At 47.6% G+C, this 114,262-nt stretch overlaps 4 protein-coding genes and 3 long non-coding RNA genes across 10 annotated transcripts; 4 read left to right on the forward strand and 3 right to left on the reverse strand.

Annotated features, from left to right (window-relative positions):
* Positions 1-8,863: 8,863 nt before the first annotated feature.
* blvra (biliverdin reductase A) lies at positions 8,864-22,151 on the reverse strand. 2 transcript variants are annotated; one of them, XM_049000824.1, is made up of 8 exons: positions 22,009-22,151; positions 21,450-21,531; positions 16,345-16,469; positions 15,965-16,084; positions 12,181-12,278; positions 11,875-11,982; positions 10,224-10,392; positions 8,864-9,539 (listed from the first exon to the last, which is right to left on the reverse strand). In XM_049000824.1, the coding sequence occupies exons 3-8, from the start codon at positions 16,461-16,463 to the stop codon at positions 9,278-9,280; spliced, it is 876 nt and encodes a 291-aa protein (XP_048856781.1). In that variant the 5' UTR covers positions 16,464-16,469; positions 21,450-21,531; positions 22,009-22,151; the 3' UTR covers positions 8,864-9,277. The 2 variants fall into 2 exon arrangements, with proteins under 2 accessions (XP_048856781.1, XP_048856782.1); XM_049000825.1 differs by lacking the exon at positions 21,450-21,531 and having other exon boundaries at positions 22,009-22,140.
* Positions 13,988-15,758, reverse strand: LOC125723996 (uncharacterized). Its single transcript, XR_007387105.1, has 3 exons — positions 15,654-15,758; positions 15,500-15,553; positions 13,988-14,799 (listed from the first exon to the last, which is right to left on the reverse strand). It is a non-coding gene; the product is annotated as an uncharacterized LOC125723996 (long non-coding RNA).
* Positions 22,152-22,167: 16 nt separating the features above from the next.
* On the forward strand, positions 22,168-25,623 carry LOC125723997 (cytochrome c oxidase assembly factor 1 homolog). The gene is made up of 5 exons (XM_049000826.1): positions 22,168-22,279; positions 22,916-23,057; positions 24,474-24,625; positions 24,750-24,826; positions 25,051-25,623. Exons 2-5 carry the CDS (start codon positions 22,964-22,966, stop codon positions 25,160-25,162), a joined length of 435 nt encoding a protein of 144 aa, XP_048856783.1. The 5' UTR covers positions 22,168-22,279; positions 22,916-22,963; the 3' UTR covers positions 25,163-25,623.
* A 2,982-nt stretch (positions 25,624-28,605) lies between these two features.
* On the forward strand, positions 28,606-94,720 carry LOC125723988 (uncharacterized). The gene is made up of 25 exons (XM_049000814.1): positions 28,606-28,792; positions 30,995-31,342; positions 32,414-32,515; positions 34,928-35,023; positions 41,858-41,950; positions 45,463-45,534; positions 51,655-51,768; positions 52,615-52,713; positions 53,533-53,640; positions 55,489-55,581; positions 58,870-58,950; positions 61,627-61,728; positions 72,456-72,548; positions 74,592-74,681; positions 74,946-75,038; positions 75,200-75,295; positions 78,455-78,470; positions 82,450-82,534; positions 83,648-83,684; positions 83,836-83,874; positions 84,270-85,980; positions 88,673-88,846; positions 91,760-91,933; positions 92,048-92,094; positions 93,894-94,720. Exons 1-25 carry the CDS (start codon positions 28,732-28,734, stop codon positions 94,406-94,408), a joined length of 4,539 nt encoding a protein of 1,512 aa, XP_048856771.1. The 5' UTR covers positions 28,606-28,731; the 3' UTR covers positions 94,409-94,720.
* Positions 80,126-82,186, forward strand: LOC125723990 (uncharacterized). 3 transcript variants are annotated; one of them, XR_007387102.1, is made up of 4 exons: positions 80,126-80,522; positions 80,639-81,450; positions 81,567-81,682; positions 81,741-82,186. It is a non-coding gene; the product is annotated as an uncharacterized LOC125723990 (long non-coding RNA). The 3 variants fall into 3 exon arrangements; XR_007387101.1 differs by having other exon boundaries at positions 81,567-82,186; XR_007387103.1 differs by having other exon boundaries at positions 80,639-81,102; positions 81,567-82,186.
* On the forward strand, positions 88,926-89,947 carry LOC125723991 (uncharacterized). The gene is made up of 2 exons (XR_007387104.1): positions 88,926-89,620; positions 89,725-89,947. It is a non-coding gene; the product is annotated as an uncharacterized LOC125723991 (long non-coding RNA).
* On the reverse strand, positions 89,696-91,484 carry LOC125723989 (putative nuclease HARBI1). Its single transcript, XM_049000815.1, has 3 exons — positions 90,497-91,484; positions 90,230-90,420; positions 89,696-89,810 (listed from the first exon to the last, which is right to left on the reverse strand). The coding sequence occupies exons 1-3, from the start codon at positions 91,164-91,166 to the stop codon at positions 89,763-89,765; spliced, it is 909 nt and encodes a 302-aa protein (XP_048856772.1). The 5' UTR covers positions 91,167-91,484; the 3' UTR covers positions 89,696-89,762.
* Positions 94,721-114,262: the final 19,542 nt, after the last annotated feature.

Genomic DNA, 114,262 nt, shown 5'->3' on the forward strand with positions numbered 1-114,262 from the left:
CCGACAAGACAGATGATAGAGTGATTTTTTTTAAATCATACAGTTATACATGCGATCATGTTCACAGATGGAAATGCTCATGGCGTAGCAGCAGCGTGACAGTGCGCGTGTTACTGCAGCAGCGTGACAGTGCGCGTGTTACTGCAGCAGCGTGACAGTGCGTGTGTTACTGCAGCAGCGTGACAGTGCGTGTGTTACTACAGCAGCGTGACAGTGTGCGCGTGCCACTGCAGCAGCGTGACAGTGTGCACATGTTACTGCAGCAGCGTGACAGTGCGTGTGTTACTGCAGCAGCGTGACAGTGCGCGTGCCACTGCAGCAGCGTGACAGTGTGCACATGCCACTGCAGCAGCGTGACAGTGCACGTGTCACCTGCAGCCAGAAAAAAAGGGTCTAGCCCAGGTACAGTTTTGTTCCCAACAAATACCATTAACGTACCCCCAATGATGCAAAAACGTTCCTCAGCGTCCATTAATTTACACTTGTCTTAAAAGATACAATTACCTACAGCTAGTGTAAAAGTGGTAGACCCTTGAGGGTCCCACAGCCCCAGTGACAAGTAACTGTGCTCTCAAAGATACACATTGGTACTTTTTTCTGACAGTGTGGCTGACCATTAAAGTGTGTGTAACATGATGAAATGCTGTACAGCTGGCTAGTAATGCAAGGCCCATGTGGCCATAGTCATTCTGAAAGCTTTCATTAACACAGCCTGTAACTGTCCCCTGCTTCTAACCGCGGACGATGTCTGGTCCTGGGTAAGGACCGCCTGCAGTAACACAGCCTGTAACTGTCCCCCGCTTCTAACCTCGGACTACGTCTGTTCCTGGGGAAGGACCGCCTGCAGTAACACAGCCTGTAACTGTCCCCCTCTTCTAACCGCGGACGACGTCTGTTCCTGGGGAAGGACCACCTGCAGTAACACAGCCTGTAACTGTCCCCCGCTTCTAACCGCGGACGACGTCTGTTCCTGGGGAAGGACCGCCTGCAGTAACACAGCCTGTAACTGTCCCCCGCTTCTAACCGCGGACGACGTCTGTTCCTGGGGAAGGACCGCCTGCAGTAACACAGCCTGTAACTGTCCCCCGCTTCTAACCGCGGACGACGTCTGTTCCTGGGGAAGGACCGCCTGCAGTAACACAGCCTGTAACTGTCCCCCGCTTCTAACCGCGGACGACGTCTGTTCCTGGGGAAGGACTGCCTGCAGTAACACAGCCTGTCTATCCTCACCAATGTGCTCCTCTCTCTTGCTAAGCTACTTCAGCAGATATCATAGCGTTATATAAGGCTAGCGAATGTGAGTGGAATTATTTTTGCTTTGCTGAGGCCATTTTTGATCCAATCAGCACGGATTCCTCTGCTGCTCTGGACCCAGTTAGTCACATTTCCAATGCTGTTCTCCAGTGAGGTTGATCCTTTCAGCTGGGTGGCAAGAAAGTCAGGTGAAATAACATTCTTAGATGTTCTGCCTTGTTCTGGTCACTTATGATCCAATCCATAAAACAGCACATAGAGTTTTGAAATTAGGACCTGAAATAACCTTAAAATACTGGGGAAAATCCATGCGCTGCTTGTGAAGATACAATAAAAAGCACAATCTGTATAATGAGAGATGCATGCTGTAACCCTGTACTGAATAAGTGGTTCTGGAAGATGTACAGATGGATTCATACAATCACTCGATTTTCACCAGCAGAGCAGTATAAGTCATATTTCCTTGCTACGTACATGAGTGCATCACGGCAAAAAGCTGATATTTTCACTACCGAAAATGCCGCAGCAGGCATCACAGATGTAGCAAGTGGCGAAATCGATATGAGGCACTGGGCAGCTGGAGGGGGCCTCCATTAGCTCCGCGCCGGGACTGACCGTGGGAGACCTAGCAGATAGCAGCCAGCAGATTAGCTGCACTCTTACTCCTCGCTGCTGGTACCGCAGAGCGAGCAGGGAAGAGATCGATATTTCAGAGTGCAGGAATGTCAACTCTATTAGCCAAGAAAAAAAACTCAAAAGGAAGCTTTTTCGGAATGGATGAGTGTCCTGGACAAAGAGTCACTGCCCTCTGAAGAACGGACTTACACCCCTCCCGCCAGGGAGATAAAATGCCGGGCTTACACCCCCCCGCCAGGGAGATAAAATTCAGCCAATCAAAGCAGCGACATGTCACTTCTGGCCCATGAAACTACTTTCACGCCTCGGTCAGTATCTGATGTTTGCAGTGTCCATTTAACATGGTGTCTGTAAAGTAATTAAGGAGTAGCAAGACAGGAAAGAGCAGTATCTATATGTATATATGCACACATACACACACACACATAAGTGAAGCTAAGGTGAAGCATTAGCATATTAGCATATTAGCATTAGCATAACTTTGAAAAAAACATTAGTAGCCCAATTAGCTTCTGCTTACCCGTTGTGAGCCAGGCCTGTATGGCCAACATCAGTGCCTGACCTCACAAATGTCCTCCTGGATGAATGGGCAAAAACTCCCACAGACACACTCAAAGGGGGGACATGCTGTAAAAGTTCCTGTGGGTGTAATGGACAGGTGGGAGCAAACACCCATCTCTTGTTTTTCCTTGCTGTGTCTGTATTGAAGTGTCTGCCCCTGTTCCTCCCATCAGTCAGTCACTGTTCAGTTGTCTTGCCTTCAGTCACTGTGTTCAGTCGTCTTGCCTTCAGTTACTGTTCAGTTGCCTTGCCTTCAGTTACTGTTCAGTTGCCTTGCCTTCAGTCACTGTGTTCAGTTGCCTTGCCTTCAGTCACTGTGTTCAGTTGCCTTGCCTTCAGTCACTGTGTTCAGTTGCCTTGCCTTCAGTCACTGTGTTCAGTTGCCTTGCCTTCAGTCACTGTGTTCAGTTGCCTTGTCTTAAGTCACTGTGTTCAGTCGTCTTGCATTCAGTTACTGTTCAGTTGCTTTGCCTTCAGTCGCTGTGTTCAGTTGCCTTACCATCAGTCACTGTGTTCAGTTGCCTTGTCTTAAGTCACTGTGTTCAGTCGTCTTGCATTCAGTTACTGTTCAGTTGCTCCCAAACCATTTACATGCCAGCTTGTGTAAATAAAAATTTTGAATTACCTTCACCCCCTCCCCAAGAAGAGATTCTCATCTAAATCTTGCAGTTTCACACTTTACTCTATCTATGTTAGGCTCAATTATAATAGGTGCACGCGAGAATTATCATCTGGGACCTAGACTGGCAATCTTCAAGTGACATGTATAGTTTTCATGTCAACAGTATACAAATTGTATATAGACATAGAGGAGAGGTTGATTTAACGAAACTAACATGTTCAATATAAATTCACTCAGCGAGACAACAGTTGATTCCGGGTCCCACGTTTAGTGAGACGTTAATATACTTCGGTTTGTACTGGTGCAGGCCTAAGTTTCCCGGATCTTTACTGTTTTATCCCTCCTTCCACAGTGACCTGTCTCCGCTTGCAGAGTTTCTGTACGTTTCTGTAAAGCAGGCGCCTGCACTGGTTAGTGTGCGGTAACTAATGTGTCTCTGCCTCCCGATTTAGCCAGACGTGCTCATAGAAGTGAAACTAATTACTGGGGAAATTCCCTAAGTGCCTATCTATCTATTTTTCTATCTATCTCTCTGCTTGTCTGTCTGCCTGTCTATCATAATCTCACTAACTCACTCACACAAAGTAATTCCTCCTCTCAGCTCATGACCACATTTTCCTCCCATTTGAATTCACAGACTTATACCCAATACCGCCTGCTGCTTGGCCCTCCGATAAGAAGCATTCGTAACCAAGCAAAATAAAGAGTGTTTGCATTTTTAGTTTTTTCATAGCACTGATTTTTATAAAATAGAGTTTTCCCTTATGGGGACCAGGAAACCGGTCCCCATAAGGGGAATAAAATGGATATTTATCATGTTATGGGGACGTTGTGTCCCCATAAGGATATGTATACCCGCTCGCATGCGCGCGCTCACACACACACACACACACACACACACACACACACACACACACACACACACACACACACACACACACACACACACACACACACACAAAAGAGTTTTTGCATTTTTAGTTTTTTCATAGCACTGTACTTCATTCAAAACACTTACCCGGCTGAAAGTAACTTCCGGCATTTGTTAGTATATTTTATTTCCATAGTGTCTTTACCAACCTAATATTTCTACATGTTGATCCACTGAAAATATCTGATGACAGGTAACTACACTAGTCTACAGGCCTACAGTAGTGTATGTTATTACCTAGCGAAGAGAGCAAATATCAATTATCTGATGATTCCCACTCAGTAAATTACTTAATCAAAACACTAAAGTTATTCTGATCTTTCCTCTTCCTATTACATTGTTTATTATCTGATCGGAACATAAATGTATTTAATGTAATCAAAAAACAAACCTATTCCATACGCGATAATTTGTAACACAATACATTGAGTTTATATGAATGCTGACAGCTTATGTTTAATTATCCTTTCAGTGATGTTCTGTTTCAGGTTACCACAGCACCAGGCTGTGCCTCACAAAAGCAATAAGTATCAATGTATCTTAATAATGATTTATGTTGTAACCCCCCCACCCCATCCATGCCAAGATCCTATTTGTCTAACAACCCCAATGTGTTTTCTGTGATTGAGGCTTTGGAGACACTAGAAGATGTCATTTCATGCTTGAGCCTCCCCACCCCTCCTCTCAGTGAGGTCAGAGATCAGGTGGGATTAATGTGGCTCATCTGATAGGTCAGAGATCAGGTGGGTTTATCGTGGCTCATCTGATAGGTCAGAGATCAGGTGGGTTTATCGTGGTTCATCTGATAGGTCAGAAATCAGGTGGGTTTAACGTGGTTCATCTGATAGGTCAGAGATCAGGTGGGTTTATCGTGGTTCATCTGATAGGTCAGAGATCAGGTGGGTTTAATGTGGTTCATCTGATAGGTCAGAGATCAGGTGGGTTTATCGTGGTTCATCTGATAGGTCAGAGATCAGGTGGGTTTAACGTGGTTCATCTGATAGGTCAGAGATCAGGTGGGTGTATCGTGGCTCACCTGGTAGGTCAGAAATCAGGTGGGTTTAACGTGGTTCATCTGATAGGTCATAAATCAGGTGGGTTTAACGTGGTTCATCTGATAGGTCAGAGATCAGGTGGGTGTATCGTGGCTCACCTGGTAGGTCAGAAATCAGGTGGGTTTAACGTGGTTCATCTGATAGGTCAGAGATCAGGATGGTTTAACGTGGTTCATCTGATAGGTCATAGATCAGGTGGGTTTAACGTGGTTCATCTGATAGGTCAGAGATCAGGTGGGTTTAACGTGGTTCATCTGATAGGTCATAAATCAGGTGGGTTTAACGTGGTTCATCTGATAGGTCAGAGATCAGGTGGGTGTATCGTGGCTCACCTGGTAGGTCAGAAATCAGGTGGGTTTAACGTGGTTCATCTGATAGGTCAGAGATCAGGATGGTTTAACGTGGTTCATCTGATAGGTCAGAGATCAGATGGGTTTAATGTGGCTCATCTGATAGGTCAGAGATCAGGTGGGTTTAACGTGGCTCATCTGATAGGTCAGAGATTAGATGGGTTTAACAGCCGGGTTTTGCCATATTACTCATGATGACACACGCTGCTCACCCAAGTCCTCTTAAGGCTTTAATCTCAGTCCCGACCGTCTTTTCATTTCAGAAATAAGCAAAATTATATTCCCTTTATTTTAATTTGGGTTAGTAAGGATACTCATTATGTGCTGGGCACTGCCAGAAGCCACTTTAATAAAGAAAGCGTGTGGAGCCCATTCCAGCATATTGCATTTATCCAGACAATCAATACTGTCCGACTCACCTGCTTAGGCAGACAAGCTGTTCCTGTTATTCAGCAATATCTGTAATAGCTTCATAATTACTCTCTGCTCCAGATGGAAGCAAAGTAACATTTTGAATCACAGGACAAATGGAATATTGTGCATCGCATTTTTACATAAATGTATAAGTTCTCCAACAGAATATAAACCAAAGAAGCTTCATTTGCATAAAGCATTTCTCTCAACAAAACAGAGACATTTTTAAAAGCTAAAATTTGCCACAATGAATAGAGTGATTTTTTATTTTTCTAAAAACAAAATGAAGGTTTAGGAGAGTTGGGGGCCATTAAATTAAGTGATGTACTGAGAATATGAGAATAGAGCAGATACAGACTCATCAGCTCGTCTATAACTTCTAAGCCCAACCCACCCCTCTGTGCTGTCAGTCACCTTTGGACTGGACACCCCTGAAGACACGGGAAAATGCTCCAGGACGGAATCACTCACCCCACTGGCTAGCTGAAGATAATCAGCAGTTACTTCTTCCTAACACCACCACATCAAATATTCTCACAGGGTTACAGCCTATGTCTAATATGCAAATAATATGCATCACTTACTACTTTGGCAAATGAGAAACGCACTTCAGTTACAACACAGGAGTCCTGCCAAAATGAGCAGATGGGCATGTAAAGCCCAGCACGTTCCACACTAGAGATCTGATCTAATTTGTTTGTACTTTTCAAAATTGGATGTTTGAAAACCTGACGTGAATCTTGTATGATGCTAACTGAAAGTTGCATTTTAAGGCAAGGCACACACTGTCATATAGCACTAACTGCTGTTTCTTACGAAAGACCATGCAAGGCCCTCAACACACCGCATACATTTACTGTGTGTGTGGGGAATAAACGCAGAAGAGGAATGAAGCTGAACAAAATCGCCACTGTAGTCAGTAACATGGCAAGTGAATTTACTTCAAGCATTAGATGAATGTACTTCAAGCATTAGATGCATTTTGGGTTGAGTGAAAGTCAACAAATTGTTTGTTTGCTGACTAATTATAATTTAAATATTGTTATAAACAACCCAGTTTATTTAGATACATTCACAGGGGACGGTATACAGCTCTGAAAATAAACTAATAAATGTTCTGCTCACTCATGCACCAGCCGTTACAAATGATACCCAAAAATTCTTAAATAACCCAGTCAGTGACAAGTCGGGCCACTTTAATTCATGTAGAGGATGCAATCTCAACAAGACACTAAAAGAGAGCGGGAGTAATGAGATAATCCCTGCAATAACTTCAAAGATTAGAAACGGCATTTTCAGTGAACGTCTCCGTCAAAAGCATGTCGTGTCTGTGCAGGCCAGCTCAGTCTTTGTGCAGTAAGTGTTACAAAGCCTAACTTAGACCTGTCTGCTTACTTGTTCATATATGGCATTTCACACAAACTGAAACACTCATCAATCCAATCCATATCTACCAGAAACAGAGTGAAGCTGGATTTCACTACAGCTGCTGAGCTCTGCATTGTCGAGAGCTATAAAGCTTTGAATGCTGCCCTCTGAATCCATTTCCCTTGAATCAACTGAGAGCTAGACACAAATAGGTCAATAGAAAAGCATATTCGCCCCCCCCCAGACCCAAACTGGATACACAGCATTAGTAAAGCTTTCCCCACGAAGAGCTGAATGAGCGCTTCAGATGATAAATGTACCACATTAACTGCAGACCAGAATCGCACGTCACCCTCTAACAGGCAGGCGAACGACTACAGCAACATCCAGGCTCGCAGAGACAGCCGCCTTGCAGCTCCTGGGAGAGGAGCTGTTAAGTCTGAATCGGGGTTATTTTTCGGTGTGAAAACATGGATTTTGTAGAGAAAAGGAAGGAGATAACATGAGAATGAGAAAAGATAAAATCAAACCGTTATTCTCCGACTCCCTCGAAGAACAGCGAGCAGCACAAGAATGAACATTTAACAAAAGCTGACATTAATTTTACACCTGTGTGCATTAGAATTATTCACACACATTTACGGCTGTGTTAATGCATCAATAGCACTCTAAGGAATTCGCCTAATTAATTTATTATAATGCTCTTATGGTGAAGTGCAAATTAGGAAGGTTCAGGCAGGCATGCAATGTGTAAAATCATACATGTAATTAAAATGTAAGTCTGTTAATGTTTTCAGCAGGTGACTCCATCCTGACACTGTGGTCCCAGATTAGAGGCCAGCAGCAGTTTCATGGACACTCAGTGGGGCGGTTCTCCTTCACCAAATACTAGGAGGGGGCCAATGAGATGCCAGCGTGACCTACAGCGTCCCGCTGCAGAAGCCAGCCTGCCAATTAGGAAGTGAACAGGAAGCCCGCCCAGATATTTATGGGTTCCACTGAAATAAAGGTAGCTGATTATGAGAAAGACCTCGGTCTGTATGTTGATGCTTCCATGTCCCATTCTCGCCAGTGTGGGGAAGCAATAAAAAAGGCCAATAGGATGTTGGGTTACATCTCTAGGTGTGTGGAGTTTAAGTCAAGGGAGGTGATGCAAAGATTATATAATTCCTTGGTAAGACCCCACCTAGAATATTGTGTGCAGGTTTGGTCACCATAACTTAAGAAGGACATTGCTGCCTTGGGAAAGGTGCAACATAGGGCTACGAGAATGATTCCTGGTCTTAGAGGAATGTCTTATGAGGAGAGGTTAGCTGAGCTGAATATGTTTAGCCTCGAGCAAAGGAGACTAAGGGGGGACATGATCCAGGTATATAAGATTCTAACAGGTCTGGAAGATGTTCAGCCAGATGGCTATTTCAATATTAGTTTAAATACTAGAACTTGTGGCCATAAGTGGAAATTAGCGGGAGAACATTTTAAAACAAATTTGAGAAAACACTTCTTTACACAGCGTGTAGTTGGAGTATGGAATAGTCTTCCTGTTAGTGTAGCACAAGCTAAAACCCTGGGTTCCTTTAAATCACAGCTAGATAAGATTTTAACAACTCTGAGCTATTACTCATTTGTAAATTTCTTATGTTCTTATGAGAGTGGATAAAAGTAAGTATAATTTTATAAAGAAATTATAATCTTTTTAATTGATGACATAATTGTGAGAAGACACGTTAACTTCTTAAAGGCATTATCAACAAGTGCATTAGACCAGCGTACAACATCCCAGAAATTTAACTCCTTCCCACACTTTAAGAAAGTCGTGGCCACCACTTAATTATCTAGTGGTTACGCAATATATATTTTTTTCTACTATGTCACCAGAGGGGCTCCGTACATTTGCGTTAAGAAAGTGGGATGATGGAGTCACATAATAACTAAAACATTAAAAATACACCTACTTTTATTATGTTAGTATAGAGAGAAACACCACAAGGTCTCCAAGAAAAGCATGTGTGTGTGGGCAGGGGGGTCACAGAAAGTGCAGTGTGGATCTGACATGCAATATCCCTCCCGCCTGTAGAGGGCGCCATCACGCCTGTCCCTTAGCCAGCTGCTGGATGCGCTCGGCCAGCTGCAGGCAGTGCAGGATGCGTCGGCGCTCCGCAGACAGGGCCTCGTCGGGCACCTGGCCAAGCAGCTTCTGGCCGAAGATGCAGAGGTCCTGCGCGAAGAGCCCCACAGCATCCCGCGGCGCCTCCGGCAGCCGGTCCACTGTGCCGCACGCGAAGCGGAAGCTGATGGCCTTGGAGCGGCGGAGGCCCGGGCCCCGCTCCTCGATCCACGTCAGGGGCCTGCGGAGGGCGCTAGAGTCAGGGCGGGGAACTCAGAGCGACATTAGCAAAGACACCTTCATAAAACCCACAGCGGAAGCTGGAGAGAGCTGCATGTTTGAAGGGGGTAAAACCGAAAGCAGCTTCCTAGTGAAGCTGACAGGAAGGGCACCTTGATGCAGAGCAGAGAGCTTTGGTTCTGCTGGCAGCCGAGCCCTTCCAGTACTCTGGGGGCTTCAGGACTGTCTGTGTCTCACGTGGAGGATCTTCCTGCTTCTTTAAGTGCTCGGCGCATGAATGGGGCCGCAGCTACATGACTGCCGGTTTTAAGAGCAGCTCTGGCAGCTGCCTGCATGATTGGCCAGCAAACTTAGAAACGCGATGTTTTTCATTAACGGGCACGACCGGGCTTTAAATCCGCAGAAACAGGCCGGAACAGAGCCAAGCTGGGTGTGACACTCCCCTGGATGAGCAGCTAAGAAAAATGTACCACTCCAAAAGCAGTGTGAGCAGATTTTAACAACACACAAAGATTATTCAAACAGAACAAGCACAGATTCCAGTAACCCCCCTGACAGCAAATGGTGACAAAAGCAGCACGACTGCCAGGTTATCAGTTCTCCCCTGAAACGGCGAGTTGTGCGCGGTTCCCTCAGGACTGGCAGTCCGGTTCAGGCCGGCGACAGCGGCGTGGACCCGCCGTACCTCTGCTCCTCTGTCAGCAGCCGGGCCGTGAGCTTCACGTGCTGTGCCTCCGCGGCCTCCTCCATGCTGGCCCCTGTCACGCTCAGCTCACCAAACAGGTCCACCAGCCAGGTCAGACGGGAGACGCCGCTAAAGGCCAGGGAGGCGAAGCCAGCCGGGAGGGGGCCGCCTGCGGGGGTACGAGGCAAGTGGGGGCCATCAGTCACAGGACAGCCAAGTACGTCACCCTCCCCAGACTGAGGTTAACAATGAATCCATAGGCTGATATCAAACCAGAGCAGAAATGCAGCATCTACTGACCCCAAGAGCACTGCACAATACACTGCACATCGCACTGCACGTCAGTGACTTACGAGTGTGAGGTCTAGCCATAATTTAGACCACCTTTCAGCTACAAGTACATTGAACTGAAAAAGTGCTGCTATGCATAAGGTACAAAGTCATCTTCTTTGGCTGTCAGCACATAAATCTAAGAGCAGGATTCACTCTTTTGCAGCCCTTCTGCAGATCTTTTACTGGTGGAACCTGAATTTCTATCCAGATCCTTTAACTTGACAGCGAACAGGACAGACACAGGCTGCATACATCACACTCTCTTCATTATGAAGACACGTCCTCAGCATAGATGTCGTCTGGGAAACAGCTGGGACAGATGCGGGGGGCAGGGCTGACAAAGTCACCACATCCACCCAGCGGCTGACGTAGATTACGCTCCATCCGGACGCCCAACCAGCGGCTGACGTAGATTACGCTCCATCCGGTCGCCCAACCAGCGGCTGACATAGATTATGCTCCATCTGGGCACCCAACCAGCGGCGTGACTGAGGATCATTCAGTACCTAGGTGGCGGCCCAGAAGTGCACCCTGCTATGTTTGCGATGACCGGGGGATCCTCGTTAAGGAGGAGGGGCCATTGAGCTGGGCCTGCCATTTGCAGAGATTTATGCAGGGGCAACGAAAGGTGGAGAGTAGGCCAGGACAGCTTCATGTGTTTGAGAGATTAAACTCCAAAGATCCCTGTAACATCAGTGGGATCTATGCGACAGACACCTTTCCTGGGAATTTGGAAATTAGGAAGTCGAGTCACAGTCACTCCTAGCAAAAGTGCGGGAGAAGGGGACACTGCCAGGCCAGCGAGGACATACGGTTTGCGGAGGAAACTCGGGAATTAGGAAGTCGAGTCACAGTCACTCCTAGCAAAAGTGTGGAAGAAGGGGACACTGCCAGGCCAGCGAGGACATACGGTTTGCGGAGGAAACTCGGGAATTAGGAAGTCGAGTCACAGTCACTCCTAGCAAAATTGTGGAAGAAGGGGACACTGCCAGGCCAGCGAGGACATACGGTTTGCGGAGGAAACTCGGGAATTAGGAAGTCGAGTCACAGTCACTCCTAGCAAAAGCGCAGGAGAAGCGGACAATGCCAGGCCAGCGAGGAAATACGGTTTGCGGAGAACAGCAAAGGCCTGAGCTGGACCCTGCAGGAGCTCTGGAAGAAGCAGAACATGGAATTCGGACAAAGCCTGGAGTTCAGTGCCAAAGAAATCATTATGGCCAAACACGAGAAAGAGCACTGCTCATTTCCTGCGATAAAAACTGCATATCCTTAAATATTATAGCTGGATGTGGCCCAGGATGCCCCCTGTAGGCCTCACCTGTGAAGTGCAGACTCCCTTCCAGAAGCTTCTTGCCAGATAGCTCCTTTTTCAGCTGCTTGTACTCAGCTGTGAGCAGCTCAATGTGCTCCACATGCAGCACCTTCCCTGTGGGGTAGACGTGGGGTCAAAACCCAAAGCCAAACACCAAAAGCAAGAGTCAAAACCAAATTCTGATTTACACTTTAACACTTCAAATCCATGGTGGAGGACAAGACCGTATGGAGGTTTAAGTGTAAAGCAGGGCGGCTGATGTTGGGAGACACTCTTTAGCTGGCAAGGTTCTCCTGGATCTCCTCTGCTCACCCTTTTGAGCAGCCAGGTCCCAAAGCTGGACGGCGGCAGCGTGGGACAGCGCCATGGGGTACTCCACACAGACATGCTTCCCGGCCTCCAGGAAGCTCCTGCTCAACAGGAACAAGAGGCAGAGCGACAGCCACGAGGTGAATGATCAAGCGACACTCGGCTTAGGAAGTGGATTAAGGGAACAGTACTTCAGTGGGGAGCATGATGGTGAGGACTGCCCTCATTTCAATGAAAACCGTTATCTGAGGAACTGAGGAAAATGCAGTGTGTAGAGGCTGGCATGACGACTAATGGGAGTGTCCTCATAGCTGCTCGAACCACAGTCCTGCAGGGTCTCTTTGCATTCCAGTTATATGGATTGGGGTCTTCAAGCTTCCCATGGTGTGTGTAGTTGTTTGTGAGTGTGTGGGCCCTGCCAGGGGCTACCATCCACCCAGGATGTTCATCTCCTCTGTCTGTGCCTCCTTAGGCTCCAGAGGGTCAGGGGCTACCATCCACCCAGGATGTTCATCTCCTCTGTCTGTGTCTCCTTAGGCTCCAGAGGGCCAGGGGCTACCATCCACCCAGGATGTTCATCTCCTCTGTCTGTGCCTCCTTAGGCTCCAGAGGGCCAGGGGCTACCATCCACCCAGGATGTTCATCTCCTCTGCCTGTGCCTCCTTAGGCTCCAGGGTCAATGTGACCCCATGCTGAATAAGCGGTCTGAGGATGGATATGTTATACTGTATACAGTATATGCTATACTGATCTTCCTGTATCTGTTCTACCAACCAGATTGCAATTACAGCTTGTGTCACTTCATTTGTCCACACACCCATTATTTTTAATTTTATTATTTTTTATGTCTATGGTGTAATAGGTCAGCCAGAAAAAGCCCAGTACTAACAAGCTGAAAGGAGCCGTATCAGTACCTATTGCAGGTGAGTTAGACATCCTTCAGGCAATAAATCGATCCCCCTCCCATGCATGTATTCTGGGACAAGGACAGTACTCTGATTAAATGATGTAGTTCAGCTATATCCATAGCTAGACTTAGCTGTGCATGTAAACATACTGACTGTCTAGACGTAGGAGACCCCAGAGATAAGGCCTTGTTTGTTTAACTGCAACCTGCCTTGAAGGTAGACGGCTCCATAAAACATCCATTAAAGTTCAGTTCTGAGTATTACCAAAATAATGTCCAAGCAAACATTTAAAAAGTTCAACTTTCCCTCCTCCAAAACTCAGCTACAACTTTGCAAAAACAAATTACTGCTGAACACCAGGAGAACATCACTGCCTTGCAGCCTCAGACGCTGCAGGTCAGGGCAGACCTTTTCGTGGCAGTGCTGGGGTCACCCAGTAATTAGTCTAGCGGAGGCCTGTAGTCCGTAAACACTGAAGAAAAAACAAGGCTGTGCCCAATATTCCCGCTAGAAGCTGGCATCTGAAGGACAATACCTGGTCTTCATTGGAGATAATTAGCCCAAAGCAGCAGACAGTGAATCATGAAAATGTTCATAAAACCTCATTAAAACAGGCCTGAAATAACTCGCCATTCGTTACACGTCCCCCCCCCCCCCCACCAGGCTGGAGAGCCGCTATCCCAGAACGCTTGATTAATTGTGCTTTCCGATAGCTGGATCACGGCGGCCATTACAATGCGCCTGTCAACAGATACAGCCCTGCCTTCAGAATGAGGCATAAGAAATGATTATAAGAAATGCCAAAGTCAGGCTGCGGAGAGCAGGGCGTGAATCCGTGAATGCTGGGGGGGGGCCACGGAGAATTAGCATCGAGCCAGCAACTGCTAATGAAGGCACCTGCTGTCCGCCAGCTGTAGAGGCAGCCTCTGAACCCGCCACCTGCAGGACGGGCCCCCCCAGCGACATTCCCCATGCAGCTGGCACCGTTCACTTCTGACTGGCACCGTTCACCTCTGCCTGGCACCGTTCACCTCTGCCTGGCCACCACTGCACAGTGCCGCGCTCCAATGCCACTGCTGTATCATATGCTCTGCTATATCCTCAATGCAGTTTGCTTAGCGATGTGACTGCAGGTTAAGGTCTACACAGTCACAGCTTAGGGGTTTGAACTTGAACTAGGTGTGAGAAACGAGGAGATCAAAGTTAGCGGTGCCACCTGATGGCCCCTGCGGTGAATAGGTGAGGTGACGGATCACCATGGAGATGCGATGTCATCATCACACACATGGCCGACTCAAAGGGCCTTAAAGTAGCTCAATGAATTGAAAACATCTCCATTAGCTATGAAATGTGCTGAAATCATGCTGAACCTTAACTGGACAATAGTCCCATCCCCCAAAATGACACTGCCACAAGTTATACAGAACATCAAGCCCCACAGAGCAAGTACTGTAGGCCTGGTTTCAAAATTGGTAGGGACCAAACCAGCCGACACCTCCCTCCCTGGACACACATGGTCCTCCCACAGTCTTGGTGGGGACATGTCTCTACCATGCATACCCAAATCTACACCTCTGGCACAGACCTATACAGGCATAACCAGTTTAGCCTCGTTTTAATTTCAGACATGTGACACTACTGACATCTAGTGGGAAGAGTAACATCCAGTCCCAATACAATTCCAGGATCTGAAGCAGAATTATTGGAGCTGTACCTAGAACTCCCATACGGCTGTATGATGGTCATGAAGATGCATTGGGTGAGACACCTGCACAGAACCTGACGTGCTCTTCGTGGGATTATTGGAGCTGTACCTAGAACTCCCATAAGGCTGTATGATGGTCATGAAGATGGATTGGGTGAGACACCTGCACAGAACCTGACGTGCTCTTCGTGGGATTATTGGAGCTGTACCTAGAACTCCCATAAGGCTGTATGATGGTCATGAAGATGGTGTGGGTGAGACACCTGCACAGAACCTGACGTGCTCTTCGTGGGATTATTGGAGCTGTACCTAGAACTCCCATAAGGCTGTATGATGGTCATGAAGATGGTTTGGGTGAGACACCTGCACAGAACCTGACGTGCTCTTCGTGGGATTATTGGAGCTGTACCTAGAACTCCCATAAGGCTGTATGATGGTCATGAAGATGGATTGGATGAGATACCAGCACAGAACCTGACCTGCTCTTCGTGGGATTATTGAAGCTGTACCTAGAACTCCCATAAGGCTGTATGATGTTCATGAAGATGGTTTGGGTGAGACACCTGCACAGAACCTGACGTGCTCTTCGTGGGATTATTGGAGCTGTACCTAGAACTCCCATACGGCTGTATGATGGTCATGAAGATGGATTGGGTGAGACACCTGCACAGAACCTGACGTGCTCTTCGTGGGATTATTGGAGCTGTACCTAGAACTCCCATAAGGCTGTATGATGGTCATGAAGATGGATTGGGTGAGACACCTGCACAGAACCTGACATGCTCTTCGTGGGATTATTGGAGCTGTACCTAGAACTCCCATAAGGCTGTATGATGGTCATGAAGATGGTGTGGGTGAGACACCTGCACAGAACCTGACGTGCTCTTCGTGGGATTATTGGAGCTGTACCTAGAACTCCCATAAGGCTGTATGATGGTCATGAAGATGGTTTGGGTGAGACACCTGCACAGAACCTGACGTGCTCTTCGTGGGATTATTGGAGCTGTACCTAGAACTCCCATAAGGCTGTATGATGGTCATGAAGATGGTGTGGGTGAGACACCTGCACAGAACCTGACGTGCTCTTCGTGGGATTATTGGAGCTGTACCTAGAACTTCCATAAGGCTGTATGATGGTCATGAAGATGGTGTGGGTGAGACACCTGCACAGTACCTGACGTGCTCTTCGTGGGAGGAGTTCTCCGTGCTCACTATGGCTGCATGGATGTCCTCGCGACTCACAGCCTCCTCCAGAGGGATCTGCTTCACACCCTGCTGATCTTCCAGAGCTCTCCTGTGGATCACAGGGCCATGCCACAGGGAAAGGTCCATCAAAACAGGCTTCATCATTTAAAAAGACAATAACTGAGTCATTCTCCAACCAGACCTGTCAAGACCTTTCCAAGTCCATCATCATATGGAGTTTTGCAAGGAAAATTAAAGTTCTCTCATGTACTTGTCACTGTGATTCAGTTGGCATCGTGCACATTTGGCTCCGAGACTCCTGCTCGTCCTCACATCTAATGAGGTTTACCTTGATTGTGGCTGGCTCACCTGGAAACAAACCCTTTGATGCTGAACTTCTCGGCCGGGCTGGACGGCAGAGGCGACACCAGGTCCCTGATCCTAACCTGGCCTGCCATGCCGACCCCCAAAACCACCACGCCGAACATTCTCCCCTGGGGAGGAAGTGAGACAGTGAGACAGCGTGCTCGATTGTGGGTGTGTGTGTGAAACGTGCACTGCAATGAGGAAGTGAGACAGTGTGCTCGATTGTGGGTGTGTGTGTGAAATGTGCACTGCAATGGGGAAGTGAGACAGTAAGACAGCGTGCTCGATTGTGGGTGTGTGTGTGAAACGTGCACTGCAATGAGGAAGTGAGACAGTAAGACAGCGTGCTCGATTGTGGGTGTGTGTGTGAAACGTGCACTGCAATGGGGAAGTGAGACAGTGTGCTCGATTGTGGGTGTGTGTGTGAAATGTGCACTGCAATGAGGAAGAAACAGAAAAAAAAATCTGAAAAATATGACAAAATTCAAGGCCATAGTGAATTATTGAGGAATACAGTCGAACCTCGTTACTACGTACAACACGGGATATCAAAAACAGGTACGTTATAAGCATAGAAAGTTGTAACCACTTAGTGCAAGATGGATGAAAGAACTCACAAAATATCCATGTAAATGATAAAACTTTAATAGAACAGACCCTTAAGTTGACTACAAAACAAACGAACACATTATTACTTGTTAAATAATTCGACAAAGCTCATTTGGGTCCTTGAAATTTCCCTTAAATTACTCACGATTACTTAGTGCCGGCCGGCAATAAACGGCAACGAAAATACACAACGGCTGGTCAAAATGGATTTTTAAAATAAACATTCGCATCCAAATTGGCATTTGGACTGAAAATATTAATGAAATATTGGTCAAATTAAATCATAAAATCTTTTACTTCCATTATTATTCTGAATTCACAATTACCGGCATGATCACAAGGTTTAATAAACAAAGAATACGCACACAACACTTAACAAGCCATTACTACGCAGTCCAGTAATGATCGGTCAATGCAACTCATTTAACGCCAAGCAACGCAATAGACAAATGTGCATTGTCGGGCGAAGATCAGGTAGATACAGGTAGATGTAGCGACACAAGTTGTGGTGGGCGGGGAGAGCGCTGTACATTGTAACAATGGTTAGTTTTCGTATTTTCTCTAGAAGTTTGGATGTTGTATCGAAGTTTACGCTGTAAGGGTGTACGCTGTAAACAATGGCTGCCATTGGAATAATACATAGGCTAAAAACGGGAATTAGAAACCTGTACGTTGAAAAGGTGAAAACGTTGTATCCGGGGTACGTAGTAACGAGGTTCGACTGTATTAAGAACATCTTTTAGAAGCAGCTCCCTTCCATGCATTCTTATTTTGAAACTCAGTACTTGAGGAGAGAATCCCAAACAAAGTAATTTTAGCTACAGGCTATTACCTGACTGGTTACATAAATCAATTTGGCAAATAACCTTTCATTTCATATGATTTCTGTTGCCACACCCTTTCCGGGGGTGTTCCTTACACTGTCGAGTGAAAGAGGTCTGTGAGACTGTACATGCCTGATCAAGGTTCTCCTTCAGTATCATCATGAGAAGTTTGGGCTCCTGTTCCATCAGCATGGGTCAGTGCATTTGTAACTAATTTACTGCCCATATATGGTAATAATTAACAATTCAGGGATAATTCAGTTACTAAAGATCCAGCAAATTTTTACCTTTGTGTTACAAATACACCCCCTTAAGCACCAGGCAGTGAAATCTGCAAACTGTGGTATCATTACATGGATGCCGTGCAGAGGAAACTGCAACACGACAATTTTATTTAAAAGCAAACGCACAATTTCTGAAAGGTTGCAAAATAAAAATAGGGAAGATCTCATATGATTCCAGGAAGTAAAACCAGAATATGCTGAACTGCATAATGGCACGAGCAGCCATTTTCAAAAGGATTGTTAAGCGAATTTTGCAGGGTTAAGACCTGAAGAGGAAACATCTACCAGGACCAGCAAGATGTTTCCCAGATGTTCAGGCACACAGGTGATGAGGAGACACATACTGTCACAAGGACCAAGTGATAGGCAGATGTTGGAGAAAATGAGAGAAAGCCTTGATTGTACAGCGAACCAAACCAGAGCGACTTTCCAGAAAGCGATCGATCTTAGTGAATAATGAACACGATAACGGATGACATTTGTAAAGAACGAGTGAGGTCTACATACGCTTCCAGAAAGACTTTGTTATTCAGAATTAATGAACAAATTTGAAGTAGTCAAATGGACAGAGCGGTGGCTCTGAGGCTAGGAATCTGTACCAGCAACTGGAAGGTTACTGGTTAAAATCCCGTGAATGCCCAGAGTGATTCTACGCCATTGGGCCACTGAGCAAAGTCCTTAACTTGCAATTGCTTCATCCTGGGTATGATGTTAATCTACATCCAGCGCTATAAACAGGTCATCCAGCTTACAGGGAATAACTTGGGGATTGTTGGCAGGATTGACACTCCAGCCACCAGAAAAACCTCACACTGGTCCATTCAGACTAGTGTGGTGCTGAGGTATCACCTGCCACACGGCTGCACTCAGGTTCTCGTCCCTGAGGTGTTTTGTCCTTTAGTGGGGGTGGCAATGCACTATAATCAGCGCATGCTCCTTACTTCTCTCTCTTTAACTAGTACTTAGTTGGCTCCTCCCCAGCCTCCGCGAGAGAAAAGCAGATAACAGGCACATCGATTCCACGTATTTCAATGGTGAAATGTGTTATATGATTGTTACACCAGACATATGCAAATGTAAAAAAACGAATTAGAAAAGCAATGAAAACACACCAAAGCAACCATAATTAAAACCACAATAAAACAATCCGTTTGCTGAAAATATAAAAATAGGCTTAAAATGCGATGCTGCATCCTTCTGAAAAAAGGAGAATGTGAGCAGCAATAGAAAAAGGAGGTAACTTCTCAAAGGAAGCCTTAAGACAACATCTTGAGAAGATGGTTAAAATGTAGTTTAATAGAGTAATTACTGCAATGTTGTGGAGCACATTACACATAACGAGAGCAGCACAGCAGCATTCAGGGGGAAACCTCAGAGCTCCCAAGGCCTCTGCTGGCACCAGAATCGCATCGTCCACGTGCCCAGAGCCCCCTCTGCAGCAGTGTGTGTTCTTTGCTGTGCAGTGTTACACCTCTCCTCAGCCACGGTTTGGGGATTCAACACTGGAGACAGCAGCTAACAAGATACCTGCCATCTCCCAATAACCAGCCACCAGCAAACACACCATCTGACTCACTCCAAAGCTGGACCAGATACAAACATCATGTGTCCTCCCAGGCCACTTGGCCACAGTGTCTGTAAAATGTCCTTGATGGCTGTATATCACCTGGACATTTAGGCCTAGTGCCAAGAACCCTTTTCGACAGGAGCAGATGGGATTCAAAGGCCTGCAAATATGAATAGGGTTGAGGGTTCCATCCACTGCACCTACAATGCTGGGAATGCCTGCAATGGCATAAAAACAATCTTAGCATCCTCTCCCACTGGATATTGTATGTAGTTGTGTGCACGATGCAACAGAAACGTAATAAATGCACAGATGCAGAACACAGCAGCCTTGCTGAGGCCATGTGCACCTGTAGGTCTGCAGGAATCCACCAGGGGGCGTAGAAGCAGAGAGCCGTCAGAAGCTGCATGGTGCACTGAGGGCAGAATTCCAGCGTGTTCCTCCAAGTCCTTTTATGTATCCTGCACCAGACCACGGAGGCTCATTATTTCACCCCATGCCAGCCTGTATTTCTCTATGAATTGTTCATTACTGAGATGGTCCAAGGGGTTCATGACCACCTGCAAAATCAGCTTCCTGGGCGGAGCTGTCTCAAAAGCTGCCTTCTGACTTGCACTATTCCCTGCCTTGGCTGGTTGTGAGGGGTGATTCACCTCCCCAGTTTGACGTGACTGAACACATAAGTGTGATTGGTTAGCTCATCGTGCAGCCTACCAGGGTCGTTCAGAATTTATGAACTGGATTTTGAATTGACTTGGCCACGTCCTGTAAGGTGTCGAAATGGAATGACTGCAAGAAGAATTTGATTCATTTCATGTCAATGCAGTCACACAAAACGTGAATGTCATTCAATCTGGAAAAACCAAAACATAACCGATTTCCTTCCAACGTGGTAGATGTATACATTGACACTGATTTTGCATATTTAACTGTTTACGTGTGTTACCACCTGTGAGGAGTCTGCATGCAGTAACGTTTCCTGTGGGCAGTCAGATGGACAGGGTTGTTACAGTGTTACCTTTATGACTGTACGAAGTGCTCTTTCACCATGGTACACAAAATGACAGTTAAATTATTTACTCTATAGGCGACACTTAGGGTGTGAATAACAGTGACATGCACAGACTTTTCAGGCAGGTGCTCGAACAGGGAGCCATAGCTGTTGGGTACTTTCTGCTGCTGTAAATATTCCTGGCCACATGGTGGGGGGTGTGGGATAGGATTCAGTGTGTATTCTGTTTATGTTAACATTCTGGGTAGTTCGTATTGAGACATTAAGCTGCATTAAGCTGCACTGTTAAAGCTGCACTTACACTATGCATATGGATTTACATTAAATAAATTCCATTTTAATTCTACTTCCTTATATTCAAAGCTGAATTGCGACTCTGCACTGTGTTTTCAAACAATTTATGAATTTAATTTTATTTTCAAGGTCATTCTCAAGTCAGTTCTGAATGATGCACAAACCTGTTATGGACTCAAAGGGCACACAGGTGTTACAGCAGAGAGCCCATTTCCGCTAATTTATAGTCGACGTTATAGCTTTATATTGCAATACTAACCTCATCATCGGCATACGCTGTGCGAAAAAAAGACCGTCAATGTGGTTTTGTCCTCTATTTTGGCAAATATCTGTGTTTTGTGACAGGACAGCAAGTAGAAGTTAGAATAAAGAACGGCGTAGAGAATAACGAGTGGGTGGCAGCGCTAGTCACTCTACGGAGATGTGTGCAGTACAGTATGCACTGGTGTGTAAGTAGGTCTGCAAATACGGTTCAGATTAACTGGGCCAGTCAAAATGTGCATTAAGAGATAACATACCAGATAAACCTGGACAGCACTTCTCCCGGTCTGAAAGAAATGTCTTCAAGGTAAGAAAGTAAAAGCTTCTCAGCGTATGATACTGCAAAGCGGGAAGGAAAGAGAAACTCATAGTAAAAAGGCGATCTTAGTAGACTTTAAGCAACTCCATGATCAGCAACGGGTTTGCCAGTTTCATAAGGCGTGTGGCAGAGGTGCGACAATGACGGTTACGAAGGATTGTTACAGACCAAAAGTTGTAAAAAGTCATGGAAGTCAAAATGTCCTGCTAATTACACAATGAGTAAAAATTAAGTTGTGTAAAAAAATTCATGACTGATAACAGAACCCAATTGCAGGAAGAAACAACGACAAAAAAAGACAAAAAACACCCACCCACATACTTAATGGTTAACGAGAAGCAGCTAATTCATTTTAACCTCATCGGCCTCTTATCAGTTCTGGCTAAAAAGTTCTCTTCACTTCAACGCGCATTGGCTTCGTGACAAAAATAATTTGATCGGTTATTAAAACACATAAACTCGCATTCTGGCCACGCGTCCCCGGCGGTCGCACGTACCCTGGACACTCCGAGAATCACCACCTTCCTGCGGCTGGACCAATAAGATCAATAACACGCGCTGTCAACACTGCCTCACAGGAGCGCGCCCCAGTGATGACGACATACAGTAAGAGGCCTCACGTATAATCGCTGAGAGTCACGTGATTTTCCGGTCACGTGTTCTTCCTCAACGAATCATCTCAACAGTGTTCGCTCGTGGTTGGAATTAATAAAGTTTTTTTTTAAAACAACATGTCTACCTTCATAGAAGTCGCCTGAAATGACACATGTAAGGCAACTTATGCGAATCTGAGGGTAGACTAACATTATCGGTGTCTTGTTAGGATGACGGCCAGTTGGCTCGTCTTATTTCGCTTCATCTTTTCGTATATATTAAATGAAATGCGCTTGTTTGGGATACTGTTTAATCAATATAGTAACCGAATCAGACAACTCGATAAATCATAATTTTGTTCCAGTTGCATAGCGCGTGATTGCATTGTTTAGATGTGGTATATATGTAACATGATAACCAATATGTATATATATATATATATATATATTTGACAAATACTTGCAATTATCAAAACTAAACAACCTAGAGCAATATTTGTTACCGTTCTCTTGAATGTTTGTAATTGCCTTTAGTCTTTAATGGTGTGATATCTCTGAGGCAAGTAAAATGCAATTTGCACCATCAGCAAATCCGTTACATCTGTTTAAATAGTTATCTGTGCTAGTAAGAATCTGAGGTGGTTTTCTGTGTCAGTCTAGACTGAGTACAAATCAGCTTTGACATTTCCCAAGGTTAATTTGTTATTGTGCCAGATTATGACAACTAATACATTCTTAAGGACTACTGTTGGATGAGCAGTTAATTTTTGCTGTAGATGTGAAGTACTGGCTGTATTTAATGTCTATACAGCTTAGACACAGACCTCAGTGCAGACAGCATCACTGCCAATAAGCAGCAATGCCGGCTTCCCTGAAGAGCCTTCAGCAGATGGCCATCTTTGTCACAGTGGTGACAGGAGGAGGCTGCTCAGTGATGTACTACCTGATGCAAAGTAAGGCATCCTTCGTTGCCGGGCATCAACTTGTTTGAGAGAATGTTGAAGCATGTGGAGGACGGTCATGTGACTCAGACATCACCTTTCAGTCATTCATAATTTTCATCTTTATTTTCCCACGAAGGGGCGGCATGGTGGTGCAGTGGTTAGCACTGTTGCCTCACACCTCTGGGACCCGGGTTCGAGTCTCCGTCTGGGTCACATGTGTGCGGAGTTTGCATGTTCTCCCCGTGTCGTCGTGGGGTTTCCTCCAGGTACTCCGGTTTCCCCCCACGGTCCAAAAAAACATGCTGAGGCTAATTGGAGTCGCTAAATTGCCCATAGTTGTGCATGTGTGAGTGAATGGTGTGTGAGTGTGCCCTGCGATGGGCTGGCCCCCCATCCTGGGTTGTTCCCTGCCTCGTGCCCATTGCTTCCGGGATAGGCTCCGGACCCCCCGCGACCCAATAGGATAGGCGGTTTGGAAAATGGATGGATGGATTTTCCCACGATTAGATTCAAGATTCAAGAGGCTTATTTGTCACGTACACATGTAGTGAAAAGTAACCCTGGTCACTCCGAGCTGCTGTGCATGATGAGAGAATAATAAAATATAGAAAAATAACAATATAAAATAAAAATATGTTAAATGTTACCAGGGTTCGAGTCTCCGCCTGGGTTACATGTGTGTGGAGTTTGCATGTTCTTCCCGTGTCGTTGTGGGGTTTCCTCAGGGTACTCCGGTTTCCCCCTGCAGTCCAAACACATGCTGAGGCTGATTGGAGTTACTAAATTGCCAGTAGGAGTGCATGTGTGAGTAAATGGTGTGTGAGTGTGTCCTGCGATGGGCTGGCCCCCCATCCTTTTCTCCGCCTCGTGCCCATAGCTTCCGGGACAGGCTCCAGCCCCCTGACCCAATAGGATAAGCGGGTTGGAAAATGGATGGATGGATGGATGGATGGATGGATGTTAAATGTTCAGCTGTACATAATCTATGAGGTAAAAGTGATTGTGCTGTAACATATAAGTGCAACGTGCAAGTTGCATTGTTAGTGTTATGACAAATCAGGTTACTGGTCAACATTTATATTGAATATTTTATTTAGTTTTCTTACTTTCAGTGGTTCCCTGGACTGTGATGGTGTTCATCACCACTCAAGCCACACGTTTGAGGGGCGGCCCTGAGGTTTGGGGCCCCCTGTTGGCCATAAACATTCATTACACTAGGGGGTCCTAGTAAAAAAAACCTGCCCCAGCTCTATATTGATTCTCTAGAATCTGCAGAATACTGAAAGGCTAAAAGTAATGTTGTAAAATGTAATGTTGTGATAATGCGCTATACAAAAATAAATTTGTTGTTGTAAAAGCCGGCGCTCTTCAGCTTTGCAAATGCGAAACAAGATGATGCTCATGTTGTGTGTCCATTCACCGCAGAAAACTTCTCCAGGTCTGATTATTATCGCCTGGCCCTTGAGCGCCTGGAGGCCCACCCCCCAGCCATGGAGAGCCTGGGCGCCCCCCCTCTACAAGCTCACAATATTCGCCTGACAGATCGGCACAACCGCGTGGACCCTGCCAGGGCTCAGGTGGGGGCGGGGGGCGTACGATGGGGGCTCAGCTGGGGCCCCCAGCTGCTCAGCACTGCTCCGCCCACAGCCGAGCACCTGATGGATTTTATGCTCGTTAACAATCCCCTTTGCCATGTTTCAGATAAAAATCCCTGTGTCAGGTACGAAATCGGCCGGCTACCTCTACACATCCTCGACGCGGGATGTACGCCTCAACAGGTGGGCTCATTCTTTTAATGATCAGGATAAATCCTTTTCTTGCCATTTGCACAGTACAGATACGCTGGAATGTTGCCCTCCTGATGTAATTGTTCAGTTACTGAACGCTTCCTTGCACCCAGACTGTCAGCTGAGAGGCGAAGGCCTGAGGACAGTCAGGGCCCCCAGAACATGCTGGAATGGTGTCTAGGGTGTCTGTGTCTCACTGTATCTCACTGGTCCAGGTGGTGTCTGCAGGAAGCGGTGCTGTTACTGCGGGACGGCCGGCGGATCGACGTCCTTGGAGCCAGCGCTGAGGCCCCAGACCCCCCCTTGTCCCAGGACTTTGGTTTTTAATGCTTGTAATCATCTCACCCATCCTACTTCTCCAGTACCCAAGGGAAGGCAGTACCTTAACCATGTTAGCACAGACACAGGAAGGGAACCCAGGCAGACAGCGTCCTCCTTCTCCAGTACCCAAGGGAAGGTGGTACCTTAAACATGTTAGCACAGACACAGGAAGGGAACCCAGACAGGCAGAACCGCCTTTTTCAAAGTAATAATAACAAGAATGTCCATATATTGTGTTTGTTTATTACACTGCACACACTGATTTATCTCTGGTTTGCTAGTAGTTAGCTAGCAAAGTTGGTCTAGCAGATACTATGCAGCAATTAACTCACAACTGGATCTGACGTCATTTGTCGTGCTTAGGGGTACCGTAATCCTGTTCAACTGATTTCAGATTAAAATGAGAATGCTATGGTACTAGCAATAAATCACATAAAGTTTGTGTGCAATATTTTTACAGCTACAAATTACGTGAGTATTTTTATTGTGTATCTCATTTCCCAGTTAGCTCCCAGTGTGAAGTCTGCTGGCAGCCTGTTTCTCCTCTGGTTAGGGGAGGTGTCATGCACCGTATAGCAATGCTCCGGCCAATGAAGCACCACATATACGATGGTGATCCCATAGGATTATTACGGAGATGTTTATGAAAAACAGTATTACCTGTGGTGTACAGACCTTTTATTTTATATATAATGCACACTATATTGCCAAAGGTATTGGGACGCCTGCTTTTACACACACATGAACTTTAATGACATCCCATTCTTAATACATAGGCTTCAATATGGAGTTGGCCCATCCTTTTGCAGATATAACAGCTTCAGTTCTTCTGGGAAGGCTGTTCACAAGCATTAGGAGTGTGTTTATGGGAATTTTTGGCCATTCTTCCAGGAGAGCATTTGTGAGGTCAGTCACTGATGTTGGATGAGAAGGCCTGGCTCGCAGTCTCCGGTCTAATTCATCCCAAAGGTGTTCTGTCAGGTTGAGGTCAGGGCTCTGTGCAGGTCAGTCATGTTCCTCCATACCCGACTTGCTCCCCCATGTCCCTGCTTGTTGAAACAGGAAGGGGCCATTCCCTCAAAGTTGGAAGCATAAAATTGTTCAAATTGGCTTTGAATACTGCAGCGTTAAGAATTCCTTTCATTGGAACTCAGGGGCCAAGTCCAACCCCTGAAAAATAGCCCACACCATAATCCCCCCTTCACCTAACTTTACACCTAACTTTAGGCACAATGTAGTCAGGCAAGTACCGATTGCTGGCAATCGCCAAAACCGAACTCGTCCATTGGAGTACGAGACAGAGAAGCATGATTCATCACTCCAGAAAGTAAATCTCCACTGAGACACAGAGTCCAGTGGCAGCGTGCTTTACACTGCATCCGATGCTTTGCATTGCACTTGGTGATATAAGGTTTGGATGTAGCTGCGCAGCCATGGAAACCCATTCCATGAAGCTCTCTGGGCACTGTTTTTAAACTAATCTGAAGATCACACGAAGTTTGGAAATATGTAGCTATTGACTCTGTGGACAGTTGGCGACTTCTGCCCACTGAGCCTCAGCGTGTGTCATCCCCGATCTGTGACTTTATGTGCCTGCCACTTTGTGTCTGTAGCGACTGGTGGTAGAGAGGCAGGCAGGAGGCGGGGAAGGATGAAGCAGGCAGGTGAGGATTCAGGACATGAGGGTTTAATTAAGGGCAGACGAGGAAACACGGTACAGAACATCAATGACAGATCTGGGGAAAATGGACTCAGACGCTGATTAAATACACTGAACATATGAGATCGATGAAAAACAGCTGGGCACAATCAGGGGAGCACACGTGGTTGATCAGGGGGTGTGGCACACACGAGGACTGGGCGCACAGGTCATGAAAGTTACTAAGTTGCTGTCGTTCCCAATTGCTTCCACTTTGTTGTAATACCACTAATGGTTGACTATGGAATATTTAGTAGAAAGGAAATTTCACAAATACACTTATTGCACATGTGGCATCTTATCATGGTACCACCCTTGAATTCACTGAGCTTCTAAGAGCGACCCATTCCTTCACAAATGTTTATAGAAACAGTATTCATGCCTATGTGCTTGATTTTATACACCTGTGGCTATGGAAGTGATTGGAACACCTGAATTCAATTTGCAGGGGTGTCACAATACTTCTGACAATATAGTGTATGTATAAATCACAATATAGGCGATTTGCTATTACTTATTTTCAATGTCAAAAATTTATTTTTTGCCTTACTTGATTTCCAACACCAAGCAATACTTTGTACCCACTTATCCTCTGATGGAAGCTGTATTACATTGGTCCCTGCGGTTCACGAACGCTGCGGTCTACGAACAATTTGGTTCACAACCAAAAATGTTTTGAAAAAAATGCATTGGTTCACGTACAAAATTTGGTTGATGAACAGATTCCTCGACCAGATTCCTTTTTTATACTATTGTAGCACCGGCGGGGCACATATCCCAGCATGCCCTGCCTGAAATTATAAATAGGACCACAACAGGCACCCAACGGGCACCGAACCCAAATACGCAGATGAGACGGATTTAAACTAGCTGAACATCATGATTTAATATAATGGCTCAGAATAAAGACGAATATATAACACAAAATAAATTACATCAGTTACATTCTCCATCCTGCCAAACATCTTGGGACCCGCTGTCTTTTTTTAGCCGCCCACTCCCACCCGCGGCAACCTTAAAACTGCCCGATCCGGTGAGATTTCTCTGGTGACCCTGATTAAGAATACACACAGACATTTTTATTAGACCTACATATGTTTTTGCACAGATGCATTGTAGCAGAGTATTGATTAAGCATACATACCATTAAGGAAGTTTGTTCCAGCAGACAAATTTACAACACATGAACACGGATGTGAAAGTGGATTTGAGTTATGGTCAGTTACAGAGACATTGTTCTGGATTGTTCGCTTATTTCAATAAACCTCTATTTGAAGCATGTAGTATGATGTGGCCAGTGTTTTTGCTTCTTTTGTCTAACTGTTACAAGGTTAACCTACCCCAGTAGTGGGGTAGGTTTTAACAAAGGAACCCCATGTATTTGTCATGAACTCACGAAGTTCGCTTGGGGAGAACTAAACTAATAGCTCAGAGTCGTTAAAATCTTATCTAGCTCTGATTTAAAGGAACCCAAGGATTCAGCTTGCACTACATTATAAGGAAGGCTATTCCATACTCTGACTACACTATTCCATTCTCTGACTCGCTGGCTTTGATTGCGGTAACTCGACGTGACAGAAAACGCAGACCTGACTGTGCTGTAAGGTCTTGTGTGACGGTCTTTACAACCTGGGACTGATCGGCAGCAACATGCCTGCTTTCCAAATGCACGCGCATACGAGGAAACGATTGTGCAGCTACAGTGCTGGGCGTGTTTCGGCTCCACACTTAAACCAAAAGCGAAAGTACGGGCAGGAAGACGCCATTTTCGCTAACCAGAGCGTATTTATGGTTGTAATACATGGTGATATTTGCTTGTCGTATAGAAACGGTTCTATTAGTAAGAGAATTAGTAATCAACACTTCATAGGTGGAAATGAAGATGAAACGTCTCTGCGTAATTTTGGTCATGTTGAAGTTCGTCATTAACACTGTTGGTACGTATTGGACAGAAAATAAGTCCCACGTTTTGGCGTTTTACGTGTCTAGTCTAAGAAATATGATTAAGATGACCTTAAGAGCAGCACTTTGTTTTTAGTGTACTGAGTGATATAATTTTTTTTTGCCAAATTCTCAAGTAACTGGTTTGTAATTGATGATTTGTGCTGATTTTTAACACTTTATGCAGTGACTTTATGTATCTTACTCCCCTGCAGTGGAGATTTCTTTAATACCGCAAGGGAAGCTCAGCTTCCCCTATAATGTCACAAAATTAATGGTCAAATTATGTACTATTGTATTAACATTTTATTGACTAAAAATGCGTTAGAAAACGTTCACCTCAAAGACGAGTTCGTTCAGAATCAGATAGATATAGCAGGTCGGCTGACTTGATTTTCTTCTCATGCATTTCCCCGTTGAAGCCCAGCGTCCATTGACTTCAACGCGGCTGCTTTGAACGTTTTTTTTCAGTGCTTTGAAACTAGACGGTCATTGGATAAACGCTGCGATTATGTCCCGCCCACGGACGCTCAGCGTCTCTGGGGGTGAATGAGGAGAAAATGAGGAGTGGGCTGGCCTGGACTCCGAGCTTCTGCGTGATGATTGGAGGGTCTGTCGAAAGATTGCATCTCCTTTTGACTGACAGCGATTTTGTACTATAAGGAATCGCTGAAGCTATTCGCGCTCAGTCTCATCGCGGATTGCTCAAGTTCAGTCGACATAAAAACTGCTGCAACCTATTTCTTTATATTTGCTTGGCGAAATTGCTTGATTTTCATCATACATTTCACACAATTATACACCACATTCCTTGTTTCACTTTTACAGAGTTTAATATTTTTTTTAGATCGTTCATTCATTCATTCATATAGTAGGCTTAGGCTAGGCTAGCGTCGTGGGTGAAACTGCACACTATGGCAGACAGTGCTAATATTGTCGACCTGATTTTGGCGAAGCCATTTGAAAGTGTTCCTGACTAGGAAAAACTTAGAATTAAACAGCAGGGCAGATCAACACCTAAGATTGATTTAGTGCAAAAGAAAAATAACAGGTCTTTTCAGCTCTCCTGGTATGACAAAGTTAGCTGGCTGACTGGAATGAAACCATCTCACGGATGTGTTGCTTGGTCAAAGGTGGGGTTTGGAGATCTGTCTAACTTTGACAGAGCATATAAAAGACATGAAAAGAGCAATGAACATGTGAGTGCATGTGCAAGATTAAGTTGCATGGGAAGGATCAGGGTTGAGCATGCAATAAATGAAGGTGCTCGCATTCAAGTGGCTAAACATAATGAAACAGTCAAACAAAACAGGGCCTTCCTAAACCGCCTTATTGATGTGACATCCTTGCTAGGCCGACAGGAGCTGTCATTTAGGGGACCATTTACTTTGAAATAAATAGACAATTTTATGATGTAGGCCGAAAATGAGCTTCCCCTATTTGACAGACCAGTAGCCGCCACTGCTCCCCTGGTAAGTTTCCTGCTGCACGGCTCTGCTGATCCTCTCTCAGCCCGGCTGGGAGGAGCTGTACTGCTGCCTTGCTTTGCCGACAGTCCCCTGCCTGTGTGGGAGCTGCAGGTGGAGTGGAGAAGAACTGACACAAACACCATCGTGCACCTATTCCTGGGGGGTCAGAGAGGACCTGACTCGCAGGGGGACGCCTACAGGGGCAGAGCCCACTTATTCCCTCAGGAAATCCCCAAAGGAAACTTCTCTCTGCTGCTGGAGGATGCGAGGGCTGCAGATGCAGGAGTGTATGAGTGTGTGGTTTACAGAGAGCAGGAGCGGAATGAAACACGGGTGGGAATACAGGAAGTAGGCAAGTGAGCCCTTCTGTGTCCCGGCCAGAGACACATGGCATCGTATCATTATTACTTATTTCTGGAGTTGCTCCTTCTGTTGGTGCATCTGGAGGGAAATTTAGCTGCTTTGTAGAAATTAAAATTCACTAAATTGTACTTTGTAAATGTTTTATTTGATCTTTGGTGTGAAGTTTTTCTGACATTATATTTTCAAACAAAAATGACTTTCAATTAATTTCTATCAGGTTCCATGTTCCTAACTGGCAAAAAAAAAAACTGATGCTTTTTAAAATGACATCATCCCAATATATCTGAGTTTCGTCCGTAACTAGGAGGGGAAAACAGAGCACTGTCAGGCTGCCAGGTTGTGTGAACCTTCCCGCTCCTGTTCCAGGGCGGCTGGTGGTGACGGGGGCAGATGAGCCAGTCTATGCACATGCTGGGGTGGATGTGACTCTCAGCTGCTCTGTGGACACCCATGTCAGTGTGAGAGAGCTTCAGGTGACATGGATAAAGACAGAGGGTGACATCTTGGTGCTGCTATTCGCTGATGGAGGGATCAGACCAGTGATTGAGGATAAGAATTTTGCTGGAAGAGCTGATTTCTTCACTGCGGAAATTCCCAAAGGAAACTTCTCAATGAGACTGAGGGAATTCAGGACTGAAGACGAAGGAGAGTTTATGTGTGAAGTCCAGACAGGTGCTGATTCTGCCAGTACCACTGCCAGGATAGTAGCACTGGGTGAGTCACTGGAAGGACTGGTTTTAATAAGCATTCCAGCATAGCTTGTGTGATTAAATGACATTTCCTTATTCTGAGGGTCTGCTGTAGACTGATCTTTATCCACATGCCCTGGTCTAACTGGGTTTACTCTGCTACTGTAACAGGAGAAAAGGTCAAATAATAATTATACTGTATACAGAGCTCAGAGAAACTCTTGGGACTGTTGCTTAAGTCAGGAAAAATATTTGTGAATTTTATAAGAAAAATCATTACTGTATTACTTTTTTTGTTTACAAAATATATATCACGTTAGAAACAACCATTAATATTGAATGAAACATTCATTTTAAGTAGTAACCTTTGCAATAACAAAACACCAAGTATTTGTGTTTAGTATTTCTTTTTTTTTGGGGGGGGGGCAGTGACTACAATTGTAATTAATAACAAAATGAGAAGAACTGAATGACTTCAAAAATCATAATAGTTAATAAAAACCACGGAAGATTTGTGCAGATATGTTACACATCGCTTGTCAATGGACGTCTGTTATGAAACCAATAATTTGCAATGTTTTTACAGAATTAAACAAGAGTCCCAACGCTTAGTGAGATCACTCTATGCCCACAAAATGTAATGAATGAATGAATATTCTATTCAGGCCTCACATTTAGTACATAGCTCATATTTTATTAGGTTGATCTAGTGTGATGTATAGTTATGGTTATAATAGTATTTAATAATCATTTAGGATCGACAGAGACCATGAAAGTGTCACTGGAAATAATGCAATAACCACTGTGTATTTTATTAATTGTGCTTGACATTCTTTGTAAATAATGAAATTCTATGTGAAATGTGTAAATTTATCAAAATCATGTATGGGAATATGAAAAATCTTACATCTTAATATGTGTGTTTTAAGGCTGAACAACAGTCAGTAATCACACACCTGTGGAAAGAGATTTATTCATAAATTTCTGCTGCAGTTTGTGAGGCTATCTGGTGGGTTGGACGTATGGATTATGCTGCAACAGGGCTACCAGCCTGTCTGAGAAAATGATTAATGGAATGTAATTCTGACCTTTTTAGGGTTTTCATCCCTGGGTTGGTTGAATCTGTGGCTGTGCATCGCTGTCACACCTGTAGTCCTACTTACTGGTGCTTTCTCCGTCTGGCATTTTACAAAGGAAAGTAAGTAATTTTGAAAGATATTCAGTTTTAATCCAAACTATGTAAAACATTTGTTAAACTGTGAAGTGTCTGTCATTGTTAGCCGTTTCAGTTCATCCATAGTTGGCACCACTGATCCTGTAGAGGTCATCTCAATAGATGTGGGGTATCAGGCAGGACTGTATCTACACGGGGTTCCTGTCCATCTTAGCAGACATGGGGTATCAGGAAGGACTGTATCTACACGGGGTGCCTGTCCATCTCAGCAGACGTGGGGTATCAGGCAGGACTGTATCTGCACGGGGTGCCTGTCCATCTCCGCAGACGTGGGGTATCAGGCAGGACTGTATCTGCACGGGGTGCCTGTCCATCTCCGCAGACGTGGGGTATCAGGCAGGACTGTATCTGCACGGGGTGCCTGTCCATCTCAGCAGACGTGGGGTATCAGGCAGGACTGTATCTACACGGGGTGCCTGTCCATCTCAGCAGACGTGGGGTATCAGGCAGGACTGTATCTACACGGGGTTCCTGTCCATCTCAGCAGACGTGGGGTATCAGGCAGGACTGTATCTACACGGGGTGCCTGTCCATCTCAGCAGACGTGGGGTATCAGGCAGGACTGTATCTACACGGGGTTCCTGTCCATCTCAGCAGACGTGGGGTATCAGGCAGGACTGTATCTACACGGGGTGCCTGTCCATCTCAGCAGACGTGGGGTATCAGGCAGGACTGTATCTACACGGGGTTCCTGTCCATCTCAGCAGACATGGGGTATCAGGCAGGACTGTATCTACACGGGGTTCCTGTCCATCTCAACAGACATGGGGTATCAGGCAGGACTGTATCTACACGGGGTTCCTGTCCATCTCAACAGACGTGGGGTATCAGGCAGGACTGTATCTACACGGGGTGCCTGTCCATCTCAGCAGACGTGGGGTATCAGGCAGGACTGTATCTACACGGGGTTCCTGTCCATCTCAGCAGACGTGGGGTATCAGGCAGGACTGTATCTACACGGGGTGCCTGTCCATCTCAGCAGACATGGGGTATCAGGCAGGACTGTATCTACACGGGGTTCCTGTCCATCTCAGCAGACATGGGGTATCAGGCAGGACTGTATCTACACGGGGTTCCTGTCCATCTCAACAGACATGGGGTATCAGGCAGGACTGTATCTACACGGGGTTCCTGTCCATCTCAGCAGACATGGGGTATCAGGCAGGACTGTATCTACACGGGGTTCCTGTCCATCTCAGCAGACATGGGGTATCAGGCAGGACTGTATCTACACGGGGTGCCTGTCCATCTCAGCAGACATGGGGTATCAGGCAGGACTGTATCTACACGGGGTGCCTGTCCATCTCAGCAGACATGAGGTATCAGACAGGACTGTATCTGCACGGGGTTCCTGTCCATCTCAGCAGACATGGGGTATCAGGCAGGACTGTATCTACACGGGGTTCCTGTCCATCTCAGCAGACATGGGGTATCAGGCAGGACTGTATCTGCACGGGGTTCCTGTCCATCTCAGCAGACATGGGGTATCAGGCAGGACTGTATCTACACGGGGTTCCTGTCCATCTCAGCAGACATGGGGTATCAGGCAGGACTGTATCTACACGGGGTGCCTGTCCATCTCAGCAGACATGGAGTATCAGGCAGGACTGTATCTACACGGGGTGCCTGTCCATCTCAGCAGACATGAGGTATCAGTCAGGACTGTATCTGCACGGGGTTCCTGTCCATCTCAGCAGACATGGGGTATCAGGCAGGACTGTATCTACACGGGGTTCCTGTCCATCTCAGCAGACATGAGGTATCAGACAGGACTGTATCTGCACGGGGTTCCTGTCCATCTCAGCAGACATGGGGTATCAGGCAGGACTGTATCTACACGGGGTTCCTGTCCATCTCAGCAGACATGGGGTATCAGGCTGGACTGTATCTACACGGGGTTCCTGTCCATCTCAGCAGACATGGGGTATCAGGCAGGACTGTATCTGCACGGGGTGCCTGTCCATCTCAGCAGACATGAGGTATCAGACAGGACTGTATCTGCACGGGGTGCCTGTCCATCTCAGCAGACATGAGGTATCAGGCAGGACTGTATCTACACGGGGTTCCTGTCCATCTCAGGGCTTAATTGTGATGTAATTGATGTACTTGGTCCCTCTGGAAACACACACATATGTTTGAATATGAATTATTTCAGAAACCTTTAAACCCCAGCAAACAAAAAGAGTGAAACAAGCCTGTTGTCCTCATTGAAATTCCCCTAAAAATAATGCAGGAGCCGACAGTCTGTACTGCTTGTCTGTAGGGGAGGATACTGCAGAATGACCATGTGAGGATGGCTGTAGATCATTAAACTTTACATGAACCATCATTTATTGGGAATTTAATGTTACATTTGGTTGTACTTTCTGTCTGTAGGTAAAAGCAGACAGGCTGTGTTGTGTCACTGGTCACATGTCATAGCTCCTCCAATCATGATGTCCTCAGCATTCATCCTGTGGGGCCTAACTGAAGGTGGGTCCATTTCATGTGGTTTATACATTCTTGTTTTTGGTACATTTAAAGAATGCTTTGAAAGTTGACAGATTTTAATTATTTGTGTCATGAGTTTTACAATCTGTAATGGTTTTATGGCCAACAGCAGTAGTAAATTAAACGAATGTATAAATGTTATTGGCTAAAGATCAAGGAGAGATCAGGAATTTCACTAGTAAATGTTTGTATGCATGAATAATGTCTATAAATAGGCATTAAGAAAAATAAGGATTTTATTGAAGCTGTTGTGTGTATTGAAGTACATGAATAACAGCAATAGCAGAGAGTTAATGGAGATTAATGAAAAACCAGCCTTTTCTATAACTTTATTTATGTAATTGTAAGATGGGACAGCCCACTAAGGGTGCCCCTCCCAGTGACCCAGCCAATTGGCTGACAGGAACATTCTGTGCTTTTTTATGATTGGCAGTATATAATTATCTATGTACATGTAAACCTATTATGAAACCTCATGTCATTTTATTGAGGGTGTGGCTGTATGTGTCACTGCAAATTATATGTCAGCTGACTAAAGATTGGCCAAGACATGTGCTCACTTCCTGCTGAGTTTGATTAGTTGTAACAGACAAATGGCTTTGATAAAAAATATCTGTTAACTTTCGTGAGGCTTTGTCTGAAGAGCAACTGTGCAAAATTTAGTGAAGATTCAACAAGATTTGTGGTCAAGTCCAAAATGGTGGCCACATTAATTTGGTCGACCTGATAGGCTGTCATGTCCTACACTGGGATCTCTAAGGATATTACCAGACATAACAACCACTTTTTAAAAGGCCAACACATTAAAAACTATTAGGAAAAGGGCATTTTTGCTTATTACAGTGACCCCCAGTGGTCAAATCAGGCAGCAATTTTTGGACCTCCTCAGGAAGTGGTAGGAGTCCATATACCAAGATGTGGTGCCAAAACATTAAAGCATAAATGCCCACACTTCCTGTTTGATGGATTCATGTGTGCCCACACTTCCTGTTTGATGGATTCATATGTGCCCACACTTCCTGTTTGATGGATTCATATGTGCTCACACTTCCTGTTTGATGGATTCATATGTGCCCACACTTCCTGTTTGATGGATTCATGTCTCCACACTTCCTGTTTGATGGATTCATATGTGCTCACACTAACTGTTTGATGGTTTCATATATGCCCACACCTCCTGTTTGATGGATTCATATGTGCTCACACTTCCTGTTTGATGGATTCATGTGCCCACACTTCCTGTTTGATGGATTCATATGTGATCACACTTCCTGTTCGATGGATTCATATGTGCCCACACTTCCTGTTTAATGGATTTGTAAGTACCCACACTTTCAAGAGTCCGTCTCATAAGTTTTGTGAGGCTTAGTTCAAAGATCTGTGCTACATTTAACGAAGACTGGACAAAATTTGTTGCCTAGGAAATTTTTTTAAATCTTTCAACTAGGGCTGCATGATGTATCATTTCAGCATCGTCATTGCAATGTACGCAAATTAAATTAAGCGGCGGTAACAATGCTTTTGTTGTTTTTGTTAAACTAACAAATGTCACACTGTTCTTATTCTTAAACAATCCTCAAAGGTCTGTCTAATTTAATTTAGGTGCATGGAATTATTTCGGCTACAGAAAGCTTGACGTCAACCAAAAACAGGTCATTTGTCGACAGTGCCTCGCAGTTCTTGCCACAACTCGCAGATCTTGCTTGATCATAAAAATCGGCACCACAAAGCCCTGTATGATGAGTTCAAAGCAAAATTTGATTGCCGTCCAAAGCAAAAAAAACTATTTCAGATGCCTTTGCTAGTGTTACGCCATATGAGAAAGGTTTCAAACGACAGAAATAAATAACCAATATGATAACTTTCCATCTTGCAAAAGACATGGAACCGATTAACACAGTCAGCAAAGAGGGATTTAAAAACATGAGCCATTCGCTTGACAAGCGGTATATAATATCTTCAAGGACCCGTTTTTCACAAATTGCCATCCCAGAGCTGCACAAGAAATACAAGTTAAAACGGAACTTTCAGCGGTACAATATTATGCAACTAAAATGGATTTGTGGTCCAGCTGGACAACGGAGCCCTACGAAAGCCTGACTGTCCACTTTATTAATGACAACTTCCACCAATTAGACGACTTGAACTATTATTAGATTTTTTTTAAATCCTAATATTGCAATATACATCACAGAAAGAATAAATATTGCAATGTGATTTTTTTCCCCAATATCGTGCAGCCCTACTTAAAAAATTCCAAAAAGGGGACCATGATCAGTTAGGGTGATATGACCGATTGTGACGTGTCGACCTTGGGACCTCTCACAGTATTTCCAGAGACAAAAATTTCCAAGAAAAAAAAGGAAAACGCATATTATCCAAAATGCATTTGTGCTTATTTAAGTATCCCCTAGTCATTAAATGACATTATTTTCTTTGCTTCCTCAAAATGGGGACCCGAGTCCATGTACCAAGTTTGGTTTTGATAAATTAAAGCATCACTGAGATATGACCTCACTTCCTGTTTGTCGACTTTGCCATCGAAACTCATTGACCGTGGCCATATAGTAAAATTCTTTGAATACCTTTTGTTCAGAATTCTCTGTAGATGGTACATGTACTTACCAAATTTGGTGGTAATAGAATCAGTGAACTAGGATCACAAATGTGGTTTAATCTGAAAAATTCAAAATGGTGGAAAGTCCAATATTTATAAACAAAATTATATAAATGTTATATAATATTAAATTGGTCATAAGGAGGACTAAAAGATTCATGTAATGCAAATTTCATCTCACTCAAAGCATGAAGGAATAGGTTGTAAAACCAAGTTTGGTATATTTTCAATACTTAAGGAGAAACACTGAAGTACAGATTGACATATATAGATTATATAGAATCCTTGAATATCTTCAAGCGACAACTTAAAACATTCCTTTTTTTCTGAAATATCTGAAGTAGTACTTCTGGTATCTTACTCTGAGCTCTTTTCCTTATTTTTAATATATATATATATATATATATATATATATATTGCACTTTCCCAACAGAGTATTCAGATAGATGGTATTCAGTTAGATGGTATTCATAGCCTGGGTCTTTATTAAGCTAGTATCCGAATAAATCATTGTAGAATATTAAAGTACTTATGTAAGTCGCTCTGGCTAAGGGCATCTGACAATGCTGTTAATGTAAATGTAGATTTCATTTTAACCGTCAGCCAGAGATTCACAGCATTTAATTTAAATTTATATGGAAAAACAAACCGAAATAGGTATCTTGTTGAAAGTTAAAATAAAAAAAAAGTAAAAAAAAAAGAAATAAAATAATTATTGCAGTGGTCGGACCAAGGATTACATTAATAACATTTATTTATTTCTGATTGAAAAATCCAGCGATGAGTGTGTAAAAGTAGGTTTTACAAATAAATAAATAAATAATCATAGGCAGAATTTTGCATGTATAACTCACAGTTCAGGAGTTACAAACCAAAACGTGTTGTGCATTACAGCAGCACCCTGGTGCTTGACATGGGTCATTTTATCCGTGGCCCTAGACCTCAATGTGATATAGCTACCCTGCAGATTTCACATTTCTAATCTGAACTGGACTGTAGAATTATTTTTTGTACAATTTAGGATATAATAATAAAAACAATCAGGGCAAAAGTTAGCTAATTTAGCACTTTAGGTTGAAGTGCTTAATAGTCAATTCTGGTGAGACTTATAAGAACCATAGGAGATGTTTGTGATATAATGTATTATTGTTATTTGTTATTAAAAAACAGAAGACCCCTAATGAAGAAAAACACATTGGATCCACGGTATCCCTCGTCCGGACACGGGTCACCGGGCCCCCCCCCGGAGACAGGCCTGGGGGTGTGGCTCGATGGCAAGCGCCTGGTGGCCAGGCCTGCACCCATGGGGCCTGGTCAGACACAGCCCGAACAAGGCACGTGGGTTCCCCCTCCAATGGGCTCACCACCTATGGGAGGGGCCATAGGGGTTGGGTGCGATGTCAGTTCTGTGCTCGTCACAGATTGTCCATAATGAACACTATGTTCAGGCATAAGGGTATCCATATGTGCATTTGGCACCCGGATGCCCTAGGCCGCAGTTCGATGATCGACTTTGTAGTCAAGTCGTTGGACTTGCGGCCGCATGTCTTGGACACTCGGGTGAGGAGAGGGGCGGAGCTGTCAACTGATCACTACCTGGTGGTGGGTTGGCTCCGCTGGTGGGGGAGGAAGCCGGCCAGGCCTGGCAGGCCCAAGCATATAGTGAGGGTCTGCTGGGAACGTCTGGCAGAATCCCCTTTCAGGAGTTTCAACTCCTACCTCCGGCAGAACTTCTCCCATATCCCGGGGGAGGCAGGGGACATTGAGTCCGAATAGGCCATGTTCCGCACCTCCATTGTGGAGGCAGGTGACCGGAGCTGTGGCCGTAAGGTGGTGGGTGCCTTTTGCGGCAGCAATCCCTGAATCCCCTGGTGGACACCGGAGGTAAGGGATACCATCAAGCTGAAGAAGGAGTCCTATCAGACCTTTTCAGCCTGTGGAACTCCAGACGCAGCTGACATCTACCGGCAGGCCAAGCAGGATGCGACTTCGGCGGTTGCTGAGGCAAAAACTCGGTGGTGGGAGGAGTTTGGCGAGGCCATGGAAAACGACTTCCGGACGGCTTCGAGGAGATTCTGGTCCACCGTCCGGCAGCTCAAGGCAGGAAAGCAGTGCAACATCAACACTGTTTATGGTGGGGATGGTGCGCTGCTGACCTCAGCTTGGGACGTTGTGGGTCGGTGGAAGGAATACTTCGAAGACCTCCTCAATCCCACTGACACGCCTTCCAATGTGGAAGCAGAGTGTGGGGCCTTGGGGTGGACTTGCCTATCTCTGGGGTGGAGGTTGCTGAGACGGTTAAAAAGCTCCTCGGTGGCCAGGCCCCGGGGGTGGATGAGATTCACCCAGAGTTCCTCAAAGCTGTGGATGTTGTGGGGCTGTCTTGGTTGACACGCATCTGCGGCATTGCGTGGACATCAGGGGCAGTGCCTCTGGATTGGCAGACTGGGGTGGTGGTCCCCCTCTTTAAAAAAGGGGACCGGAGGGTGTGTTCCAACTACAGGGGGATCACACTCCTCAGCCTGATAAGGTCTATTCGGGGGTTCTGGAGAGGAGGGTTCATCGGATAGTCGAACCTCAGATTCAGGAGGAGCAGTGTGGTTTTTGCCCTGGCTGTGGAACAGTGGACCAGCTCCATACTCTCCGCAGGGTTTTGGAGGGTTCATGGGAGTTTGAACAGTCTACATGTGTTTTGTAGACTTGGAGAAGGCATTCGACCGTGTCCCTCGGGGAGTCCTGTGGGGGGTGCTCCGGGAGTATGGGGTGCCGGGCTTCCTTTTAAGGGCGGTTCAGTGCCTGTATGACTGATGCCAGAGCCTGGTCCACATGGGCGGCAGGAAGTCAGACTTGTTTCTGGTGAGGGTTGGACTCTGTCAGGGCTGCCCTTTGTCACCGATTCTGTTCATAGTTTTTATGGACAGAATTTCTAGGCACAGCCGGGGCGTTGAGGGTGTCCGGTTTGGTGACCTCAGGATTAGGTCTCTGCTTTTTGTAGATGTTGTGGTTCTGTTGGCTTCATCGGACTGTCCAAATCTGAGACCATAGTCCTCAACCGGAAAAGGGTAGAATGCTCTTTCCGGTTTGGGGATGGGGTCCTCTCCCAAGTGGAGAAGTTTAAGTATCTCGGGGTCTTGTTCACGAGTGAGGGAACGATGGAACGGGATATCGAGAGGCAGATAGGTGCGGCGTCAGCAGTGATGCGGGCGCTGCATCGGTCTGTCATAGTGAAGAAAGAGCTGAGTCAAAAGGCAAAGCTCTCGATTTACCAGTCGATCTACGTTCCTATCCTCACCTATGGTCATGACCATTTTTTGGTAGTAACCAAAAGAACGAGGTCGCGAATAACAAGCAGCTGAAATGGGTTTCCTCTGCAGGGTGGCTGGGCTCTCCCTTAGAGATAGGGTGAGGAGCTCAGTCATTCGGGAGGGACTCAGAGTAGGGCCGCTGCTCCTCCGCATCGAGAGGAGCCAGATGAGGTGGCTCAGGCATCTGACTAGGATGCCTCCTGGACGCCTCCCTGGTGAGGTGTTCCGGGCATGTCCCACTGGGAAGAGGCCCCGGGGAAGACCCAGGACACGCTGGAGAGACTATGTCTCTCGGCTGGCCTGGGAACACCTCAGGATTCCCCCGGAGGAGCTGGATGAAGTGGCCGGGGAGAGGGAAGTTTGGGCCTCCCTGCTGAGACTTCTGCCCCCGCGACCCGACTTCGGATTAAGCAGGAGATGATGGATGGATGGATGAATGGAGGGATGGATGGGTTATTAAAATATCCATGTAATTATATTATTGGCCATTGGTGTCAGTGTTTTTACTGAATTAATTTATTTGGTATAAGTTCCCCTAAGCCTATTTTTCCCATTGATATGTGTATTTCAGTGTGTGATTTTAGTGACTGTGAGGATTTTCAGGAACACATTCGTCACACTGTAGCAGGACTGACTGTATCTGAAAGTACAAAGAGAGACATAAACACAATGTGATATAACACATTAATAACAGCAAGGAAGCGCCACCTGGTGCCTAAATATGGAATTTCAAATGCAAGCTATCAGTCATGTTACTGTTAATGCAAGATGCACGGGGAAGTTCAGCAAGGCAATAGGAAATTGTGACAGAAAGACTGGGATCCAATCTTCTACCTGCAAATAAACCTGCAGAACGATCCCTCAGTGTCATCTTGTGTGACTGGTGTTTTTCAGGATCCACCGGAGAGGCTGTTACTTGTGCTGTCGTCAGTCTGCTGAGTGTCCTGCTGTTGTTTAATATGGCTCCATATCGGGAATTATTAACAGGTATGTTTTCTCATGGTCTTAATGGTCTGTTTCCAGTGTGGACTATTAAAAGAAGGTTACAGTTTTAAAAGTTAGAATTAGAATAACGTAATATACGTTACGTTGCTCATGAAGGATTTCAAAATAATTGCTGATTATTCTGCAGCCCAGCAGAGTTTCTATACATAAAAATACACAATACATAAGAGAATTTATCTAATCAAATCACTGTATTTGTCACATTACTCGACACTTGGGAAACACTTGTGAGTGAAAAACTTGTGTGCAAAGTCCCACAGCAGAAACATTTAAGACCAGCCAAATAAATAATATATAATTCAAGGTGAGACTATAATGCAGTAGGAAGTACAGCATACAGGCAATGGTACCAAACAGCTTTGTACTAATGAATGGTGTGCAAATTGGAAGAATAAATATCATAAATACAACAATCAGCTGTATGGATCTGAGTATTAATGACAGAATGGGTAACTGACCGGAGTTCAGCAGTCTGATAGTCTGTCAGAAGAAACTATCCTGGACGCTACTGGTTCGGGCTCTCATACTGCAGTACTGTCTGTTTGACACTGTCCCGGAGCCTGCTGGTTCGGGCCGTCATACTGCAGTACTGTCTGCCTGACACTGTCCTGGAGCCTGCTGGTTCGGGCCCTCATACTGCAGTACTGTCTGCCTGACACTGTCCCGGAGCCTGCTGGTTCGGGCCCTCATACTGCAATACTGTCTGCCTGACACTGTCCCGGAGCCTGCTGGTTCGGGCCCTCATACTGCAGTACTGTCTGCCTTACACTGTCCCGGAGCCTGCTGGTTCGGGCCCTCATACTGCAGTACTGTCTGCCTGACACTGTCCCGGAGCCTGCTGGTTCGGGCTCTCATACTACAGTACTGTCTGCCTGACACTGTCCCGGAGCCTGCTGGTTCGGGCCCTCATACTGCAGTACTTTCTGCCTGACACTGTCCCGGAGCCTGCTGGTTCGGGCCGTCATACTGCAGTACTGTCTGCCTGACACTGTCCCGGAGCCTACGGATTCGGGCCGTCATACTGCAGTACTGTCTGCCTGACACTGTCCCAGAGCCTCCTGGTTCAGGCTGTCATACTGCAGTACTGTCTGCAGGCCACTGTCCTGGAGCCTGCTGGTTCAGGCCCTCATACTGCAGTACTGTCTGCCTGACACTGTCCCGGAGCCTGCTGGTTCAGGCCCTCATACTACAGTACTGTCTGCCTGACACTGTCCCAGAGCCTCCTGGTTCAGGCCCTCATACTGCAGTACTGTCTGCATGCCACTGTCCTGGAGCCTGCTGGTTCAGGCCCTCATACTGCAGTACTTTATGCCTGACACTGTCCCGGAGCCTGCTGGTTCAGGCCCTCATACTGCAGTACTGTCTGCTTGACACTGTCCCGGAGCCTGCTGGTTCGGGCTGTCATACTGCAGTACTGTCTGCCTGACACTGTCCCGGAGCCTGCTGGTTAGGGCCGTCATATTGCAGTACTGTCTGCCTGACACTGTCCCAGCGTCTGATGATTCAGGGCCTTATGCTACAGTACTGTGCAGTCGTGGGCACAGATAAGGGGCCATACTTTTAGTACGTATGCACATTTTACTGATTTTTTGGACCCCCCGCACACATACGCTGGGTAGTTGACCCCCCCCCCCCCCCCCCCCGCGTACGTACGTATGGGCGATCATCATTTGACTGATTTTTGGAGCTACAAACGTTCCTGTTAACTTTAGGGATAACAAAAGAATGATGTCATGAGATTTACTGTAATAAAATCACTTTCAAATATTAACGAAATGCAACAAATAAGTCTTCTTTAATTCTTATACATGTAGTATTTCAGTCGGCACTTGGAGGAATAAGCTATAAGGACTAGTGTATTCCTCAAAAGTCGGCATAAGCACGGCAGACGCACTTGTCAAGAATTCTGAAAAAAAACTTGGTTCGCTGGACAGTTAATGTGCCATAATGGCGCTTGAAATTTTGAAATTACATGAAAACTCCTGAACATTCGCTAAAAAAACGGTTTTCTCCGTGCGGAGGCCGGCCGGCAGATGATCGGGAGATGAACTAAAGATGTTTTGAATTATATGCACGTATGGAATGCAATCCAGCAGGTCAGGTATCGTGAATGAAACACTTAATTTTGAAATTTCTCAAGTTGATTTACGCCCCCCCCCCCCTCCAGTATACGCACACATACGCAAAATTCGGTCAAATTTTTAGACCCCCCTTCCGTGCGTACGTACTAAAAGTATGGCCCCTAACCACAAAGTTAGTTTCAATAACCGCTAATCTGATAACTCAAAAGTTTAATTTGATAATGCTAAATCAATAAACCACAAAAAAATTGCAGAAGCTAATAATAATCATTAAATGATTTTTTTTATATGAATTTAGCTTTTTTGTTATTGGCTCTGAATTCCTCAAAAAATATCTAGAGAGCAAAAATCTTTACCTGTTTAACACTTAAATCCCGTCTGTCAGACTAGAGTGATGATCACAGGTTATTTAGGACTTACCCAGTTGGGTATCATTTTATTCTTTAGAATCTCCAGAATAAATATTCATTGAAATTTTTTTTCCATTATATTCTGTTTGCGAGATATGAGTTTGTGAGCCACTGGCCCATGCTGACACTTTGCCCTCAGTGAAGCCGCTTGTCCGGAACGTAGAAGGAGGGTCTTAGCTCCTTATTGGTCTATAATGCTGTCAATCAGAACTCAAAAAATACAATCCAGGGGCCTGTATAATGAAGCAGGATTTTATTCTTAGCCGTATGGTTTGTAAAATTTGAGGTAGTTTGGGTTCCTCTGCTCAGGGTCAGGGGTGTAGAGTGTGTACAGGAGGGGAATCGGTAGCCCTAGGGAGCTGCTGTAATCAGGGTCAGGGGTATAGAGTGAGTACAGGAGGGGACTCGGTAGTCCTGGGGAGCTCCTGTGCTTAGGGTCAGGGGTGTAGAGTGAGTACAGGAGGGGACTCGGTAGCCATGGGGTCTGGGCCAGCTGCTCTGTGAGGACATGACCGGGGATGCAGTCTGGACCAGCCGCTCTGTGAGGACATGACCAGAGATGCCGTCTGAGTCAGCCACTTTGCAAGGACACAACCCGGAATGCTGCCTTGACAAACCTCTTTGCAAGGATACGACTAGGGATCCCATCTGAGTCAGCTGCTCTGTGAGGACATGACCGGGGATGCCGTCTGGGCCAGCCGCTCTGTGAGGACATGACCGGGGACGCTGTCTTTGTAACAATCGTGAAACTCTCTGTGGATCCATGCTTTTAGATTGGAAAAAACTTGTGGTTTTAGATGGTACAACATCCTTCATGTACTTCTTGAATAACTCAAATGTTTGCTCATTATTGAATCTGATGAATACCAGTTCCCCTTGAATATTATAATGGCCTGACAGCACAAACAGTTTTTTTACAAATAATTATGGGTTGCAGCTGTGACTTGAGCTGTGTTGTATTTGTGTTGTATTTATTAAAATAACTCTGGTGTTCATTTTACAGACAAGATGGGTGTGATTAAATACATGGCCCTGTCTTTAGGAAGCTCCATCACTGTCACAGCCATATGCACTGGTAAGTTTTTCAGTAGGGGTGATGTACATGTCAGCGGGTTCGGGTCCTGTGTCCATGTCTTGGGGGTTGTGGGATCAAATCCCATTCCTGGCAGAGTCACTGTATCACTGTTAGGCCCATGAGCGATGCCCTTAATCTCGGCTGCTTCAGGGAGGCTGGCTGACCCTCATCTCTGTCCCCCAACTGTACGATGCTTTGAACGAAAACTTCTCATAAGTAAAATGTAATTTCATGGTTTGGAAACATAAGCAGTAAATCAGAATAAGTTTGTGGTAAAATATTAGACTGTGGTGCATCTTTGAAAATGTCAGACATTCCTTTAGTCTCTAATCACGTGCTGCTCATTTTTAATGACATTATTAATGTCTTTAAATGCCTTTAAATCAGAGCTTGTTTCACACCGGAGTCCCCAGGATACTGATCCATGCAGTGACCCAGTTCAGTGGGGAGGCCTTGGTGTAGCTACACATGGTTCAGTTGAACAATGGCCACGCTTCATACAGATGTCTTTGAGGGATTATTTGTATCTCTCTCTCTCTCTCTCTCTCTCTCTCTCTCTCTCTCTGTGCATGCGTAAGCCTCTGAGTAGTAGTGCATGGTGTGAGAGAGAGTGTGCTGTGGGTTTCCCCCACTCTTCCTTTCTTTTCATTTACTTTTCGGTTTGGTTTAGATTAGTTTACTGCTGATTGTGTGTTTTACACTTTTTCGCTCTGACTCCGGTTGGGGTGCCGTGCAGGCATAAAGATGAATTCGTACAGATATTGCCTTTATCCAGCCCGTAAAAAAATTGTTTTACCTAATGTTCCCCCATTTATTAGTAATGAACTACTGTCCAACATTCTGGGGCGCTACGGGAAGCTGGTGAGACCGATTAGAATGATTCCTCTCGGCTGCAAAAATGCCGAATTCAGGCACGTAATGTCTTGTAGGCGGCAAACATTTATGATTCTTAACAGGAGGAGGTCCTGGACGTGTCTGTTAAGATCACAGTGGAGGGGAAAGTTTATATGATTTTTATCAGCTCCGAGAGTGTGAAGTGTTTTGCGTGCAGTGGTTTTGGGCATGTGCGGCAGGCCTGCCCGCCAGGGGACCCCCCCCCCGGGGGAGCGCGAGGAGGGGCGCGAGGCCCCGGCGCTGGTGTGGGACACCGAGCACCGCGGGGGTGTCGATACTGTAGTAGCGGACCTGGACTCAGACTATGGGGGCCGGGTAGATGAGACCCCCCCGCCCGCAGTCACTGATCCCCCCCCACTCTCCCGAGCCGCGCCGGGACAGCGGGCTGGTAGAGGAGCCCGGCCCGGACGCAGCAGGGCGTGCTGGCGGCAGTGCGGTGAGTGGCCCCGGCACCGACCCACCTGTAGACCACACCGCAGCGGAACATCCCGAGCCTGAGCTGGACCTGCACTTACCGAATTCTGATAATGATTATGAGAACTCTCCGTTCGAGAGTTTGGCTGATGACTTGGAGGACTCACAGGCCTCCATGGACTCCAGCACCCCTGTAGGTAGGACCAAGGTTTACTCTCTTGAGCAGATCTGTTTCTTTCTGGACAGCACTAAAGGCCCGAGAAAACCTAAGATAGAGTCCTATTTCCCTGATTTGAAACTGTTTTTAGCTTCATGTACGATGGCGATGAGGAAATGTACTTTGGACGAGCTTGATACACAAAAGCGGTACAGATTAAAGAAGCTGATGAGGACTGTTAGGAGTGTGTTACGCCACCGCTAGCAGTACAGAGGGTTTATCTTCTATGTTTCTTGTCCTTTATCAGCTCTTTTTACCAGTTTTATGGCTTCATTGATTTTTGACTTGCTAAATATTAACGGGTGTCGCAATGCTACTAAAAGAGCTGCGTTGTGTGACTACATTGCTATAAAAAAGGTGGATGTTGTGATTTTACACAGTGAGACTCACAGTGATGAGGGGAACCAGGCTCAGTGGCGAGCTGACTGGGGCGGTCAGGTTATTTTTAGTCATGGCTCTTCTGTCAGTGCTGGGGTCGCTCTGCTGTTCTCACAGAGGGTCCCAGTCCTGTGACCGGTGGTTACAGAAGTTGTACCTGGGAGGCTCCTGCGTGTTCAGTTTTAGCTGCATGACCTGTTGTGTATGAACCAAATGTAGGCTCAGAACGGGTGGCCTTTTTTACAGATTTACACACGTTCTTAGAGACACTGTCACAGGAGAGCGTTGTGGTTCTGGCTGGTGATTTTAATTCTACTCTGGAGCACGTGCTCGACAGGAATCACGAGGAGCCTCACCCTGGTTCAGCCTCTGTTCTGTGATCTGTTATTGACTACCATGGTCTGATTGATGTGTGGAGAGACCATTTCCCAAAGTGCAGACAGTGTACCTGGGTGAAGGTGAACTCTAACATGGTGTCTGCTGCTCGGCTGGACAGCTTTTATACAAACTATCGGAATAAGGGCAGGTTTATAAGCTGTGGCATCGCTCCCTTCCCTCTCTCCGATCATCATTCTGCTTCTGTTACATTCTCTTGCATTGATTTCTCCTCACATCATTGTTACTGGCGTTTTAGTAATAAATTAGTTCAGGACCACAACTTTGTACGTTCTTTCTCTTTCTTCTGGGAGGTGTGGAGGGAGAAAAAAATCACAATTCAAGTCCCTCAGTCAATGGTGGGATGTCGGAAAAGTGCAAATGAAGCTCTTCGGCCAGAACCATGCTGCATATTTCCAGACTGAACTACAGAACCAGTTTAAAAGACTGGAGGATGAGATCTTGCGGCTGTGCACAGGAGCAGAGCATGGAAGGGTGGGAGATGCTGAGGTCCTGCAGAGGAACCGACTCCTGTTGAAAGACCTTCTGGTGGAGAGAGGGGCTGGAGCGTTGGCCCGGGCCGCTATACGACGGAGACTGATATGGACGCCCTCACCGCGTACATCTTTGGGTTGGAGAAGCACAGGGAAGACAGAAAGCCCTTTCGCCACTTGGTCCTCACCAATGGGCGTAGCACGTTTGACAAGCATGAGCTTTTCCAATACTCAATAGCCTTTTATGAGACCCTGTGATCAGACAGTGGATGATCAGTTTCTTTGAGACTTACCAAGTCTTTCAGTCACAGACAGAGATGAGCTGGAAGAGCCTTTGACTCTGACAGAACTTACTGCTGCTGTCCATGAGCAGTCAGTCGGGAAAGCACCAGGCTTGGACGGACTGACCGCAGAATTTCATAAATGGTTCTGGCCCCTGATTGGTGAGGTTTGGTGGGCTACTGTGCTCACTGGCAGTGGAGCTGCTGCTTCAGGCTTTTTGGAAGCGTCTCCAGGGAGCACCGGTACCTGGCATCAGCCTTGGAGGAGGAGCAACTGCTTACTGCTTATTTGACAGAAGACGTCACTGTTTTTATCAGGTCCAACACGGATATGGAGGTGCTTACAGCACTTCTTGGCGATTTCCAGTGTGCCTCTTCCGCTCACGTCAACTGGAGCAAAAGCGCCACGTACCTGCTGGGCCAGTGGTCCGGGCGGGGCCCACCTCAGCTGCCACAGCAGTGTGTATGGAGCAAGGATGGCATCAGACTGCTGTGTTTTTAACTGGGAACTGAGCGCTTCATGGAAAAGAATTGGAGAGGATTGGCTGACAGGATTACTGGATGACTTCAGCGTTGGAGGTAGATTTCGCCCCAGCTCTCATATCGAGGGAGAGTGCTGGTGATTAACAATTTGGCTGCCTCCATGATGTGGCACCGACTCATGGTGCTGGATCCTCCGATGGACCTGCTGCATCAGGTCCAGAAGGGGTTTACTGATTTCTACTGGAATGGGCACCACTGGCTCCCTTCGGGGATTCTTCATTTGCCAGTGTCTGAAGGAGGGCAGGGCCTGGTTCATCTGCTGAGCGATGTCAGGGGGATGAGGCTCCAGTGTGCACAGACACTGCTTTACAGCACCGAACACCTGCCGTGGATGCATGTGGCCCTCGCCCTGCTCCGCAGCTGCGGAGGCCTTGCATATGATAAACAAATGTTTTTACTTTCTGGAGATGCACTTCAGCTTATCGGAGTGAGTGGTTTGTATGCTTCGGTGCTGAACGCTTGGCCCTTGTTCCGGGCGGCACGGATGGGGAATGACCACTATGGCCTTCAGGAACCATTGTTTAATAATCCCTTTGTTTCCTCGCGGCTGACACTTACAAATACAGGTGATAAGATACTTGTGGAGTTGGGGGTCACAAGGGTAAAACATGTTTTAAATGCTGAGTCAGGACATTTTTTGTCACCTGACTCACTTGCTATCCAAGTGGGGTTCCGGTCTGTGGGGCTGCTTGGGAACCTTTTACATGCACTTGAGGGTTTTGTCCCCCCAACCTTTCAGGAATATTTACAGTGGGTTCCGGGTCGAGGTACGACCTGCCCTTCCTTCACAGAACTGTGTGTTACCCTGTTGGTAGCTGTTGATCAGAGTGACAAGTTTCATCGTATATATAAATACACACTAATTATATCACATACAACAAAAAAAAGGTTAACAATTACTGTGTTTGCCTCTTGAAACACATGCAGAGGTAGATCCCTCTCAGTGCTGGGCAGCTACCTCTTCCCCAGTGATGTCAGCGTCACTGACGCTCCATAACTGTAAGTGTCGGCCTTCCCCTCTATCACTGCTGAGCGGTTACTATGTCAGTGTGGCTTTATAGCTGTTTGGTAGTATGATTTAGGCTGAATAATGTGTCACTGACTCTCCATAACTGTAAGGACCGGCCTGGCCCTCTGTCACTGCTGAGCGGCTGCTGTGTCAGTGTGGCTGTATAGCTGTTTGGAAGTATGATTTAGGCTGGAATAATGTGTCACTGACTCTCCATAACTGTAAGGACCGGCCTGGCCCTCTGTCACTGCTGAGCGGCTGCTGTGTCAGTGTGGTTTATAGCTGTTTGGAAGTATGATTTAGGCTGGATAATGTGTCACTGACTCTCCATAACTGTAAGGACCGGCCTGACTCTCTGTCACTGCTGAGTGGCTGCTGTGTCAGTGTGGTTTATAGCTGTTTGGATGTATGATTTAGGCTGGATAATGTGTCACTGACTCTCCATAACTGTAAGGACCGGCCTGGCCCTCTGTCACTGCTTAGCGGCTGCTGTGTCAGTGTGGTTTATAGCTGTTTGGAAGTATGATTTAGGCTGGATAATGTGTCACTGACTCTCCATAACTGTAAGGACCGGCCTGACTCTCTGTCACTGCTGAGTGGCTGCTGTGTCAGTGTGGTTTATAGCTGTTTGGATGTATGATTTAGGCTGGATAATGTGTCACTGACTCTCCATAACTGTAATGGCCGGCCTGACTCTCTGTCACTGCTGAGTGGCTGCTGTGTCAGTGTGGCTTTATAGCTGTTTGGATGTATAATTTAGGCTGGATAATGTGTCACTGACTCTCCATAACTGTAAGGACCGGCCTAGTCCTCTGTCACTGCTGAGTGGCTGCTGTGTCAGTGTGGCTTTATAGCTGTTTGGAAGTATGATTTAGGCTGAATAATGTGTCACTGACTCTCCATAACTGTAATGGCCGGCCTGGTCCTCTGTCACTGCTGAGTGGCTGCTGTGTGTGTGATGTCAAAGATCATAAAGGCAGCAGCTTCTCTCTGGATTTATTAAAAAGTTGGCAACCCATCATATACATGTGGGAAGTTTTTATAAACGAAAAGAAAAAAAGTGATCAGATACTGAAACAACGGACTAAAATACCTGGAAAAATACATAAATTTGGAATTCCACTAAAAGGAACAAAGAAAAGAACATCTGCACTCAGTTACAGATTCAGGCTCCAACCCCAGATCCTTCCAACCAATCCGAGCGGCCTCACCCTGTTTTATAGCCCCACTCTCTTTGGGGTCATAACCCTTCTTCATCTCCTGCTTTACCTGAGCAGTCTGAGTCCCTGCAGGTTTGTGTTCTCTGCCCCTAATCAGGAGGTTGTTGGTTCAAGTCCCACAGCTGGCAGAGTGATTTGACCCCTTACGCACCGGCTGACTCTGCTCTCTGATCCTCACTGGCATGTTACTTTGGCCAAAAGCATCTGCTAAATAAATGACCCACTGAACACATTTGTTGTTTTCCTGTATTTGACATTAATTTCAGCATGACTGACTTTTCTTTCCTTATTTCAGGTTCTTTCATTGAGTTTTCAGCAAACGATTCCCCAGCTCCATCTGAGAAAGCGATACTGGGGGGCATCTTTGGTGAAATCATATTTATCTTCATCGTTTTTCTTTTATTGAGAAGTAAGTAAGTTTCTAAGTATTAGATCAGAACTATACATAAAGGTATTTCTTTTCTATATTATATAAGGAAATGTATGACAATTTACATATTCTAAATTTCTGTAATATCTGTATTGTTCACTGTTAATCTGTATCCATGGGGTATTGCAGTGGCTCAGTGGTCAGCACTGCCACCTGACACCTGCTGGTTTGAGTTCCTCTCCTCCGTGTCTGTGTGCAGTCTGCATGTTCTCCCCATGTCATGTGGGTTTGAGTCCCCCTCCTTTGTGTCTGTATGCAGTCTGCATGTGCTCCCCATGTCATGTGGGTTTGAGTCCCCCTCCTTTGTGTCTGTGTGCAGTCTGCATGTGCTCCCTATGTCATGTGGGTTTGAGTCCCCCTCCTCCGTGTCTGTGTGCAGTCTGCATGTGCTCCCCATGTCATATGGGTTTGAGTCCCTCTCCTCTCAGGTTAATTGGTGTCTTTAAATTGCCCATAGCATGTGACTGTGTGTGTATGGCATCATAGCCAAGGTGTCCCTCTGCCATGTGCTCTGTGCCGCTTGGGATAGGCTCCAGGCCTCCTGTGACTCTGTCCAGGATTGGTGGATTGATACTGTATGTATTATTGGATGTGTGATATACGTTTTCCTTGTTACCTTTTCATAACCCACTTAAATCAGCAAAGTGGGATGTACTTTTTGTACCACAGTGTCAAACATGAGATTCAAACTCAGAACTCCCTGGTGACGGGGCTGTGCAGTACAGTGTTTTAAACACAGGGCCACTGAACACATCTGTTTTTCTTATTATGTGCCTGGCATGAATTTCATGGTAACTAACTGACTGTCTTCTCATGTCCTTTCAGTTGTTGCCTTTGCGTCTTTGACGAAAGTTTCCTTAAGTCTTGACTGCATATTAGTAATAAGCGCAGTCCTGTATCCACTCATCGTAGTTTCATCCATAAGTAAGTCTCTTTATAAATGTGTACATGTGCTGTGTGCATGTTTTCTGTGTGCTTTCCCTGGGATCCTCCATGTACTCTAACCCCCCCCCCCCCATTACAAGCAGCCATGTAGGTAAAATGTGATCTATAATGACCCTCCCCCTTGGCCCGCGACGGACCGCCCCCCCCACCAGGGCGTACCCTCCCCCCCATCCCACCATGGCATACCTTCCCTCCTGCCCCATGACGGACCAGCGTATCCTCCCCCTGCCCTGTGAGGGAATGGCCCCCCACCAGGGTATACCCTCCCCCCTGCCCTGCGATGGACTAGCCCCCCCACCAGAGCGTACCCTCCTCCCTGCCCTGTGAGGGACTGGCCCCCCACCAGGGTATACCCTCCCTCCTGCCCTGTGCCTGCTGGGACAGGCTCACCTCAGCACTGCACTCCATGAGTGATTATGGGAGATGGATGGATGTGTAGATGGATAAATGTCTTCATGTTATTTTGATGTTTGTTTAGGGCACTGGGGTTTCAGAAATATGCCACATTGGTGGTTACAGTATATATTTGTTTCCCAGTTGATAAGTACATTATGGGATGTATGATATAATGTCCAGCTCAGACATCCGTGTTACTTTTCCATATTCCATTTTAATCTGCTTCACATCCTGAGCTGTTCCTTCAGTACCTCACTGTCCATCATGGGATTCAAACCCAGAACCCCCAGGTGACAGGGCTGTGCAGTGCAGGGTTTTGAGCACAGGACCACAGAGTAGGTCTGTTTTCGCTTTCTGTCTGACACGGATTTTATGGTGACTGACTCTATTCTTATATTTTAGTTGCTGTCAGTGTTTTTCTGGCAAAATATTACTCAGGTGAATCTTGGAATGAACGTGGAACATTAGTAACTATGTTACTGATTCCCATCTTCGTGGTTTTATTGCCACGTAAGTATGTTTTCATTTAAATGTATTTTGTATGTGTTTGTAAATGTATTTATTTTTTAATTGTTTTAGATTTTGTAACTTCAGGGATATCAGAGCAGAATTAGGTGTGAAGGTATTTATTTGCTACATTGTAGTCAATTAAGCACACAAACGTTGTACTTGAGCATTTGCACGTCAGTGATACTGAAGGTGTATTTTCACAGTTAATGTGTACAGACAGTCCCCGAGTTAAGGAAGTCCAACATACGGACTGTATACGAATGGACTGCTGTGAAGCCTATTCCATTACAAATTCAGGTTAAATACAAGATGTTCACAAGTCACAATATTCGAGTTGGAGTCAAGTCTCAGGTCTCCATCATGTTTCCAGTTTGACATTAATATTTATAAAAAATGTAACTGCCTGTTTGTTTTTCTCTGTTAGTAACTGATGTGACTAAATGGGAATCAGCACTTGAACAGTTAAAAACTGCTTCTGTCATAGTTCCTTAGGCTTATATGCATTTTCAAAGTAATCACTATTTCAAATGGCTTTGGAGCAATAAAAGGTATTTTATTAAGTACTTTTATAATGCACATTTTTAAACTATTTATTTCACAAAAATAACATTATGATGAAGACGTCCCTTGAGCAGAACAGGTAAACTTCAATTAGTGTGAACAGTGACACACAGTCCAAAGAGGGTCCAAACTTGGCAACAACAATCAACTATGTACACACAGACACACACACACACAGACACACACACACATAGACACACAGACACACATATACACACACAGACACACACATATACACACACAAACACACACAGATCTATACTCATATCTTTTGGTTACTGTCCATTCATTTCTATGGACAAATGCCTAATCCCAACAATGACAACCTTAACCTCTACCCAGCCCTTAATCACAACTAACAATACAAAATAGCAAAAGTCTTTTGGCATTTTCAGTTTTTTGATTGCAGTCACAGGTTTTTATAAAATTGAATTTCCCCTTGTGGAGACCAAAAAAATAGTTCCCACAACGTCAAAATAGCATTTTTTTCACATTGTGGGGGCATTTGAGCCCCACAATGTAATGACATGATCCCGACATGATTAATGAAACAGGAGTTTCCTGTGTATGAGGCAGCCAGAACAAACCATGCTGGACTCTGCCCCCAACTACGTTAGAGTGATGTGATTGGCTAATGAATGAGTATAACCCAGACCCCTCTTGGGCTGCCCAAGTAAATGCATTTTCATTTTTACACATCGTTCTAAAGCAAAAACTCCAATTAATGGATAAAATTGATTTGTCTGAGTCAAAAACATAAGGAGCTGCAAGTGAAATTAAGAGCGACTGCAGTGTGACTGCAGTGTGACTCCAGTGTGACTCCAGAGTGACTCTAGTCCGATTCGCAGACTCGAGTCCCCGTCTCTGCTTTGTGATGCTGATGAAAACATTGCATGGCCTAAGGTACAATCCAGTGTCCTCTGCAGTGCTATTATCACTGTATGGTTATTTTTATTAAGTACTGATTTATGTTTACCTGCAAATTCAGCGTAATGAATGGATATAAAGGATCTCGCTGTAACCTGGGGACTGCCTGTACACAGTTAGAGTACTGTGACACAATACCCAACAGAATCAACTGCATTTAAGCTTTCATAACCCAGTTAAACCTGCCATTCAAACTGCCATGCTCTTTTAGTAACAACATGGGATTCAAACCCAGAACCTCCTGGTGACAGGGCTGTGCAGTGCAAGGTTTTAAATACAGGATGACTGAATACACCTGTATTTCACTCTGTGTCTGAGGTGAGTTACATGGTAACTGACTTTAATCTTCCCCCATTTCAGTTGGTTTCAGTGTATTTAGGATAATATGCTCCCTGCGGACAACTGGGAAAGTACGACTTAGAGAAATTCTTCTAATCTGGGCAGATTTTACATGTAAGTACTGAGGCTGGGATCACACTGAACTAACAGACAGAGGCTGGGGAGGGGGGGGGGGGTGAGCGAGCGTCGGCCCTGAGAGGATGGGATCACACTGAACTAACAGACAGAGGCTGGGGGGTGAGCGAGCGTCGGCCCTGAGAGGCTGGGATCACACTGAACTAACAGACAGAGGCTGGGGGGTGAGCAAGCGTCGGCCCTGAGAGGCTGGGATCACACTGAACTAACAGACAGAGGCTGGGGGGTGAGCAAGCGTCGGCCCTGAGAGGCTGGGTTCACACTGAACTAACAGACAGAGGCTGGGGGGGGTGAGCAAGCGTCGGCCCTGAGAGGCTGGGATCACACTGAACTAACAGACAGAGGCTGGGGGGTGAGCAAGCGTCGGCCCTGAGAGGCTGGGATCACACTGAACTAACAGACAGAGGCTGGGGGGGTGAGCAAGCGTCGGCCCTGAGAGGCTGGGTTCACACTGAACTAACAGACAGAGGCTGGGGGGGGTGAGCGAGTGTCGGCCATGAGAGGCTGGGATCACACTGAACTAACAGACAGAGGCTGGGGGGTGAGCAAGCGTCGGCCCTGAGAGGCTGGGATCACACTGAACTAACAGACAGAGGCTGGGGGGGTGAGCGAGCGTCGGCCCTGAGAGGATGGGATCACACTGAACTAACAGACAGAGGCTGGGGGGTGAGCGAGCGTCGGCCCTGAGAGGATGGGATCACACTGAACTAACAGACAGAGGCTGGGGGGGGTGAGCAAGCGTCGGCCCTGAGAGGCTGGGATCACACTGAACTAACAGACAGAGGCTGGGGGGGTGAGCGAGCGTCGGCCATGAGAGGCTGGGATCACACTGAACTAACAGACAGAGGCTGGGGGGGTGAGCGAGCGTCGGCCCTGAGAGGATGGGATCACACTGAACTAACAGACAGAGGCTGGGGGGTGAGCGAGCGTCGGCCCTGAGAGGATGGGATCACACTGAACTAACAGACAGAGGCTGGGGGGGGGTGAGCGAGCGTCGGCCCTGAGAGGCTGGGATCACACTGAACTAACAGACAGAGGCTGGGGGGGTGAGCAAGCGTCGGCCATGAGAGGCTGGGATCACACTGAACTAACAGACAGAGGCTGGGGGGGTGAGCAAGCGTCGGCCATGAGAGGCTGGGATCACACTGAACTAACAGACAGAGGCTGGGGGGTGAGCAAGCGTCGGCCATGAGAGGCTGGGATCACACTGAACTAACAGACAGAGACTGGGGGGGTGAGCGAGCGTCGGCCCTGTGAGGCTGGGATCACACTGAACTAACAGACAGAGGCTGGGGGGGGTGAGCGAGCGTCGGCCCTGAGAGGCTGGGATCACACTGAACTAACAGACAGAGGCTTGGGGGGGTGAGTGAGCGTCGGTCCTGAGAGGCTGGGATCACACTGAACTAACAGACAGAGGCTTGGGGGGGTGAGTGAGCGTCGGTCCTGAGAGGCTGGGATCACACTGAACTAACAGACAGAGGCTGGGGGGTGAGCAAGCGTCGGCCATGAGAGGCTGGGATCACACTGAACTAACAGACAGAGACTGGGGGGGTGAGCGAGCGTCGGCCCTGTGAGGCTGGGATCACACTGAACTAACAGACAGAGGCTGGGGGGTGAGCAAGCGTCGGCCCTGAGAGGCTGGGATCACACTGAACTAACAGACAGAGGCTGGGGGGTGAGCAAGCGTCGGCCCTGAGAGGCTGGGATCACACTGAACTAACAGACAGAGGCTGGGGGGGTGAGCAAGCGTCGGCCATGAGAGGCTGGGATCACACTGAACTAACAGACAGAGGCTGGGGGGGGTGAGCGAGCGTCGGCCCTGAGAGGCTGGGATCACACTGAACTAACAGACAGAGGCTGGGGGGTGAGCAAGCGTCGGCCCTGAGAGGCTGGGTTCACACTGAACTAACAGACAGAGGCTGGGGGGGTGAGCAAGCGTCGGCCATGAGAGGCTGGGATCACACTGAACTAACAGACAGAGGCTGGGGGGGGTGAGCAAGCGTCGGCCATGAGAGGCTGGGATCACACTGAACTAACAGACAGAGGCTGGGGGGGGTGAGCGAGCGTCGGCCCTGAGAGGCTGGGATCACACTGAACTAACAGACAGAGGCTGGGGGGTGAGCAAGCGTCGGCCCTGAGAGGCTGGGTTCACACTGAACTAACAGACAGAGGCTGGGGGGGGGTGAGCGAGCGTCGGCCCTGAGAGGCTGGGATCACACTGAACTAACAGACAGAGGCTGGGGGGGGTGAGCGAGCGTCGGCCCTGAGAGGCTGGGATCACACTGAACTAACAGACAGAGGCTGGGGGGGGTGAGCGAGCGTCGGCCCTGTGAGGCTGGGATCACACTGAACTAACAGACAGAGGCTGGGGGGGGTGAGCGAGCGTCGGCCATGAGAGGCTGGGATCACACTGAACTAACAGACAGAGGCTGGGGGGGGTGAGCGAGCGTCGGCCCTGAGAGGCTGGGATCACACTGAACTAACAGACAGAGGCTTGGGGGGGTGAGTGAGCGTCGGTCCTGAGAGGCTGGGATCACACTGAACTAACAGACAGAGGCTGGGGGGGGTGAGCGAGCGTCGGCCCTGAGAGGATGGGATCACACTGAACTAACAGACAGAGACTGGGGGGGGTGAGCGAGCGTCGGCCCTGTGAGGCTGGGATCACACTGAACTAACAGACAGAGGCTGGGGGGGGGTGAGCGAGCGTCGGCCCTGAGAGGCTGGGATCACACTGAACTAACAGACAGAGGCTTGGGGGGGTGAGTGAGCGTCGGTCCTGAGAGGCTGGGATCACACTGAACTAACAGACAGAGGCTGGGGGGGGTGAGGGAGCGTCGGCCCTGAGAGGCTGGGCCCTGTAGCTGCTTGATGATTGGTTTTCTAAAACACTGGCCCTGAAGATTGACAGGCAGGCGGTGGACGGTGGGGGGCACCATGTGTCATGTGCTGTAGATCATTGTCATGGTGACAATAACAGGCTGTTATAGAGCACAAGCTGCAGGAATTGGCAAACCACAAGCTTTTTGCTAATTTTGTTGCCCTGGTATTTATCTTCTCTGTGATGTCATACTGAAAGGAAAAATGAAACCAGCAGATACTGGGAAATATTTATATGTTTTTGAGAATGTTTGGGACAGATGTCATGAAAGTGGGACAGCCCTGCTAAACCAGGATGTCTAATCTTCTAATCTCTGTAGAGAAATGAGGTAATGAGGGTGTCTCTCTCTCTCTCTCTCTCTCTCTCTCTCTCTCTCTTTGCCCCCCCAGGTCGTCCCGCGCTGCTTAACATGCTCTTCCTTGCTCTTTACTCCCAATTCTTTGCCTCGATGCAAAACACATTCATATTGGGTGAGTTTCCCTGCCGTCTTCATTCTCCTTATCAGTTCTGTGTGTCTGTGAATGGAGGCAGGTTTGCTCTGATACCTTTAATAAATACATTGAGTAACTTCCATGTGTTGTGGTGCGGTGCTCAGTGAGCACAGCAGTAGCCTTACAGCTGCAGTGACGAGGGTTCGATTCCTGGTGTGTGGGACTGATCCCTGGTCCAAGCCCAATAAATATGACTGATGTGTGGATTCACAGTGGGATGGATGAATATAAACACTGTATTCACAGAAGGATGGATGGATATAAACATTGTATTTACAGAGGGATGGATGGGTTTAAACACTATTCATAGTGGGATGGATGATATAAACACTGCATTCACAGTGGGATGGATGGATATAAACACTGTCTTCACAGTGGGATGGATGGATATTAACATTGTATTCACAGAGGAATGGATGGCTATAAACACAGTATTCACAGAGGGATGGATGGATATAAACACTGTATTCACAGAGGGATGGATGGATATAAACACTGTATTCACAGTGGGATGGATGGCTTTGAGCACAGTATTCACAGTGGGATGGATGGATATAAACACTGTATTCACAGTGGGATGGATGGATAGAAACACTGTATTCACAGATGGATGGATGAATAGAAACACTGTATTCACAGTGGGATAGATAGATAGAAACAGCATTCACAGTGGGATTGATATAAACACTGTATTTACAGTGGGAAGTATTGATACAAACACTGTATTCACTGTGGAAAGGATGGATATAAACACTGTATTCATAGAGGGATGGATGAATGGAAACACTATTGACAGAGGGATGGATGAATAGAAACACCGTATTCACAGAGGGATGGATGGATATAAGCACTATCCACAGTGAGAAGGATGGATATAAACACTGTATTCACAGAGGGATGGATGGATATAAACACTGTATTTATAGTGGGATGGATGGATATAAACACTGCATTCACAGAGGGATGGATGAATAGAAACACCGTATTCACAGAGGGATGGATGGATATAAGCACTATCCACAGTGAGAAGGATGGATATAAACACTATTCACAGAGGGATGGATGGATATAAACACTGTATTCACAGTGGGATGGATGGACATAAACACCATATTAACAGAGGGATGGATATTAACACTGTATTCACAGAGGGATGGATGGATATAAACACTGTATTTACAGTGTGGTAGATGGATATAAAACACTGTATTCACAGTGTGGTGGATGGATGGATATGAACACTTTATTCACAGTGGGATGGATGGATATTAACACCGTATTCACAGTGGGATGGATGGACATAAACACTGTATTTACAGAGGGATGGATATTAACACTGTATTCACAGAGGGGTGGATGGATATTAACACTGTATTCACAGAGGGATGGATGGATATAAACACTGTATTCACAGTGTGGTGGATGGATGGATATAAACACTGTATCCACAGTGGGAAGGATAGACATAAACACTGTATTCACAGAGGGATTTTTGGATATAAACACTGTAATTATAGTGGAATTAATGGACATAAATACTGTATTCACAGTGCAGTAGATGGATGGATAAAGGCACCATTTACAGTGGGATTGATGAATATAAACACTATATTCACAGAGGGATAGATGGTTATAAACACTATTCACGGTGGGAAGGATGGATATAAACACTGTATTCACAGAGGGACGGATGGACATAAACACCGTATTTACAGAGGGATGGATATAAACAATGTATTCACAGTGTGGTGGATGGATGGATGTAAACACTATATTTACAGTGGGGTAGATGGATATAAACACTGTATTCACGGTGTGGTGGATGGATGGATTTAATCACTGTATTTACAGTGGGATAGATGGACATAAACACTATTTACAGTGGGATGGATGGATATAAGCACTGTATTTAGAGTGGGATGGATATAATAACTGTATTCTCAGTGGGATGGATGGATGGATGGATATAAACACTGTATTCATAGTGGGATGTATAGATATAAACACTGTATTTACAGTGGGATGGATGGATATAAGCACTGTATTTACAGTGGGATGGATAGACATAAGCACTGTATTCACAGAGGGATGGATGGATATAAACACTCTATTCACAGATGGATGATGGATGTTAGCACTGTATTTACAGTGGAGTAGATGGATATAAACACTGTGTTCACAGTGTGGTGGATGTATGGATATATACACTATTCACTGTGGGATGGATGGATATAAACACCGTATTCACAGTGGGATGGATGGACATAAACACTCTATTTACAGAGGGATGGATATAAACTCTCTATTCACAGAGGGATGGATGGATGTAAACACTGTATTTACAGTGGGGTAGATGGATATAAACACTGTATTCACAGTGTGGTGGATGGATGGATATAAACACTGTATTCATAGTGGAAAAGCAGCTTTGTGTGTGTCACTTGTCTGTGTCATTGTGAAGGTGGAGGGTCATGTGACTGGGATTGTGTGAATTTTACTTTTGTAAAGAGAGAAGAAGGAAAGAGAGCAAATGTTTAAATGAGGAAAACAATTTATTTCTGAAATGAAAACTTGTGTGTTTAAATTTCATATTCATATTAATCATAGGATGTGATAATTGTACTCGACAGGCTAATGTGATCTTTCTCTTTTCAGGATATTCCCTTTCAGTCGCAGTGCCTGCTTTGGGATTATGTGCCTGCATATTCATTGGGGATTTCTTGCAGACTCTTGATAAACCTTTGGAGGGAATTTACTGTAAGTATGATATTTTATACTAAACCATAATGCATAATTAAAATGTCACCCTTACAATGAGTTTTCCGAGTGCAGTTAAAATCCATGCAGTTTACAGAAGATGCTGCTCCCATCTATGCAGTGTAAAGTTGCAGTGTATTGTGTAATGATGCTAACTTTGACATTTATACTTTAAGCATCTAAAAGTACTATTAATGCTCTGGGTTACCTGTAGACTTTGGTCAACTTCTAAAACTATATTTTTAAAATTTTGTACAGCCCCTCATGTTTGCACGTTCGGCTCACATCTGAAAAAAATGGAACCAATTAAACTTATGAAATCATCGATCAATCCACTGATGCCCCCCTCCCCGGCTGTTTTACCAGTCTCAAGGTTTTGTCAGGGGCGGAGCTATAGGCGGGGTGGGCAGGGCCACTGCCTCTGGGCCCGGGCCCTCCCCTGGATCATAGAAGGTCCTCCCCCCAGCAAAAAGAGGACCCTCCCATATACTAAATACACATAAAGTTATACTGATATAATCTCTCCGAAGCTCTTGATAGCTAGAACATAATATTTACTCTTTAACTGTGACTTGCGATTTTATATATCTGTCATTTTTTGTATACATTCTTATTATGCTGCGTGTATGCTGTTGTAGTATATGGATCTATTTCTTTAGGTGGACTCACTCCGGTAGCCATTGGTTTATCCTTATTGGTGATCTGCCATGCGCATGCATACTTTAAACTGTAACAAGTAAAGCGTGAATAATGATTCACGAGTTCACCTGCTGTCACGGTCGCCGTGGAACAGATAAGGCGACTGGGCAGGCGGGCAGGAAGAACCAGGCAGGAAGGCGGAATACGGGACAAACTAGGGGTTTAATCAGGTAAGGAAGGGCAGGACGGAACACTGGCATTGACAACATCAATGACGGACAAGGGAAACTGGGGAGACCAGGACTTAAATACACAGGACTTAAAGTAACTAGACACAGCTGGGTATAATCGGGAACGAAACACGTGGGTAAGCAGGGGGGCGTGGCACACACGAGGAGCGGACGGGCCGGGCATCACAGCTGCCGCAAGTGTGTGTGCGTCTTTTCTTAACATGAATATTATGCCGTGCAAATACATGGCAGGTGTAGTTTGTAATTTTTAGAAAGAAAAAACTGCTTGGATATAGCCGGATTATGTGCTGTGGGCCTAATTTGTTTGTTTGCAATTTTGCCAGGTAGGCTACCTTCTTTAAACTGCGTTTTGTTAGACTACATATTTCAGTATGTTTTATTGTAGTCTTTGTAAATATGTATATAGTCCAACCTAACCCAGCCACTTAAGGGAGTAAGCCAGCTGAACTAGGTGCTGGTCCCAAGCCTGTATCAATGAGGAGGGTTGGCGTCAAGAAATAAAGAGACTGTATCTTCACTGCATCACTGATGTCAAAATGTGGGAAATATGTGGTTGTATAATAAATGCGTTAAAGTAGGTTAATGATTCTCCTAAATTGTATAAAAGTTTTCTAAGCATAGCCAAACAAATCTCCTCCTGCCTGAAAAGGCGTAGAAAACGCAATTTAACCACTAAAACTTTTTTTTCCCCAGGGCCTTGTGTGCAGTTGTTCCGCCACTGAAACCGTGTATGTAGATTAAAATGTGGGAAACACTTTAAGCCATAGTACTGTTAGCAATCCATCGCTAACTGTTAGCATTCCATTGATAGTTGTTAGCTTTGCAGTCAGACTCACTATAAGATGGTGGGAGAGTACAGCTCTAACTGATATACCGTATAACATCATACACCACACCATAAAGGTCACAGTGCTGGGCTTCCTGGGTGACCCCTAGCAAAGGCCAGAGCTTCAGTCATTCTGCGACTTCCTAGAAAGTACAGACACTTTTACACGCAGTGTTTGCATCCGTCTGCAGTGGGAGCACCAGTGATTTAAACGGGAGGATTAGGCAGACGGAGCGGGCCGGGCATAAGAAGTAAACTGGAGGATCAGGCAGACGGAGCGGGCCGGGCGTAAGGAGGAAACTGGAGGATCAGGCAGACGGAGCGGGCCGGGCATAGGAAGGAAACGGGAGGATCAGGCAGACGGAGCGGGCCGGGCTTAGGAAGGAAACAGGAGGATCAAGCAGACGGAGTGGGCCGGGCGTAGGGGGGAAACGGGAGGATCAAGCAGACGGAGTGGGCTGGGCGTAATGAGTAAACAGGAGGATCAGGCAGACAGAGCGAGCCGGGCGTATTGGAGTAAACAGGAGGATCAAGCAGACGGAGTGGGCTGTGTTTAGGGAGTAAACAGGAGGATCAGGCAGACGGAGTGGGCTGGGCGTAGGGGGGAAACGGGAGGATCAAGCAGACGGAGTGGGCCGGGCGTAATGAGTAAACAGGAGGATCAGGCAGACGGAGTGAGCTGGGCATAATGATTAAACAGGTGGATCAGGCAGACGGAGCGGGCCGGGCGTAGGGAGTAAACAGGAGGATCAGGCAGACGGAGCGAGCCGGGCGTTGGGAGTAAACAGGAGGATCAGGCAGATGGAGCGGGCTGGGCGTAGGGAGTAAACAGGAGGATCAGGCAGATGGAGTGGGCCGGGCGTAGGGGGGAAACGGGAGGATCAAGCAGACGGAGTGGGCCGGGCGTAATGAGTAAACAGGAGGATCAGGCAGACGGAGTGGGCTGGTCGTAGGGAGGAAACGGGAGGATTAAGCAGACGGAGTGGGCCGGGCGTAATGAGTAAACGGGAGGATCAGGCAGACGGAGTGGGCTGGTCGTAGGGAGGAAACGGGAGGATCAGGCAGACGGAGTGGGCCGGGCGTAATGAGTAAACGGGAGGATCAGGCAGACGGAGTGGGCTGGTCGTAGGGAGGAAACGGGAGGATCAGGCAGATGGAGCGGGTCGGGCGTAGGGAGTAAACAGGAGGATCAGGCAGACGGAGCGAGCCAGGTGTAATGAGTAAACAGGAGGATCAGGCACACGGAGTGGGCCGGGCGTAATGAGTAAACAGGAGGATCAGGCAGACGGAGCGAGCCAGGCGTAGGGAGGAAACGGGAGGATCAGGCAGACGGAGCGAGCCAGGTGTAGGGAGTAAACTGGAGGATCAGGCAGACGGAGCGAGCCGGGTGTAATGAGTAAACAGGAGGATCAGGCAGACGGAGTGGGCCGGGCGTAAAGAGTAAACAGGAGGATCAGGCAGACGGAGCGAGCCGGGCGTAGGGAGTAAACAGGAGGATCTGGCAGACGGAGTGGGCCAGGCGTAATGAGTAAACAGGAGGATCAGGCAGACGGAGCGAGCCGGGCGTAGGGAGTAAACAGGAGGATCAGGCAGACAGAGCGAGCCGGGCGTATTGGAGTAAACAGGAGGATCAAGCAGACGGAGTGGGCTGGGTTTAGGGAGTAAACAGGAGGATCAGGCAGACGGAGTGGGCTGGGCGTAGGGGGGTAACGGGAGGATCAAGCAGACGGAGTGGGCCGGGCGTAATGAGTAAACAGGAGGATCAGGCAGACGGAGTGAGCTGGGCGTAATGATTAAACAGGTGGATCAGGCAGACGGAGCGGGCCGGGCGTAGGGAGTAAACAGGAGGATCAGGCAGACGGAGCGAGCCGGGCGTTGGGAGTAAACAGGAGGATCAGGCAGACGGAGCGGGCTGGGCGTAGGGAGTAAACAGGAGGATCAGGCAGACGGAGCGAGCCGGGCGTAGGGAGTAAACAGGAGGATCAGGCAGACGGAGCGGGCCGGGCTTAGGAAGGAAACAGGAGGATCAAGCAGACGGAGTGGGCCGGGCGTAGGGGGGAAACGGGAGGATCAAGCAGACGGAGTGGGCCGGGCGTAATGAGTAAACGGGAGGATCAGGCAGACGGAGTGGGCTGGTCGTAGGAAGGAAACGGGAGGATCAGGCAGATGGAGCGGGTCGGGCGTTGGGAGTAAACAGGAGGATCAGGCAGACGGAGCGAGCCAGGTGTAATGAGTAAACAGGAGGATCAGGCACACGGAGTGGGCCGGGCGTAATGAGTAAACAGGAGGATCAGGCAGACGGAGCGAGCCAGGCGTAGGGAGGAAACGGGAGGATCAGGCAGACGGAGCGAGCCAGGTGTAGGGAGTAAACTGGAGGATCAGGCAGACGGAGCGGGCTGGGCGTAGGGAGTAAACAGGAGGATCAGGCAGACGGAGCGAGCCGGGCGTAGGGAGTAAACAGGAGGATCAGGCAGACGGAGCGGGCCGGGCTTAGGAAGGAAACAGGAGGATCAAGCAGACGGAGTGGGCCGGGCGTAGGGGGGAAACGGGAGGATCAAGCAGACGGAGTGGGCCGGGCGTAATGAGTAAACGGGAGGATCAGGCAGACGGAGTGGGCTGGTCGTAGGGAGGAAACGGGAGGATCAGGCAGATGGAGCGGGTCGGGCGTAGGGAGTAAACAGGAGGATCAGGCAGACGGAGCGAGCCAGGTGTAATGAGTAAACAGGAGGATCAGGCACACGGAGTGGGCCGGGCGTAATGAGTAAACAGGAGGATCAGGCAGACGGAGCGAGCCAGGCGTAGGGAGGAAACGGGAGGATCAGGCAGACGGAGCGAGCCAGGTGTAGGGAGTAAACTGGAGGATCAGGCAGACGGAGCGAGCCGGGTGTAATGAGTAAACAGGAGGATCAGGCAGACGGAGTGGGCCGGGCGTAAAGAGTAAACAGGAGGATCAGGCAGACGGAGCGAGCCGGGCGTAGGGAGTAAACAGGAGGATCTGGCAGACGGAGTGGGCCAGGCGTAATGAGTAAACAGGAGGATCAGGCAGACGGAGCGAGCCGGGCGTAGGGAGTAAACAGGAGGATCAGGCAGACAGAGCGAGCCGGGCGTATTGGAGTAAACAGGAGGATCAAGCAGACGGAGTGGGCTGGGTTTAGGGAGTAAACAGGAGGATCAGGCAGACGGAGTGGGCTGGGCGTAGGGGGGGTAACGGGAGGATCAAGCAGACGGAGTGGGCCGGGCGTAATGAGTAAACAGGAGGATCAGGCAGACGGAGTGAGCTGGGCGTAATGATTAAACAGGTGGATCAGGCAGACGGAGCGGGCCGGGCGTAGGGAGTAAACAGGAGGATCAGGCAGACGGAGCGAGCCGGGCGTTGGGAGTAAACAGGAGGATCAGGCAGACGGAGCGGGCTGGGCGTAGGGAGTAAACAGGAGGATCAGGCAGACGGAGCGAGCCGGGCGTAGGGAGTAAACAGGAGGATCAGGCAGACGGAGCGGGCCGGGCTTAGGAAGGAAACAGGAGGATCAAGCAGACGGAGTGGGCCGGGCGTAGGGGGGAAACGGGAGGATCAAGCAGACGGAGTGGGCCGGGCGTAATGAGTAAACGGGAGGATCAGGCAGACGGAGTGGGCTGGTCGTAGGGAGGAAACGGGAGGATCAGGCAGATGGAGCGGGTCGGGCGTAGGGAGTAAACAGGAGGATCAGGTAGACGGAGCGAGCCAGGTGTAATGAGTAAACAGGAGGATCAGGCACACGGAGTGGGCCGGGCGTAATGAGTAAACAGGAGGATCAGGCAGACGGAGCGAGCCAGGCGTAGGGAGGAAACGGGAGGATCAGGCAGACGGAGCGAGCCAGGTGTAGGGAGTAAACTGGAGGATCAGGCAGACGGAGCGAGCCGGGTGTAATGAGTAAACAGGAGGATCAGGCAGACGGAGTGGGCCGGGCGTAAAGAGTAAACAGGAGGATCAGGCAGACGGAGCGAGCCGGGCGTAGGGAGTAAACAGGAGGATCTGGCAGACGGAGTGGGCCAGGCGTAATGAGTAAACAGGAGGATCAGGCAGACGGAGCGAGCCGGGCGTAGGGAGTAAACAGGAGGATCAGGCAGACAGAGCGAGCCGGGCGTATTGGAGTAAACAGGAGGATCAAGCAGACGGAGTGGGCTGGGTTTAGGGAGTAAACAGGAGGATCAGGCACACGGAGTGGGCCGGGCATAATGAGTAAACAGGAGGATCAGGCAGACGGAGCGAGCCAGGCGTAGGGAGGAAACGGGAGGATCAGGCAGACGGAGCGAGCCAGGTGTAGGGAGTAAACTGGAGGATCAGGCAGACGGAGCGAGCCGGGTGTAATGAGTAAACAGGAGGATCAGGCAGACGGAGTGGGCCGGGCGTAAAGAGTAAACAGGAGGATCAGGCAGACGGAGCGAGCCGGGCGTAGGGAGTAAACAGGAGGATCTGGCAGACGGAGTGGGCCAGGCGTAATGAGTAAACAGGAGGATCAGGCAGACGGAGCGAGCCGGGCGTAGGGAGTAAACAGGAGGATCAGGCAGACAGAGCGAGCCGGGCGTATTGGAGTAAACAGGAGGATCAAGCAGACGGAGTGGGCTGGGTTTAGGGAGTAAACAGGAGGATCAGGCAGACGGAGTGGGCTGGGCGTAGGGGGGTAACGGGAGGATCAAGCAGACGGAGTGGGCCGGGCGTAATGAGTAAACAGGAGGATCAGGCAGACGGAGTGAGCTGGGCGTAATGATTAAACAGGTGGATCAGGCAGACGGAGCGGGCCGGGCGTAGGGAGTAAACAGGAGGATCAGGCAGACGGAGCGAGCCGGGCGTTGGGAGTAAACAGGAGGATCAGGCAGACGGAGCGGGCTGGGCGTAGGGAGTAAACAGGAGGATCAGGCAGACGGAGCGAGCCGGGCGTAGGGAGTAAACAGGAGGATCAGGCAGACGGAGCGGGCCGGGCTTAGGAAGGAAACAGGAGGATCAAGCAGACGGAGTGGGCCGGGCGTAGGGGGGAAACGGGAGGATCAAGCAGACGGAGTGGGCCGGGCGTAATGAGTAAACAGGAGGATCAGGCAGACAGAGCGAGCCGGGCGTATTGGAGTAAACAGGAGGATCAAGCAGACGGAGTGGGCTGGGTTTAGGGAGTAAACAGGAGGATCAGGCAGACGGAGTGGGCTGGGCGTAGGGGGGAAACGGGAGGATCAAGCAGACGGAGTGGGCCGGGCGTAATGAGTAAACAGGAGGATCAGGCAGACGGAGTGAGCTGGGCATAATGATTAAACAGGAGGATCAGGCAGACGGAGCGGGCTGGGCGTAGGGAGTAAACAGGAGGATCAGGCAGACGGAGTGGGCCGGGCGTAGGGGGGAAACGGGAGGATCAAGCAGACGGAGTGGGCCGGGCGTAATGAGTAAACAGGAGGATCAGGCAGACGGAGTGGGCTGGTCATAGGGAGGAAACGGGAGGATCAAGCAGACGGAGTGGGCTGGTCGTAGGGAGGAAACGGGAGGATCAGGCAGACGGAGTGGGCCGGGCGTAATGAGTAAACGGGAGGATCAGGCAGACGGAGTGGGCTGGTCGTAGGGAGGAAACGGGAGGATCAGGCAGATGGAGCGGGTCGGGCGTAGGGAGTAAACAGGAGGATCAGGCAGACGGAGCGAGCCAGGTGTAATGAGTAAACAGGAGGATCAGGCACACGGAGTGGGCCGGGCGTAATGAGTAAACAGGAGGATCAGGCAGACGGAGCGAGCCGGACGTGGGTAGTAAACAGGAGGATCAGGCAGACGGAGTGGGCCGGGCGTAATGAGTAAACAGGAGGATCAGGCAGACGGAGCGAGCCGGGCGTAGGGAGTAAACAGGAGGATCAGGCAGACGGAATGGGCTGGGCGTAATGAGTAAACAGGAGGATCAGGCAGACGGAGCGAGCCGGGCGTAGGGAGGAAACGGGAGGATCAGGCAGACGGAGCAAGCCGGGCGTAGGGAGAAAACAGGAGGATCAGGCAGATGGAGCGAGCCGGGTGTAATGAGTAAACAGGAGGATCAGGCACACGGAGTGGGCCGGGCGTAATGAGTAAACAGGAGGATCAGGCAGACGGAGCGAGCCAGGCGTAGGGAGGAAACGGGAGGATCAGGCAGACGGAGCGAGCCGGGTGTAGGGAGTAAACTGGAGGATCAGGCAGACGGAGCGAGCCGGGTGTAATGAGTAAACAGGAGGATCAGGCAGACGGAGTGGGCCGGGCGTAAAGAGTAAACAGGAGGATCAGGCAGACGGAGCGAGCCGGGCGTAGGGAGAAAACAGGAGGATCAGGCAGATGGAGCGAGCCGGGTGTAATGAGTAAACAGGAGGATCAGGCACACGGAGTGGGCCGGGCGTAATGAGTAAACAGGAGGATCAGGCAGACGGAGCGAGCCAGGCGTAGGGAGGAAACGGGAGGATCAGGCAGACGGAGCGAGCCAGGTGTAGGGAGTAAACTGGAGGATCAGGCAGACGGAGCGAGCCGGGTGTAATGAGTAAACAGGAGGATCAGGCAGACGGAGTGGGCCGGGCGTAAAGAGTAAACAGGAGGATCAGGCAGACGGAGCGAGCCGGGCGTAGGGAGTAAACAGGAGGATCTGGCAGACGGAGTGGGCCAGGCGTAATGAGTAAACAGGAGGATCAGGCAGACGGAGCGAGCCGGGCGTAGGGAGTAAACAGGAGGATCAGGCAGACAGAGCGAGCCGGGCGTATTGGAGTAAACAGGAGGATCAAGCAGACGGAGTGGGCTGGGTTTAGGGAGTAAACAGGAGGATCAGGCAGACGGAGTGGACTGGGCGTAGGGGGGAAACGGGAGGATCAAGCAGACGGAGTGGGCCGGGCGTAATGAGTAAACAGGAGGATCAGGCAGACGGAGTGAGCTGGGCGTAATGATTAAACAGGTGGATCAGGCAGACGGAGCGGGCCGGGCGTAGGGAGTAAACAGGAGGATCAGGCAGACGGAGCGAGCCGGGCGTTGGGAGTAAACAGGAGGATCAGGCAGACGGAGCGGGCTGGGCATAGGGAGTAAACAGGAGGATCAGGCAGACGGAGCGAGCCGGGCGTAGGGAGGAAACGGGAGGATCAGGCAGACGGAGCGGGTCGGGCGTAGGGAGTAAACTGGAGGATCAGGCAGACGGAGCGAGCCGGGTGTAATGAGTAAACAGGAGGATCAGGCAGACAGAGTGGGCCGGGCGTAATGAGTAAACAGGAGGATCACGCAGACGGAGCGAGCCGGGCGTAGGGAGTAAACAGGAGGATCTGGCAGACGGAGTGGGCCGGGCGTAATGAGTAAACAGGAGGATCAGGCAAACGGAGCGAGCCGGGCGTAGGGAGTAAACAGGAGGATCAGACAGATGGAGTGGGCTGGGCGTAGGGGGGAAACGGGAGGATCAAGCAGACGGAGTGGGCCGGGCGTAATGAGTAAACAGGAGGATCAGGCAAACGGAGCGAGCCGGGCGTAGGGAGTAAACAGGAGGATCAGACAGATGGAGTGGGCCGGGCTTAGGGGGGAAACGGGAGGATCAAGCAGACGGAGTGGGCCGGGCGTAATGAGTAAACAGGAGGATCAGGCAAACGGAGCGAGCCGGGCGTAGGGAGTAAACAGGAGGATCAGACAGATGGAGTGGGCCGGGCGTAGGGGGGAAACGGGATGATCAGGCAGACGGAGTGGGCCGGGCGTAGGGGGGAAACGGGAGGATCAAGCAGACGGAGTGGGCCGGGCGTAATGAGTAAACAGGAGGATCAGGCAGACAGAGCGAGCCGGGCGTATTGGAGTAAACAGGAGGATCAAGCAGACGGAGTGGGCTGGGTTTAGGGAGTAAACAGGAGGATCAGGCAGACGGAGTGGGCTGGGCGTAGGGGGGAAACGGGAGGATCAAGCAGACGGAGTGGGCCGGGCGTAATGAGTAAACAGGAGGATCAGGCAGACGGAGTGAGGTGGGCGTAATGATTAAACAGGTGGATCAGGCAGACGGAGCGGGCCGGGCGTAGGGAGTAAACAGGAGGATCAGGCAGACGGAGCGAGCCGGGCGTTGGGAGTAAACAGGAGGATCAGGCAGACGGAGTGGGCTGGGCGTAGGGGGGAAACGGGAGGATCAGGCAGACGGAGTGGGCCGGGCGTAATGAGTAAACAGGAGGATTAGGCAGACAGAGCGAGCCGGGCGTATTGGAGTAAACAGGAGGATCAAGCAGACGGAGTGGGCTGGGTTTAGGGAGTAAACAGGAGGATCAGGCAGACGGAGTGAGCTGGGCGTAGGGGGGAAACGGGAGGATCAAGCAGACGGAGTGAGCCGGGCGTAATGAGTAAACAGGAGGATCAGGCAGACAGAGTGAGCTGGGCGTAATGATTAAACAGGTGGATCAGGCAGACGGAGCGAGCCGGGCGTAGGGAGTAAACAGGAGGATCAGGCAGACGGAGCGAGCCGGGCGTTTGGAGTAAACAGGAGGATCAGGCAGACGGAGCGGGCCGGGCGTAACATCCCTGTGTGCTTAAACCAGGGTGAGGTCAGATCCCTCCCTTGGCCTCCCTCATGCTGGTCCCTTATCCCAAGATGGTAATGCCCCCATACCCACCACTATACAAATTCAGGAGGGGTTTCCTGAGCACCAGGGGGTGGTCAGATCCCTCCCTTGGCCTCCCCATTCTCCAGATCTAAACACCATTAAAGCTTTATGGGATGTTACAGAGCTCAGTGTGTGGAGGCGATTCCACCTCCTTTATCCTCCAAAGAACTGCAGGCTTTTCTTCTTCAATAAGGTTCAGTGTCCCACTGCACACAGCTGAGGACGCGTCCGAGAAGGACTGAAGCTGATCTCCCTGTTAGGTCCTTAATATAAACATATTGATCTTTCCTTTATTTTGTCGGTGCCGCCAAGTGTCAAGTCTTCAAAGAAATCAAAAAGTAAACAGAGAGATAATGTTTAATGAAGGCCTGTTTTATGTGATGTTTCTTTCTCGTGTCTATTTAATATGTTTGTTTTTCATGTTTTATGCTTTTCAGATCTGGCTCAGAAAATCCTTTTGGGGATTTTCTTCATGCTTCACCTAATACTAAGTTTCCTGTATTTGAGTCTGATTCTAGAAAATGACAAAGGTAAGGAGACCATCTGACTGTAAGAGAGATTTAACTGTGAGGAGACCATCAGACTGTAAGAGAGATTTAACTGGGAGGAGACTGATCTTCAACTTTATCTTTTTGGTAAAAGTTGTTTGTAAAATTCTGATGCAAATAATACAATTTCTTATGAGAATACTTATTGAATTGCATTGCACGCTCGTGAAAATAGTCAGACAAGAGAGCCCTTCAGAGGGTCATCAAGAGCGTGTTGGTGTACTGCATTACCGAGTGGTACACTGGCAGCTCAGCGGGGGACAGGAGAGCCCTTCAGAGGGTCGTCGAGAGCATGCTGGCGTACTGCATTACCGCGTGGTACACTGGCAGCTCAGCGGGGGACAGGAGAGCCCTTCAGAGGGTCGTCGAGAGCATGCTGGCGTACTGCATTACCGCGTGGTACACTGGCAGCTCAGCGGGGGACAGGAGAGCCCTTCAGAGGGTCATCGAGAGCGTGCTGGCGTACTGCATTACCGCGTGGTTCACCGGCAGCTCAGCGGGGGACAGGAGAGCCCTTCAGAGGGTCATTAACACCACCCAGAAAAGCACTGGATGCACACTGCCCTTTCTGCAGGACACTGCCCGTCCAAAAAAAAAAATGTCATCATATAAATTCCTATCAGCAAATACTTAAAAGCCAATGACTAGATCGTTATTATAACTCAGCTACGTTATGCAGCAGTCAAGTAAATTCAGCTGTATACCTGAATCTACTGAATGGCCAGGTTACAGCTCCATCCATCAGCAATGGATTTTTCCTTCCCTGTTGGCATTGGCATATTCCAGGACAAGAATGCCAACATTCATTGGGTTCGAATTGGTTCAGGGAGAATGAGAAATCATTTTCACGCATGACTTGGTCACCACAGAGTTGTGACCTTAACCTCATTGAAGGTCTTTGGGATGAGCTGAAGGACGCTTTATGGAGGTTCAACTCACTTGTCAGTACAGCATCTCGGTGAGAAATGAATGCAAATATGGATGAAAATAAAGGGTGAGATGTAGCATAAGCTTGTGGAAACAATTGCAGGACAAATGTGAGTCATAATCAAAGCATAATCAAAGCAACGAAAAATTCAAACAGCACCTTTTTTTTGGCTGGACAGTGTATTTATTAAAATTCATGTCCCAAACATGGTTTATTAGCTTCATTTTGTTATGTCTTGTCCGATGTCTGATGTCTAATAGAGTTCATAGGTCAGTTTTTCTGTATTGAACTGTAGTAATACTTCAGCTTCTTCCATTTGTAATTAACATGTTATGTGTGAATTCACCGTTTGGTCTGTTGCAAAATTTTGTTGTACTCTGTACAATGTCAGTTAATGAATCTATCTATCTATATACACCCAAATGCAAATATTGACATTGGCGATCCATCTCGTGTATAAATAGCCACATTGGTCACCCATCTCGGCTGAAAATAGACACATTGGTGATCCGTCCCAGGTGTAAATAGCTGCATAGGCGATCCATCTCGTGTATAAATAGCCACACTGGTGATCCATATCGGGTGTAAATAGCTGCATAGGTGATCCGTCCTGTGTATAAATAGCCACACAGGCGATCCATCCCAGGTGTAAATAGTCACACTGGTGATCCATCCCGGGTGTAAATAGTCACACTGGTGATCCATCCCGGGTGTAAATAGTCACACTGGTGATCCATCCCGGGTGCAAATAGCCAAACTGGTGATCCATCCTGGGTGCAAATAGACACACAGGCGATCCATCACAGGTGTAAATAGCTGCATAGGTGATCCATCTCGGGTGCAAATAGCCAAACTGGTGATCTATCCTGGGTGTAAATAGCCAAACTGCCATCCATCCCGAGTGTAAATAGCATCGCGGGGTAATGACACCTGTGTGCAGATAGCATCTGCCTATATAAAAATACATTTATTCTAATGTTTTCAATATGAAATTGTTAGGTTCAGGTTCTCCTTTGAGGTTAGCATTTTGTTTGTGTTAATGTGCAATAATAACCTCTGTTCTATTAAAAACTGACATGAGCTCATTTTGACCACAGGACGACCTATCAGGATGTGCGAGTTTGTGTTCATCTACATTCTGACGCTCACATCATGCTTTCGAGTCTGGCATCGGGATAAATTACTTGGTACAAATTACTTTTTCATTTTGATATTTTGAAATATTTTTTACTGTTTAAACTTTTAAATCAATTTGTGTTTCATGAATGTGCTTGTGAAGTGAGATATGCATTTTCGTTATGTCAGCCACCAATCAAAATGATTTTTTCTTTTGTTTTGTAGAGTATTAAAATATTTTAATTATTGAAAAACCCCACAGATACTATAGATGTTTGGCTGTTAGAATGTGAACATGCAGCTGTGTGACTCATGCTTTACTCTCTGCCTTTCAGCCAAACCCTGTAAATATGTTTATTTCTCGGGGGCTTTTGGGCTCCAGCTCCTGAATTCTGTGGCCCTGGCTGTAGTATTAAAACTCAAAGCAGGTAAATACACTAGAACTTTGTTTCTCCTGCAGTTTTACTTTTGCAGCTGAATCATACAAAACCTTTAGAGAATGTATGTATCCCTGTGATCTGATATCTGTCACTTTCTGCTCCTTTACTGCCCTCAGTCCTCAGTGATTTTTGTCGTCACGTCATTTCAGACACAGGAAAACAGCCACTGGACCTGCGGCTGATTGTCCTGATTTCTGGGTCTGTCTTCCTCTTTGCCTGGCTTGTTATCCAAATGTCTGCATACTGTAAGTATAACAGGGTTATGAATCATTCTGAATATGTGTACTGGGACTTTTCCAGCCTGCAGACGGCTTTCCAGTCATTGTTTACATCTCCCCATGTCTCAGTCACAGAGATAGAAGCAAGAAAGACGGAAAACCAGTATAAAAGCAAGGGCACTAATCAACAGAAAACTGAGTAATTACTCAGGAGTTACTCTGAGTAACTGTCCCTAACAGACTCCCGTATCCTGTATTAACCCAGATGAGTTTTATATAACTGGTTACCAAAGTGTTACTTATTCAGGGCCGCTTTTATTCCTCGGAGCTGGCTTGGTTTTCCTTCATGATGCTGTTTCAGTGGTGCAGGACTGTAATGGCCTCCCAGCCAGTAGGGGGCAGTGAGGCTTTAACGGGGAGCTCTGAGTATTACAAAGAAAGGGAGATGTATAAACACATCCTCAGTGATACAGCAGATGTCTCTGTAATAGAAACAAAAGAACATAAGAAATTTACGAGAGGAGGCCATTCAGCCCATCAAGCTCATTTGGGGAGAACTTAACTAATACCTCAGAGTTGTTAAAATCTTATCTAGCTCTGATTTAAAGGAACCCCGGGTTTTAGCTTGCGCCACACTAACAGGAAGACTATTCCATACTTAGTCTCCTTTGCTCGAGGCTAAACGGATTCAGCTCAGCTAACCTCTCCTCATAAGACATTTCTCTAAGACCAGGGGCCTCATGTATAACGACGTGCGTAGAATTCACACTAAAACATGGCGTACGGACAAAACTAAGAATGTGCGTAAGCAAGAAAAAATCCAGATGCATAAAATTTTGCGTAAGCACAGATCGACGCACATTCCCTTTATAAATGCCAATGAGCGCGAAATTTTACGTACGTGAACGAGCCCACAGCCACCCACCCCCCCCCCCCCCCCGACCCGCCCATGATTATGCATATTTGCATATGTAAATCTGTATAAATACCCGCTTTGTTCTGTTTTTCTTAAACAACAATGGATAAACCACGTGGGAAAAATAAGTATTTTAGCGAGTTTGAAGTGGAGGTCATGTTAACAGAAATTGAGAAAAGAAAAGTGATATTATTTGGTGGTTTACACAGTGGCATCAGCACTAAAGCTGAAGGAGCGGCAGAACGTGGCGGAGTCAGTTAAAAGTGTTTTTATCTATTCGCACGGTGGCCGAAATTAAAAAGAAGTGGTCCGACATTAAAGTCGACGTGACAAAACGAGTGGCCGCTCACCGTAAGAGTCTTAACAGCACAGGCGGAGGGAGCGGAATCCTCGGTCTCTCACTTTATCGGGTGAGGGGGACGCCGATGTCAGCGCGGGTAAGTTTTTCTCATAGCATATTTGTTTGAATTACTTGCATGTTTATGAATAACAAGTAGGGCGCAGATGCGGTGTTTATTATTTTTTGTTTATTCTTACAGACAATAGTACAAGAGGTGCCCCCAGTGCCGAGGACGACACAGGCGGGGATGGTGCTGCTGTGCCGAGCACATCTTGGGGCGCTGGCTGCACACATTCCCGTGCCTCAGAAACCGGGGGGGGGGGGGGGGGCGACCATCCGGCCGTGTGCTGACTGAAACTGTGCTGCAGTCACAAAATGCAATAGCACACGCTAGAGATGTTGCCAATGAATTAAAACATCTAAATGATACGCTGTGTGATATTAACACATTAAAAGAATTAGTTAAAAAATAAATACGGTGTTTGGTTACCTGCTTTACATTCTTGCTATTACATTAATGAGACGCATGTTCGAATCGCACATAATTTGTACATTGATAGGGTGAAAGTGCTTTATATTTACATAAGCAAGTTCGTTCTCTGAAGGTTCTTTTATAGCAATGTGAGTGCAGTCGATGGCTCCAATTACATTGGGAAAACCGGACATCGCTGCAAATTACGCGTTAATGTTTGCCTGTTTAACCACAGTGTAACAAAAACTTATATCTGGGTGACAAGCGGATTATGCCGTCCCATACAGCTGGCATGGTGTGATCGACTTGGTGTTGACTAAATCACTATGATCCCTGAATACGCACTCTCTTCCAATTCTTCCATAAGCTACATCTTCCAATAACGCAAGAGCTGCCATGGCAGTTGTAATAGTTTGGTAATTTTCTGCACCATTTTATTGTTACAAATTAAAAAAAAAAAATCAGGTGCCGTACATTTGTAAACAACATACAATTAATGTCGGTATATTGGATAAAGTCAGCGTCATGATTGTGAGTTTAAAAAAGGAAACCACAGTAGCAATGACTTACCACTGGGAGACGTCCGTTTACAAAACCCAACAGAAACGTTTGTACACCATGTGTGGAGCTGCCGTGAGAATGTGCGTAGCAGTACGCCATGTTTCGTTTTTATACATCTCAACGTGAGCGTGGAAACGGGCGTACGCAACATTTTCGTACGTATGCACCGTTTATACATGAGGCCCCAGGAATCATTCTCATCGCTCTACATTGCACCTTTTCCAAGGTAGCAATGTCCTCCTTAAGGTATGGTGACCAAACCTGCACACAATATTCTAGGTGGGGTCTTACCAAGGAATTGTAAAATTGTAGCATCACTTCCCTTGTCTTAAACTCCACACACCTAGAGATGTAACCCAACATCCTATTGGCCTTTTATACTGGCGAGAGTGGGACATGGAAGCATCAACATACACACCGAGATCTGTCTTGTAATCAACTTCCTTTATTTCAGTGGAACCCATAAAATATCTGTACTTTATATTTCTGCTCCCTGAATGGATTACCTTACATTTATCTACGTTAAATTCCATCTTCCAGGTATCAGTCCAGTCGCTAAATCCAGATCCCATTGTAGCCTCTGTGCTGCTAGATCAGTATCTGCTACACCACTCACCTTGGTGTCGTCTGCAAATTTAACCAGTTTACTGTATGTATTGGTGTCAGTAGCATGAATGAAAATTAGGAACAATAGTGGTCCTAAAACTGAACCCTGTGGTACCCCACCTTTCAATGCTAGTAACCATTATTATACAATACTTATACATATGCAAGTAAGCGTCAGGTCTTATTACTCAGTATTGTTACTCATTACTTATAACCTGGCAACTACAAGAAACTCAATGTTGATTTCTTAGTATTTCACCCTCCAGTATAATTCTGTTTTCTTTATTACAGGTTTGGCCAAAAAGAAGTGAGTAGACATTTTTCTGTGTAGTACATGTAGAAAAGTAGAAAAATTATTTATCCATATGAAACTGTAGAAATGTATAAACACATCCATTCATCAACCCATCATGGTCACCATGATACTCGACATAGGAAGGGGACATTCTGGGAAGGATGCCAGTCTAATACAGAACACAAGGCAGGGGACACCCTGGGCAGGATGCCAGTCTATCATAGGGCACAAGGCAGGGGACACCAAGGACAGGATGCCAGTCTATCACAGGGCACAGAGCAGGGGACACCATGGGCAGGATGCCAATCTATCACAGACCACAAGGTAGGGGACACCCAGGGCAGGATGCCAGTCTATCATAGGGCACAAGGCAGGGGACACAATGGGCAGTATGCCAGTCTATCACAGAGCACAAGGCAGGGGACAACATGGGCAGGATGCCAGTCTATCATAGGGCACAAGGCAGGGGACACAGTGGGCAGGGTGTCAGTCTATCACAGGGCACAAGGCAGGGGACACACTGGGCAGGATGCCAGTCTATCACAGACCACAAAGCAGGGGACACCCTGGGCAAGATGCCAGTCTATGAAAGGCCACAAAGCAGGGGACACACTTGGCAATATGCCAGTCTATCACAGGGCACAAGGCAGGGGACACCCTGGGCAGGATGCCAGTCTATCACAAGGTAGGGGACACCCTGGGCAGGATGCCAGTCTATCATAGGGCACAAGGCAGGGGACACACTGGGCAGGATGCCAGTCTATCACAAGGTAGGGGACGCCCTGGGCAGGATGCCAGTCTATCACAGGGCACAAGGCAGGGGACACACTGGGCAGGATGCCAGTCTATGACAGACCACAAAGCAGGGGACACCCTGGGCAAGATGCCAGTCTATGAAAGGCCACAAAGCAGGGGACACACTTGGCAATATGCCAGTCTATCACAGGGCACAAGGCAGGGGACACCCTGGGCAGGATGCCAGTCTATCACAGGGCACAAGGCAGGGGACACCCTGGGCAGGATGCCAGTTTATCACAAGGCAGGGGACACCCTGGGCAGGGTGCCAGTCTGTCAGTGGGCAAAAGGCAGGGGACACCCTGGGCAAGATGCCAGTCTATCACAGGGCACAAGGCAGGGGACACACTGGGCAGGATGGCAGTCTATCACAGGCCACAAGGCAGGGGACACCCTGGGCAGGGTGCCAGTCTATCAATGGGCAAAAGGCAGGGGACACCATGGGCAGGATGGCAGTCTATCACAGGCCACAAGGCAGTGGACACCCTGGGCAGGGTGCCAGTCTATCAGTGGGCAAAAGGCAGGGGACACACTGGGCAGGATGGAAGTCTATCACAGGCCACAAAGCAGGGGACACACTTGGCAAGATGCCAGTCTATCACAGGGCACAAGGCAGGGGACACACTGGGCAGGATGCTAGTCTGTCAGTGGGCAAAAGGCAGGGGACACCCTGGGCAAGATGCCAGTCTATCACAGGGCACAAGGCAGGGAACACACTGGGCAGGATGCTAGTCTATCAGGAGGCAGGGGACACCTATACGCCATAACAGCTATACGAAGATCATGTGACGACATCAACCAGGAGGTATAACTCAGAAATGATAACAGCTGTACGGCGATCATGTGACGGCATCAACCAGGAGGTATAACTCATAAATGATAACAGCTATACGCCGATCATGTGACGGCATCAACCAGGAGGTATAACTCAGACATGATAACAGCTATACAGCCATCATGTGACGACATCAACCAGGAGGTATAACTCAGACATGATAACAGCTGTACGGCGATCATATGACGGCATCAACCAGGAGGTATAACTCAGAAATGTTAACAGCTGTACGGCGATCATGTGACGGCATCAACCAGGAGGTATAACTCAGAAATGATAACAGCTGTACGGCGATCATGTGACGGCATCAACCAGGAGGTATAACTCAGAAATGATAACAGCTATACGGCCATCATGTGACGGCATCAACCAGGAGGTATAACTCAGAAATGATAACAGCTGTACGGCGATCATGTGACGGCATCAACCAGGAGGTATAACTCAGACATAATAACAGCTATACGGCCATCATGTGACAGCATCAACCAGGAGGTATAACTCAGAAATGATAACAGTTGTACGGCGATCATGTGACGGCATCAACCAGGAGGTATAACTCAGAAATGATAACAGCTATACGGCCATCATGTGACGGCATCAACCAGGAGGTATAACTCAGAAATGATAACAGCTATACGGCCATCATGTGACGGCATCAACCAGGAGGTATAACTCAGAAATGATAACAGCTATACGGCCATCATGTGACGGCATCAACCAGGAGGTATAACTCAGACATGATAACAGCTATACAGCCATCATGTGACGACATCAACCAGGAGGTATAACTCAGACATGATAACAGCTGTACGGCGATCATATGACGGCATCAACCAGGAGGTATAACTCAGAAATGATAGCAGCTGTACAGCCATCATGTGACGGCATCAACCAGGAGGTATAACTCAGAAATGTTAACAGCTGTACGGCGATCATGTGACGGCATCAACCAGGAGGTATAACTCAGACATAATAACAGCTATACGGCCATCATGTGACGGCATCAACCAGGAGGTATAACTCAGAAATAATAACAGCTATACGGCCATCATGTGACGGCATCAACCAGGAGGTATAACTCAGAAATGATAACAGCTATACGGCCATCATGTGACGGCATCAACCAGGAGGTATAACTCAGAAATGATAACAGCTATACGGCCATCATGTGACGGCATCAACCAGGAGGTATAACTCAGAAATGATAACAGCTATACGGCCATCATGTGACGGCATCAACCAGGAGGTATAACTCAGAAATGATAACAGCTATACGGCCATCATGTGATGGCATCAACCAGGAGGCATAACTCAGAAATGATAACAGCTATACGGCCATCATGTGACGGCATCAACCAGGAGGTATAACTCAGACATAATAACAGCTATACGGCGATCATGTGACGGCATCAACCAGGAGGTATAACTCACAAATGATAACAGCTATACAGCCATCATGTGATGGCATCAACCAGGAGGTATAACTCAGAAATGATAACAGCTATACGGCCATCATGTGACGGCATCAACCAGGAGGTATAACTCAGACATAATAACAGCTATACGGCCATCATGTGACGGCATCAACCAGGAGGTATAACTCACAAATGATAACAGCTATACAGCCATCATGTGATGGCATCAACCAGGAGGTATAACTCAGAAATGATAACAGCTTACGCCGATCATGTGACGGCATCAACCAGGAGGTATAACTCAGAAATACCAGCAGCATGAACGTTCTGAAACGGCACAATTGTGGCACAAACCACTGAGTTTGGTGCCAATTGGACGCACGGTGGTCCAGCCGCACGGCCGTCTCACACACCATCACTATAACACATGCAGCATCACTACAGGAGATACAGATCCAAGGTATCAGCAGAGCATGGAAGCCCAGCAATTTAGGCAGAACATCTACAGTGTGCAGTGACCACAGTGTCCATTTGAGGATGTTTCCATGACATCCACTGCATCGTCTCCATATTTGTTAATGCTACGTTTTCAGCCGACTTACAGGTTGACATATTTGCTCTTTTCTTTAATTGTAGTTACCACATTATATTTGATCTTGCAGATGTTTCATTCCTTTTCTCAAACAAGCCACATTAAGCATAAATATTATATAACGAAATTTCTTAGCAAATCAAAAATGTTACAGATACGTAAAACCATGTGATAATAGTAAAATGCTCAGTAGGTTCATCACAGTTCAGCTCCTTTATTAAACTCCTATATGGGAATCAGACCCTCAGCTGAAATCCTGCTGCTTCTTGTGGGTGATGAATTACCTACATTTTAATGTGAAATTGGATGTCAGTAAGATGACTGACTGTTTTAACTCTATTATCTTTTACTTAGAATTAAAGAAGAGTTGGGCTTGATTGAGAGACACCAAGATATCGGACTGGAACACGTTGGTCTCCAAGATGCATCTGCTCCTCTGGTTGGTGTCCTGGGGCCCGAATCGATAACCCTCCTTCCCTTTAAGTGTGGAGTAGGCAGAGGAAGGGGCATAAATATGGTCCCCGCACACAGCAATATGTCAGTATATTCTCCATGTGCACAGTCCCCTGTCCTTAAACATAATTATGGCCCCCCCACACAGGAACATGTCAATACATTCTCCATGTACACAGTCCCCTGTTATTAAACATAATTATGGCCCCCCCACACAGGAAAATGTCAGTATATTCTCCATGTACACAGTCCCCTGTCATTAAACATAATTATGGCCCCCGCACACAGGAACATGTCAGTACATTCTCCATGTACACAGTCCCCTGTCATTAAACATAATTATGGCCCCCGCACACAGGAACATGTCAGTACATTCTCCATGTACACAGTCCCCTGTTATTAAACATAATTATGGCCCTCCCACACAGGAACATGTCAGTACATTCTCCATGTACACAGTCCCCTGTTATTAAACATAAATATGCCCCCCCCCCACACAGGAACATGTCAGTACATTCTCCATATACACAGTCGCCTGTCATTAAACATAATTATGGCCCCCCCACACAGGAACATGTCAGTACATTCTCCATATACACAGTCCCCTATTATTAAACATAAATATGCCCCCCCCCCACACAGGAACATGTCAGTAAATTCTCCATGTTCACAGTCCCCTGTTATTAAACATAATTATGCCCCCCCCACACAGGAACATGTCTGTACATTCTCCATGTACACAGTCCCCTGTTATTAAACATAATTATGCCCCCCCCACACAGGAACATGTCTGTACATTCTCCATGTACACAGTCCCCTGTTATTAAACATAAATATGCCCCCCCCCACACAGGAACATGTCAGTACATTCTCCATGTACACAGTCGCCTGTCATTAAACATAAATATGCCCCCCCCACACAGGAACATGTCAGTAAATTCTCCATGTTCACAGTCCCCTGTTATTAAACATAAATATGCCCCCCCCACACAGGAACATGTCAGTAAATTCTCCATGTACACAGTCCCCTGTTATTAAACATAATTTAACGTGACCTGTTGGGCCTTACACTATTTTTCTTTTTTTCTGTCTTGTACAGATGCTTGAAAACCTAAATGACAAGAACCTGCAGAAGCGTAATAATATTCTTAAATTTTGTCTTTTTTCCTCTAATATGTAACCTTTTTAATGTTTGAGGAAATATTTTTGTTTCATACCAGTATAAAGAAAATGATGAACAATTTGTTAGTTTCTGATGTTGCAGACAGAAATCCCCCCTTATTTCAGGTCACGCAGCAGGACGTCAGCTGGATGACAGGATGAAGAGTAAGAGGCATATGCTGTTCTGTAAATGTTTTTGCTCAGAGGAGAGCTTTGCTGCTTAGGACAGTCTTCCCATTGTTCCACCAGAAATAACCATCCTGTTATTTGGAGATACTGAATTCTGACTGCTCTCTCCAACCCCCATCCCCCCCCCCCCACCCGCCAAGGTAGCCGAAAAATCAATTCAGGGTTAAGGGTGTCGTGATTGGAGTTAGGGTTTTTCACATAGAAATGATTGGAAGGTCCCCATTTAAATACAGTAGGTACACTGATGTGTGTGTGTGTGTGTGTGTGTGTGTGTGTGTGTGTGTGTGTGTGTGTGTGTTTTAATTTTCTTCCTGCCATACTGGTCAGGATCCCGATGAGATTTAGTGCATTTTCCTCTCCTTTCCTACCAGGGGAAATCATGCTGCAGAGTCACCATAGAATCAAATGTAACCTGAAGCAGAAATGTGAGCCTGTATTTGGAGGGAAAGCTAAGGAAGGACAGCGAATACTTCTCAGTGAGATTTACACAGAACTCTACATAACTGAAGGTGGGACTGGAGGAGTCAATGATGAACATGAAGTGAGACAGATTGAAACAGCATCCAAGAAAAGGCGAACAGAAGACACTACAGTCAAGTGCAATGATATATTTAAACCCTTATGTGTGCATGAGACACCTATCAGAACTGTACTCACTAAAGGGGTGGCAGGTATCGGGAAAACAGTCTCTGTGCAGAAATTTATCCTCGACTGGGCAGAAGGAAAAGCAAACCAGGATGTTCACTTCATATTTGCTCTTCCTTTCCGGGACCTGAATTTGATTAAGGATGAATACAGTCTGATTAAACTGCTTCACCACTTTGTCCCAGAACTGAAATCATTTCAATCCACTGAACTGTTTAGGTACAAAGTCTTGTTCATCTTTGATGGTCTGGATGAGTGTCGCCTTCCTCTAGATTTTCAGAACAATGAGAGCTGGTTTGATGTAACAAAGAAAACGTCACTGGATGTGCTGTTGACTAACCTCATTAAGGGGAATCTGCTCCCATCCGCTCTCCTCTGGATAACCTCCCGGCCAGCAGCATCCAGTCAGATACCTCCTAAGTGTGTCCACCGGGTGACAGAGATACGAGGGTTCAGTGATGCCCAGAAGGAGGAGTATTTCAGGAGGAGATTCAGTGATGAGAGCCTGGCCAGCAGGATTATCACACATGTGAAATCATCAAGGAGCCTCTTCATCATGTGCCACATACCTGTGTTCTGCTGGATTTCAGCCACTATCCTTAAGACGCTTTTTAGTGAGAATGACAGGGGAGAAATTCCAAGGACTCTGACTGAAATGTACACACACTTCCTGATCTTTCAGACAGGATTAAAAAATGACAAATATATGAAAAAGCATAAAACCAAACCTAAAAAATGCTTTAATAAGGAATATCTTTTAAAACTTGGTAAACTGGCTTTTGACAACCTTGAGAAAGGCAATCTCATATTTTATAAGCAAGATTTGACAGAGAATGACATTGATGTGAGTGAAGCTTCAGTTTACTCGGGAGTGTGCACAGAAGTCTTTAAAGAGGAATATGGGTTGTATCGGGAGAAGGTGTACTGCTTTGTGCATCTGAGCATCCAGGAGTATCTCGCTGCTTTATATGTGTTTCTGTCAAACTCATCAGCTGACCTGCTGAAGACTGCAGTGGATGAGGCATTAGAGAGCAAGAATGGACACTTGGACCTTTACCTCCGCTTTCTCTTGGGCCTCTCAACTGACTCCAGTAAGACTCTGTTACAAAAACTACTGGGACAGACAGGAAGCAGCTCACATAACATTAAGGAAACAGCCAAATACATCAAGGAGAAAATACAGGAGAATTTATCTCCAGAAAGAACCATCAACCTGTTCCACTGTCTGAATGAACTGGGTGACAATTCACTAGTAGAGGAAGTACAAAGATACCTGAATTCAGGAAGCCTTTCAGCAGAAGACCTCTCACCTGCACAGTACTCAGCTCTGGCCTTTGTGATGCTGACGTCAGATGTGTTTAATCTGAAGAAATTCATCAGATCAGGTGAAGAGCACTGGAGGCTGCTGTCTGTGGTCAAGAACTCCAGGACGGCTCTGTAAGTGACGTGGGGATGGGAAATCATGTCTGGTCTGGCAGTAATACATGAATATTGTTTGAAATGTCTGATGAATATTAGTATTTTGATAAACTCGAGTACAGCTGTTATTATAGCAGTAGCTAATCTGGACCACAGACTTTATAATGACTGAAGGTAGTGATGTATTAACAAACAAAAAAGTGAGGTTTCTGTTCCCATCCAGTCTGCCTTCTGATCACAGGCACAGCATCCTAACCTGCTATAGAAACAGTGAGGGCTCTTTATCCACAGGGTGTATAAGTGGTATGTGAGTGTTATTGTCAGCAGGTGTGTTCATGTGATGGAGCCGAGAGCTGGGAGCTTCTGTATGACTGCTGTCTCTGGCTGCTCACTGGCGGCTTCTGCTGGCTAAAGCTGCCCCTGGCAGAGGAGAGAATATAACAGAATATCTTTATTGTTACAGAGCATGTACAAACTAACTCTGTGTGCTTTCCCACCAACAACAACACCTCCAGTCGGCAGTTATACATTAACATTTTATAAAGTATATAATGAAAATGTAACATTTACTTCCCCTGTGGATTAATCACGAGGCTGGATTTATTTTCACCATGACAGTCTGGAAGCCAGATTTTATATTGACTGAAGTTAGTAACATAGTAAAGTGACAGGTTTTCTATGACCAAACTTTGTGTGACAAACAGTCAAGTCTTTACAGAATGTTACAGTTTGCCTTAATACTGGGAAAACCACTCAAAAATTCTTTTCAGTTCTGGAAACTGGAGGGAGTATTTCTGTGGATACTGGGGGTCTGTGACTCTTTGGGTTCGGACTCTGTGCCCATGAGCAGAAGGCTGCTGGTTCAGATCTCCTGGCCGGCAGAGTGATGTCATCGCTGGGCCCTTGAGCAACAGTGTGAATAAAACTATAGAATTTTAACCTATGATAGAGTTGCCCACTGTTAATGATCATGGGCAAAATACACAGTAATCTCACAGGAGATCCTGTATTTTGCCAACAGCTGCATATTTGTGTAGATTGATCCAGTTCCTGAATATTCTGCACACAACACATTTCGGAATATTTCTGCTTTGAAATGAAAATATTCACTGTATTCATCATGACAGGGAACATGATGACCATCAGAGGATTGGCCAACATTAAAAATGTACCATGTTTAATCATTTTTCTAACTGTAGTGATTTAAGGTACTGCCTTGCTACAGGTCCTTCTCAAAAAATTAGCATATTGTGAAAAAGTTCATTATTTTCTGTAATGTACTGATAAACATTAGACTTTCATATATTTTAGATTCATTACACACAACTGAAGTAGTTCAAGCCTTTTATTGTTTTAATATTGATGATTTTGGCATACAGCTCATGAAAAACCCAAAATTCCTGTCTCAAAAAAATAGCATATTTCATCTGACCAATAAAAGAAAAGTGTTTTTAATACCAAAAAAGTCAACCTTCAAATAATTATGTTCAGTTATGCACTCAATATTTGGTCGGGAATCCTTTTGCAGAAATGACTGCTTCAATGTGGCGTGGCATGGAGGCAATCAGCCTGTGGCACTGCTGAGGTGTTATGGAGGCCCAGGATGCTTTTCAGCAGATGGAAGCATGAAGTGCTCCAAAATCTCCTGATAGCTATCTGCATTGACCCTGCCCTTGATAAAACACAGTGGACCAACACCAGCAGCTGACATGGCACCCCAGACCATCACTGACTGTGGGTACTTGACACTGGACTTCAGGCATTTTGGCATTTCCCTCTCCCCAGTCTTCCTCCAGACTCTGGCACCTTGATTTCCGAATGACATGCAAAATTTGCTTTCATCCGAAAAAAGTACTTTGGACCACTGAGCAACAGTCCAGTGCTGCTTCTCTGTAGCCCAGGTCAGGCGCTTCTGTCATTCGGAAATCAAAATTTTGGAACACTTCATGCTTCCATCTGCTGAAAAGCTTTATGGAGATGAAGATTTCATTTTTCAGCACAACCTGGCACCTGCTCACAGTGCCAAAACCACTGGTAAATGGTTTACTGACCATGGTATTACTGTGCTCAATTGGCCTGCCAACTCTCCTGACCTGAACCCCATAGAGAATCTGTGGGATATTGTGAAGAGAAAGTTGAGAGACGCAAGACCCAACACTCTGGATGAGCTTAAGGCCGCTATCGAAGCATCCTGGGCCTCCATAACACCTCAGCAGTGCCACAGGCTGATTGCCTCCATGCCACGCCACATTGAAGCAGTCATTTCTGCAAAAGGATTCCCGACCAAGTATTGAGTGCATAACTGAACATAATTATTTGAAGGTTGACTTTTTTGGTATTAAAAACACTTTTCTTTTATTGGTCGGATGAAATATGCTAATTTTTTGAGACAGGAATTTTGGGTTTTTCATGAGCTGTATGCCAAAATCATCAATATTAAAACAATAAAAGGCTTGAACTACTTCAGCTGTGTGTAATGAATGTAAAATATATGAAAGTCTAATGTTTATCAGTACATTACAGAAAATAATGAACTTTTTCACAATATGCTAATTTTTTGAGAAGGACCTGTATGTCTCCAATTCCACTTGAACTGTAGTCTGTCCCTCTTATTATGCTGAAATAAGTCTGGATACTTTGTACCACTATGATCACTGATGTGTAGGATACATACCGGTCTGTGTGTATAATAACATGGCTCCTTTTGCAGGCTGAACAGCTGCGATCTCACAGAGAAATGCTGTGAGGCGCTGGCTTCAGCTCTCAGATCAAACTCCTCACACCTGAGAGAGCTGGACCTGAGTGACAATGACCTGCAGGATTCAGGAGTGAAGCTGCTCTCTGCTGGACTGGGGGATTCAGCCTGTAAACTGGAGATACTGAGGTCAGTATTACTGGGTATTCCACACTGTAAATTGGGGGTACCATGGTTAGTCATGTTTGTCAGGTCAAATAGTAAACTGGGGTCTCATTTATCAAGCGTGCGTAAAACAAGCTCTAAACTAGTGCGTATACCAACAGCCGTAAGCACAAGAAAGTTGGGAGTTATCAAACGTGAGTACGCACAGCTGTACGAAATGACTGATGATGAATCGCACTCCTTCTAAATTGTTTGCGTGTGCATAGTAATTTAAATTTGCATACAGACACGCCCTCAAATAACCTTATTTGGCAAACAACCTTCCTTATAAAAACCCAATGCCGCCAGGGCACTATAGAACCGTTATCATGGATCCCGTGAAGAGAGGAAAGAAAAAAAACTTCACAGACAACGAAGTGGAAGTGCTGTTAAATGAGGTACAACGTAATAAGACGGTTTTGTTTGCTGCTTTTTCAGGCGGAATGTCAAAGAAAAAAAAAGACTTGGGGTGGGGACAGGTTACTAATGCGATAAATGCCGTCTCACCTGTATGTAGAGCTACTGCAGAAGTGAAGAAAAAGTGGTTTGATTTGAAAGTGTCCTCTAAAAAAAGAATTGCAGCCCACAAAAGAGACCTCGGTGCCACGGGAGGAGGCCAGAGTCTTATTTCAGTGTCACCATTGGATGACAAGATAGCGTCAATTATTGGTGAAACGTCAGTGAGCGGAGTAATCCCCGATGGTGACACTGAAAGTGCAATTCCATCAACTGCAGGAGACGCCGAGCCATCCGAAAATGGTTAGAAGGTTTTCAAATGTTTTGTGTTTTGATATATTATTCATAGATAAATAACACTCACAATGCAAATGATTTGGATTGTTCATGTAACATTTATTTTATAGATCTGCCAGTTTTGCCAGGTCCTGCTCCGCCTGCCACTTCAGCACGTCCGATGCGTCTCGAGGCACGAGTCCTGACTGATGCGGTTCTGAAAACACAGGAGGAATTAGTGAGAGGCATTGCAAGCATAAAAGAAGAACTGCACCAAATCAATGTGAACTTGAGGAACATTTGTGATGCACTAAATGCATCATGCAAGTTCAATAAAAGCTCCAATTGATCTCACCATTTTCTCACAATTACTCCTTATTGTGAAACAGATTTAGAACCGTTCGATTATCCCTGCTCTTAGTTGCACGGCCACAGCATTTGGCATGGGGTCAAAACCTTCTGCCATGTGGCGATCTTCTTGTATTGGCATCTCATCCAGTGGTATACCGTTTTTAATGGCAATATTGTGCAGCACACTGCATGCTTTAACGATATAGCACACCTAAAGCAAATTGATAAATATTGTAGTTATAAAATACAATTAAAACTTAATTTAAATATTTAAAAATTTAAAACCTTGTCGGGTTTGTATTGCAATATGCCTCCTCTGCCTGACAGACACAGCCATCGAGCCTTCAGCAAGCCTATTGCACGTTCTACTGTGCTTCTTGTGCGCTCATGTGCTCGGTTGTAATTCAGCTCCTTTTGGGATACAGGGTTTACCACTGGGGTCATCAGCCAGGATTTAAGGGCATATCCTCGATCCCCTGCAATGATGTAGATTAACATAAAATACAGTACACTGGATGGTGTTGCGAAGTAATCTAATCGTTACACACTTACCAATAAGCCAGCCTTCTCCAGCAGCGCTTTGCTGAAGACGAAGTCCCACGATGCTGTTCTGCACAATGAAGGAATCGTGTGTCCCTCCCGGCCTGTTCGCAACGACATTTAGCAGGATCAAGTGTGCATCACAGATTACCTGCACGTTAATGGAGTGATAACCTTTTCTATTTACAAATGCAAATTCATCAGCAGTAGGAGCTTTCAGGGCAACATGTGTGCAGTCAACTGCCCCTATTACACTTGGAAATCCTGCGATGTTGTAGAAATCGGTCATAATTTTTGTCCTTTCCGCTGCGGTATTTGGAAACGTAATGTACTGTGATGTAAGTGATATAATTGCATGTAAAACGTGTGGCATAATTCGGCTCACGGTGGGTTGAGAAATACCAGACCTGTCACCAATTTCCCTTTGAAATGTGCCTGTGGCTAAAAAGCCAATAGTAGAAAGAACCTGAGTGTGCACGGGGACTGCACTGGTGCGCTTTGTCGACCTCTCCAAAAGTTGCGAGAACTGCTGACACAAAGCAAGCAAAATTGCCCTTGGCAAACGAAAACGATTAATGAGCCACTCATCACTCTCAGCGAGTAAGTCTGTGCGGTCCCTGAAAACGCGATCTCTGCGCAAAAGTGCTTGTTGCAAATCTTCAAGAAGCGCAAGGTCTGCCATTGTAGTCAATGCATTTCCAAAAACAGTTCTTCAATTGTGTAGGCTATTTTATATTCTTGACTGTTCCAGATAACTCAGAATCACCTGTTGTACTCAAGTATTCAAGTAATCAATTTGTCAACACTGACATTTAATTGGAGAAGTATAAGGGCACTGGGTGTATATGTGATTACAGTTCTCTACCACTAGGGGATTCTGCTTACGCACAGTCAGGAGTTCTTCTAAATGTGCGCACATTTTCACGCACACGTACAAATTAATGAATCGCATTCTATTAGTAGAATTGTGCGTACGCATGATTTACACATAAAACCGTGCGTACGCACGCTTGATAAATGAGACCCCTGGTCTTTCACAATGACACTGCAACTGGCACACAGGTTAAACCTCAGGCCACTGGTATTTGACAGTACAACTGAGATAGTATTCCACACTGTAAATGGGAGATACTGAGGTCAGTATTACTCGGTATTCCATGCTGTAAACTGCAATTATTGAAATATTTATTAGACCAGACATATTTGCTTAAAAATAGTACTTTTAATGGTGAGATGATATTATTTATTGGGGAGTTTTTGTCTGTCTCTCTGCAGACTGTCAGGCTGTAGAGTCACAGAAGAAGGCTGTTCTTCCCTGGCTTCAGCTCTGAGGTCAAACCCCTCATACCTGAGAAAGCTGGATCTGAGCTACAATCACCCAGGAGACTCAGGAGTGAAGCTGCTCTCTGCTGTACTGGAGGATCCCAGCTGTAAACTGGAGAAGCTGAAGTGAGTACAGAGTGTGTGTCTGACACGCTACAGATACTTATGCATGTATGTGAAGAAGAGGCACCAATAAATAAATGGATACAGCAGCACTATGTCATTCTGCTTCTCCTATAGTGTGGATCACGGTGGAGAGTGCAGGACCAGACCAGGCTTTCAGAAATGTAAGTGTGTTTGCATGTTTTATTAATAATACCATTAATACTGTGTTATGGTTGTATTCACACAGTTGTTGTGATGAGTGTGGCTTTTTACACTGTGTGTAGATGGATTTCCATGTTTGAGTTTAGGTGAGTTTCTGTGTCATTTTAGACAAACATCCAAATGAGAGAAATAAAACATCAAAATCATCACCAAAAACACTATCAATTCATTTATACGTTTTTTAAAAATATTTTATATTCATATTGTCTTTGTGTTTGTGTGGGAATGTAAGATGGTAAAAATATACTCTGATATAGTTGTACATCTTTAATTTCATAAAAAAGAATCCTTTGCATTTGTTCTTTTTGCACATGCCGTGAGTGTATGTGTTTTCTGTGTGAGATTCGTTAGTATTGTCCTAAGACGTCACCCATAGGCAGTGATACCGGACTCTCTCACCACGTGTGAGATATGAATTTATATTTTTACAGGGTGGTTCTGGAACACTCCTTAATATTCATGAGAGAATATTCCTGATTGGACACTGAATGCCTTAAACCAGGGGTGCCCAAAACCAGGCTTGGAGGGCCTTGTGCTAATTACCACACAGCTCTTGAGCTGAATCCTTTATGGTGGAACAGGGAAAGAACTAAGCTACACTTGGCTCGGGTCCCCCAGGACTGGATTTGGACACCCCTGCCGTAAACAGAAAAAACAGGCGGTACATGTCGATGTTCACTGGCCAATCAGGTAGTGTTCCTCTAATAACTATTAATGAGTTGGCCAATCATGTGGGGCTTCGCTCATGAATATTAATAAGATTTCCCGAACCACCCTGCTCAAAGAAATTTGCATCTGGTTACGTGCCTGCGCGAGATACTGGGCTCATGTCTCTGCACCGCATCTAGAGTTACGTGTGCGGTAAGCAGTTCTCTACGAAAGCGTATAGCATTCATCTGAAAAAAGAAATCGATTCTGTTTTTTCGAATTAATGAGATAACCTTTCTGATGTTCGTGATGCACGATCTGTGTAGTTTAATCCGCTGTTGTTGATGGTTTGTAGACGGTATTATCATTAGTTTGCCGACTTTGTGCGGCACCTATTCCGCCCCGCTTGACACTGCAGTGTTTCTCCCGGATCAGTAGATACAGTGAGACACGCTTCACGGAAATAAGCCGATGTGTGCGAAATGCATTCAGACCAGCTTTGCTGTGACTAAAGACCATGTCAGACAATCGCTGCAAATACTGGATCCTCATGGAGCGCAATTCCTTCGTCGGAATCGTCTTCGGAGGCGTTTGTATCAGAATCCAGATCCAAACCTTTATTAAATATCACTTTAAATATGTAATAATATTACTTAAATATTCTGTTATTGGTGGCCATTTTCAAAGTCAAACTCCTTGAAGAAAGACAGAGCAGCAAGGCGGCCGCTGTGTCCCGGCTTTAACAGTTAGAAGGAAGTTCGTCTTTAAAGACACTGACTTTTAGTATTAATATCTGGTGCCATTTTGTGGTAAATATGCTTGTGATGAATATGTCTGATGAATGTCGCCGCTTTGTAATTTTATTTACCCGTAATTACGCTGTTAGTTTAGCTCGCGCCGCATTTTGGCGGCTCTTCCCGCCGGCGTCGCGCGCCGTCCGACATTTCCTGAGCTATTTCATAAACTTCATATAAAAACAGCTGCGCTTGTCATTGTATCCATTGTATCCATTGACATTGTCATTGTAAACAGTTGCGCTGTTTTTATATCGTACAGAAACATAAAATACAGCCGGCCTGATGGTATCAATAATTCTTCCTCCTGCCTACAGACTCCTGCCAGCTGACGCTGGACCCCAACACGGCAAACAGATGCCTGTCTCTGTCAGGGGGGAACAGGAAGGTGACACGGGGGGCAGAGCAGCCATATCGTGGTCATCTAGAGAGATTTGACAGCCCTCAAGTTCTGTGCAGAGAGAGTCTGACTGGCCGCTGTTACTGGGAGGCTGAGTGGGATGGAGGTGGAGCCTTGATAGGGGTGACTTATAAAGGGATCAGGAGGGAACGAGGGAGTGACTGTCGGCTTGGATACACTGACAAGTCATGGTGTCTGCGCTGTAAACCTGACAGTTACTCTGTCCGGCACAATAATAAACAGACTCCCATACCCATACGGCCCTCAGGCTCCCGCAGAGTAGGAGTGTATCTGGACTGGGGGGCTGGTGCTCTGTCCTTCTACAGAGTCTCCTCTGATGGACTGACCCCCCTGTACAGATTCACCTCCTCATTCACTGAGTCCCTCTATCCAGGGTTTTATGTTTATAAAAACTCCTCAGTGTCACTGTGACGTGTTGCTGGTTCTCCTGGCAAAAAGGTCAAATCTCTGCTTTTTAACCTTTATAATCCTTTTTACTCTCAAATGCATGTTTGACAAAAGTAAGTTTTTCTCTCTGACTAAAATATAACTAAATGTAATCCTGATGGGGGGGCTTTCCCCCTCCCCTGTATATGTACATTTTATATATTTACGCTTGTTTACTGTATTTCCTCCCTGTACAATGACAATAAAGTCTTTCTGTTCTGTACTATTAATGTCCTGCTTCAGCGTCACCCAAAGCATGACTGAGTAACATAATGAAACCACAGTCTGGTGGATTAAATTAAATAAATTCACTTTATTACTAATACAATGTGAGTAAATTAGTGTAAATAATAACTATTTAACTGGGGACATAACAGAAACTAAAAACATTGGAAATTTTAGTTATATCCTGTTACTGCTCTGCATCAGCGGATTACAGCAAATAAAATTATTTAAATTTATTTGATTAAATAATGAAATATTATTTGATAATTACCCCCCCCCCCTCATTGTAAAAGGTCTGGCTATGTTTCCCCCCCCCCCCCCCCCCACTGTAAAAGATCTGGTTATGCCCCCGTCAAACAGAAGGGGCATGTGCCCAGGTACCAGCACCCTTGCCCCCCCCACTGTACCACTGTAAAAGATCTGGTTACGCCCCCATCACACAGAAGGGGCAGGTACCCAGGCACCCCTGCCCCCCCCCCCAACTGTAAAAGGTCTGGCTATGCCCCCATCGGACAGGAGGGGCAGGTGCTCAGGCACCCTTACCCCCACCACCACCACCCTCACGTGATTGATACAGAGAAATTGATGCACAAATAGATACTGAATCCATTTCCCTCTCCCACCCCCGACCCGCAAAAGCCACTAAATGTATCTACATGCATTATTATTAATAACAGACATGTAAGAATATACACAGACATCCATTAACAATCCGCCATTGGATACATTCTCTATTGCAGATTAACATTCTATACAGCGACTGTAGTCAGTTATAATGTCTCTCTATCAAGCTGCTGCCATATTTCTTACATCCACTGGACAATTCAAAGAACAAGCGATCCTTCCGGAAACAATGTGTACTTTTCAGGGAGGCCACTAGGTGGAGAAACATAGATTACTAAATATAAGAGGTTCAGAATTAAATTATAAGGAAGCGGATCTATGCGCGATATTTATAAAATACCACGATTACTCCATTTTAACGGGACACTTCTATTTATGCTAATTTGTAATTAGCAGTCATTTACGTTCTTTCATAATAAAAAAATCAATAATATTATGAGCCATAAATAGGGGAAGAGCATTTGCTCACAAAGCACCACAGTTATGGAATAAACTTCCTATTAGTGTTCGGAACTCAGACACAATCTCTGCTTTTAAGTCAAGGCTTAAGACGTACCTCCTTAGCCAGTCTTTTGGATAGTTAAATCCCCTTTTCTAAGGTGAATGGGAAATCTGGAGATTCATAGTCATTTGAGATTAAAGGTGAAAGGGGGATTGGTGCTGTCGTCCTGCCACTCTCGCCGATCACTTAAGCTGTGGACGGCGGGTCGGCTTCACGCCAAAACCCCTGGAAACCCTCATTCCAGGTCCCTGTTTTAGCCAGGCTGTCATAGTCACTTTAGTCCTGCCGGAGGTTAGGTTAGGTGTAGGGTAATAACTCTTCTCCATCTTCTCTTTCAACTGCAACTGAACATAACGAACACAATTATACTAAATCAACATATATTATAACAGTCTAACTATATATATATATATATATATATATATATATATATATATATATATATATATATATATATATATATATATAGGGAACATCAGGGACACTTTTGGGCATTTTTCGAATAATTCAAAATTCATTTACACTGGAATATCAAATTTGCTCTATTACGAGCGTTAATGTGTCAGGTACTCAATATATTTAAGCGGTTTTATAAAAAATATACAGGTTGCAAAATTAATTTAAATACAGTAAGTGCACCGTTACAACTGTCCATTTGCACGTGTAACATGTCTAAAATAGCCTCCATTTAATTAATTAAATCTTCAAAATTGATAAAGCCAATTTGTGATTCCTATTGTGAATAGTGAGTATCCATCCAGCCATCCATCCATTTTCCAAACCGCTCATCCTACTGGGTCGCGGGGGGTCTGGAGCCTATCCCGGAAGCAATGGGCACGAGGCTGGGAACCATGAGGATGGGGGGCCAGCCCATCGCAGGGCACACTCACACACCATTCACTCTCACATGCATTCCTACGGGCAATTTAGCAAGTCCAATTAGGCTCAGCATGTTTTTGAACTGTGGGGGGAAACCGGAGTACCCGGAGGAAACCCCCGACGACATGGGGAGAACATGCAAACTCCACACACATGTGACCCAGGCGGAGACTCGAACCCGGTTCCCAGAGGTGTGAGGTAACAGTGCTAACCACTGCACCACCATGCCGCCCCTATAGTGAGTATCTATTTTTTAAAATAACAAAGAGGGAGAGCCATCAAATTATGACATAAGAAAATTATTTAAATGGTAAAATACATATGAAATGTAGTCTAAGAGTTTGAGAACAACATTGAAATGGAACAGCAGGCAAACACACAAAATCTCTTCAGGAGGTGTCGTCACTGGCAGCAAAAGTAAGATAAAGAAGCACAAAAAGCTGCCGATGTTTAGAGTACTAAGGTCTTCATCAGGACATAGACAATCTGCTGAGACTGTGGCCCTCTTCTTTGTTTTTCTTATTTGAGAGTGACATTCCCAACAAGAGGGAAGCATAAAACACATCAAAAACACAACATTTAAACATGAAACAAATAGTCTGAGTTCTTATTCATGAACTCATTCTTAATCACAGCTGTGACAAGTGTAATAGTCAGTTCTATTGTTGCAGCCTTTGTGTGCCCAGCCTGTACAGGACCAGCAGTGAAGCCAGACCGCCTTTGACCTGGAGTCTGTCTCCAAGCTCCATCCATCCATCCATCCATTACCTTCCGCTTGTCTGGGGTTCGTGTCGCGGGGCTAGCAGCTTCAGGAGAGATTCCCAGACCTCCCTCTCCCCAGCTACCTCTACCAGCTCTTCGGGGGGGATGCCGAGGCATTCCCAGGCCAACGGAGAGATATAATCCCTCCAGCGTGTGCTGGGTCTGCCCCGGGGCCTCCTCCCTGTAGGACATGCACGGAAAACCTCTCCGGGTAGCCGCCCAGGAGGCATCCACGTCAGGTGTCCAAACCACCTCAACTGGCTCCTTTCGATGTGGAGAAGCAGTGGTTCGACCCTGAGACTCTCCCAGATATCTAAACTTCTCACCTTATCTCTAAGGGAGAGGCCAGACACCCTGCAGAGAAACCTCATTTCGGCCACCTATATTCGCGATCTCATTATTTTGGTCATTACCCATAGCTCATATTTTGGCACTCCAGTCTCTGTTTCTTTTTATGGAAACGGCAAAGGTCCAGTACCTACTCTGGGAAGTGATTGGAGTCCCTGGCACTCCAGCCTCTGTCTCTTCTTAAGGAAACGGCGCAAGTCCAGTACCTACTCTGGGAAGTAATTGGAGTCCCTGGCACTCCACTCTCCGTCTCTTCTTATGGAAACGGCGCAGGTCCAGTACCTACTCTGGGAAGTGATTGGAGTCCCTGGCACTCCAACCTCTGTCTCTTCTTCTGGAAACGGCGCAGGTCCAGTACCTACTCTAGGAAGTGATTGGAGTCCCTGGTAACTCCAGCCTGTCTCTTCTTATGGAAACGGCGCAGGTCCAGTACCTACTCTGGGAAGTGATTGGAGTCCCTGGCACTCCAGCCTCCATCTCTTCTTATGGAAACGGCGCAGGTCCAGTGCCTACTCTGGGAAGTGATTGGAGTCCCTGGCACTCCAGCCTCCGTCTCTTCTTATGGAAACGGCGCAGGTCCAGTGCCTATTCTGGGAAGTGATTGAAGTCCCTGGCACTCCAGCCTCCGTCTCTTCTTATGGAAACGGCGCATGTCCAGTACCTACTCTGGGAAGTGATTGGAGTCACTGGCACTCCAGCCTTCGTCTCTTCTTATGGAAATGGCGCAAGTCCAGTTCCTACTCTGGGAAGTGATTGGAGTCCCTAGCACTCCAGCCTCCGTCTCTTCTTATGGAAACGGCGCAGGTCCAGTACCTACTCTGGGAAGTGATTGGAGTCCCTGGCACTCCAGCCTGTCTCTTCTTATGGAAACGGCGCAGGTCCAGGACCTACTCTGGGAAGTGATTGGAGTCCCTGGCACTCCAGCCTGTCTCTTCTTATGGAAACGGCGCAGTTCCAGTACCTACTCTGGGAAGTGATTGGAGTCCCTGGCACTCCAGCCTCCGTCTCTTCTTATGGAAACGGCGCAGGTCCAGTGCCTACTCTGGGAAGTGATTGGAGTCCCTGGCACTCCAGCCTCTATTCCTTCTTATGGAAATGGTGCAGGTCCAGTGCCTACTCTGGGAAGTGATTGGAGTCCCTGGCACTTCAGCCTCCGTCTCTTCTTATGGAAATGGCACAGGTCCAGTGCCTACTCTGGGAAGTGATTGGAGTCCCTGGCACTCCAGCCTGTCTCTTCTTATGGAAACGGCGCAGGTCCAGTACCTACTCTGGGAAGTGATTGGAGTCCCTGGCACTCCAGCCTGTCTCTTCTTATGGAAACGGCGCAGGTCCAGTACCTACTCTGGGAAGTGATTGGAGTCCCTGGCACTCCAGCCTGTCTCTTCTTATGGAAACGGCGCAGTTCCAGTACCTACTCTGGGAAGTGATTGGAGTCCCTGGCACTCCAGCCTCCGTCTCTTCTTATGGAAACGGCGCAGGTCCAGTGCCTACTCTGGGAAGTGATTGGAGTCCCTGGCATTCCAGCCTCTATTCCTTCTTATGGAAATAGTGCAGGTCCAGTGCCTACTCTGGAAAGTAATTGGAGTCCCTGGCACTTCAGCCTCCGTCTCTTCTTATGGAAATGGCACAGGTCCAGTGCCTACTCTGGGAAGTGATTGGAGTCCTTGGCACTCCAGCCTGTCTCTTCTTATGGAAACGGCGCAGGTCCAGTACCTACTCTGGGAAGTGATTGGAGTCCCTGGCACTCCAGCCTGTCTCTTCTTATGGAAACGGCGCAGGTCCAGTACCTACTTTGGGAAGTAATTGGAGTCCCTGGCACTCCAACCTCCGTCTCTTCTTATGGAAATGGCGTAGGTCCAGTACCTACTCTGGGAAGTGATTGGATTCCCTGGCACTCCAGCCTCTGTCTCTTCTTATGTAAATGGTGCTGGTCCAGTACCTACTCTGGGAAGTGATTGGAGTACCTGGCACTCCAGCCTCTGTCTCTTCTTATGTAAATGGTGCAGGTCCATTCCCTACTCTGGGAAGTGATTGGAGTCCCTGGCGCTCCAGCCTGTCTCTTCTTATGGAAATGGCGCAGGTCCAGTACCTACTCTGGGAAGTGATTGGTGTCCCTGGGACTCCAGCCTTTCTCTTCTTATGGAAACGGCGCAGGTCCAGTACCTACTCTGGGATGTGTTTGGAGTCCCTGGCACTCCAGCCTCCGTCTCTTCTTATGTTAATGGTGCAGGTCCATTCCCTACTCTGGGAAGTGATTGGAGTCCCTGGCGCTCCAGCCTGTCTCTTCTTATGGAAACGGCGCAGGTCCAGTGCCTACTCTGGGAAGTGATTGGAGTCCCTGGCACTCCAGCCTCCGTCTCTTCTTATGGAAACGGCGCAGGTCCAGTGCCTACTCTGGGAAGTGATTGGAGTCCCTGGCACTCCAGCCTCCGTCTCTTCTTATGGAAACGGCGCTGGTCCAGTACCTACTCTGGGAAGTGATTGGAGTCCCTGGCACTCCAGCCTGTCTCTTCTTCTGGAAACGGCGCAGGTCCAGTACCTACTCTGGGAAGTGATTGGAGTCCCTGGCACTCCAGCCTCTGTCTCTTCTTATGGAAACGGCGCAGCTCCAGTACCTACTCAGAGAAGTGATTGGAGTCCCTGGCACTCCAGCCTCCCTCTCTTCTTATGGAAACGGCGCAGGTCCGGTGCCTACTCTGGGAAGTGATTGGAGTCCCTGGCACTCCAGCCTCTATTCCTTCTTATGGAAATAGTGCAGGTCCAGTGCCTACTCTGGAAAGTAATTGGAGTCCCTGGCACTCCAGCCTGTCTCTTCTTATGGAAACGGCGCAGGTCCAGTGCCTACTCTGGGAAGTGATTGGAGTCCCTGGCACTCCAGCCTGTCTCTTCTTATGGAAACTGCGCAGGTCCAGTACCTACTTTGGGAAGTGATTGGAGTCCCTGGCACTCCAACCTCCGTGTCTTCTTATGTAAATGGTGCTGGTCCAGTATCTACTCTGGGAAGTGATTGGAGTACCTGGCACTCCAGCCTCTGTCTCTTCTTATGTAAATGGTGCAGGTCCATTCCCTACTCTGGGAAGTGATTGGAGTCCCTGGCGCTCCTGCCTGTCTCTTCTTATGGAAATGGCGCAGGTCCAGTACCTACTCTGGGAAGTGATTGGAGTCCCTGGCACTCCAGCCTGTCTCTTCTTATGGAAACAGCGCAGGTCCAGTACCGACTCTGGGATGTGATTGGAGTCCCTGTCACTCCAGCCTCCGTCTCTTCTTATGTTAATGGTGCAGGTCCATTCCCTACTCTGGGAAGTGATTGGAGTCTCTGGCACTCCAGCCTCCGTCTCTTCTTATGTTAATGGTGCAGGTTCATTCCCTACTCTGGGAAGTGATTGGAGTCTCTGGCACTCCAGCTTCTGGCTCTTCTTATGGAAATGGCGCAGGTCCAGTACCTACTCTGGGAAGTGATTGGAGTCCCTGGCACTCCAGCCTGTCTCTTCTTATGGAAACGGCGCAGGTCCAGTACCTACTCTGGGAAGTGATTGGAGTCCCTGGCACTCCAGCCTCTGTCTCTTCTTATGGAAACGGTGCAGCTCCAGTACCTACTCAGTGAAGTGATTGGATTCCCTGGCACTCCAGCCTCTGTCTCTTCTTATGTAAATGGTGCTGGTCCAGTACCTACTCTGGGAAGTGATTGGAGTCCCTGGCACTCCAGCCTCTGTCTCTTCTTATGGAAACGGCGCAGCTCCAGTACCTACTCAGAGAAGTGATTGGAGTCCCTGGCACTCCAGCCTCCGTCTCTTCTTATGGAAACGGCGCAGGTCCGGTGCCTACTCTGGGAAGTGATTGGAGTCCCTGGCACTCCAGCCTCTGTCTCTTCTTATGGAAACGGCGCAGCTCCAGTACCTACTCAGAGAAGTGATTGGAGTCCCTGGCGCTCCAGCCTGTCTCTTCTTATGGAAATGGCGCAGGTCCAGTACCTACTCTGGGAAGTGATTGGAGTCCCTGGGACTCCAGCCTTTCTCTTCTTATGGAAACGGCGCAGGTCCAGTACCTACTCTGGGATGTGTTTGGAGTCCCTGGCACTCCAGCCTCCGTCTCTTCTTATGTTAATGGTGCAGGTCCATTCCCTACTCTGGGAAGTGATTGGAGTCTCTGGCACTCCAGCCTCCGTCTCTTCTTATGTTAATGGTGCAGGTCCATTCCCTACTCTGGGAAGTGATTGGAGTCTCTGGCACTCCAGCTTCTGGCTCTTCTTATGGAAATGGCGCAGGTCCAGTACCTACTCTGGGAAGTGATTGGAGTCCCTGGCACTCCAGCCTGTCTCTTCTTATGGAAACGGCGCAGGTCCAGTACCTACTCTGGGAAGTGATTGGAGTCCCTGGCACTCCAGCCTCTGTCTCTTCTTATGGAAACGGTGCAGCTCCAGTACCTACTCAGTGAAGTGATTGGATTCCCTGGCACTCCAGCCTCTGTCTCTTCTTATGTAAATGGTGCTGGTCCAGTACCTACTCTGGGAAGTGATTGGAGTCCCTGGCACTCCAGCCTCTGTCTCTTCTTATGGAAACGGCGCAGCTCCAGTACCTACTCAGAGAAGTGATTGGAGTCCCTGGCACTCCAGCCTCCGTCTCTTCTTATGGAAACGGCGCAGGTCCGGTGCCTACTCTGGGAAGTGATTGGAGTCCCTGGCACTCCAGCCTCTGTCTCTTCTTATGGAAACGGCGCAGCTCCAGTACCTACTCAGAGAAGTGATTGGAGTCCCTGGCGCTCCAGCCTGTCTCTTCTTATGGAAATGGCGCAGGTCCAGTACCTACTCTGGGAAGTGATTGGAGTCCCTGGGACTCCAGCCTTTCTCTTCTTATGGAAACGGCGCAGGTCCAGTACCTACTCTGGGATGTGTTTGGAGTCCCTGGCACTCCAGCCTCCGTCTCTTCTTATGTTAATGGTGCAGGTCCATTCCCTACTCTGGGAAGTGATTGGAGTCTCTGGCACTCCAGCCTCCGTCTCTTCTTATGTTAATGGTGCAGGTCCATTCCCTACTCTGGGAAGTGATTGGAGTCTCTGGCACTCCAGCTTCTGGCTCTTCTTATGGAAATGGCGCAGGTCCAGTACCTACTCTGGGAAGTGATTGGAGTCCCTGGCACTCCAGCCTGTCTCTTCTTATGGAAACGGCGCAGGTCCAGTACCTACTCTGGGAAGTGATTGGAGTCCCTGGCACTCCAGCCTCTGTCTCTTCTTATGGAAACGGTGCAGCTCCAGTACCTACTCAGTGAAGTGATTGGATTCCCTGGCACTCCAGCCTCTGTCTCTTCTTATGTAAATGGTGCTGGTCCAGTACCTACTCTGGGAAGTGATTGGAGTCCCTGGCACTCCAGCCTCTGTCTCTTCTTATGGAAACGGCGCAGCTCCAGTACCTACTCAGAGAAGTGATTGGAGTCCCTGGCACTCCAGCCTCCGTCTCTTCTTATGGAAACGGCGCAGGTCCGGTGCCTACTCTGGGAAGTGATTGGAGTCCCTGGCACTCCAGCCTCTGTCTCTTCTTATGGAAACGGCGCAGCTCCAGTACCTACTCAGAGAAGTGATTGGAGTCCCTGGCGCTCCAGCCTGTCTCTTCTTATGGAAATGGCGCAGGTCCAGTACCTACTCTGGGAAGTGATTGGAGTCCCTGGGACTCCAGCCTTTCTCTTCTTATGGAAACGGCGCAGGTCCAGTACCTACTCTGGGATGTGTTTGGAGTCCCTGGCACTCCAGCCTCCGTCTCTTCTTATGTTAATGGTGCAGGTTCATTCCCTACTCTGGGAAGTGATTGGAGTCTCTGGCACTCCAGCCTCCGTCTCTTCTCATGTTAATGGTGCAGGTCCATTCCCTACTCTGGGAAGTGATTGGAGTCTCTGGCACTCCAGCCTCCGTCTCTTCTCATGTTAATGGTGCAGGTCCATTCCCTACTCTGGGAAGTGATTGGAGTCCCTGGCACTCCAGCCTCCGTCTCTTCTTATGGAAACGGCGCTGGTCCAGTACCTACTCTGGGAAGTGATTGGAGTCCCTGGCACTCCAGCCTGTCTCTTCTTCTGGAAACGGCGCAGGTCCAGTACCTACTCTGGGAAGTGATTGGAGTCCCTGGCACTCCAGCCTCTGTCTCTTCTTATGGAAACGGCGCAGCTCCAGTACCTACTCAGAGAAGTGATTGGAGTCCCTGGCGCTCCAGCCTCCATCTCTTCTTATGGAAATGGCGCAGCTCCAGTACCTACTCTGGGAAGTGATTGGAGTCCCTGGCACTCCAGCTTCCATCTCTTCTTATGGAAATGGCGCAGCTCCAGTACCTACTCTGGGAAGTGATTGGAGTCCCTGGCACTCCAGCCTGTCTCTTCTTATGGAAACGGCGCAGGTCCAGTGCCTACTCTGGGAAGTGATTGGAGTCCCTGTCACTCCAGCCTCTGTCTCTTCTTATGTAAATGGTGCTGGTCCAGTACCTACTCTGGGAAGTGATTGGAGTCCCTGGCACTCCAGCCTCTGTCTCTTCTTATGGAAACGGCGCAGCTCCAGTACCTACTCAGAGAAGTGATTGGAGTCCCTGGCACTCCAGCCTCCGTCTCTTCTTATGGAAACGGCGCAGGTCCGGTGCCTACTCTGGGAAGTGATTGGAGTCCCTGGCACTCCAGCCTCTGTCTCTTCTTATGGAAACGGCGCAGCTCCAGTACCTACTCAGAGAAGTGATTGGAGTCCCTGGCGCTCCAGCCTGTCTCTTCTTATGGAAATGGCGCAGGTCCAGTACCTACTCTGGGAAGTGATTGGAGTCCCTGGGACTCCAGCCTTTCTCTTCTTATGGAAACGGCGCAGGTCCAGTACCTACTCTGGGATGTGTTTGGAGTCCCTGGCACTCCAGCCTCCGTCTCTTCTTATGTTAATGGTGCAGGTCCATTCCCTACTCTGGGAAGTGATTGGAGTCTCTGGCACTCCAGCCTCCGTCTCTTCTTATGTTAATGGTGCAGGTCCATTCCCTACTCTGGGAAGTGATTGGAGTCTCTGGCACTCCAGCTTCTGGCTCTTCTTATGGAAATGGCGCAGGTCCAGTACCTACTCTGGGAAGTGATTGGAGTCCCTGGCACTCCAGCCTGTCTCTTCTTATGGAAACGGCGCAGGTCCAGTACCTACTCTGGGAAGTGATTGGAGTCCCTGGCACTCCAGCCTCTGTCTCTTCTTATGGAAACGGTGCAGCTCCAGTACCTACTCAGTGAAGTGATTGGATTCCCTGGCACTCCAGCCTCTGTCTCTTCTTATGTAAATGGTGCTGGTCCAGTACCTACTCTGGGAAGTGATTGGAGTCCCTGGCACTCCAGCCTCTGTCTCTTCTTATGGAAACGGCGCAGCTCCAGTACCTACTCAGAGAAGTGATTGGAGTCCCTGGCACTCCAGCCTCCGTCTCTTCTTATGGAAACGGCGCAGGTCCGGTGCCTACTCTGGGAAGTGATTGGAGTCCCTGGCACTCCAGCCTCTGTCTCTTCTTATGGAAACGGCGCAGCTCCAGTACCTACTCAGAGAAGTGATTGGAGTCCCTGGCGCTCCAGCCTGTCTCTTCTTATGGAAATGGCGCAGGTCCAGTACCTACTCTGGGAAGTGATTGGAGTCCCTGGGACTCCAGCCTTTCTCTTCTTATGGAAACGGCGCAGGTCCAGTACCTACTCTGGGATGTGTTTGGAGTCCCTGGCACTCCAGCCTCCGTCTCTTCTTATGTTAATGGTGCAGGTTCATTCCCTACTCTGGGAAGTGATTGGAGTCTCTGGCACTCCAGCCTCCGTCTCTTCTCATGTTAATGGTGCAGGTCCATTCCCTACTCTGGGAAGTGATTGGAGTCTCTGGCACTCCAGCCTCCGTCTCTTCTCATGTTAATGGTGCAGGTCCATTCCCTACTCTGGGAAGTGATTGGAGTCCCTGGCACTCCAGCCTCCGTCTCTTCTTATGGAAACGGCGCTGGTCCAGTACCTACTCTGGGAAGTGATTGGAGTCCCTGGCACTCCAGCCTGTCTCTTCTTCTGGAAACGGCGCAGGTCCAGTACCTACTCTGGGAAGTGATTGGAGTCCCTGGCACTCCAGCCTCTGTCTCTTCTTATGGAAACGGCGCAGCTCCAGTACCTACTCAGAGAAGTGATTGGAGTCCCTGGCGCTCCAGCCTCCATCTCTTCTTATGGAAATGGCGCAGCTCCAGTACCTACTCTGGGAAGTGATTGGAGTCCCTGGCACTCCAGCTTCCATCTCTTCTTATGGAAATGGCGCAGCTCCAGTACCTACTCTGGGAAGTGATTGGAGTCCCTGGCACTCCAGCCTGTCTCTTCTTATGGAAACGGCGCAGGTCCAGTGCCTACTCTGGGAAGTGATTGGAGTCCCTGTCACTCCAGCCTCCGTCTCTTCTTATGTTAATGGTGCAGGTCCATTCCCTACTCTGGGAAGTGATTGGAGTCTTTGGCACTCCAGCCTCCGTCTCTTCTTATGTTAATGGTGCAGGTCCATTCCCTACTCTGGGAAGTGATTGGAGTCCCTGGCGCTCCAGCCTGTCTCTTCTTATGGAAACGGCGCAGGTCCAGTGCCTACTCTGGGAAGTGATTGGAGTCCCTGGCACTCCAGCCTCCGTTTCTTCTTATGGAAACGGCGCAGGTCCAGTGCCTACTCTGGGAAGTGATTGGAGTCCCTGGCACTCCAGCCTGTCTCTTCTTCTGGAAACGGCGCAGGTCCAGTACCTACTCTGGGAAGTGATTGGAGTCCCTGGCACTCCAGCCTCTGTCTCTTCTTATGGAAACGGCGCAGCTCCAGTACCTACTCAGAGAAGTGATTGGAGTCCCTGGCACTCCAGCCTCCCTCTCTTCTTATGGAAACGGCGCAGGTCCGGTGCCTACTCTGGGAAGTGATTGGAGTCCCTGGCACTCCAGCCTCTATTCCTTCTTATGGAAATAGTGCAGGTCCAGTGCCTACTCTGGAAAGTAATTGGAGTCCCTGGCACTCCAGCCTGTCTCTTCTTATGGAAACGGCGCAGGTCCAGTGCCTACTCTGGGAAGTGATTGGAGTCCCTGGCACTCCAGCCTGTCTCTTCTTATGGAAACGGCGCAGGTCCAGTACCTACTTTGGGAAGTGATTGGAGTCCCTGGCACTCCAACCTCCGTGTCTTCTTATGTAAATGGTGCTGGTCCAGTACCTACTCTGGGAAGTGATTGGAGTACCTTCCACTCCAGCCTCTGTCTCTTCTTATGTAAATGGTGCAGGTCCATTCCCTACTCTGGGAAGTGATTGGAGTCCCTGGCGCTCCTGCCTGTCTCTTCTTATGGAAATGGCGCAGGTCCAGTACCTACTCTGGGAAGTGATTGGAGTCCCTGGCACTCCAGCCTGTCTCTTCTTATGGAAACAGCGCAGGTCCAGTACCTACTCTGGGATGTGATTGGAGTCCCTGTCACTCCAGCCTCCGTCTCTTCTTATGTTAATGGTGCAGGTCCATTCCCTACTCTGGGAAGTGATTGGAGTCTCTGGCACTCCAGCCTCCGTCTCTTCTTATGTTAATGGTGCAGGTCCATTCCCTACTCTGGGAAGTGATTGGAGTCTCTGGCACTCCAGCTTCTGGCTCTTCTTATGGAAATGGCGCAGGTCCAGTACCTACTCTGGGAAGTGATTGGAGTCCCTGGCACTCCAGCCTGTCTCTTCTTATGGAAACGGCGCAGGTCCAGTACCTACTCTGGGAAGTGATTGGAGTCCCTGGCACTCCAGCCTCTGTCTCTTCTTATGGAAACGGTGCAGCTCCAGTACCTACTCAGTGAAGTGATTGGATTCCCTGGCACTCCAGCCTCTGTCTCTTCTTATGTAAATGGTGCTGGTCCAGTACCTACTCTGGGAAGTGATTGGAGTCCCTGGCACTCCAGCCTGTGTCTCTTCTTATGGAAACGGCGCAGCTCCAGTACCTACTCAGAGAAGTGATTGGAGTCCCTGGCACTCCAGCCTCCGTCTCTTCTTATGGAAACGGCGCAGGTCCGGTGCCTACTCTGGGAAGTGATTGGAGTCCCTGGCACTCCAGCCTCTGTCTCTTCTTATGGAAACGGCGCAGCTCCAGTACCTACTCAGAGAAGTGATTGGAGTCCCTGGCGCTCCAGCCTGTCTCTTCTTATGGAAATGGCGCAGGTCCAGTACCTACTCTGGGAAGTGATTGGAGTCCCTGGGACTCCAGCCTTTCTCTTCTTATGGAAACGGCGCAGGTCCAGTACCTACTCTGGGATGTGTTTGGAGTCCCTGGCACTCCAGCCTCCGTCTCTTCTTATGTTAATGGTGCAGGTCCATTCCCTACTCTGGGAAGTGATTGGAGTCTCTGGCACTCCAGCCTCCGTCTCTTCTCATGTTAATGGTGCAGGTCCATTCCCTACTCTGGGAAGTGATTGGAGTCCCTGGCGCTCCAGCCTGTCTCTTCTTTTGGAAACGGCGCAGGTCCAGTACCTACTCTGGGAAGTGATTGGAGTCCCTGGCACTCCAGCCTCCGTCTCTTCTTATGGAAACGGCGCTGGTCCAGTACCTACTCTGGGAAGTGATTGGAGTCCCTGGCACTCCAGCCTGTCTCTTCTTCTGGAAACGGCGCAGGTCCAGTACCTACTCTGGGAAGTGATTGGAGTCCCTGGCACTCCAGCCTCTGTCTCTTCTTATGGAAACGGCGCAGCTCCAGTACCTACTCAGAGAAGTGATTGGAGTCCCTGGCGCTCCAGCCTGTCTCTTCTTATGGAAATGGCGCAGGTCCAGTACCTACTCTGGGAAGCGATTGGAGTCCCTGGCACTCCAGCCTCCGTCTCTTCTTATGGAAACGGCGCAGGTCCAGTACCTACTCTGGGAAGTGATTGGAGTCCCTGGCACTCCAGCCTCCGTCTCTTCTTATGTTAATGGTGCAGGTCCATTCCCTACTCTGGGAAGTGATTGGAGTCCCTGGCGCTCCAGCCTGTCTCTTCTTATGGAAACGGCGCAGGTCCAGTACCTACTCTGGGAAGTGATTGGAGTCCCTGGCACTCCAGCCTCCGTCTCTTCTTATGGAAACGGCGCAGGTCCAGTGCCTACTCTGGGAAGTGATTGGAGTCCCTGGCACTCCAGCCTCCGTCTCTTCTTATGGAAACGGCGCTGGTCCAGTACCTACTCCTGGAAGTGATTGGAGTCCCTGGCACTCCAGCCTGTCTCTTCTTCTGGAAACGGCGCAGGTCCAGTACCTACTCTGGGAAGTGATTGGAGTCCCTGGCACTCCAGCCTCTGTTTCTTCTTATGGAAACGGCGCAGCTCCAGTACCTACTCAGAGAAGTGATTGGAGTCCCTGGCACTCCAGCCTCCCTCTCTTCTTATGGAAACGGCGCAGGTCCGGTGCCTACTCTGGGAAGTGATTGGAGTCCCTGGCACTCCAGCCTCTATTCCTTCTTATGGAAATAGTGCAGGTCCAGTGCCTACTCTGGAAAGTAATTGGAGTCCCTGGCACTTCAGCCTCCGTCTCTTCTTATGGAAATGGCACAGGTCCAGTGCCTACTCTGGGAAGTGACTGGAGTCCCTGGCACTCCAGCCTGTCTCTTCTTATGGAAACGGCGCAGGTCCAGTACCTACTCTGGGAAGTGATTGGAGTCCCTGGCACTCCAGCCTGTCTCTTCTTATGGAAACGGCGCAGGTCCAGTACCTACTTTGGGAAGTGATTGGAGTCCCTGGCACTCCAACCTCCGTGTCTTCTTATGTAAATGTTGCTGGTCCAGTACCTACTCTGGGAAGTGATTGGAGTACCTGGCACTCCAGCCTCTGTCTCTTCTTATGTAAATGGTGCAGGTCCATTCCCTACTCTGGGAAGTGATTGGAGTCCCTGGCGCTCCTGCCTGTCTCTTCTTATGGAAATGGCGCAGGTCCAGTACCTACTCTGGGAAGTGATTGGAGTCCCTGGCACTCCAGCCTGTCTCTTCTTATGGAAACGGCGCAGGTCCAGTACCTACTCTGGGATGTGATTGGAGTCCCTGTCACTCCAACCTCCGTCTCTTCTTATGTTAATGGTGCAGGTCCATTCCCTACTCTGGGAAGTGATTGGAGTCTCTGGCACTCCAGCCTCCGTCTCTTCTTATGTTAATGGTGCAGGTCCATTCCCTACTCTGGGAAGTGATTGGAGTCTCTGGCACTCCAGCTTCTGGCTCTTCTTATGGAAATGGCGCAGGTCCAGTACCTACTCTGGGAAGTGATTGGAGTCCCTGGCACTCCAGCCTGTCTCTTCTTATGGAAACGGCGCAGGTCCAGTACCTACTCTGGGAAGTGATTGGAGTCCCTGGCACTCCAGCCTCTGTCTCTTCTTATGTAAATGGTGCTGGTCCAGTACCTACTCTGGGAAGTGATTGGAGTCCCTGGCACTCCAGCCTCTGTCTCTTCTTATGGAAACGGCGCAGCTCCAGTACCTACTCAGTGAAGTGATTGGATTCCCTGGCACTCCAGCCTCTGTCTCTTCTTATGTAAATGGTGCTGGTCCAGTACCTACTCTGGGAAGTGATTGGAGTCCCTGGGACTCCAGCCTTTCTCTTCTTATGGAAACGGCGCAGGTCCAGTACCTACTCTGGGATGTGTTTGGAGTCCCTGGCACTCCAGCCTCCGTCTCTTCTTATGTTAATGGTGCAGGTCCATTCCCTACTCTGGGAAGTGATTGGAGTCCCTGGCACTCCAGCCTGTCTCTTCTTATGGAAACGGCGCAGGTCCAGTACCTACTCTGGGAAGTGATTGGAGTCCCTGGCACTCCAGCCTGTCTCTTCTTATGGAAACGGCGCAGGTCCAGTACCTACTCTGGGAAGTGATTGGAGTCCCTGGCACTCCAGCCTCCGTCTCTTCTTATGGAAACGGCGCAGGTCCAGTGCCTACTCTGGGAAGTGATTGGAGTCCCTGGCACTCCAGCCTCCGTCTCTTCTTATGGAAACGGCGCTGGTCCAGTACCTACTCTGGGAAGTGATTGGAGTCCCTGGCACTCCAGCCTGTCTCTTCTTATGGAAACGGCGCAGGTCCAGTACCTACTCTGGGAAGTGATTGGAGTCCCTGGCACTCCAGCCTCTGTCTCTTCTTATGGAAATGGCGCAGCTCCAGTACCTACTCAGAGAAGTGATTGGAGTCCCTGGCACTCCAGCCTCTGTCTCTTCTTATGGAAACGGCGCAAGTCCAGTACCTACTCTGGGAAGTGATTGGAGTCCCTGGTACTCCAGCCTGTCTCTTCTTATGGAAACGGCGCAGGTCCAGTACCTACTCTCGGATGTGATTGGAGTCCCTGGCACTCCAGCCTCCGTCTCTTCTTTTGGAAATGGCGCAGGTCCAGTGCCTACTCTGGGAAGTGATTGGAGTCCCTGGCACTCCAGCCTCTATTTCACCTTATGGAAATGGCGTAGGTCCAGTGCCTACTCTAGGAAGTGATTGGAGTCCCTGGCACTCCAGCCTCCGTCTCTTCTTATGTTAATGGTGCAGGTCCATTCCCTACTCTGGGAAGTGATTGGAGTCCCTGGCACTCCAGCCTCTGTCTCTTCTTATGTAAATGGTGCAGGTCCATTCCCTACTCTGGGAAGTGATTGGAGTCCCTGGCGCTTCAGCCTGTCTCTTCTTATGGAAATGGCGCAGGTCCAGTACCTACTCTGGGAAGTGATTGGAGTCCCTGGGACTCCAGCCTTTCTCTTCTTATGGAAACGGCGCAGGTCCAGTACCTACTCTGGGATGTGTTTGGAGTCCCTGGCACTCCAGCCTCCGTCTCTTCTTATGTTAATGGTGCAGGTCCATTCCCTACTCTGGGAAGTGATTGGAGTCTCTGGCACTCCAGCCTCCGTCTCTTCTCATGTTAATGGTGCAGGTCCATTCCCTACTCTGGGAAGTGATTGGAGTCCCTGGCGCTCCAGCCTGTCTCTTCTTTTGGAAACGGCGCAGGTCCAGTACCTACTCTGGGAAGTGATTGGAGTCCCTGGCACTCCAGCCTCCGTCTCTTCTTATGGAAACGGCGCTGGTCCAGTACCTACTCTGGGAAGTGATTGGAGTCCCTGGCACTCCAGCCTGTCTCTTCTTCTGGAAACGGCGCAGGTCCAGTACCTACTCTGGGAAGTGATTGGAGTCCCTGGCACTCCAGCCTCTGTCTCTTCTTATGGAAACGGCGCAGCTCCAGTACCTACTCAGAGAAGTGATTGGAGTCGCTGGCGCTCCAGCCTGTCTCTTCTTATGGAAATGGCGCAGGTCCAGTACCTACTCTGGGAAGTGATTGGAGTCCCTGGCACTCCAGCCTCCGTCTCTTCTTATGGAAACGGCGCAGGTCCAGTACCTACTCCTGGAAGTGATTGGAGTCCCTGGCACTCCAGCCTGTCTCTTCTTCTGGAAACGGCGCAGGTCCAGTACCTACTCTGGGAAGTGATTGGAGTCCCTGGCACTCCAGCCTCTGTTTCTTCTTATGGAAACGGCGCAGCTCCAGTACCTACTCAGAGAAGTGATTGGAGTCCCTGGCACTCCAGCCTCTATTTCACCTTATGGAAATGGCGTAGGTCCAGTGCCTACTCTAGGAAGTGATTGGAGTCCCTGGCACTCCAGCCTCCGTCTCTTCTTATGTTAATGGTGCAGGTCCATTCCCTACTCTGGGAAGTGATTGGAGTCCCTGGCACTCCAGCCTCTGTCTCTTCTTATGTAAATGGTGCAGGTCCATTCCCTACTCTGGGAAGTGATTGGAGTCCCTGGCGCTTCAGCCTGTCTCTTCTTATGGAAATGGCGCAGGTCCAGTACCTACTCTGGGAAGTGATTGGAGTCCCTGGGACTCCAGCCTTTCTCTTCTTATGGAAACGGCGCAGGTCCAGTACCTACTCTGGGATGTGTTTGGAGTCCCTGGCACTCCAGCCTCCGTCTCTTCTTATGTTAATGGTGCAGGTCCATTCCCTACTCTGGGAAGTGATTGGAGTCTCTGGCACTCCAGCCTCCGTCTCTTCTCATGTTAATGGTGCAGGTCCATTCCCTACTCTGGGAAGTGATTGGAGTCCCTGGCGCTCCAGCCTGTCTCTTCTTTTGGAAACGGCGCAGGTCCAGTACCTACTCTGGGAAGTGATTGGAGTCCCTGGCACTCCAGCCTCCGTCTCTTCTTATGGAAACGGCGCTGGTCCAGTACCTACTCTGGGAAGTGATTGGAGTCCCTGGCACTCCAGCCTGTCTCTTCTTCTGGAAACGGCGCAGGTCCAGTACCTACTCTGGGAAGTGATTGGAGTCCCTGGCACTCCAGCCTCTGTCTCTTCTTATGGAAACGGCGCAGCTCCAGTACCTACTCAGAGAAGTGATTGGAGTCGCTGGCGCTCCAGCCTGTCTCTTCTTATGGAAATGGCGCAGGTCCAGTACCTACTCTGGGAAGTGATTGGAGTCCCTGGCACTCCAGCCTCCGTCTCTTCTTATGGAAACGGCGCAGGTCCAGTACCTACTCCTGGAAGTGATTGGAGTCCCTGGCACTCCAGCCTGTCTCTTCTTCTGGAAACGGCGCAGGTCCAGTACCTACTCTGGGAAGTGATTGGAGTCCCTGGCACTCCAGCCTCTGTTTCTTCTTATGGAAACGGCGCAGCTCCAGTACCTACTCAGAGAAGTGATTGGAGTCCCTGGCACTCCAGCCTCCCTCTCTTCTTATGGAAACGTCGCAGGTCCGGTGCCTACTCTGGGAAGTGATTGGAGTCCCTGGCACTCCAGCCTCTATTCCTTCTTATGGAAATAGTGCAGGTCCAGTGTCTACTCTGGAAAGTGATTGGAGTCCCTGGCACTCCAGCCTGTCTCTTCTTATGGAAACGGCGCAGGTCCAGTACCTACTCTGGGAAGTGATTGGAGTCCCTGGCACTCCAGCCTGTCTCTTCTTATGGAAACGGCGCAGGTCCAGTACCTACTTTGGGAAGTGATTGGAGTCCCTGGCACTCCAACCTCCGTGTCTTCTTATGTAAATGGTGCTGGTCCAGTACCTACTCTGGGAAGTGATTGGAGTACCTGGCACTCCAGCCTCTGTCTCTTCTTATGTAAATGGTGCAGGTCCATTCCCTACTTTGGGAAGTGATTGGAGTCCCTGGCGCTCCGGCCTGTCTCTTCTTATGGACATGGCGCAGGTCCAGTACCTACTCTGGGAAGTGATTGGAGTCCCTGGCACTCCAGCCTGTCTCTTCTTATGGAAACGGCGCAGGTCCAGTACCTACTCTGGGAAGTGATTGGAGTCCCTGGCACTCCAGCCTCTGTCTCTTCTTATGGAAATGGCGCAGCTCCAGTACCTACTCAGAGAAGTGATTGGAGTCCCTGGCACTCCAGCCTCTGTCTCTTCTTATGGAAACGGCGCAAGTCCAGTACCTACTCTGGGAAGTGATTGGAGTCCCTGGTACTCCAGCCTGTCTCTTCTTATGGAAACGGCGCAGGTCCAGTACCTACTCTCGGATGTGATTGGAGTCCCTGGCACTCCAGCCTCCGTCTCTTCTTTTGGAAATGGCGCAGGTCCAGTGCCTACTCTGGGAAGTGATTGGAGTCCC

This window comes from Brienomyrus brachyistius, unplaced genomic scaffold (assembly GCF_023856365.1).
Source record: "Brienomyrus brachyistius isolate T26 unplaced genomic scaffold, BBRACH_0.4 scaffold53, whole genome shotgun sequence".
In the NCBI taxonomy this organism is placed as follows: domain Eukaryota; kingdom Metazoa; phylum Chordata; class Actinopteri; order Osteoglossiformes; family Mormyridae; genus Brienomyrus; species Brienomyrus brachyistius.

Coding starts and splice junctions, on each gene's coding strand:
- LOC125723988 (XM_049000814.1), top strand. CDS start 28,732: ATGAAGATGAAACGTCTCTGCGTAATTTTGGTCATGTTGAAGTTCGTC. Junction 51,769..52,614: donor CGTTTTTCTTTTATTGAGAA/GTAAGTAAGTTT, acceptor ATGTCCTTTCAG/TTGTTGCCTTTGCGTCTTTG. Junction 55,582..58,869: donor AATCTGGGCAGATTTTACAT/GTAAGTACTGAG, acceptor TTGCCCCCCCAG/GTCGTCCCGCGCTGCTTAAC.
- LOC125723997 (XM_049000826.1), top strand. CDS start 22,964: ATGCCGGCTTCCCTGAAGAGCCTTCAGCAGATGGCCATCTTTGTCACA. Junction 23,058..24,473: donor GATGTACTACCTGATGCAAA/GTAAGGCATCCT, acceptor CATTCACCGCAG/AAAACTTCTCCAGGTCTGAT. Junction 24,827..25,050: donor CGGGATGTACGCCTCAACAG/GTGGGCTCATTC, acceptor TCACTGGTCCAG/GTGGTGTCTGCAGGAAGCGG.
- LOC125723989 (XM_049000815.1), bottom strand. CDS start 91,166: ATGGCAGACCTTGCGCTTCTTGAAGATTTGCAACAAGCACTTTTGCGC. Junction 90,421..90,496: donor TGGAGAAGGCTGGCTTATTG/GTAAGTGTGTAA, acceptor ACATCATTGCAG/GGGATCGAGGATATGCCCTT. Junction 89,811..90,229: donor TGCAATACAAACCCGACAAG/GTTTTAAATTTT, acceptor CTGTGTTTTCAG/AACCGCATCAGTCAGGACTC.
- blvra (XM_049000824.1), bottom strand. CDS start 16,463: ATGTTCGGCGTGGTGGTTTTGGGGGTCGGCATGGCAGGCCAGGTTAGG. Junction 16,085..16,344: donor ATCAAAGGGTTTGTTTCCAG/GTGAGCCAGCCA, acceptor TGTGATCCACAG/GAGAGCTCTGGAAGATCAGC. Junction 11,983..12,180: donor GGACCTGGCTGCTCAAAAGG/GTGAGCAGAGGA, acceptor TCTACCCCACAG/GGAAGGTGCTGCATGTGGAG.